The sequence below is a fragment of the Nasonia vitripennis genome, chromosome 1, assembly GCF_009193385.2.
Source record: "Nasonia vitripennis strain AsymCx chromosome 1, Nvit_psr_1.1, whole genome shotgun sequence".
In the NCBI taxonomy this organism is placed as follows: Eukaryota; Metazoa; Arthropoda; class Insecta; order Hymenoptera; family Pteromalidae; genus Nasonia; species Nasonia vitripennis.
This window is the reverse complement of record NC_045757.1, coordinates 18,578,105-18,722,283: the sequence shown is the minus strand read 5'-3', so window position 1 is coordinate 18,722,283 and position 144,179 is coordinate 18,578,105. Positions and strand designations below refer to the sequence as shown.

The 144,179-nt window shown below is 36.4% G+C and overlaps 11 protein-coding genes and 1 pseudogene across 21 annotated transcripts; 6 read left to right on the top strand and 6 right to left on the bottom strand.

Annotated features, from left to right (window-relative positions):
• The first annotated feature begins 25,815 nt into the window (after positions 1–25,815).
• On the top strand, positions 25,816–40,403 carry LOC100114489 (centrosomal protein of 164 kDa). Of its 4 annotated transcripts, none has more exons than XM_032596088.1 (12): positions 25,816–26,006; positions 26,634–27,288; positions 30,061–30,309; positions 32,694–33,047; positions 33,235–33,678; positions 33,963–35,236; positions 35,393–35,721; positions 36,970–37,406; positions 37,632–37,804; positions 38,196–38,451; positions 38,631–38,804; positions 39,763–40,403. In XM_032596088.1, exons 2-12 carry the CDS (start codon positions 27,210–27,212, stop codon positions 40,008–40,010), a joined length of 4,017 nt encoding a protein of 1,338 aa, XP_032451979.1. In that variant the 5' UTR covers positions 25,816–26,006; positions 26,634–27,209; the 3' UTR covers positions 40,011–40,403. The 4 variants fall into 4 exon arrangements, with proteins under 4 accessions (XP_032451979.1, XP_016836740.1, XP_016836736.1 ...); XM_016981251.3 differs by having other exon boundaries at positions 33,235–33,690; XM_016981247.3 differs by having other exon boundaries at positions 33,235–33,690; positions 38,610–38,804.
• Positions 40,404–43,108: 2,705 nt separating this feature from the next.
• LOC107980658 lies at positions 43,109–45,127 on the bottom strand. The gene is made up of 4 exons (XM_031926449.2): positions 45,040–45,127; positions 44,658–44,923; positions 44,164–44,274; positions 43,109–44,050 (listed from the first exon to the last, which is right to left on the bottom strand). Exons 1-4 carry the CDS (start codon positions 45,110–45,112, stop codon positions 43,784–43,786), a joined length of 717 nt encoding a protein of 238 aa, XP_031782309.1. The 5' UTR covers positions 45,113–45,127; the 3' UTR covers positions 43,109–43,783.
• A 511-nt stretch (positions 45,128–45,638) lies between these two features.
• LOC107980822 lies at positions 45,639–46,949 on the top strand. The gene is made up of 2 exons (XM_016983351.3): positions 45,639–46,117; positions 46,733–46,949. The coding sequence occupies exons 1-2, from the start codon at positions 45,809–45,811 to the stop codon at positions 46,874–46,876; spliced, it is 453 nt and encodes a 150-aa protein (XP_016838840.1). The 5' UTR covers positions 45,639–45,808; the 3' UTR covers positions 46,877–46,949.
• A 2,470-nt stretch (positions 46,950–49,419) lies between these two features.
• On the top strand, positions 49,420–52,159 carry LOC103316423 (H2.0-like homeobox protein). Of its 2 annotated transcripts, XM_016983604.2 has the most exons (5): positions 49,421–49,924; positions 50,013–50,125; positions 50,455–50,670; positions 51,378–51,568; positions 51,674–52,159. In XM_016983604.2, the coding sequence occupies exons 2-5, from the start codon at positions 50,044–50,046 to the stop codon at positions 51,866–51,868; spliced, it is 684 nt and encodes a 227-aa protein (XP_016839093.1). In that variant the 5' UTR covers positions 49,421–49,924; positions 50,013–50,043; the 3' UTR covers positions 51,869–52,159. The 2 variants fall into 2 exon arrangements, with proteins under 2 accessions (XP_016839092.1, XP_016839093.1); XM_016983603.2 differs by having other exon boundaries at positions 49,420–50,125.
• Positions 52,160–52,988: 829 nt separating this feature from the next.
• LOC100114559 (probable cytochrome P450 12a5, mitochondrial) lies at positions 52,989–56,892 on the top strand. Of its 2 annotated transcripts, none has more exons than XM_008209927.3 (11): positions 52,989–53,456; positions 53,686–53,967; positions 54,261–54,372; positions 54,440–54,562; positions 54,814–54,964; positions 55,044–55,294; positions 55,456–55,636; positions 55,716–55,882; positions 55,998–56,076; positions 56,163–56,360; positions 56,458–56,892. In XM_008209927.3, the coding sequence occupies exons 1-11, from the start codon at positions 53,291–53,293 to the stop codon at positions 56,566–56,568; spliced, it is 1,821 nt and encodes a 606-aa protein (XP_008208149.1). In that variant the 5' UTR covers positions 52,989–53,290; the 3' UTR covers positions 56,569–56,892. The 2 variants fall into 2 exon arrangements, with proteins under 2 accessions (XP_008208149.1, XP_008208150.1); XM_008209928.4 differs by having other exon boundaries at positions 52,991–53,456; positions 53,686–53,922; positions 56,458–56,746.
• Positions 56,788–58,649, bottom strand: Or43 (odorant receptor 43). Its single transcript, NM_001190561.1, has 6 exons — positions 58,329–58,649; positions 57,729–58,135; positions 57,493–57,592; positions 57,317–57,418; positions 56,960–57,118; positions 56,788–56,847 (listed from the first exon to the last, which is right to left on the bottom strand). Exons 1-6 carry the CDS (start codon positions 58,647–58,649, stop codon positions 56,788–56,790), a joined length of 1,149 nt encoding a protein of 382 aa, NP_001177490.1.
• Positions 58,650–62,918: 4,269 nt separating this feature from the next.
• LOC116416564 lies at positions 62,919–66,632 on the top strand. Its single transcript, XM_031925460.1, has one exon. The coding sequence runs from the start codon at positions 62,919–62,921 to the stop codon at positions 66,630–66,632; it is 3,714 nt and encodes a 1,237-aa protein (XP_031781320.1).
• Positions 66,633–69,588: 2,956 nt separating this feature from the next.
• On the bottom strand, positions 69,589–73,251 carry Or46 (odorant receptor 46). Its single transcript, NM_001190564.1, has 6 exons — positions 72,946–73,251; positions 72,389–72,798; positions 72,179–72,278; positions 69,944–70,045; positions 69,726–69,884; positions 69,589–69,645 (listed from the first exon to the last, which is right to left on the bottom strand). The coding sequence occupies exons 1-6, from the start codon at positions 73,249–73,251 to the stop codon at positions 69,589–69,591; spliced, it is 1,134 nt and encodes a 377-aa protein (NP_001177493.1).
• LOC116416823 lies at positions 70,771–72,028 on the top strand. The gene is made up of 3 exons (XM_031926922.1): positions 70,771–71,106; positions 71,203–71,660; positions 71,727–72,028. The coding sequence occupies exons 1-2, from the start codon at positions 70,805–70,807 to the stop codon at positions 71,567–71,569; spliced, it is 669 nt and encodes a 222-aa protein (XP_031782782.1). The 5' UTR covers positions 70,771–70,804; the 3' UTR covers positions 71,570–71,660; positions 71,727–72,028.
• A 123-nt stretch (positions 73,252–73,374) lies between the features above and the next one.
• On the bottom strand, positions 73,375–76,764 carry Or45 (odorant receptor 45). 6 transcript variants are annotated; one of them, XR_004226535.2, is made up of 8 exons: positions 76,069–76,761; positions 75,511–75,917; positions 75,246–75,345; positions 74,988–75,089; positions 74,009–74,167; positions 73,800–73,941; positions 73,627–73,714; positions 73,377–73,544 (listed from the first exon to the last, which is right to left on the bottom strand). XR_004226535.2 is itself a non-coding variant. In XM_016990164.3 (7 exons), the coding sequence occupies exons 1-6, from the start codon at positions 76,360–76,362 to the stop codon at positions 73,885–73,887; spliced, it is 1,119 nt and encodes a 372-aa protein (XP_016845653.1). In that variant the 5' UTR covers positions 76,363–76,761; the 3' UTR covers positions 73,553–73,714; positions 73,878–73,884. The 6 variants fall into 6 exon arrangements, 2 of the variants coding, with proteins under 2 accessions (XP_016845653.1, NP_001177492.1); XR_004226536.2 differs by having other exon boundaries at positions 73,375–73,544; positions 73,627–73,941; XR_001729751.2 differs by lacking the exon at positions 73,377–73,544 and having other exon boundaries at positions 73,553–73,714.
• Positions 76,765–77,697: 933 nt separating this feature from the next.
• Positions 77,698–82,374, bottom strand: Or44 (odorant receptor 44). Its single transcript, NM_001190562.1, has 6 exons — positions 82,081–82,374; positions 78,452–78,858; positions 78,229–78,328; positions 78,057–78,158; positions 77,828–77,986; positions 77,698–77,757 (listed from the first exon to the last, which is right to left on the bottom strand). Exons 1-6 carry the CDS (start codon positions 82,372–82,374, stop codon positions 77,698–77,700), a joined length of 1,122 nt encoding a protein of 373 aa, NP_001177491.1.
• Positions 82,375–85,058: 2,684 nt separating this feature from the next.
• LOC103316424 lies at positions 85,059–94,039 on the bottom strand (annotated as a pseudogene).
• Positions 94,040–144,179: the final 50,140 nt, after the last annotated feature.

Below are 144,179 nucleotides of genomic sequence, written 5' to 3'. Positions count from 1 at the left end.
GTTGGTTTGTATATCTGAACTAATAATTTTCAATTCTTGTATGCAAAACGACGTCATTAATAATATTTTCAACGCGACAAGCTTCACAAGTACTATTTTGGAGAAGAAGAAATGAGGTAACTTGATACGCTAAAGCATTTTTTTCTTTTTTTTTTAATTCTTGATTACAAAATGTATGAAAATTATACTTTTTGATATGAATAGCACTGCAGCTGAAAGTAAAGATACGAGAGATTCTTTTTGTATTAGTATTTTCTAAAGGCTCGAGAGCGTTTTTTTTATCGTTGATGAAGGTGAGTAAAAAGCAATTCACAATTGAGGCACTGCTTGTTAGTGATAATCTTAAATTGGTGTAAATTTTATGCTACAATTTATATGAACTGACGTAACGTCATAGAAATAGATCGCCAGTGCAGCTCAACTAATCAAAACAATAAACTCAAGATAACTCGAAAAACAAAAATCATAGAACAGACAAGTATGAATTCACACCTCGTATAACTCTGATCTCAGTTCTGAAACTCTAAAGTCCTTCTCTTCTATAAGTAGCGCGAAAATTCTCTCACTCTCCCTGCCTCTTAAGCTGGTAAAAATTTAAGGCTAGAAAGTTCTCTGTCTGAGTTATACACGTCGAGAGCGACGGAGACAAACGTCGCCGCACAGTGAATGCCTTCGCGCATTCGCGATAGTTATACTTTCAGAGAGGGCAGAGAGAGAAGAAAAGGCTGCATGCGCGGAAAAAATAGAGTAGTGACAATACCACGCCACAATAATGAGCATTTTCAGAGTTTAACGACGCGCGCTGCCAGGCCGACGGCCATTATGCGTTTTTCGCCTAGAAACACTGCGCGCACTGCATGCAAGCCATGTGTACAATGCACATCTGAATGTGCGAATGCATAGGACGCAGCTCTGGTCGACGTGGTGATTAAGCGCCTGAATGCTCGCGGGCGGCCAATTTTTCGATGATGATGAAAAGATAACGCGGGCATTTGTTTTGTGTTTTTCAGTGTTGTAATTTGTATTGGGAATTTTTTCAGTTTTGCTCATGTTTGACGACTGTTACCGCATGGTTTTTAAAAACAGTTAATGAATGTTGGTTAATAGGTTTGAAATCATAAATGCAAAGATATACAGCTGCAGCAGCAATAAAGGTAACACATCCCAATAAAAGAGCGTAGCAAATGCGTGTTGTATCGTAAATCTCAAAATCAACAGATAAGCTTCAATAGGATCAATGCTTGACTACCGTGTTGTGGTAAAGCTGAAAGGAAAACTCCCGTGTGATTTCACAAATAATACCCAAACATTGACGCTATTGTGGTTACGTGGAGGGTCCCATATTTTCCAGCTTACCCATAAATACGGCAAGTTTTTCAGCCGCACAAATATCATTCATAAACACGTCAAGATTCCAAATCAAACTCCCTATATCTGCGGTACTCGAGAATAGAAATTCAAAAAAGACGCAAACAGCGAAACCTGATCGAACATCTTAAACCATCGATCCCTTAAGCGCGTGGATTTACGAATGCGACATTCATCGGAATCGCGCCTTCTTTTTTCGATTGCTTTCGTCTTCTTCCAGGCATTTACAAAAAGACACCTATATACACGCTCACAGAAACGAAACCGCATTAAATCTGTACTGTACATACAGCTACGCTGCCATGGGCGCACGACACGTCACACATTTACTATCGATACTCTTGCGTTCTTCAAAAAAGGCACAATCCGTCCCTGCTGCGCAGCTTCATATGAAAAAACACGCAGCCCTGAGAACACACGGGGATCGAGAGGTCATCGAAGAAGCGTGTGTATAAAAATGTCAGGTATATGTCGAAAAACCGTTCAAATTTCAGAGCGTCCATGTGCTTGCGTGTACGAATCTATCCTTAGAATACACTCGACTTGTTTCTCTCTTCTATTCTTTCTCCTTCATTCTGGCGAATTCAAAGAGTGAGTGAGGGAAGAGAGAGAGAGAGAGAGAGAGAGAGAGAGAGAGAGAGAGAGAGAGAGAGAGCGAGAGGGAGAAACGTAAAAAAGCATGACGTGTGACGAGTCCCGGACGCTCGCGCGTTTTTGTTGTCTAGGTTCTCTCTTTCTACCTCTCTCTCTTACTCTCTCGAATTTCAAAACTCGATTCCCGGGACTAATTAGCTTGGACATTCGGTCGAGCGAGGGAGAGCAGTAGAGGGGCGCGGAATTTTTGTTTGGCCGTGCCTATACCAATCTACACGGTGGAGGAAGGATCAGCGGCGGCGGTTTTCGCACAGTGCGCGATCTTTTACACCTTCGTCCTGCTCATTTCGTCTTCTTCATCGTCCTTCTCGCGTTTTCGATACTCTTTTTTACGTACCAGCTTATACTGTATCGACGGATGTAAATTTTCATTCGTCTTTTTTCTACTCTGAAGAAACTTGTTTCACTTTTGACGCTTACACTTCCGATTCACGAAAATTCACAACAAAAACGAAGAGCACCACTTTTCATTAAAGAGTTCATTTACCAGACTAGAATTTCACTAGACCACGAAAATGTGGCACGTAAAGCCTTGTTTGGGCTTGAATTAAACTACTAATTTCACGGAAGACGAGATTCGCCTGTACGCGAGTTGTTACTTCGTTGTGACTTCAGGAAAGCGCGCAAGGATAGCGAGTCATCTAACCATGAACTTCAAATTTCATTTCTAGCGCAAGTCATGTTACTGGTTTTGAGATAGAATTTCCTCTAAGTGTTTGCCTTGCCATTCCTGCGGAAAATTTATACGGCAGCCTCGGGAATATTTCGAGCTTGCCGGCATACACCGCAAAAATGGAAAAAAGGGAATTTACGCGAGACGGATACTTTCCACGACAGATAAAATTGATGTTATTTTTTGCTAAAGTGGTTGCGTTATACATATCGAGTTACAAGTATTGTAGTCACTTTATTGAAACGATACGACTGAGAATATACTTCTACGTCAGTTTTTGACTCAAGCATCATTATACGTAAAACAACTTAAGCTGCTTCTTTTGTCATTTCTATGTTTGAAAGGGTTAAATTATTGTAAAATAAAATTGAAACATGTGTCGTAAAAGGTTTATAAGTGATAAAATATGTTATACAAATATCCGATACAGAATACTAGAAACATGCATGAACCGTAAAAATCTTGATTCATCGTTATTATTCAATCTGTTTAATATTATTTAAAAGTCGTAGATATACAAATTCATGGTTTATTGAAATAATAAATATAATTAAATAAAATTAATTTTCAAACTAAAATAATAAACCAAGAGAAAGAATTGTAACGTATGACGTATATTTAAAACAGCTGCTCGCGACTACTGAGAGTCTGCGATCCGACGGGCAGCGATCGTAAAAGGTTCCGTCGCACCAGCGCTAAAGTATAAAATACTTTCGATGGAAGTTTCTAAAGTTTTAAGCTAAAATGAAATATCTTAACAATTACACCTTATTAAATATATAAATACTTAAACAATAAACTTTTCTGATTGCTTAATATTTTTGTTATTAATTGATTTCAAACAATTGATAATAAATAATCTCGAAATCACAACAATCACCATTTGAAGTAAAACTTTTTCATTACTTGTTGCTGAATGTTAAAGATAATTTTTATGCGATATCAAGATTCATCCGAATATTTCTCTATTGTTTGCTAAAACTTATAATTAGAGTTATAACTGAATGCAAAAAAAGTTCTTATGATGATACATCACTATGATTTATTTCATGAAGCAACATAAATACACATTGTCGAAAGATATAAGTTAAGCAATAACAAAAAATGAAAAATAAAAATACTTTAACTTTTCTTACGATATGTCATATGAGCAGTAAATAAAGGATTTGGAAAACCAAAAAGTCAACCTTTTTTCAGAATTTCAAGACAATTAAAAGTTTTCGGCTAAAAAAGTAATGTTTACAGTTATCAAGTTTTACTCGAAAAAAGTAATCTTCGAATGTTGGAAGGGTTTTAAAAACGTGATTTCATTGGTTCTGTAGAGACTTTAGTATTAAATGGCAGCCAAATTTTATATTGCGTTATATGTAATCTTCAATGATTGGAAGAATCTATACGTTGCTCAGACATTTGAATAAAGTATCCATGAATTAAAAAAAAAACTTGTCATTATAATCAACTTAATTTATTTTTGCAACAACGCGACATTATGCATAATAAAAGAAATGCATGTATAAATCTATTGATGAGCAGAGAAAAATATAAAATTCAGCAGCGGTATCCGAAAATATACGCATTTGTCATAAAAAGTACTTTTTTGTACTCGTACCGTAATTTTACGCTCGGTCTAAAAACGCCTACCCAGCTTACGCACTTATGATACATATGATACACTATATTTTATGGGGTAATATAGTACATTTGCAATTGTAACAATTTGCATTTGAGGAGCCAAATTACAAACTTTTTTTTAGAGGTTTTGGTGCGCACGCGCGCGTGTGTATGCGTTAAATGTAATATTTATCTTCAAGGATATTTTAAAGTGGTTCAGTATTTTTGCATGATACAAAACGTCTAATGCCACGCCTCAGGTGTGAATCGGATTTAGTTCCTATAACTGTAAATAGAATTATTATGCATTACTTTGATCTAAAAATATTTAGTGTGCATAGAATTTACAAAAATAAGTAAATCGTACATAATGCATGGTCCGGTAGCATGTCGAACACTTGTTTCCAAAGATTCTGTAACGTCATTCTCACACCTACTCGGTGGGTTCATATAGCTATATACATCTGTAGGGCGTACCAAAACATTCTGTATATATCATGCATTCACACGTATTTTCCTTTATTTGATTGAAATTTTTCTGTGAGTAAGGTCCGCATACAAAACATCGTCATACAAAAGTTTCCGTAGTTCTGTCGCCGCTGCCAGCGCCAAGTCTAAATATTATCAGAAGCAGATGTTTGGAGCTGTCGATCCTTCAGTGCCTTGACAAGACTTTTAACATGATGTGAAAATTTGATGCTAGTTTTTCTTTGATGGGTATGGCCACCAGGTACACGGTACATTTTTTGTAGTACACATTTTTACACCGTAAAAAAAACATTTGAATGTAGTCATATGAATTAAAATACTTTAAAATGAACAATAAAGATTTCGAACGTTGGTTTTAACTAATAAATATCTTAAGTTTATGATTAATCAAATTGCAACTAAATCATATTTGCTACATTACTACTTTTCAAAATCGAAATTTTTCAACGTTTTTATTAAACTATTATTATATGCAGTTGCTGCGTACATCAAATTTAATATATTTTTTATGATTTTTATTTTCTCTATTTAGGTAAAATTAAAAATACAACATACGATTGCCAAATTACGTGTAATCATTTAATGCATAAGACAAGTGAAGCATAGCGTGTACTTTTTTACGCAAAAAAAGTTAAAGTAGTATCGAGACATTTATTATAGTGTTAATAATAATCAAGGAAATATTTATATAACCATAATATCGCCTATAAAAACTGATGACTGAGCTATACAGCTTGAAAATATGGCTTCTAATACATTTATTATAAAGCTGTTTTACTATTATAAGTGCACTGAGAAAAACTTGACAGTAAAAAATTAATATCTCGGATGATAATTTGGTAACAGACTCGGAAGCTAGTAATTTTGACTATCTTTTATAGTAAAATTCACTATACGATATATTAATTTTTACTATCTCAGATAGTAAAAATTGTTACGGCTTTCAAAAAACTTAATTTTTTAATTTTTACTACCTAAGATGGTAAAATGTACTATAAAATGTGGGAAAAATTATAATATTCTCAGTTGGTAAGGTTTGAATTTTACGTTTATTTTATTATAATGAGTTTCTGTGTCTATTGATTTAACTTTATTATTTATTAATCGTCGTTAATTTTTATTAACTTTAGTTCGTACGTCAATTAATACATCAGCTAGATCTGAAATTTTGTACGTATCAGATCTGTTTAAGTAAATGGTCAGCGCAAATGACTCTCATGCCGGAGCTCCAGGTTCGATTCCCATCGCTGCAAAAAAAATTAATCTCTTTCTTTCTTTCAAACATCATAATAATAATCAATAAAAATAATAAATAATAAAGTAATAATAGCGCGAAGTACCTAAGAGGTGTAAAATATAGAACTAAGCAAAATTGAAATTAAATTTTTAAAAATTCGATTTCATCAAAAATTACTATCTTTGGATAGTAAAATCTAATATCTTAAAAGTCTGTTACCAATTTATTATAAAAAGCAGTAAAAATTACTATCCCAAATAGTAATTTGTACTATCAAATTTTTCTCAGTGTGAAATCGTATTAAAATTATTTTTCTAATAAAATTATGTTGCTTACCTGCACATGAAAAAAAGTTCTTCAAATAAATCAATATGATCGACTGCTGTTGGCGATGAACTTGCACGTTTGATACTAACTTACTCCTGCCACTGGCCCGAGTAGTTCCCTAAAAGAAAAAAAAATACAGCAGACCAACATTCTAAAATGACGGTCCTGGCCCCAAAGTCGTCAACCATTCAGGATCCAGAACCAAACCCTTGCAGTTAATAAGTGCATTTCTGGTAACACCTTAGCTCTCGTACTTATTTTAACAATACGGCAAATCTCAATATTCTCTACAATATACACACCGTTGTGCCAGAGGTGCAGTAATAGTAACAGCATGGCGTACTCCCTATGATACGCTCCATCATCCCTCTCTCTCTCTCTCTCTCTCTCTCTCTCTCTCTCCTTCCTCACTAGCCGTGCCATGTTTTTTTATGGTTCAAATCATTACAAACAAAATGCGAAAAAAACGTAAACAAAGAGGCAGGGGCGTGACTCACGCGCAGTCAAGATGGCCGTGTCGCCGGGCGACGCGACGGGGCGGCAGCGGTAGCGCAGCGTCGGGGCCGTTTCTCTCTTATTCTCGCGCGCGTGCCTCTCGCCTCTCTCCCCTTAATTAATGCAAAAAAGCGTCGCGCGCGCCATGAAAGGCGTGTATATAATCTTGGTGCAGAGGCACACAGCACGTAGGAAGGAGGGAGAAGGTGGTAACGCGAGAAGAGCAATTTTTTCGCTCTGCGAGATGCCGAAAGGAGCCTATGCTCGCGATGATTTTATGCCGTTCGACCGTCTTCGAATTTTCGGTATATCTGCCTATGCTAATTACTTTCTTATCTTTTTAGGTGGAAAGGAGAATGAATTTTAATAGTCGTTGTAGTTCTAAAACGCCATATCTGACTTCTCTCATTAGTCCGTGCAAGTACTGTACCTGAAATTATGGGTATGGATAGGTATTCCTAAGAAGACTCTTCTTATGCTTCTAATCTCTAATTTTATGGCAAAATGAACTATACAAACAAGTGAAAAAAATTCACTAATTCGTCATCGTAAAAGTGTCGCCAGGGTGCAGTCATTCGGCCGTATACGTACCGAGATGAGAGGGTGGGGGCACTTGCGCAAAAATCAGCATGGCAGCAGGCACAGCACACGAGATGGCGGTCGGGAGGGCGAACACCCGCCCGGCCGCGGTCGCTATGAGAAAATCCAATTATCAAATTTAAATATCAAATCGCACTCGATTTCTGGGCTCACGCACTGGCTGAGGCACACGGGAGAGCGAGAGACCAAGAGAGTGAAAGACAGGGAGAGAGAGAGAGAGAGAGAGAGAGAGAGAGAGAGAGCGAGAGAGCGAGAGAGAGAGAGAGAGAGAGAGAGAGAGAGAGAGAGAGAGAGAGCGTCAGCGAAGCAGGGAAATCCCGACTAAATAACGGAGCTAACGAGCCGAATTACGCCGCGTGATTCGCCCTGCGAATGCGACTTTCGACGTGGTCGTAGGGAGGGCGGCCTTTGAAAATTTGCATGGCACTTTCGTTATCTCCGTCTCGCTCTCATGCAGCTGGTTCATGCAAGAAAGCCGCCGCTGCTGTTGCTCGTATATTCTCTCTCTCTCTCTCTCCCTCTCTCTCTCTCTCTCGCTCTCTCCTGCCGAGGATTTATTATTCAAATGTCGATAATAAGGCGAACATTCACTTATATAGCTCGGCTTCTACTCCGCTACGAATTGCAGAGCACATTGGTGAGAAAATTTCATTCATGCTTTCTTGGCGGAGAAGAATAACTACTGATTGTCCCTTCTTTCATGTAGATGTAAATTTTCAAATATCAAGATTTTGCTCGGTGAATTTTACGTTGTAGAGTGATTGTTATCTTGATTTATTTGCCCATCAGTTGGCTTAGTCGAAGTAACGTTATAAAATTTGTGGTATCGGATAATCTGTACTGCATTATTGCGTAATTCAAATCGGAGTATTCGAAACATTTATTAACAAAAGCTGCGACTTGTAGGATAAACTAACCATCCATATTTGGAGATAATACGAAGAGTTCTGGTATCGGTAGGAATATAGCGTACCTTCATCATCCGAAATTATTTTCCAACATCGATATCGAGTTATTAACGAGTCGAACATCAATACAATGGGCTGCGTGCATTTCGCGCCAATGGTGCGGAAGAAACTACGACGAGAAATTCTGCCAAAGCCATTCAATTAGTAAAGTGGAGGCATTATTCTCTCGACAATTATCAAGATGCGCGAAAGGGTTGTATACGACGGGAGTGAGTGGAAAAAGCTCGCGCATGCAACGTACCAAAAGAACAAAAATCTCGCAAGTGCGCTTCAAAATTCGTCTGAAGGGTCTGGGAATCCCATCTCGTTCTCCACTTTTTTTCACCCTCTTCGCGTCGATTCGTTTTCTTTCGCAATAGTTCTCGCCGCCTCTCTCTATCTCTCTTTTCTCTCTCTCCGTTATAGCCCAATGCGAGCATGTCTCGCGCTATAATCTATTTCCAGGGGTGTGTGTGTGTATACCCGCCAGAAGTGTACACGACGAGAGACCGGCGACGAGGCACTGGGAAAGGTATATACGTATACAGATGAGGACTTTCGAGCCATATCCGGAACGGGCCGTGAAACCATTAGTAGAAAAATGTTTTTCAAAGGGGCTTCTCAGTCGAATGAAAGTACCGGCAATGCACCAGCACAGACGCACGCGGGGCTGCGCGCACGTGTGAAAGATCCCCTTTTAAGTTGTCAGAGGAGGTGGCTTCTACTCGCGTTGAATATATTCGGACAGACACAGAAGTGATATAAATGACTTACGCATTCCGATTGGGAGACTTAATGACAAAATGGCGACGCTACGCCCTGCGGCGCAACAAGCCTGACATGGAGAACGCGGGCTGACACTGCAAAGCTTCGCGCGACGCCCGACGAGCTTCCAAGCGATATGGATTAATACGAAGGCTTTGTTGGAACTCGTCAGCTTTTTCATTTGTGAAAAAGTCACTTTGGTAATGTGTTTTCACCTTTTCACGCTTGTATAATGCCTTCTTCAGACGTTGCGACGATAGCGTCACATACGTTGAGTAATGAGAACGGGCGAGGAAGATTTTTATAGTATTATTCGTTCGCTTGCGCCAGAGAGAGTAACGAACCGTTACTTTCTTATCTTGACTTAATCTGTGAGAGCGATATTGAATGATGCTTATGGTACCACGGATATAATATGTATTATTGTCCTTAATGTATTATGTCTGAAAGAAACAAAAACAACGTGCGCGTCATTGCCATTTCAAATAGCATTTACAAATGATGATAGATATGAACGATAAAAATGTTTACAAATGATCGAAGAAATTAAGTAAACAACGATTCTTCTCCATCTGATAATTTTGTTTTGCAAAAAGCGCCTCACCGATAATTGCGACGTTGCTGCACATTATCGAATCGTATCACACATTAGAAAAAGCAGAAAAATAAAGAGACACTAGAGTGATTCGATACCATCAACTTCCTCAAGGTATGTTCCGTACAGTAATAAACAATACCGACTATAAATTGAATAATGGGCTTCAGACGCGCCAATCACAATGTCCACGCGCATATTACACGAGGCCAAAGGACGCGAAGGAGTCCGGCGATCCTTTCTTCTCGCGCATAAGATGGCGGTACCCACACCACGCTCGCCCACGCGCTCCTGAAAGCGATACGTACACAAGTGCCGACGCAATGGCGTTGTGGCTCCGGAGTGAACTATGAACTTGAAAACAGCCGCCGTGTGTTCACTGAAAAAAAGGGTTGATGAAGAAGACGACGTCGGCAGTATATAGGGATGCTGTAAAAAAAGAGCTCGGAGAAAAGACGACCTTACGGTCTTGTGCCTCTATACACTTACTTTCGACTCAACAGAGCGTAACGAGTCGATATTACGATACTCTCACGCCTACTGCAGTTCTCTTTTTGCTTCGTGTTTTAATTGCGATGATTCTACAGAGCTATGGCGGATGTTTTTTTTTCACTTGATGAAGAACTTTCTTTGGTGGGTAGAATATTGTAGAGGAGCTGCGCGTTGTTAATGAATTTTTTTTGTGTCCAGGTTTTTTATTTATTTTGAATTCAATTATATATTTTAAAATATTATAATAATGATTGTATAATATAGCAATATAAAGTTGAAATTACAACTTTGATATGCCAAAAAGTAATTTCCATTATTAAAAGGGAGATTGCGATAGTGTCGAATTAAAACTCTTACATAGCCAATTCAAAGTGTTATCCAAAAAATGTTATTGCTGGGTACAGTGGAAATAGGAAGCAACTTTAAAGAGTTTAACAACAAAATCAACGCGCGCGGCACGCGTGCTAAGCCAATTTCTAGTATAGTAAAATTATGATTTAACCGTACTCATACGCTGGATCATATGAGCACGGCAACTTCGATAGAGTTTTCGTTCAACGTACTACTGATTAGTGCAATTTTACAATCAATAGTTATGCATTTATGAGATCAACTATACCGTAATTATTCACATGTATAAACTTATCATTTATTCACACAGAATCAAAGGAAAAGCGGCGATCCAAAATAAATAAAATTTTAGATATAAGGATGCTTGATTAATTGGATTAATTAAAATTTCCAGATAATCAAGATAATAAGAAATCCCAACGCAAAATTAATCAACGAGTTCAAATCTATCCTGACGTTTTAATTAACGCAACAGCAGTATAGCTTGACGTCAAAACCGTAAGGCGGTATATACAAGACCGCAAGTACAATCGTATTAAAAATACGCGCAATCGTAGAAACGATCGTTTTTCGTTGAAATTTCACCCTCCTGCAATGAAAGCGCATACACAATCACGCGAGTCATGTACGTTCAATGCGTTTTTCAACGCGGGAAAATAATGACGGGGACTAAACATATGCGCATAAATCCATTATTAAAATTCGAGCTAGGCCTTTGTGCCGCGCTGCTGCGGAGCGCACCGGTGACATTTTTTTCATCCCCATCAGACGTGTGTGCCGTGACCCTCCTATGTACGTTATGACACGAGCGCGCAAATGTAAGCTCGCTTAGCGTACATATGGAGTCTCCGTACGTATACTGTCTGGAATCCGAGAAGTGCGACATTAAGCATTTTTTTTCTTTCTCTTCCTCCCTTTCGATACACCGCAGTATCCATATGCTCTTAAAATTCTGCAACGACAACCGTATCAACGCTTTCGAGGCGAAAAAGCTTTTGGCGATTTATATGCGCATTCGTCTTTATGTATATATGCATACTGTGTATAGTGCAGATCATACTCGACATCGAAACCCTTGAGGTTCCGCATCTACTGTTGTCTGCCTGCGTTTTTGTGCTGCGTTGAATGCATGTGATTAAAAAACACGACTGATGTGGCGCAACGAATATTCAACGGATTCATATTCCCTGCCATTATCTATAATTTTTCTTGTTTACCGCGCAACTGATCCATACGTCGAGTCACCGATTGACTTTTTAGTTTTATACATTGTGCGCTGTGTTTTGACTTTCTTCGAGTTTACTTATAGATTGAAAATGTGTTGACGTGGCGGAGGCATTGTGTGCGAGCAACAATGAAAATATCTCTTTCCTCTTTGTAACAAAACATTAATGCATCACGGCGAATGATACCACTCGCTGTAATACACAGCAGTGCTTTAGACGCCATAAAGCAACCCTCAACAATTTCGTCCCTCAATTCAAGCTGTACGGTCTGTGAGAAGATGAAGAAAGTGGTAAAGCCTCGCGCGTCTCTTTCATTCTCCAGTCACCCCTGGATGTAGCCGCAGAACGAACAATTTTCCTTGGGCCACTAGCCGTATTCCCGCTCGAGCGCGCCAACAAAGCCCATCTTCTGTCACTGACAAGCATTCAGCACGCTGCGATGGACAGATATATGTATAAAGGTGTATACAAGCTCGGGTCCATCCGCAGAGCATTGGAAAGTCGCCGAGGAGCAGCAGCCTGAGGGAAGCGAGTGAATTTTTCGACCCTCTCTCTTTCTCTCTCTCTCTCTCTCTTACTGCGTCCGATTTTTCCACAATGGCTCGTAGACGCGGCCACGAAACGACTTTTTCGCGAACCTTTAGCGTCATTGGATAGCAGCGGGGGAAATGGAGGATGAGTCCGAGGAGGACAAGAAGCGAAAAGTATATAGAAGCAGATGCTGTTCTTTCTGCTTCTGGCAGCTCGCTGCTCTTGAAGAAATTACCGATAGAGATTTGAGCAATTTCCCAGATGGACCCTTTATTCGTGTGCAAGCGGCCGGTCAATTATTTTAACGCCGAGAGCGTGGACATAATACCAAGAAAATGTAACTGTTAGGTTACTGTGAAATGCATGTATTTGAATCATGAATTTACCGAAATTTTTTTATGATAAAATATATTGCTTCTGTGTCGACAAAATGCTAATGTCGTTTTTTTTTTAAAATTCCGTCGCGAAAGGCTGTAAATAACAAATGATTAATACATGATAGTATATAGGTTGATACATTTTTTCTTATTTATTTAATGCAAGTTCTATGAGATTTGCCATGTCAAAGAGAACTTGTAATCTCTTTCAAACAGAATGAATACGAGGCTTTCATGAACATTTGATAATATGGACCTGACTGTAAAATCATTTTCTATATTTGAATTACAAGTATTTTCATGCGGACAAATTATACCACTTTTAAAATCAGCTTTATTATTCTTGCTAATTATGTCAATATATTATAGTTGCGGATTTGTATGGACTTTCTGATGAAAAATCTGGTGTATCGCTGGTTTAGTTCAAATGATATCACGACTCACGTCTCCACATCTGTTCGTCCCTCTCATCTCATTTTTTTCATCTTTCATCCCATTTCGAAGTTCCCGTTAAATAACGTCATCTAGTTTAACTCGTTGAGCAACAGCGCATGAGGGAATAATCGCGCTAAAGTTTAAAGATCTTTGAATTAGTAGCCTCGAAACTCGATTCTCCGTACGGGCGAAGAGAAAAAATACGAACCCCGTAGCACAGAGGAAAAAGTCTATCAGTGAGTTTCTCCCCCGCGGAGAAAAAAAGAGTACGAGGCGAATCTAAGACAGAGAGAAGAAACAGCGAAAGCGCCCAGATAAGCGGGAGGACGCGATCGTAATGGCTTTACTGTTTGCAGCCAGAGGGGCATACACGGCCATTTTCTAGCAGGAGTTAGCTCGTTAAACGTTAAACGTAATTACGTCACTCGGTGCCGCGTGCGCCACGTGCCCCTCGTAAATGCGTTTATACACAGTCGAGCAAAGGGCGGGCCGGCTGCTGCTGCTGCTGCTGCTGCTGGCGGCGGCAGCTCTTTGTAAAAGGCCTCGGGCGCGCTCAGCGTTACTTTCATTGGATGCTTTGAAATAAAAAAGCGAGGCGAAAAAAACGAAAGAATGAATGAAATTAAGGACGACGAAATATGGTGGCTGCAGGCCGAATATAAGGGGACCCCGCGGGTGCATGGCACTTTTTTTGTGCGACACTATGCGCGCACCCGGAGGCCGAATATTTGACGGACAACTCTATCGATGAATCTCATCGCCATTAGGGCGAACGGCATGATGATGCGATAAATGACTCGGAACAACCGGCGGAATTCGCTCGTAGTGTGTGTGGTGTGTGAAGGACGGTTTTCCGGGTAGATAAAGTAAGGGAAAGCTCAAGAAGCAACGGGGCGGTTTGGTTCTACGCGTGTCATGATATTTAACGACGTAATATCGATGTTCGCAATGTGTGCATACATGAAAACAGTAGGGGTTCGTTTGTTTTTTGGGTAATGGTCTCGCTTTCCGCGAGCGAAATCAAATCGCGCAATGTTATCTTTTTTATCAATACGATCATTCTTTCTTGTCAATTAATGATACGCACTCGCTTTCGTAGAGCTTTTCCGTTACATTATATGCTATGGTACGAAAAATAGCTCAACGGTTGTTAGAGAAGGTTCCCGATGGAGAACATTTTTTGAAAGCAATCGTTCCCTCTTCTTGACACGTTGTGTATTGTTATTCATAATTGATTTATGAATTAAGTAGGCAGATACGCTCAAAAACTGATGAACAATATAACGTTTAATTTTCACTGTAGTTTAAGACGCGGAAATCGTTTGAAAGCAGAGACGTAAAATTATTGACAGTAAATTAGAAAGCTATTATACGTAATGCTGTAAAAATTACGCTTATACGAACAACGGTTAGCTGGCGAGCTCGACGCCAATATTAATAAAAGTTGCGGTATTCTATGCAATTATCCTGAGCTCGCGCAATCCCACCCTCTCTCTCTCTCTCTCTCTCTCTCTATTTTCCTCTTCCAGCTTTTTCCACGCAACGGCGATGCCTGTACTGCGGAACCATTATCGAATTTATTATCAATTTTTGGGGAACGGCAATTTCCCGGGGCATTCTCCGGGCGCAGTTACCGTTCTTCCGGGCGCCGAGAGGAAAGAGCCGAGCTAGAACGACTCCATTTCTGTCTCCAGTCTGCCGGAAGTCTCGAGCGAATGGCTGCTCAGCCATTTCCGCGGCGTCGCCTCTTCTATCCCTTCGAGAGAAGAAATCGAATGAGCGAAAAGGTGGGCGAGCTGCGCGTTCAAAAACGCTATATAGAAGGGGAACTCATCGCTTCTCGCTTTACGTTGCTCGAGGGCTTTCAAAAGATGATACGCTAGATAGGTTAAGGAAATGCGCGCGTCTCTGCACCCTTCGAATGATTCACTCGTCTCTTTATCCCGCGCAAGCGAATGTGTCGAGAAAATTCAACCCTCGCACCCTTAATCCTATCGAGACCAAATAACGCCGAAGTTTTTTGACGAGTTGTCATATATTGCAGCGGATGTGATGAAGTTACGGGATAATTTCATTTGGAATCGGATTCATTCGCTACGGAGTATTGAATTTGTTAAATTGACTCGGGCTAATCGTTCGTTATTGTCTATTGAGATAATGACACGTTCGAAGACTTGAATAGTCCTGGTACCAATGGAAAAGTTTATTTTGTGAACCGTGTATATATTTATTTCTCGTGCTTTTCGCAATTTCAGAGCAGGGAACTGGAGTCTGAAATTCTTTACCCGCCGCACAGATAAAAGCACTGCAAGCTTGCTTTTTTGGCTCGAGAACCGCAAAAATTGGGTACGTGTCAGAAAATCTGTATTCATCCTCATTCGGAACTCTGCCGGGCTCATCAACAAAGACGGAGTGTTGAACATTAATTAGCAAAGAACATAAGGGGTTCCGGGTCATGAATTTTCGTGTACCAAGGGTATCAAAAGAGCTTTTTTGAATCGAGTATGGATTTTGCAGGACGAACTAAAAACCAGCTACCAAATGAGGTCGAAAAGCTCATTAGCTCTTGGTGCATGCATAATCATGCAATTTGAGAAGATGTATAACTGTCTTTTGCATACCTCGCATCGCGCAACCGCAACGTATAAATATATAGAGATATATCGCTGATATACGTATGCACGAATTCCTCTCAGTGAAACGTACGTGCGACACGAGTATCCAGTAATAATCTTTTGATGATACATAAAAGAATATACATGTATACAGTCTATACATTTCTACGAAACCAACGTTTGCTGAACTCAATACAGCGAGAAAATAACGACCAAAAGCAGCGAGAGATCGTTACGCGGAGATGCCGTCAGCGATTCCTCGTATAATGTACACCCCGCACCCTTGAGACCCACTCTCTCTACCTTTACGCAATTACGTCGCGATCCCGCATCTGCAACAAGAAACGAGTGGTAGCTGCGTATATATACCCGTATAAACAAACCCAGTGAGCAAAGCACTGACTATGCACATATCGCGCAAATCCACCGACACCCTCTGCATCTTTTAATCAGCGATAGTCTCATCTTTATGTATGCATATACTCATATATGTTTCTCGCGCGCGCATATAACGAAAATGCATGCCTCTCTCCACACGGATCTCACTTTGCGCGAGTTCCTCCTCGCTCAAAATGGGGTGCTACCATCGTCGCGGAGATGTTCCGCTACATAAGGCAAGGGAGAGAGTATATATTATGTACATAGAAAAATGAATATTCGCTTTTCCTCCGCAGCGTCACATATACACGCGTCGAGTCCTGGCGAACCAATTGCTGCGGAGGTCGGGGTCCGCAGGCGGTGGAAGAGTCGAGCTCGCGGCGTGGAAGGGCGCTAAAAAGGGTGGAGAAGGACTCGCCGCCGCCGCGTGTGTCGTCCAGCCGACGCCGGCGTCGATACACAGGGGGTGGGCTTGCGCGCTGCAGTCATGGAGGGCTCCGGAGATATATAAGTCCGGCGAGCTTTACTCCGCCTGCATAAAGCGCGGAAAACAAGTCAGCGAGAAGTAGACTGAGCGCGCGAGATAGAGCGGCGGGCACAATGCAGCCAGCAAGCGAAAAGGACGGGCTCGCGCGATTCGAAATGCAGTCCTCTCGGATTGGAGCGCGACGAGGGGTGGTAGGCGTGGTTTCCTGCAGCTGCCTTATGATTTTATGTATAGAGACTCTTGATGGACTGCTGCTGCAGCGCGCACCCCTATAACAGCCCCCTACCCACACCCCCCTCGCGCTACCATACTTTTTTCGCCCTCTCTTTTTCGCTCTCTCTCTCTCTCTCTCTCTCTCTCTCTCTCTCTCTCTCTCTCTCTCTCTCTTTCCATATCGGCCATCTCTTTCTAACTGTCGCGCGAAGCCTCCCCCCTCTCTCTCTTTCTCAGTCGTTCTCTCGCTTCCTCTTCTTCGCGTTTGCTTTTCGCCCGTGCGCTCTCTCTCTCTCTCTCTCTCTCTCTCTCTCTCTCTCTCTTTCTCTCTCTCTCTGTACTCCGGTTGCATTCAGTACTCGCGCGTATGGGCGCACGTGAGTGTGAGTTTACGCCCCGTTCCCAAGCCCATACTTTTCTCCAGCCCTATTTGCATCGCGTCCTGGCGCGCGCACAACGAGAGAAGGGGGCGAGAGGGAGGGAGGTGGGAAAAGATAGCAGGGGAGACGAGCGAAGATTCGGATAGAAAAAATTGGAAAGGGACTCGCTCCGCCGAGCTTGGCGTCGCGGTCTCGAGGGGTTGACGCGACGACGCCGAAGATCCGAAGTGATGAGAGCCCACGGCTGCTGGGGTGGGAGGAATGGGAGATAGCTAGACGAACAGGGAGAGAGAAAGAGCGAGAATGCGCGCTGTATTTTTCGTGTACTACCGAGCGCTCGGGAAAAATGGACAATGTTTTAATGTGCCACTCTTCCTAAACGCGCGCATTATGCGCGACTCATCCGACGATGCCGGAGCCGCGCGTTCGCGCTCGTTTATACTTATACTTCTGCATGTTTTTTGTTTTGATTCTCAGACTGCTCTACGATTTTGTTCATCTCGAAAAACACGCCCGTTCGATAGGGCCTCCAGGGCTAGATGGAGTGAAAACTTTCGAGGAAATCGGAAAAGTACTGTTTCGTAATAATATTATTATACCCACAGTTATTGTGCAGAGCATGGATGTACATTTTCTTCTAATTGTAAAAACTCGACACTAAAAATAAATTCTCAAAGCAAATATATTATCGCCCCCTCGAATCCATACGCCGTATCGTTGGTATAGGAAAATTAAATCGTCGGCGTATCCCAAAGCGCAATAATTGGAATGAGCTGAGTCATTAGTTCGATAAATCGCCTTAAGGGCCTTTCCCGCTATACAGAACCGCCGAGGCCGGAGACCCTGGAAGACGATAATGCAGAAATAAAAACGAGCTATCCTCTCGATACTACTTGTGCCGTGCCAGCAGCAGCCTAAAGATTGCAAACCATGGATTAACATAGAGGGAGGATCGACGAGGCGCAGGCAGAGTCGCGGAGATACAGCAGCGCACCGACAGCGTTACGGCCAAGTACTCTCGATATCCGAGCTTCAGCAGCCTCAGCACTTATTAATATTCATACAACCCCTCTCCCGACTAACACTACACGTCGTGTCGTCGAGCTGATTCACATGGCCCATATTATAGGCTTTAGGCGTCGCGCGACTATGTAATATTCGCAGAGGTGAATAATTTCGTGAAAAAATTTTCGAAGCGCGAGCACATGTGGATTCAATAAGAGTGCACTCGACGAGGCGGCGTACGCAAACTCGTGCTTCATGCTGCGTCTCATTCGAAGAAGATGAGTGCACAGGGGGTTGTCGCAGGGAGAGAAAAAGTATCGAGGATGGGAAAGAGTATACATACATGCTTCTAAAATACAATTTTGTACAACACATACGCATCTATTTATAATAGGTTTCGCGCAGTTAGGCTCTCTTTGATTATTCATATTCGAAGTGTTCAATCCCTTACACAACTTATTCAGAAATGGATTTTACATGGTAGCGACTGATTGATTCTTTCGATAGTTGTTTAACTGTATTTTAGTTGATCGTTTGAAAGGACTTTTGCTTTCTGGGGTTGATAATTTTCGTTTGATTATTTGAAGTAAGTATGAAAAGTTGCTAATCCATGCGAGAAAGAGACTGGGATTAAATCGTCGAGCAGTTTTTAAGGATTCCGTTGATCAAGTGGAATCTCAGAATAAATTACCAGAGTCAGATTTGAGGAAAAGTAGATCGTTACGTCGGAGCTTACAGTCTGAATGGTTATGAGAATCTTATGGTTTAATTGACGATATTAATTTGATGCTATCTGAACCAAATACATTATTTCCACTAATGACTTTTCGATCACAAAATTGAAGCGCTGAATAAATTGGTCGTACTGATCGGAATAAGCGGAATTCCTGTTAACTGTTTAATAAATTGTAGGGTTGCAAAGTAACATGATGGTGTAGGAAAGCATTTTAAATATATTTATTAGAAAACAAACAATGATATTGAAGATTCGATTATTTTTGATAAGCTCACCTGATAAACGCAAGCTATGGTGTACGTAGTACGAGTATATCGATATAGTATTACGCTAATAGAATCGCATCAAACTTCAGAATAATATTTTGTGTATGAAAAGCGTAAAGTGATTTTTTTTTAAGACATAAACACTCGTGGTTGCAAAAAGCTCCTGATGTAAATCACTTATCTGTAAAACACGTACTAATTTTCGTGATTTTCGCAAGTTTAAAGCAGCGGGCAAAAACAGTAGCTTTCGATACTAGTGCAAAAGAATTGATTCTTATTGAATAATTATTGGATTGAATTAGAATAAAGTAAAAAAACGGCTTTTTAACATTTCAAAACGCAAGTCTTATGTTCTCTAGCGAATTCGCAACCTCATCGATTTTTTCGCAAGACTCCCCTCCGTCAGACGATCTACCTTGTGGCTGTAAATAGCATTCTTGCATGTATGACACTACACGCGTAGAGGCCACTAGACACGAAGTACCGCAGATTCTCCTAGTTTGTTAGTAGAGGCCTGTTGCGTCCACGCTAGCCCGAGGCTAACCTCAAAAAAAAAAGAAATGAAAGGAGACAAGAGAGAGATCTAAAGAGAAAAGTTTTCCAAGCCTGTTACCAAAGAAAACGCAGAAAACTCTCGGTAAAAGCTTCTGTTTTACACTAACGCTTCTCAAGGGTAACTAATGTATTATTTTGGCTTTTTTATTTAATTTTATTATTAATAGAAAAGCAAATCTAACCTATGTACACACATTGTTGAAAGTGAATTGTAAAAAAATACACATACTTGAAACAGGCTCTAATGTCTATCTATGGCAAATTAAGTCTTTCAAGTTTTATAGAAATCAGCTGCTGAATAGAATCATTTTTCCGTACGTGATTCACACTCCTCGTTAGTCACAGCAACTGCGAGAGCGTCATTCGATACCGGACCGCTTTTGCTGCATCTTAGTCATAGTGGATTTATTTAACCCTACGAAGAATCAATCAATCGAACTCCTATTCAACGTCCAATATAATGCATTGTTTGTTCATTCAAGCGTTACAATTACGCACGGCTCTCAGGACGGAAATCCTTGTCAAAAAGCAGAGGTGATCGCTTTCGCTCTTTCGTACAGCGACGACTTGTCAAACAGTGATTCGTTTGACGCTCGTTGCAAAAACACAGCCCACTCGCTTACCATTATCGCGTCATTATATGCAAGCGGACGTTGTCGCTTGAGCGCTTACACCGAGATTTACACCTTCCGACCGAACGTCTATACAGGTATAGATGCATATGGTCGAGGGCTACGCTCGTCACTTTTTTTCTCGCCTTTTTTCTCCCTCAACGTATCGAATCGAACAGTCTCCTCGTTTACCTCCCTCATTTCCTTTTCTCGTGTTCGACCTCCCTTTCTCTCATATACTTAACTGGAGACTCGCACTTTCTTGAGTTACCAGACTAAAGAAAGCACACGTACATATGTGTGTGCACGTGTGCTTACATGCAATAGAGCATAAAGCTGCAGACCCAGGCGGGACTTTGATCTTGAGTAAACATGGCTGCCAGCTGAAAATTTTTATCATTAGGAAGAGTGAGGCCAGCAGAAAAGGCGGATAATGATTGAAAAAGGAAATGTATTTCAGAAAATTGCACTGCTATAATTTATAAAATAATTGATATTATATTCCTCTAGAATTCTTGATATTTTATATATCTTACGAAGATTATATTTTTAGTACAAGCATGTTCTCATCGTCATATCTAAATGATTGCGAAGAAAATTATAAAATTCACGATCACGATTAATTGGACGTATCAGTTCTCTATTGTGATAGTATAATTGAGACTATTTTATACAACGTTTTCAATAAATGACTGATTAACCTTTTTAAAAACGTTTAATAATTGAAAACCAAGAAGAAGAGCATAACGGGTTTTTTCGTTCAGCGCCTATCAGTATTATAGATTTACGCCGACGTGAAAGAATAATATTGTTGTTGTAATTAGCGGCAAGTAAAAGCAAGCACTTTCCGAGAGCGCGAAAATTTCGTTATCGAAATAAAATGTCAAGTAGAGTATACGGTTTGTCTAGTTGCACCCTCGTCGCATATCTCCGCTAGCCGAACCCCTGCTCCTCCTCATAGCCGTATAATAAATGCAGCCCGGCGAAGTATACACGCGAATGCATGCATGCCTGCACCTATCCAACTTCTCTACGTGCTGCATGTAAGCATTTTCGTTGCACCAGTCTGAGAGAGAAAGAGAGGGCGACTTGCCCCTCTCTCTCTCTACCCCGGGATTTCTCTTAGTACGTCGTTCGCGAAACAAGTGCTCCCGCATCGTACCCACAGAGGAATAACGTGAGGGTCTATCATACCCTCTCCTTCTTTCTCTCTCTCGCGTGTCATTATTCGTCCTTTACTTGTCGAGGAAATTTTACAATGCCTCGTTTCCCCGGTTCGCCGATGATGGCGGCTAGCCTTCGTGTGGCTCGAAAATGAGGCAGCGCTGTGGCGCACTCGAGAGGGATTTTCAACGCGTAACGAGAGACAAAAAGTCATTGCGTGCACGAAGAAAGCCAAGTGGAGAAAGAGAATACGTATGCGGGAGTGATGGCGGTGGTATACGTACAGTGCAGTATAGCGACACCACGTGGTGTGTGTCTGATGCCGAGTAATGCAAGAGTCTCCTGATTATACGACGCGAAGGGATGATGCTCTTTTAAAAGTCTTTTAGAGCAGTGCAAGAGTCTGACGCACTACTGCTGTTCGGAGATGAGAGAACAAGGAAGAAGGCAAGAATCAAATGGCATTATACTTTTCTTGATACATCCCCTTGCTGTCTTATGCGCGCGAGTGATGCGAACAATCATATAGTGCATTTTTGAGTTGCGCGAAATAAGTTGGAAACTTATGTATAAGCGTTGGAGTCAAATATCCTATTGAGAAAAAAAAAAGAAAAAAACAGGAATATGAATACAGGGTGCTACTTCGGCTGCAGACTTTTTCGTAAAGATGTTTTTCCTCATAAAGTAAAAATCAACGAAACAGTAGCACAGCGCAGAAGCAAATGGCGGGATAATAAAAAGATAGTATCACGGCATTTAGCGACCGAAGAATCGTGACTTTTGGCCGTCTAGAAGCATCCGATGCTCCGGATAATGTCGACGCTGTGTCGCCGGAGGGTATTCGCGTATACGCGCTGTCTACGAATAGAGCCAATCTACTGTAAGCCGCGTCGTCGATTCGCAGTCATGCAGCGGCACCAGTAGCATTTGCCCTGTAATTGGATCGTACGTTTAACAGCCGAATGAGAGGAACAGAGACATGGCTAATGTGGCTTTAGCGACTCTGTCTCTCTATGCCCTCTGCTTAGATCGAAATGCTCGACGCTATTCGACAAATTGTGCCAATCAGGTTGTATCATCAGTAATAGTATCTTATTATTACGAACTCTTGCTGTGAAATGCCAGTAAACGTGACCAGCGAGCTGACTACTGCGTTGTATCATTTGGCCAACTGTGTTAAACATTTTGATTTGAAATGTCCTGTAGGATTTGACACGTATCTAAAAAAGTTATGTTGAGAATATTAGTACTTGGAAAGGCCATTGATAAATTATTTGTGATTTATTTATAATGCTGGAAATTTCCGGCCTTTAAGCATTATTAATGAAAAATATTATTTATAACAATATTGAAAGACTTGTAGTCGCCGTTCTATCATTACACTTATTCTGAATCGCCATATTCTTAGAGGTTGGAGTGAAGTAGAAGTGAAGTATTGACAATAGATGAAATTATTCCCTGGTAGAAATGAGTCTAAGAACAGGCTAGTAACTGGCCAGTTCGTAGGATTTAACTTAGTTACTACCTAATAAATGGCAAGTTCTTAGGGTCATTTCTACCAGGGTTATTTTCTTGACGAACATTTTGTAGTATTAGTAAGCCTTTTTTTCTCTAGCTTCCGAAAAAGACTCTACTAAAAAGTGAGGAATTGAACAGCGTCACCAGCCGATATCCAATGACTGACGAAGTTATCGTGATGAATTAGAAGTATTTTATCATCCTCACTCTTTCGATGAAACCAGGAATGGGCAACAGTCAGCGGGACTCTTGGCACAAGGCAGTATCAAGCATAAATATACTCAATAAAACTCCGCCTTATGAAGAACCATGAAAATCACCCTAGAAATTAATTTTGCGTTCCTTGGGATAGTCTCATGTCTCATTCTACTAAATATCAGTTATTGTTTCTTGCGTAGAGAACGAGCTTCGCGTACGTGATTATCTGTTTTCATTTTTGCTTGCTGTTATCACACTAACTAATGCGATCAAACTTGCTCTGCGTCGTTCCGTTTGTCACTGCAGTATATCTATTCGCTGGTGATTGCAGCCTGTACACCACTAAAATGTAGCTCATAAAATAGCCGTGTCCAGAAATAAACTGGGAGTGGTAGATGATTACCTTTCCCTACTTCTGCTCAGACCACGGGCATATTTCTCTTATCAATTTCCTCATTCATCTCGCTTGCTAGCTCCAGTAGAGACCTAGACGTTACTTACGGTTTCCACATTGTTCTTTTTTATTTTCAGGCAACGCTCTCAAGCAGATCTATCGCGATTATCATATAAAATTTTATGAATTAAAATAAACTATTATTGCTATACTGTTACTATTTATATTACTTATCCAACTTAAGACTGTTAGTTATATTACTTACATAATTATTCTTGAGAAAAATAATTTTCGACTCGAAGGACCGCACATTCTCCATCGTGGATATATTGCTACTTCTCAGCAAGATTTTTTTTACCATGAATAAAATCGAATAATGAACTAGTTTTCAAGTGTTTTGAATTGGAATGGTTTTGTAGACCGCGTAGTTAACGGTACGTGCTAGTGGCATAATTTGTACTTTACCGCATGGTGCATATGAGCGCCCGAGCGTAGTATAGTGCGCTTAATGCCGTGATATATAAAGAACTGCTTGTGACACGGGTATCACATATTTTTTCATAACATTTACTTGACATAAGTCTGCCGATACGCCTATCCGTGACATACAAGTAGTCCATTTTTTCACCGTGTAGTATCGCCCAAGCGTAGCTACTGCATGGTGGAATAATGGACTGTTTATGCCACGCGAGGATAGGTGTGAAAAAAGTGTACTCTTTTATTTTTTCTTTTACTTTTTCTAGTTATTTATTCTTATAAAATATGTAACATTGTTTACGATTCACACGATTTTAGATCGGCAGGCAAGAATTAAATTTCTTGCATCATATTTCATATCACATATGAAAATAGTGCTATGCGTCTCATAAACTCACATTACTGTTTTAATTACTAGTAATGATACTGTTACACATTAAGTAGAGTAAATCGTCAAAGTATTATCGAGACAAATAATAAAATATAGTTGTTTCAACTCTTAACACTGATGAACTTAATCGTTAACATACTATATCAATTTCGCTTCTGCCCTATTTCAAATGTTCAGTATCACTCAGCTTCTACCTCAACCGCTTTTTTCGCTCGATGCTATGAGTCGCGCATCTCTCGTATCGGATTGGCATAATCTTTTAAATGTCTCGTTTCTGGCGATCATTGCGGGATGTCGTTATACGAGCAGAGAATAAAAGGGACGGAAAAGGCGCGACAAAGATGGAGAATGCCTGGTACTCTTTCAGCGAGAATGAGCGCGAGAAAACAAGAGAGAAGCTTGGAAACGCAAAAGTTTGAAGTTTAATATTTAACGAGGGACCTACGAGCTACCCAGGTTGGGTTATATCGGCTTTCTGAGGAAATAAAAGAGAGAGAAAGATAGAGGGAGAGAGGGGAGGGGAGAAAGAGCACGAAAGAAAAGTCGCATTACGTAATCCCCGTTTGAAGCCGTATTCCGTTCGCCATTAAGGAGCTTCCCTCTCTCTCCTTCTACTTTTTTCTTTCCTTGAACTTTAATAATAAATCTTGGAATTTCTATCCTGTGGGGAGATCACCTTACGGGAGATAAGGAAGATGCCCTTAGTTCTAATGTGCCTGGCGGGTAAGAACCGGCGAGAAAAGTCTCGTTAGTACAAGAACCGCTCGCGTAAATATTAACAATATGAAGCAGCAAAAAGTCACGAACCGAGCTTGCGGTCTTGATGTGACTGTCCCTTCATTCTTTAGTAAATGTGCTCATGGCAAAAGTAGGCAGTAAATTGGATTTGCAATGTATGCAGCTGCGATTGTTGCTCGACATTATTATTTTCTTGACATATATAGGAATATGTGAAAAAAAAAATCGTTGATAAACCATTTGAGTATAAGTACATATTGACCAAATTCAAAAGAAGGGTTACACCGCAAGGTTAAATAGTGCAAACTATCCCTCTCCCCTCACCCTTAATAACCCCTAATAATTCTTCATGCTTTTACAAATTCAATGACTAATTATGTATTCTGTAATTATCTGTAGTCTATCTAAAATCAAAAATTTCAAGACTGTTTCTATACATAGGTGACGAAGGTGATAGGTGTTTCTGCTTTTGTTTGTTTGTTTATTTATACAAACATAACCGCTTATACTTCAACCATAAAGCCTGTTCAATCAATGTCTCTTCAAGAATCTTTAAAAAGTTACTTATAATTGTAAGACTGTAAAGTATACTCAAAAACAAGAGAAAAAAGAAAATAATAAACAAAAGCTGAGACATCGTAATACAGCATGTGTATCCAGGTCATTTCGTGATCACTAGAGTTCGACAAGCACGTTTCGCTGATGTAGTTGAGTTCACCTTAGAATTAATATTTGTACATAAGCAAGGAGCTTGAAAATTAATATTTCATTTATTTCACATTCGAAGAAAGTATTTAGTTTTCTAAGTAATAGAGCCAAAATCAGTCAAGTAGAAATCTATTCATATTTTTTTTTGTTATTTGAATGAGGCTATTCTGCTTTTCGTTAGAGTAAAAGCAGATAAAGCGATTTTTTACAAAATTTTATCTGTTGGTGCCATCTGTTAGAATTTGACGGAACTTCTTCGTATAAATTACTTCGTAGTTCATTGAAATATTTTGGTATTTTTATTTATTGTCGGCTTGAAATAACTTTAACAATAATAGGTCTTATTTTGTTGTGCATCTATTTTTACAAAGTAGCTTTTTACGTAGATTTACACTGAACTTCACGGTGGCCTTATCGATTTTATGTAGAAAACAGTATACGCGAGACATTTCAATCAAAGATAAAGAATTTCTCTGGCTTACCACAGATCGGTACTTATTACAATACAAAACTAATTTTATAAGAATTTCTAAGAACATTTCTTTTACAAAACACAACGACCATTCATTTAACAATTTAGTCAAATTCAAAAAATCTAAATTGTCCATCGATTGTCCGTCGGTAAGGTAGCTGTCTGCCTCACCGAGTAGCTCTCATCCCGGCCACAAAGGTGCACTCGAAACGTACATCCACCCCTGCCGTTCTATCGACATTTCCAGCAGCGTGAGGACTTCCCCGGCCAGACACTCACGGCGCTGGCGCGGTCCCAAGTTGCCTGCTGCTGCCACCGTGTTGCCCTGCTGCGCGCGATAACGTTTTTTCTACCCTCCGCTCGGTTACTGTGGAGCGCTCTCGCGCAGTTTCGCTCTAGTTGAGTGAGCAAGCTCCGTAGCAGCAGCATTGACCGTCATCGCGTGCGTGGGCGCGCTTGCTCTTCCCGAGCAAGCGAAAACACCTAGCAGAGAAGGGGAAGAGAAAGAGGAACAGTAGAATAAACAAGAAGAGCTCGTCAGCTGGACAATAGGCAAAATGACTGAGGTGCTACGGATAATTTCGCAGAAGGAAAAAGAAGAGGTCGGAGGTCGACTCCCCAGCCAGTAGATATATATAGTTAATCTGTGGGAGAGGAGAGCTCATCGTTCGATTGTTTGGTTGTGCCCAGTGCTTTTGAGCCAACCTAGAGCTTGTTCAACCGATCAAGAATGAGCATCTCCCATGACAGCGCTTCCACTATTGTTTGCAAGGAGGTTTTCGATGAAAACTCCCAACCTTCGGAAAAAGGTGCGTTGATACACACACACACACACATACACACACACACACATATATATATATATATATATATATATATATATATATATATATATATATATATATATTAACGTAATATTAATGTGATTGAGGATAACAGGGTTGCTCCCAAATTTTCAAATATGGGTGGTTCACTCAAATCAAAAATTCCATCTTGATAAAGTTTCGCAATTATTGCGATAGAATAATATGTTAACACGATTTTCGCAATTGTCGACTGTCACGCATTTATCCGGGCGTATGTACACATATATACATGTCATTATCGAAATGAACACGAAATATGATGTGCGTGTTTTTTTACCCTGGGTTTTAATTAAAAGTTTTAATTTCTTTTTCCTTAACAGATTGCATCTATGTGCAACGGGTACAACGCAATAGCAAGCCTAAGGTTATGACCTTGAAATGTAGATTAAACAAGAGTTGCGAAAATATAGTGAACAAGGTGAAATTTAAACAAATCGCTCTTTATGTGGTTCAATGGCCGGATAGATATGATTGTACATTAATGTATTTGTTATTCAGCAGACGCTTGTTGCTTGCTTGATAAATAATCATATGTATGTACTTTGATTTCGCTTGTCCAAATCACTGTGCGTTACCTCTGGACAATAAATGTCTTTTTCAATGAATATAATTAACAACAATGTCAACAAACAACTTCATCCATAAGTTATTAATTTCGCACATAGCTCTCCTTTTTGTGATAATTGTAAATTATTGCACAGTCGTTGGATAAAAAAAATCTAAGACAAAAATCATCGTGTAGGGTTTATAGTGTTGTTATGAGGACCTTCCTGCATTGTAAATATTAGAATCGATATTGGCAACCTTGCTCTAAAAAGAGGCAGAAAGGCGGAAGCATCGGAGGTCCTTACGCCTGCGCGGAAGCGGGCAAAAACAAGTCCATCGATGATGATCCATGTGTGCGAATGTGACGCGGCCAGCTTGTTGTTATTTACCAGTCATGTCATCGACAACGACGTCGTCGCACTCGCGCATACATCTACGCATGCATGAACACAGACACGGACACATGCACACACTTCAGGGTTGCGTGTACGTGCGGTTTGTGCGCGCGGCGCACAGGGAAAATCAATAGAGCCCGCAGTGCGGCAAAAATGTTTGTCGCCCTCAGCGCTCGCCCGTCGAGCTTCCGGGTCCCTCGGAAACGATGTTTTATGTAAGAATGTATGCGTCTGAGATACTTTTTTCCTCGGATTTTTGTCTAACTGCTCGAAGGCAAAGGGCACGTACGTTGGGCGTTTTTATGACCCCCAAAGAGTCTTGTGAGTTTATTTACTGGGAATTATTCAAGCGAAGATAAGAAAAAATCTAGTGATTGAAAAAAATACGTTATAAATACGATCATCCGCTTTTTCTAAATGTCGAATACAAACAATTCATTGATTGCAAATACTACTTTTTCAAAATTGAATTCCCTTAATTTAGAATAGTGCTAAAAAGTATGAGAAATTTTCAATTGGGTATGCTCTATAGCAAAGGTCACCGCGCGTCCGTGTATTTATTTTATATATTGTTGCGGAGCAAACGTATATAAAGATAGTCGAGTAATTAACTTTGGCGCGGAACGGAAAACCGCGGGCTTGAAAAAGGTGAATAGGCAAAAGATGAAACAGTAGCCAGAGACAAGCGCAGCTGACGCTCTACGCCCCCATGATACTTCCGCACCTGTCAAAGCCACCGAGCGTTAGGGTTGATGGAATTTTTAAGCCGACTCTTAGACGTAAAACGCGCCCTGTGAATTATTACATGGGCTCTTTGCTTCATTCTACCTTTTCACTTGATAAAAAAAAGTAGAAGAAAGCATAGAAACCAAAAATGATCTCAAGTCTAGTGTATGCACGGGGCTGAAAGACTGTATTTACAAACTTGATAAGTGATAGTTAAGCATAGGCAAACGGTGCACCTGGTGTACATTAGGGGCTTTAGTAAGGTGTGTGGATTTTTGTACTGACCTATTGCCTAAGGGTGGATGTACTTTCTATAGGCTGAAAACATATTGACTATACGTTTTTACGTTGTCAGCGTTTATTTTACATTAACAACGATTGAAGAAATTAAGTTTTTGATTGTAGATAATATTTATGATTAAAATAAGTGAAACACAGGTTTTATTTTTTTTTATGGATTATAATACAAAAGGTTCAAGTCTCTATAAAAATTTCTGTGCATACTTTATTTTCAGACAAGAAGAATCACGATCGACATTTTATTTTTAGACCACCTTTCTGAAAATTAATTCAATAATTTTATGTTACTTACACCTGAATAGTCCTATTTAAAATAGCCGTGAAATATGTGCTCATATATTGATTTTACAAAATTAAAGCTAAGACACATTTTTCAATATTATCATTTAATATGCCACTTCATCATGATCGTTATAATTCAATTTAAATAATTTATTTAATGAAAATTGATGAACTGTTTACATACAAAGAAGGTTGTCTCAAAATTATCCTCGTCCGATAGCTTAATTTTCACTTCTTAATTAACAGAAGAATATAATTTCTTTAAAAACACTTTAAAAAGATTCTTTTTGAATAAATTTATTTAGTTTTTACATTTCTTTCAATTAAAAGTTCTTACTGCAGCTCTCGTACTTTCTGAAACTATAACGATGTTCTCTATGGAAATAAAGCTATTTTCCCTGCGATATTCTCACTGGAGTGAATAAATCAACGCACTCACAGCTACCTTGTACATTTGCTGTTCCAGAGGTGATAGACTACGCGCGCCGCTTGGGGATTGATCCGGACAGCGAACCCTATCTTCTGGACTTGGCACGCGAGGGTCTTATGGCAGCCCTTCCCAAGGGCTGGACACCGGTCTACAATGATGCGGCCAAGAGCTTCTATTATTACCAGCGCTCAACCAACGTCACCACATGGGAGCATCCACTGGATGCCGTTTACAAGGACCTGGTCGCGCAGGCTCGCGCCAGTAACCGACGTCGGGCTAGCGTCGGTACGCTTGTTTGAATTTCATTTGCTTCACACAACCTCCCTTAGCCCTACCCTCAACCGCACAATTGTTTTCGAAACCCCGTAAAATCCTATCTCGGATTTGTCCAATCAACCAGGAATTGGTGCAACTACACTTTGTGGTGGCTTCCGCTAGGGAATCACCTCTTTTCGTATTTATCGATTGTTTTTGACCTTAAGCGCACTGAATACCTACCTTAATGAGACGTTATTTTAATTTCAATCACGTATAAGAAAGCAATGAGTTCATCTTTGAATTTTGCATTTTCAATTTTCTTTATATTGCAAGACAAAGCTAACATTAATCAAACACTCTCTATTGTGTTATTTTTCCAAGGAAAAAATTCTTGTAGGGGATATCAATCCACTTATTTATGAAAATATTTTGATCGATTAAACCGTCCAGAAACTGCTATATTCTATAGACATTGTGCCAAGTAATAATTATGATTGATCTATTACAATTGAATTTTGCTAATTTATATTTTATAGCATTTATTATTTTGCAATAGATTTGTTAAATATTTAAATACATTTTAAACAATGTTGATGACTTTAAGAGTATACTATTCTATTTTTACTCACGAGAAAGAGCTTATATAACATTTCTGCGATAGCAAAAAAATATAATATAAATACATATGAAATTTGAAAAGCTAGAATTCATGAAATGATATATTAATGTAACAGAAAATAAAGGGAGAACCAATCATGAAGTTAAATTCATAAAGTTTTCGAGAAATTTCTCTCACAACAAACTTTATTGTTCTTGAATAGTATACTTAATTTAAACAAAATGAGGGTAACGCATTTTTAGCGAATAAGTGCGCATTGTGGCGTTACTAAAAATTACACAGACATAAAGTAATCGATGCATACAAATGTGCCAAAATAAGTACTATGTGATAAAAGAATCTATCTAATTTTCTTCATAAATTTCCATGAGTTCCACTTCTTTTCTCGGTCGATAAAGTCTTTCTTAAAAAGAAACGACGATTGCAGAGTGTAACAGATTCTATTATAGTATTGTTTAGTGAAAATGACGATTTTAAAAATAGATTTGTGGAACACAATAATTTACGCCAACTATGTGTTCGAACATACGAAAAATTATAACAAAGTTATTAAAATGTTACGATGCACAAAAGCTCGATTCGCTACTATAATAATTATCATTGTTATCATTATTATTAATTATTATTATTATTATTATTAGTATTGAATTATTATTTTTACTCTTGTTATGATTATCATTATTATTATTATTATTTAAATAACTGTTAAAGGTGCTAAAAACTAGAATTGTCCTGAACTATAGTAGTTGTAAATACCATGAAGTTCTCTTCTTGTTCTGCAAATAAGTTATAGAATAAAATTATTCTGTTTAAGCAAGGCAACATAAGGCGTGTTCTTTTTCTTCTCGAATTAAAATTCTTTCCACTTTACCAAAATCCTTAGTCGACAATTTAATATTAATGATCCTTTAAAGTTCTTCAGTCAAACTTTCGACTAATGTACTTGGAATACTAACCTATACTTTATAGGTTTGACAATATATACCTCAAAAGAATATTTTTAAATGCATAAATATTTGTCTTATTCGTTTCAAAATTCATAGCTGATTACGCAAGGAACTTCTTTGTTCTAAAAATTCGTAAATCTAAGAAACAATATTTCAAAGATATCTGTAGTATTTTTTTACGTAATTCATTTACATAATTTATCTCTTTCTTTTGAAATTAAAAAAAATTATTACATGCATAAGATCAGTTTATATTATTTGTTTATTTATTTAAAAACATTAAATATTATTAATATACCTATTGTAAGTTTACTATAAGGTTTACCGTGAAGTCGAAGGAAATTTAAAAACCTAATTTATTTTTTAAATTTTGGCACATTTGATTGAAATGTGTATTTATATGAACTAATAATATATTGATTATCCTTACTGTTAGAGAGTTATTTTGAATCTAATTCAATGTGACTTCTCACAAGCGCGAAATGAATAAAAGATACAGTTGTTTAAAATTGATAATAGATAAAATTTAATCTGGAAAAGTATACTATATTTGACGATCGTTAATTGTGGTAATTAAAATTGCTGTTTTCTAAAAAATGGATTTCAATTCTTCTTAATTTTTTAAAGAATAATAATCATAAAATGTTACAATTACTAAACTTGAATCAAGAAGTGACAATGAATTAACGAAATATTTATGCTTCTTAATCCGTAACTCCTACTTGCAGCCCTTTTTAAATTTAAATTCTTGTTACGTTATCGTACTTACCTACAAATTTAAGTAAGCACCGGTGCTACTTGGAACAAATCCGCCTGGAATGCTCGTAAGAAAGCCTTTTTCGCAGACGAAGACTCGAAGATCGGAGCCGATGATGCTGAGCCGGACTATCAGCAGCTACCAGTATCCAGCGGACTGCCACCTCCGGTGCCAGGCCCACTCAAATCACCGACAACGCGGATCCCAATGAAACTGGCGCCTCTAAAGAGGCATCGCAGCGAAAGCTCGTCAGGCTTTCCTCGTCGTTCCCCGAGCTCGCTTGACCGGCTGACGAGAGGCTGGAAGAGCGGGGATTCGGATATGGAGCCGCACTCGAGCAGTGCACGGTCCTCACTGTCAAGTGATCGGGCCTCGCGGGACTACACAAACTTACGCTTTCAGGATCCCCAGTTCTATGAAAGTCCCAAGCTTATGGATAACGGTGAGTTCTTATTAGATATTTCCCAAACACGCATTAAAATGAGTATCAAGTGGGGTCGCTTCATTTTTTATACTTGAATTGAAAATAATAAGGAAACTATGAATTTTTTACAGGATGTATGAGTCATATGCACACCCGCGGTTTTATTAGAAAATAAATCACGTGCTCTCTCTTATATCATTTGCAGACAAGAAGAAACTGGATTTTAGGGATGTATTGAAACGCTCGGAGTCCCTGAGCCCCCGATACGAGGAAGACTGGCGTCAGCTGAGCAATCGCTTCAGTTCGGATGAAAATATTATCGACATCGAAAATCTTGCTAGCAGTGCACTCAAGCAAAAGTCTCGAACACCTTTGACGCCAAGCAGAGAAACCGCGAGCAGTCCTGTTCAAGTGCAGCAGCAGCAACTTCCGAAGGAGTTGACGCTTAGCGGCGGTGGGTCGATTTTTCTTAAGAGCAACAGGAGCAGAGACACGACACCCTGCCACGATGAGACAAGGCCTCTTGAAGACCCTCAGGCTGCTGGAGGAAGCGATCTTGTGGTCCCCGGCGGGGGCAGCCTCGATGACATGAGTGCCTCCACCGGCGAGAGGCTAAAATCTATTTTGAGAGAAAAAGCTGCTGAAGATGGTAAGTTTTTGGGTGGGTAAGGTGAATAATTTATATTTCCTTACCATGACAATATATATTAATGTCAGTCTACATCGACAAATAAAATTACTTTGCTTGTGTTTACGTAATCTTGTGTCGTCTCATATATTTTTTTATAAATAAACACATGTCAATTATTACTAATTTCAAAATATTAAACAAAAGATAGACTTTTCTAAATTATTAAAAGTTAAAAATATATAAGATAATTATATCTATTCATATTTGTATTTTTCATTCTTTTGTTTCATTAATCTAATTAGATGAAAGGCCATTTGAAGAAGAGCGCAAGAGCGTTAGATTCGATTTACAAAAAGTAGCCATTCAGACTGCTGTAACAAAATTTAACGACAGTGATTCTGACGAAGAAGATACAGAAGGTAGTGGACCGGAAGAACGAACTGGGGGGATCGCATCGGTGATAGCGGCTAGGCGTGCAGCTGCAGTTTTTTCCCTTCAGCAAGTTCTGAATCGTCAAGGGGGAGCAGACTTTGGACCAAGTAGAACTTTTGTAAAGAGAGTCGATATCGATGTTAAGAACCCGAAAATCATTGGGAATCGATTCGTCGTAGAAAATGTTTCTGAAAAAGAGCATATGCAACAGCAAGAGAGTCGATCCATTGATGACGAAGAATTCCTTCCAAATAAATTTGAGAACGTTAAGAACATCGATCTGATTTCAAAAAGTGATTCTGAGAAGACCACACCAAGAAGCAGTGAATCTAGATCGAGTTTTTTAGATGATCTGCGTAAAAGCAAAGAGATTATGATGGAAAATATGAAAAAATCCGAATTGAGAGCCAAAAAAATTGCAGAAGACGAGGCTAGAATAGCGGAAAATCAATCATGGTCGTCGAAAATGCTGCGTAGTTTGGAACTGTCTAAAGAAGGTATTAAAAGTCCATCATCTGAGAATCTTATGACTAATTTGGAAGCAATAAAAAATAATATGATTAAGGAGAACGAAAATGAGATACGAATCTTCAAACAAGAGTTGGATAGCAAATTAGAGGCGGTGAAAAATCAACTGGAAAAAGAATTTAGTAAAGAAAAGCAGTCATTGGAAGCGAGTATTCAAAAAAAACTTTTAGAATTAAGAAAGGAAATGACTAGCAAGGAAGAACACGAGATCAAGAAGCTCATCGAGGACATGGGTGAGGTGAGGGCAGATAATCTTAAAAAGGTAAGAAATGAGCTGGAAGTATGCTATGAAAAAGAACGACAAGATATACTGTCAAATCTGAAAGGCGAATTGGATCAACGGAAACGTGAACTCTTGGAGCTCAGATCCCAGGAGATATCCAAATTAGAGAACGAGCACGAGAGAGGCTTGGATGATGATAAACAGGCAAAAATAGTTGAGATGGAAATCACGCGGCAGCACAATGAAAGAATTGAGGATTTCAGAAAGGAACTTGCTAAAGAGTTTGATAACGTGAGAGCTGATCTGAGAGCGCAACAAAGAGAGAAAATCACTAAAATTACAGAGGACCATGAAAAATGTCTCGCAGATATTCTCAGAGACTTCAGAGTTGACGTAAGTAATTATTGATAGTTTTAATTTATAACAAGTTTTTTTAATAAAGTTTCGACAAATATTTTTGGTTCCACAGCAGAAATAATTTTTACTAAAAGTTGTAATGATGTATCTATGAAAATATATTTGGCTATATTTTTGTTATAAACGTTTTAGGAAGGACTCGCTCGCAAAGTTTATAAACAACGGCTGGATGAAATTCGTACAGACTACTCAAAAGACGTCGAAAACGAAATGAAGAAACACAATGACTCGGCTGTTCGTCAAGAAAGCGTAGATTTCGAGAAAATTCGCTGCGAAAAGCGACTTCTCGAGGATAAATATAACACCTTGAAAGGAAAGTATTTAAAATTAAAGAAAGATATGAGAGCAGCCATTGAGAAAAGAAATAGGCGCAAGGAACAAGCAAATACAACAGCATCGGAAACCGAAATGTCGACATCAACTAGAACAAGAACTGAGAGAACTGAATCCACAGATCAAAAGTTTGTCTTATTTTAATAACTACTTTTTTGTCATTTTTCTTCTTTTATTTAGTACATTAGCATTAAAGACAAAAAAATTACCAACGCTTAAAGTATAGCACATGTGAATACTATTATTTATTAGTATATGACTGAGACTCATGAACCTTCGTATTCATATTAAAGTATTTTTAAATATACTGATAGTTAGACTTTTTGTGCATAGTAAAAGTGTATGCATATAAGTTGAAAATTATGTACGGTAGCATTTTATTCTGATGCTATTATTTATTTTTTTATTAAGATATGATTCATCAAAACCATCCTCATTAGCAATGTCTGACTATATTGCCTTGTTGCATGTGCTAGGTTAAGCAAGTTCAAGTTTATCGTTGAAATATACGTTTTGGTAATTTAAGACTAAATCTTAGTAGGTATTTGAGCAGAAAATAAACGTTTTCATATATAAAGGCTTATCATAAAAGGATACGATTCTGTAAAGCAGTGCGATTTTTAAGACAAACAAACTATTTTTCAATTTTTAATGTAAAACGCTAAATCCTCTTTATTTATGAAAACATTATACGAAATAAAAAAACCAAATCATCAATCGGAGAGTAGGGATATCTCTCGCACATTAGGACAAATACGTTGAACTGATGCTAAAGGTGGCACGTATATACTCACAGTTTCATCATTAATATGCATGCATGCATATATAGATGTAATGATTCGAACTAAATTCATCATAATATTATATTGTATTTGTGTTTTAATGCACCGCCATTTATCGTTGATCATGGTACTTTCACGGTTATAAGTGTACGAATTCGTTGAAATACCACATAGTTATTAATTATACTATAACGAAACCGCTAATTTTTAACTTAAAATCATTAGTTTCAATAAGTTTATTTATTATCATCTGTTGTATTGCTGCAGCTATATTCGCTCAAGCAAATCAATTATTTTTTTACGCTTCTCGTGCGTAAAACAAAATTTTACATACGCTGTGTCAAAAAGCATATGATAAGTCGACCTTTGCACACGTAGTATAAACAATGTGCTATTCATTCGAACGTACATTAATCGTAGAATCAACACGTAACTTTTTATCTCGAATTGCCCTATATTTTTTCCTCTAAAAATAAAGTACTCTCTAGCAGATATAAAGTAAAATGAAAAGTATAAAACCGTGACGGTGCTTCTTTCATCTTCATACTATTTGTCCTAATACACGGCTATAGGCCTTAACTCGAAACACCACAGATCGCTGCTAACGAAGACAAATTCCATCTCGAACTCGAAGCCCAAGGAGATTTCCCGCCAAAATTCAAACGCGCTGAAGGATCAGCAATCGGATTTCCAGCAGCAGCAACCGCAACAACGCCTCGTTGTTACATCAGCTGCCACACAAGCAGCCAATCAACCTGCGGCTGCGGCTACTGCGCTACAGAAGACCCAAAAGTTTGAGTCTGATGACACGACAACCTGTAGCGAAACCACCTCAAATTTACTCATGATGAGTAGAAAAAAGAAGTGCTTTACGAAAAAGCCTAGCACTGGAGCCAATAAGATAAACAACAATATGACTGATAATCCAGTGGAAAATATTAGAAAGCAATTGGAAAAACTTGAAGATCTTGGTGATCAATTGCCAAGCAATGAAACGGCATACACTGTGCGCTATCCTTTCCAGGATAAATGTAAGTATTTCATCAATAAAAATTTAAGTTAAATAATATATTGTGTACCTCACCGAAGAGCCGAAGCAAGCCTTTTACATCTCCGTATGAATAAAAGGTATCTTACCCTTGGTGCACAACGTATTATTTGTATAAAGCAGTTTATGATACGAAATATATATATTTTTTCGATTTTGTGATGTGAAGATTGAAGGAAAATTGACTGATGGTTTTCAACCTTTACAGCCCCAACCAACGTTTCATCGGAACTTGAGTTCTTCAGACACCGCATACACGTCGAGCGTGATTCCGTGAAAAGGGCTCGAGAGGCACTGAGGCAACAAAGAAGTGCTTTCCAGAGCAGACAGAGGGCTTGGAAACAACGGAGCGCCAGAGCCACTTTGGAGCAGCTAGTCAAGGTATGCAGGGCCTTTAAGTTTTATACAAAATAAAGCACTCATCTCGACGAGCATCGAATAAGCGTTCAATAATATCAGGAAAAAATGTCAGTTTCAGCATGGTATTAACAATCTAAATTTTTTTTTTTTCATAGAGTTGCGTTAAAGAGTCCTTGTAATAATCTACTTGCATTAATTATTAACCATGAACTTAATTCTTATTATTTCAAAAAAATGTCTTGCAAAGAAAAATAAAAAGTACGATTTGAGCACGTTCATTTCCTCCAAGACGAAATGAACGTTGCGAGCATCAACGTCTGCTATAGTTATTACATTTTTAACAGCATGCTTTATTCAGATGCAAAGTTTTATTCGTGACTTGAAATAGAATTTTAACGGTCTTACTCACTAGGAGGAACGTGAACTTTCGGATATGGAGGTGAGCTTGCACCGTACCCGCAGTCTATTGGGTGAAAAAGTAATCCATCTACGCCATCTGGAGCAGTCGTTGGAACGCGTGGCCAACGCTAAGCGTAGCGAGTACAAGTCACCAACACCAGCTGCTGCTACCACAACGGGCAACAAGAGCGACGAAGTCACGTTAAGCGATATGTCGAGCGCTAGTAGCGGCTTTAGTTCGACCGACTTGGGCACGGATACATTTATCGGTATATTTTCAAAGCTCTTTTTGCGATTCTAAGCAATTTTTTCATAAAGAAGCACATGGCATATATACATGTCTGATAGAGAATAATTACTATAAATGAAAATAATAAGCGTCCAAGACGTCATTCGTTTGTATAAAAATCTCCTCTAAACATTTAAGACAAATACTGTCATTATCAAGAATCGACGGAAATCATAGCGAGTCTGGAGAACCTTAACTCGGAAATCCGTGAGATTTGGGGTGTTCTAAACAAGCGACAAGACAACACCATACCACCACCACCAACACTGATGTACACCGATTTATCATGGTTTCCTTACCAGCATCTGACCACCCAACCTACTACTGTATCAGGTTAGAGTTTTAACAATCTATTTTTTATTCTATATTTTTTAAGCTATCGTTTCTAGATTTCGCATTACAGAAAAGTACTAATGGTATAAGTAAAAATTAATTTATACTCATATACATATATAAATAGATATAATCATAATCTATTGATAGTGCAGTAAAAAAGCATAATCAATATTTGTAGTCTAAATAATATTGATATTTGTAAAATTATTTAGCAGTATAGCTCAAACTTAGTGATATACAACCTCTATTGTAGTTAATTATTTATTCTAGTAAATTTGTTTGTATTTTTTAGTATACTATTAGATCATGAATTCTTTTTTATACTTCACGATAGAAAACTTTCGAAATTACATGATTATAATAACATGCACACGAACTGTATATTTAGAAGTATTTTATAGAAAACTTATTTATTTAAGAGCAAACTATTATGTATGATCAATTGTGTAGCGATATTTGTCTTATTTCTAAACTTTTCATATTATTTAAAAATCTTTGCTGTGATTTTTTCTTTGTTTGATCAAAAGTATGTAGTGCTTTTCCGTAAGTAAATATATACTACATGTTGTTTCACTTTTTCAATGTTTATTAATGTTGAATGAATTACCAATTGAATCGTAAAATAAATTCATTTAAAGACTGTGAAGTAAATTAATTTTTCAAAGATATCGTTTTAAGAATGAAATATTGTAAGAGATATAGATAAAATTTTGTAGATTTATAGTCAATAAAGTTTCAAACATTGATAATTCAAACGTTATATAGCTACATTATTATTTATCCATATGTTTGTTACGATTATATGCTTACTTCTAATATGTTGCGTAAAACGTCGTAGTCCGCTCTATAAGTTCGCAAAAATAAGCCTTTAAACAATCGTGTATGCTCTAACAAAAGTACATTTTTTAAAGCAATGATCAAATATTATTTGTAAATCTTTTTCCTTATTTTTCAGCGGCCTTCGGTACACCTAATATCCAGTCGAATATTCTATCTCAATTAACTGCAGGTCATCCTCCGAGTGCTACACAAAACATCATCGCTCAATATGGACCAACTAGCGGGTATACAACTAGTGTAGGCACTGTCGAAGGGTCTGTGGCTCCGAATCTTATTGAAAGGACAAGGAATCTCAAAGACTGGTTGCGCCAGGCACGCGTTGAAACTTCAGATCTTGTTAGCCCTGGACAAGCGACCCTCTAAAGTTGAATGATGGACAATTTTACAAATGTTTTAGAACAATCAATCAAATTTTTACTATTTTATAAGTTGGTCACCGTGCGCCCAATCATTAGTAAGTAAATATTACAATTTGAAAACTAAAAAAACATAAATTCCTTATACTTGGCCTAAAGTGTACTTGATTAAGTGAAATTTTTATGTTCTGTAATGGCTTAAACCGTAGCCTACGCAATTTTACAATGCATCTAGATATTAATATATACATGTGTATAAATGCATATATTTATGTGTGTATACATAAATGTATATTAATTATGTATTTTACAATAGATAATTTGTACAGGTATGACTACATTTCAAAGAAATAACTTGGTCTAGCACATTAATGTTTTTTAATAAACATTTTTAATTTTATTCAGGCGTACGTGAAATTACTTTATATGACATGCACCCTACACTATTTTTAATAGAAATTATTACATTCGATTAAATTATTAAAGTATAACATTAACAGTTTAATTTCTTAAATAAAATAATATCTTTGTCATACCAATGCACCTATGAAAGAAACTTATTTTTAATCTCATTTGTTATACTAATAATAGGGCGAGCAACTATTTATAAATGAATCTAATATTATTCAAGAATCATAAGATACTGTATCTACAATAGTTAAAAAAAATGATGGTTCAGTATCAGTCGAATTGTATGCAACACAGTCGTATTTGGTGCATCTCATTTAAATTTTTCGTTAGAAAATTACGGATAATTAAATAATTTCATCAACAATATAATCACGATGAAAAACAATGAAATATCGTGAAGAATTTAAATAAGATAATATTTGAATAAGAATTCATCAATTACACGATCGTAAAAAAATCCATGATAATGTGAAAATCTGTAAACTTTTTGCTAATTAAAAGTAACAAAATCCTTTGAAAATTATTTTAAAAATATTATTTTTTCTTATGTATGAAATGAATAACTTTTAAGTATAAGGTTACATACGATTTTAACTATGTGTAATGTATGTGTGTATCTAGTCACACTTTCATGATTAGACTGAAAAGAAACGTATGTAAAAATTCACTTATAAATAGACTGATGGACATTTGTTTTTTGAATGCCTTAGTTTTGATTTCAACTAAATAAATGTATTAGGATATTTTTTGTAAATATATATTTACTTTTCGAAGATTAACAAGAATATTCGAAAAAATGAAGAAACTTGCAAAATTATGTAAGTTTGGTAGATAAGCTCTACATATGTAAATAAGATAAATTTCACTGTGCACATAAAACCTTGGGTAAATTTCTTATGATTTATAAAACACGTGATTTATTATTTAACGGGCATTATGAACAATATAATTGATAAGAATGATTGTATTAAACAAACATTTTATATGCCATTTTTAACTTTTGTACTCATTAAATGAATTTGATTCAATAATATTATTTAAGGAGAAAATGCAATCTCGTAAATCATCACTTTTGTACATACGAAAATAAACAATCAAAATAGTAAAAAACTGTATTATTTTAAGGGGAAAATAATATTTTAAAATTTATCTCTTATACTACGGATTGATTGATGCCAAAAGTAACTATGCAACAAAAACATTGCAATATTTAAGATGATTATAAAGATAGTTACAGTTTTAGAACTTTTAATCTCTTGATATAAAATACAAAACCAAAATTCATGTATATGTATAAACATAAAAAGTATTATTGTAGTTGTGAATGTAATCATCAATCAACTTATAAAAATAAATAATGATTATGTACTTAGTAATAATACTGATTATTACTTACTCAATGATTATGTACTTAGAAATAATAATGATTATTACTTACTCAATGATGTAGTTAATTATAAAATTTGGACAAACATTCTTATTAGATGGGAACAACGAAAATAATTGTTAAATATATATATATATATATATATATATATATATATATATATATATATATATATATATATGTGTGTGTAAATATATACCTATGATTAGAAAGGTATGATGATTAACCATTTATATACCTGAATATTTATATTATTAGAGTGAAATATAGCGATTATAAATTCCTAAAATGACAAATTATCATGAAGAGAGTATTATTTTTTTCAAATTAGCAGTAAAATCCAATTGTATAGAAACCGCTGAATAACTATGAGGTCTGGTGTATACCGACTATATACTACGAAAGTACTACGCAAAATAAGTCGGGTCAAACAAGTGAAAAAATAAGAAAATCACGAATATCTTCGTATGTCGTGCGTGTATAACTCTAATTGACTGTTTATTGTCTAAACCATTTGGAAATCGATTAAAATACGTAGGCCTCTTTGAAATTAGTGTACGACACAAGGAATAATATCAATACGAAAGATTTAAGGTTAAGTTTATTCCAACAAATGCTCAAGAAATGGGAGAAAAAGCGTTTCATCACAAGTTATGACTAGGCTATTTCTTATAGCCATTTCATAGTTTCCAGCCCATTTTAAATATTCGAATTTCTACCAGGGAATATCTAGGAAATATATTAATTTATAAAATTTTTTATATTCATTTTGCAGTGATTCACATCAAATAAATGATACATTCTTTGGAGGATTAGTGGATGCTCTTTAAAACTTATATACAAATCAGTTTAAATATAAATCCAACAACAATTAAGAACCAATAGTACTCTCTTAAACCAGTAATGTTAATATAATTATATTCGAGTAATTAGAATTGAATACTAAAATATTTCAATAATAAATGTGTACCCAAATCGAATGAAGGAACCAAAAATAAATTTCTGAAAGGTACGAGAAATAACATATACATTATACATGATGCATAATTTCTTTCACGATTAGAAATATTAATATGTTTTATAAATTTAAGTAAATTCAAAAGTTTTTAAAATTAATAGAGAATAACAAATGTTTAATAATAGAGCGGCATATACAATTTTACTATTATTAAAAATACACATTTATTAAATAAATTTCTATTTTTAATAATTTTGATAAATTATATTATTATTGGTTTTGTAATGGATGTTATAAAACAATGTGTCCTTTGTCTTGGAGCTCAAAAATGCATTATTTGGTAGTACCGTCCTAGTTTTTAGTTTGTATAAAAAAGATATATATATATATATATATATATATATATATATATATATATATATATATATATGACATGTTATTATATTTAAAGAAAGAAAGAAAGAGAGAGAGAGAGAGAGAGAGAGAGAGAGAGAGAGAGAGAGAGAGAGAGAGAGAGAGAGAATAAATATTGCGAGGAATCTATAGAAATAGTAATAAAAAACCTTTTTATAAAAAATCTTGGGTTTCCAAGATGGCGTTTTACAAAAATTTTATTTCCAGTGTATTAGTTATATTATTTGATAAAAAAAATATAAAAAGTGTGGTATTGCTTACATCAATTATGTTGGCATACTCGCTCACTTTATTAATTAACCGAAGTAAAAAACAGTAATCATATCTGTTATTAATTTTTGTTACAAATCATCCAGTTTTTTGTTTAGAAGTAATAAAACTCAGCAGATGAAAGTAGAAGAATGTCAAGTAATTGATTAAATTATTTTTATCTATATACGAAAATAAAACAATGATATCTATTAAACCAAATAAGTATATGTACACTTTATTAGCCGAATTCCTATATTTTTGAACTCGACCAATCTATTTGGATAATTTATTTAGTTTTTTCGAAACAAAATGAATTTCATTCAGTCTTTACAATCACAGTGTTACGTATTTTATCATATTATAGAGCAAAATTTAATTCACAATCGGTATGTTTATCTTCACATTCATCAGCGTATTCTTCAAATTTTTCTTTCGAAGGTAGCCATAATGTAATATCGTGGTGGTTATTTTTTTTACTAGCTTCTAGTGAATTTTGAGCTGCCCAAATAAAGGGAGATGTCTTACATAGTAGAAGTTTTATGCATGATGAGTCAAAACTATCAGCATGCTCAATTAGCTGATTTGGTAAATCTGTATCTTTGGCTTTTTTTAATAGATTTTGCACCTGAAAATAGTTATTTTGAATCAATACATCTTATTAAATATATTAAGTAACAACTATATAACATATACACTTATTGTTGCTAATTTTGTTTGAATTTCAATGAACTACATTACCTTTTCATTTTCGCTGTCGATCATCAATTGAATTGGATCTAATGGATTTGTTTCTTCATTTATAGTATTGGCACGTTGTACTTTTGGAGTTAATTTGAAAAGTTCACTAATCTGATATAGATACAGTATTATTTTATCAGTATGTATTAAATGGAACATTATATTGGTAACTGGACGATACTAACGAGATCTCTGTTATAGTTTTTTAACTCAAAGTACATGTACTGATTTTAAAAGTAAATTTGGTTGATGGAATTCATGGAAAGTGGTATATGGTGTCAAAATAAGATAATATCTATTCAATTGATCAACTGCGTAAGATTTCTATGTATTATTTTTCATAGTTCAAAAAGAAAACCCAGAAAAAAAGCGTCCAGTACGAAAATTTTCAATTGAAGATTTCGTCATAGTACTTATCATTCAGTTGCTAATTGATCTCAAACTAAAAAAAAGTTGTGCGTGCAAAAAATATATTGTGTGTACGTGTACATTACCATTTGGGCGAAGAATATAAAACTATTAACGGCAACTGCGGTCACTTTTTTAGAATCTAATCCAAGCAAACGAAAGAAAGTAGATACTAAATGTGTAGGTTCGTAATCCTTTTTCACATACTCTTCACTAAAATCAGCTTCATCTCCTCGTTTCTTCGGTGGTATTTTAGGTCTCAAGCTCTTTGAAACAAGGTCTGCAATATCTCTGGCTGTTTCTATATAATTTTTAGCATTCTGCAAACCAGCTTTTATTTTATCAAAGACACCTAAATAAAAATTGAAATCAAAAGTATTTTTTGTTAATATTTTTGTTGTCTAAATTTATTATATGTTTGAAATTAATTTATAATAATATGGGTACACATATTTATGAAAATTATACCTTCGGAAGAGCCGCAAGCAAATGATATTAGAAATATCCAAATCGTACCATATAAAACTAGGGCTGAGGACATCTTGTCAAATGAACACTTCGGTTGCAAGTGCAGGGTACTTTTTTTCGTGTCAGTTGTAAAGCATGTCGACTAGAAGAGCAATCAAAATGACCATAATTATGACGAACACTCTCTAGAAAATTGTCTTCCTTCTCCGTCATCAAAAAAGCCGTTGTCGCCGCATGTACTTATCGCTCTGCTACCCATGCGAGAATTATAATTATTTAACGGTAACTCAAACTCGCACCTTCTACAGTCAGATGTAACACCTGTTCAGTAATGTGTACACCATTCCTTTCTAATCAAAAGTCCTCTGAGCATTTTTTATAAAATACTAGTTATAAGTTGTGATTCAAAATTTAACATTAGTATAAAACGACAACCATAAAAATGGCTTCATTGCCCACTCTTCATACCTTCGTGCTTTATCTTATACTGTTTGTATTAAAATTCTGTGAGGCAAACGTGACAAATGTAAATTTTTATCTCGACGAAGTGCGTAGTTTAAGTGAATTACCACTAGAAAAATTAATAAAAATAAAATCATCTTTTGTTAAGAAAAGTACGTGTATAAGTATAAAAATTTAACTATTTATGTATATATAATATTATACAAATAGGAGATTATTTTTATTTAATTAATAACAGTTCTGGAATTAAGACATTCCTTCTTCCCAGACGAAGTTTTATTTTTTAATATTACACTAAGAAAAATGCATGTATACTTATTCGAATGTTTCAATGTTAATAGGCGTGGATGAGTATGACGTTTCTCCAGAAGGAAGGACGTCGTCAGCGTTATCATTGCCTATGACGATGCCATTGAAAAGAATCGGTAACAAGCCGATCCGTAGATATGAAGAATGGGACGAAAAAGGCAAAGATTCCAAGATATCTAAGATATTTCAGTTGACTGTGACAGCTCTATCATTTCTAGCTTTTGGCGGATACTTGCTAACTCTGATCATCACGGCTATAAGGCGCAATCAAAACAATAATAACCAGTCAAACGTCATCGTACTCTCGGTGCAGTATTTTTTCTTTTTTTAAATTTAGTTCTAAATAGTTATAAGATAGATGCCAGTAAGAAAGTTTCGTTTGAAATCAGAACTACGAGATGTTATATTCGTTTTTCTATTTTTTTACGTATAGCAAAGCGGTAATTACATTGGATACTTATATTTCTTAATTATTTTACTGCATGGAAAGATTTAAGTGTTCTTAATAGATAAGGTGTATAATCTAGCAAGCACTGTAGCCATTACATCTAAAAACGCATATAGATGAAAAGCATATAAAAAAGTTTTATCTTTTTTTTAGTAAGTGATATCTTTGTATATCTCCTAGTTTACGCGTCACAAGTATAAGCAGCTGATACATATTATCATTTTGTACGAGTAGTTTTGCTGCTATTATGTCGAGCAGGGAACTTTAAGACTTCTTATATTTTTTTATGTTTTTGACCTATCGAAAGAAATAACTGTTAGAAAAATATGAATAATGCGAATAGAGAATATTACTTTTGGCGAGTATATTTTTCATTACTTTAAAAACTACATACCGATAATAATTAACAGTACTTTGTTAAAAGGTCAAATCATTATATCCAATACATTTTAATTTTATTTGTACTTATTCCAGAGTTTGCAAAAGATTAAACGACCAAAGCGAAATCTCTACATGTATGATCCTCTAGAATACGATTGCGACGTGGAACATCTGTACAGAGGAATGATTATGCTATCAAGTGATTACAGTAGTCATTCAATAAAAAATCGATTTTAAGTGTATTTACTATTTTAGAAGATATTACATAAAATTCACATACAAATGAGTAAATAGAACGTTATTCAAGAAATCTGTTTACATAATTATTTATTTTAAAATGATGACCCATATGTTTGATGACCCAAATGAAAAGACATTTTGTATAAATAATTGTTTATTTTCGTTATTATGAATTAATAGTATATCAACGTCTGAGAGGAATAACGACGTATCTCCGGACCCGCTTCAAGCACGATGTATCACGGGTTCCGATTAAAGAACTACGTATCTCGGGCACGTTTTTTTTCTTCAATTTTGTAATAGCAACCCTGCAAGATTTCTAATTATTATACTTGAAAATTGAACATATATTTATAGTATTATTAATAGTCTTTTTTACACATACTTTAATCTTGTAAACAATTAAATTTGCTTTCTCTTTTTCTCCGCCCTTTGAACGAAGTGAATATGATCGTTTAGAAGATCAAGGTATGTTGAAAAGAGACTATAAATATACATGTGCAATTTTTATCCCGGGATAGATCGTTCCAGAAGCGGAGCCCGGGATACGTCGTTATTCCTCTCAGGCATCGTTATTGTGCACTAAGAAGGCTGTTATAGGCCAAGTGTGAAAATTCAGCCCTAAGTGCTAACCATTTCTTTATGTAACGCGCGGACGTTCGAATATATATATATATATATATATATATATATATATATATATATATATATATATATATATATATATATATATATATATACACATTACAGAAGAAGTTTATCTTATTAGTAATAAAATAAAGACTTTATTGCTCGCATATTTAGTTTTTAATTGCGTGTCAGTCAAAAATGAGTCTTTTTAGGCTGGATCAATATGTACAAAAAACGCGAAAATCGTTGGATTCTTACATAAGCTAACTATAATTATATCGAACGAGGTAAATTTTCCTGTTTGGAATGATAGTATTGTTATAAGTGAATTTTATTCTACAACAGATATAGCAAACGCAATATATAGTAATAAAATTTAGCATATCGTATGATTTGCTTATGCTCCATTCTTTCCAACTAAATTATTATTTCATTTAACACCTATAAGCTTTAAATGAAAATCTTAAAACCTAATAAAATCGAATAGAGAATCGCAATCTGTGTACATACTCGACCAGATTATTCTCGGCACGTTGGGTTCGGAGAGAGGCTGCAGCTTGGAGCAGCTCCAGCCAGTTTAAATAAACTGAAGATTGTATATCCTACGGCACTTCCTTATACAAAGATAACCATATGGCTAAGTACGCACGCATAAAACATATAAAGAAACACAAAACGAACATTCTACAGGAATATCATAAGAGCTACACTATAGATGCATTGCATCGTAAATACGGATCTTGTTAATTTAGAAATGTATTTGTATACCTAATCAGTAGGAAACATTGTGTGTCAAATTATTTTTCTCTTGATAAAATGCATAAGCGTGTAGTTTTCCTTGAGAGAACTATAATCTACACAGATCAATTTAAAAAAAGTTAAGTAAATATTTCTTACCCATAATGAAGCTTTAGTTATAACAAAAAGCCAATAACAACAAATCTATGAAATAATAATTTTATAAGAACGATGTTTAGTATTAACGAAGTTCAATGCCAAAATGAATATGCTTAAAATATTTTGAAAAAAATTAAAATCTGTTAATAAACATGCTATGCGCCGACTGGTAAAATATCAGATCGATTGACAATACAGTTTTTGACTTTAGGCTCTCATACACAGGCTCTTATGGAATAACTTTAAAAATGATAGAAACACTCAACAATAATAAGAAGCGAATAATAAATTTAACGGATAATCAGGAAATCATTTATAAACATGTACACAAAATTGTAGAACGATTAACAGAGATTCCATGTACGGGAGCAGAAACGTAAAGAAAAGCTTGTGGGCTGTGAGCGGGGCTGCGAGCGGGGAGAAAGGGGAGCCTCTCTCTCTCTCTCTCTCTCTCTCTCTCTCTCTCTCTCTCTCTCTCTCTCTCTCTTTCCCGCAAGCCCGGAGCTATCGAACCTCCTTAAATGCATATTTTTAGTCAAAATATATTCGAACTCATATAACGAGAAAAAGATTTAGTTTTAAGAAAAAAATGTCATGTATGTAAAACTAAACGTCTGCCTGCATTTATAAGTAAAACATGCATTAGCTATATATACAATTTTGCGCCTTTTTCTTATCTTATCTATACGAGACCTGGGGTAACGTTACGATGTTTTTGATCGATGCACTTACATAATTTACTATATTTATGCAATGTTATATATATATATATATATATATATATATATATATATATATACAACGAACGAAATTTGTTTTAAATACTGTAATGCTAAAAAATTGCTACCTTTATAATGTTACATTCCCAATTTTATAGTAAAATTTATAAATGTGTGTATTTGACTTATGACAGTCATTTGATAATAACACACTTGTTTTACAAATAAGTATAATTAATACATAAAAAGTATAGTAGAATTTTGTGTAAACTAGATTTAATAAAGATAGAGATCATATTTAAATAATAATTTGTATAAAATCATGATTTTATTATTTTCAAAATACCGTAGAAAATGCAATGCAGCCATATAAAATCTATTATCATACTGATATTAGCTTATTGTAACATGTTGATTCCTTAAATAATCATTCTGGTATACAGCCATTAGTCAAAGAAACGCAGATAAAAAATTTATTACAATAATGGTTGAAGAGAATCGTTTAATTTCGAAGTCAGCTATTCTTAACAACAATGTGATGTTTGAGTTTATTTGTACAGCATCTTCTCAGCCCGGGAGCAGTTCTCTTTACGCTCCATTCCGGACCAATCCTTCCCGTGCAACGCCTACCCAACAGCGACCAAGAGCCAATCAGAGAGAGCTTGACGTCTTGCCATGAGTAAGGATGGCTTTTTCTTGAAAAAGAAAATTCCTTCACCGCCAGTCTAGTAAGAATATGCTCATGTACTCAGTCGGACGCTTAATTTTGTTCATTCAACGTTCTACTCGGATTTTAAAAGTAATGAGTTAAATATATTGTTTGCGAGGAACAAGTCATCAATCTTTCTAACAGTTTCATTCGAAAAATTCTGATTTATGTTATTCAGACTATTTAAAACGATCTTTTGTGGCTCAAAAATGACAACGAATTGCGGTGTTAAATATCTAAGTTTTGGCATGGAAAAAATATTGTCTATAGGATGTTCTTCTAAAAATTCAGGTAATGTAATGAAGCATTTATGTAATTAATCGATTTTATTTTGAGTTTCTTATTTCTCCAACTAATGCACCAAAATCCTTAATACTTAATTTAGTGGTAGCCACAAATACGAAATAATATGAATATTTACTTATTAACAATTTAAGAATATTAAATGCACATTTCAATAAAATTGAAGTATATAGAATGATGTCATAATAAAAATACCGTCTCTTTATTTCCTATGGACAAAATTAATTGTCCAAGCTTACAAAACTGTGCTAGAACAATAAGTTATAATTTTCTATTTGCATACCACTAACGAACGTTTTTTACATTTTTTTTTTCAGAAAAATCAAGCATACATAACATTTCGACGTGTTCTGTATCATATTTGGATCATGGAAATTATGGATCATGCGATTTGTTTGCGAATTATTCAAATATTCCCTATATTCAACATCCTGATACACATCCAGTTACTGCATTTACAAATCGTTTTGAAAATCTGTTTGGAAATTCTAATACTATCATCAGGCCTTCACCCGTGCGACCTGTTCTTAAAGGTATTCTATAACAAATGTATTATAAATGATTTCGGAAAAGTAATTACATCTCTTTTAAACAATACGTACAGTAAGAAACATGTATAAAAAGACGCTTCTTAATATTTTCTATAGCAAACATATTAGACATATTATACACATAGAAAAAACTTCAAAAAATTACATCTCGTAAGAAGATTTTTATGATTTTGTAAAAATATTTATAGTTTCTATCAATGTTGGTATTAAGAAAATACGCGTTTACTTGACATTAAGCGAAAATGCAAGGGGGCATTTAGAGAAGCATATCCAAGGAAGAAACTACCAAAAAGATCTCGAGTTGAGGGAACTCAAGTGTTTAAACGAATGCACATGTTGTATACCTTAGCGCGGTTATAAATCAAACAGAAGTGGTCCGCCTTGGGGGGTTGTAACTTGGACCAGACGAATACGAAAATCCATCTAAATAGACATCTCTCAGCAAACCTTGAAGAGTTCTCCCTACTCCGCATTCGCTTTGATTATTACCCTTCTAAAGATGTGCGGTCAATCTCTAAACAGACTTACCTAATTGTTTTTCAGAATCAGATTTTATAACCCTGTTCGTAGAATACGCGCTTTGATCTTTGTTTAACTTAAAAGATTTTAAACGTAAAATTATTCACCGGTAATGTATAAATAAGAAAAAATCGGCTGCTCATTAGCTTATCAAACACTTGGTTTTTTAGAATCTATAACAACATCGGCTAGTCCTCCTAATCAGTTCGGAAACACCAACTGCAGACGAAGATCGTGGTCAAGAGCAGTTTTTAGTTCGCTGCAACGGAAAGGCTTGGAAAGACGATTTGCTATACAAAAATACATTACAAAGCCGGACAGGCGACAGTTAGCGGCAACGCTGGGCTTAACAGATGCACAGGTTAATAATTATTTCTTATTTTATGAACTATATTTGTATTCCAATGTGTACATCTACATCATTATAATGATTGTTAAAATTCATACAGTCGAATTAAATTTTTAGGTAAAAGTGTGGTTTCAGAATCGTCGTATGAAATGGCGACATATGAAGGAAACAGAAAAAGTTGCAAAAATATCAAAAGATTGTCCCTTTAATAAAACCAATTCGAATAGTTCATTTTTAATTACAATGCACAAAGATAAAGCAATAAGAACTTCCGGTGATGAAGATATATACGTAGAATCAGATGTTCTGTAAAATGATTTAATGACTTTTAGGAAACTTATTCAGAAAATGTATTTAGTAATCCATTCTAAAATTTTATGCACAAAAATTTTTAAAATGTTAAGTAATAATACGTTCTATATCATAATCGACTGTGTTCTATCGCGTCTCACAAAAGCCTGCGTATAACCTGCAAATTTCAAAATTCCGTATAGTTATTAAAATATAAACGTGAATTCCACATTATTTGTTGCATTTTCGTTAAACAGCTGAACCTACTCAAGTTATATTGTAAAATAAGATAACTAAAGATGATGCTACAGTGTGCCATTATTTACTTAATATATATGTATAATATATATATATATATATATATATATATATATATATAAAAAACAAATCAAAATATTATGATAGTATAATAAGACAAAATATTTATATTTGAAAAAGTATTTACAGAGTGACGAACAAATACTTTGATGGTTAACGCTGTCTTATTTTAGAAACATATTCAAAAATCTATTTGCATTTTCATACTGAAAAACTATTCAAGAATGTATATATATTTACGAAGAAGTATACAAGATTTAGTCATGTTTACGCCTATTGTAAATGACATAATTGTTGTGGCGGTTATTAATACATATGTATAATGCATTATATTACATATCTTTAAATAAAAAAAGGGTTAACTAAATATTGAAAAATCAATATTGTAAATCCACATTTTTGGTTAATCATTCTATACATTAAAACAACATTTCATAATTTTAACATATATTTTAAAAATTTATAAGTGCAAATGTAAGAATAAATGTGCAAATGTGTCGATAAATGTAAAATTATCATATACGTTAAATTCTATTAACGTATAAACGTCGTATAAGATTAAGAAGAATGTCTGAGAAATTTGGGTTTACTATGAAATAGGGCGCGACGAATTTTTCCATATTAATTTACATTACTTGCGTTTTATATTGTTATATTATATTATTCGTGTCCTATTCATAATTAAAAGCAAAAAATTGCTCAGAAGTATTTATGCGGTAATGTTAAATAAAATATAGATTTCTTAGCGAAAAATGCATTTATTATTACTTAAATTAGAAGTTTAAGATACCATTTAGCATCTAAACGTTATACAAGAAAGAAAAAATGTATGAAATCAATAAGGGAATCGATAGTACTTATGCGTATATATGTTCTATTCGCTGTACTTTGCTGAGCACAATTGCGTCCTCGAATCACCATAGCAACCATATTATAAATATTTATCTGTTTAAACGGAGATTCATGGTTAATTAGTTCTCTGCATGTTGCTCTAGTTTTCGTGCTTGATTATTTCATATACTCAGGTCCGTTGTTCGTGCAGATATAATTGTTAATTATATAATAGAGTTTAAATTTGATAAATACAAATGATTCTGTCAAGTGCGATTTCATAAAAATATAAATATGCTGCAATTACTGACGAGGAAATCGAGCAACTTGCTTCGACTTCAGAAGATCAAGATTCTGATTTCAAAATATAAGAACTGCAAATTTTCAACAAAACCTAGCAGCGCTGCGGCCGTAGTTGAAAAGCAGGATGGTATTAAAATGAACGAAGAAAATGTTATGAGTAAGCAAACCATTCAAAGAATGTGTTATTATAGATTTTTTGATTATTTAACCTAATCATTTTATTACATTTGACTGATTAGTGAATATTGACATTACAGCTTTTTCGTGTTAATTCATAAGACTGTTTGTGCATTAAAAAAATTAATATTATCAAAAAGATAACCTATACATTGGAAAGAAAATAATGAATTCAATGATACACAATAGATTTTCTATTTAAACAATAGGTCTACCGATATCGCTGTTAAATCAGCGTGTTTCAACTTCTGAAGCAAGCGGGAATGCATCGTCCATACTATCGCAACTGAACTCGCTTCCAGAAGATGCTGTCCAGCGTCCTCTTGATTTTCCGGTACTTAGAAATGTTTCGGAACTTGACGATAGCCCGTTACCGTTTGAAGAGGTGCCTGGCCCAGTCATTCTCAAGCTATGGGAAAAGTATTGGAAATACGTGCCGCTATTTGGTACGCAACTGATTCGCAGTGTACTGATCAACAGGCTCACCGAGGGTACGATTACTCGACGGTTAATGTTGCTACTATGACTCTGGTTTTCTGTTTCATATCGTTTTTATATAAATGTTTAAACAAACAGTTTATTGTACATAATAAATTAAAATCGAACATAAAATTAGTTTACTTTCGAGACATGTTAATAACAGTTTGAAAATATTTGAATTATTAGTAAATTATAAAAGAAGCGTAGCCTTGAGCAATGAGCCAAATAATATTTATTTAAAACATCAGAAATCTAAAATAACGAACAATTAATTTACTGCTTTTTGTGTTCATTTATCTCTTAGGACGTTTACAATGGAATCGAAACATAACTCCGATAAGGTATTTGTTTGATGAATACGGGCCAGTAGTTAAACTAAAAGGGCCATTTGCAGGTGATATTGTTTTAATTCACAGGTAATTTTTCAACTCAGAATATATTGTAAAATTAAAAAATTCTACATATATTGAACTAATCTTACAGACCTGAGCACATTCAAAAGGTTTTTAATGAAGAAAATGATGATGCAACTAGGAGTGCGATTGACATACTTCAGCACTATCGGCTCAATTACAGAAAATATCGATTTGCTGGTCCCTATTCCGCGTATGTTTCAGTTGTAATGCATGTTTTAGAACCGAGTTAGCAAAATAAACAATAGGCATTAAATATCTATTTTCCTATATAACGTTTCAAAAAAGCGAGGTACTGTATATATTAATATTTATTTAAAATTTAATTTATTATCGATGGTGGTAGTACTCCTAAGTTACTTATTGCAACCATTTGTTTGGTGTGAATTATAACATTTTTTTTGATTACATAAAAATAACGTTTATTTTTTATTTGATCAATAGACAAGAAACACAAGGTCTAGAATGGTTGAAAATTAAGAAAACCTTGGAAATGCCAATAAAAAAACAAATTAATAACCAATTTGCCAAACTTGAAATCACGTGCGATGAATTACTTCAAAGAATCCGACTGATGAAAAATCGCCAGGATGAGGTATTATTTTGTATATATTCCGAGTCCTAATTAAACTATTTTTGAAACCAAATGAAAGTATAGATTAACATTCTTATAGGTCTCGGGCAATTTTAACCAAGAACTATTGCGTTGGGGCATGGAATCCTTCTGGATTATATTATTGAATAAAAAGTTAGGTTACCTCGAATCAACAGGCTACAGTGAAACATCAGAAGCTTCTCGACTTATAGATGCTCTCTCTACAGCTCATCTTTATATGAGTCGATGTGAAACTGGATTTCAAGTCTGGCGATTCATGGAAACGCCCTTTAGCAAGAAATTGTTCAATTCATGCGATGTCATTGACGAGTAAGATATGCTAAAAAATACCTATTTTGGATCATTATTGTTAATAAGATTAATTTATTGCAACCCAATTTTTATTCTTATTCGTGCATCATTTTATACAAATCATTAAAATTAATATTTCTTGCGTACTAAAAATAACCAATTTATCCTTTTTTAATTAGAACAATTGGAAAGTATATTCGAATAATCCAAAGCAGTAGGCTTCATGAGTCTCCTTCGAAATATAACAAAAATGAGAACATTTGTTCGTCTATTATCGAGAATCTTCTTGTAGACCATTCTTTGAATCCCGACGAAGTGTCAACATTGTTAATGGACATGATTATTCTAGGAGTCCAAGCTGTAATATTTCTGCTGATATTCCAATTAGTACATGATATTTAATGACATTTTAATTTTCTCTTTTCTTATTGAAATCTAGGCAGTAAATAGCCAAGCTTTTTTGCTGTATTTCCTGGCAAAAAACCCACGAGTGCAGAAAAGATTATTCAATGAAATAATTTCCAAGACTAAGGACTACCCTATTCTGAATAAAGAAACATTAGAAAAAATGCCTTATTTAGATGCGTGCATTAAAGAATGTTTAAGGTATCTTTTTCGCATAAGTATTAATTAAATTTTATATTATTATCATAAAAAGGTAAAATCATTCAATTGTTAAAATACTCTGAATCATTTTAATATTTAAATTATGATAATTAAGGATACGTCCACCATTTCCATATCTGACGAGGTTGTTACCAAAAGACATTATCTTGCATGGTTACAAAATTCCAAAAGGCGTAAGACAATTTATATAACAATTTAAAATTGAAATATCCAATATATTCAAATTTGTTACTAATATTATTTTGTCTTGATTTATTAGACGTACCTTATTATGGCTAATCAAATTACTTTCATGCGTGAGGAAAATTTTGAAGATCCAGAAAAATTTAAACCAGAGAGATGGCTTAAAAATGATGACTCTTTCTCTGTCTACAGTTATTTACCTTTTGGAAAAGGTCTTAGATCATGTATGGGCGAAAATATAGCTAAGTTAGAGATTATGCTGCTTACTGCAAAGGTGAGATTGGGAAAGCAAAACTTAACTAACTTATAATTTTATAATAGTATGGGTTTCGTTTCGGTAATTTTACAACTGTAATTGAAATATTTTATAGATTATTCGAAACTTCAGAGTAGAGTATGAGTATTCAGAAATATGCAGCCGTTTTCTAATGATGAATGTGCCTAATAGACCACTTCGCTTCCGTTTTGTTGAAAGAGACTAAATTTTTATGGTAAAACGATCTACGGTAATTTTTAGATCACATTGCTTTTAGTACGATGATAGATAATAATTTGTGGTTTATGATTTGCGCACCATGCGATTACTTTACTTATAAGGTATAACTTTTCATAAACAATATAATTATGGGTATCAATTTTTTTTTATTGTTTTGCTTGTATAGTATGTTGGCAAAGATAAGTTCTTACAAACATTCTTAAGATTATGATCGTTCAATTATTGCTCTAAGAGTTGTAAGATGTGAAACGGTACTGTAAATTAACTAAAAAAATACATGGTGATTAATAAAAGTAAATAAATAAATAAATATATATATATATATATATATATATATACATATATCTGAGTAATAATATCATTTACAATAAATGTACCTTAGCAAAAAATGCTAATGACATTATATTTAGCAGTTGACCGTCAATAGTTACTAATGGTATTTGACAGCGATGTATGAAGATTTGTAAACATTGCTTCATTTCCGACGTGATACAGAACCAACTTGATTTATAGACTGTCCATCGTAAATCTTCATTCTAAAATAAGAATCTTTCTTATTATTTTCATCGAAATAATTTGAATTTAAGTAGGTTTGAAAATAGTATTGTTGTCAGTAGTAGTAATCGTATACAATGAGTGCGTATGAGAACGTTTAAAGTTATTTCATATAAATGGCAAGATTACTTATTCAAAGCATGTATTAAAATGTATTAGCTAAATTTAAATTTATTTACCAGTTGATTCATTTCTTCAATCGTAGAAGAGTACGTGATTATTCTAAAGCAAGCGACGATTATAATTAAGGAAAATTGTGATATCACTACTTTGGCATCATACTGGAAGTATGCAATACATTAATAAGTTAATGCCTTATTATAACAAATTATGTAGCAAACTGCAAAATACGTACATATAGTAGCTGAAGACCAGCCGAAATAATAATGATTGCAACGATCGATATCGTTTTGTACAGAATAAAACGTACTGCTTTGACTATAGATGCCACATATCTAAATAAAAGTGTCAATATAGCGTAGCATTTATTATTTGATAGTATCTATTGATGATTCATATTACTAAAGTTATTGAATAATAGAAATTAAGATTTCATACTAAAACGGTTTCATTAAAATCAAGTTAACTCACTGAATGATTTTTTGATGTTCTTTAATACAATTTTTCAGCTTCTCGTTGCTATCCACTATTTTGAACTTATATCCTAATATTTTAATTCTTGCTCCTGCATACCAGAAGAGCGTTATAACAAGTAAATCTATCATTATCAAAACAGAGTTTTGGACAATACTAAATGTTTGATGAGTAAAAATTATGCTGGATACTAATATAGAATCTGTTGAGAATGGGTAACTGGCGTCCATAGGAAATTTTTTCCCTAAGATAAATGCACCACAAAAAAATGCCAGTGAAGCGATTACATATAATACAATCAGAATTGTGTAGTGTCCAAGAAAGCGATTATAATGCTTACGCATGATATATTTTTCATTCTGTTTACTGTTTTTCATAAAGTCAAAAACTTCTTGTACTAAAACCTGTATACAATGAAAAAATTAAACCGATATTATAATTAGAAACAGACGTACACGTAGAAAGGAGCATGCCATTGTATTATTTTATAAGATTTAACTAAATCTAATAATAAGCTGACTCTTGCACACACATGCATAAATTATCGTGCTCACGGACACATACTCAACAGCGAATACAAATAAGGCTTAAGATAACCTGTAATTCTGATCGATTGATTCTGTAAAGCACCAAGTGTGTAAATGAATCGCTGATAATCATAAGTTGAGATAAATTTTTGGCCATCAAGATGGGATACTTGTGATAAACGCATACTGACATCCATAACGTTAAAGACGCAAAGAATAAATTGATGATTATGAACCACAACGAACATTCGTGATAAACTTTTGTGAAACGGCTAGCGTTTGCACTTACTGGCCAAATCGTCCAAAATCTTCCTAATTTTTTAAAAAAATTAATAGCGTGTTGTGGATCAGTCTTAAAATTAGACTTATCATACGAATCAAAACACTTCATTCGGATGAAAGCAGTCACCAATATTCAAATCTATAATCTGTAACAAAAATAATAAAACTTTTATTGGAAAGAACTCAGACACTTATGTTGCAAGTACAACAATATAAAATAATAAATTCCTTGTATAGTACAAATATTTATTATTGACACCAGCATTTTTTTAAAATTTATAGCTATTTCTACTCTTATGGCGATCAGATAAATTTTTAGTAATTTAAATTTCTGATTTCATGATCACTTTCAGTTTAATTTAAGAATACGTAACTAGGTTGCGAATACATTCGTCGTATAATAATACAATATATTGTTTGATGATCGCTGTTGTATGGTAGCACAGCATATAGCACCAGTAAAAATTTCACCAGTTCTCGCTGTGACCTACTTTTACTGTAATGTATAGATATATGTATAAATAGATCACGAGAGTAAACATTATTATACCAGAAACTTTCTTTGTGAGCTTAGCCCTTGAGATAAACTCTTATGCTTGATAAAGGGTGCTTATGTATAAAGTATACATACCATATATCAAATCGTAGTTTAAAAACATTTATATTAAATTTACTGATTGATGGAGGTTTATTTCTTTATATATTTAAGATATACATTAAATCAAATCATATTAAATTCTTACTATTTTTAAAGTTTTTGACCTTTATTATTTAATGTTATATAAGTGAACTGATAGTTAAGATTTTAATATAACTTGAAGTCTTTACCTTTTACTGAATGTATGTTTCAATGCTATATGGTTTAAAACTATGGACATAGATATCAATAATGAATGTCGTGTCAAAAATAATCGATAATGCTTTTTTAATTGTAGCCCTCTGAAGATCTAAATAAAATATTTTTGAAATTAACGTGAAATAGAAATATGAATATTTTTGAGTACCAAAGGTTTAATATAATTATAGTTCAATAGACTGGTAGCAAAATATTAAAAGTAAATTAGTTTAAATAAAAATATCGACAATCAATGCTGTAGATTTTAGTAGCACATACTAATTCTAGTAACTTGAGGTCAAAAAAGATTAAACTTCAGCGATCATACATTTGTAATATTGACAGTACCATCAAATGATAGGCAAAAAACTGCGAAATCAGCATAAATATTCAGATCGTGGAGTAATGTAAAAATATATAATAAGCAGAAAATCAGTAAGGAATCATACATTTCATAAAATAGTATTTATTTTAACAAAGTGTTTTTTTTAACATATTTTATAAGTTTAGCGTAAATATTTACTTAAGTTCGTATATTATTGCTATACAATAATTGCTAAAGAGGCATCAAGAAAGTTTTATAACACTGAATTAATATTAATTAAGTTTACTTTTTCATTTAACATATATGTATTCTTATCACCTTTATTAGTGAACTGTCGTGTGTTATAAATTTGTAAATCATCATCATATACGTATCAATAGTAAATTAAGTCAAAATAAGCAATATGTAAATCGAGACGATCGAGAAGACTGAAATCCTACCTCACACAAATATCTACGACTCTCCTCAAATCCACATTCATAAATCCCGCACATTCCTTCCAAAGAGCCGAGCCCAACCAGAGACCCTCTTTATGACGGCCCATAACCGACGCGACGACGAGCGCGGCTTAGGACGACCCATCGCCAGTGCGACGAAGAGCACAGCGTAGAAGCACATCTGCACAACTTCTGGACTCCGGACGGCTCGGATCTTGACCAGTTTATGACCAGACCCTTTTTTTTGGCCAACTACGCGCGCCCCGCGCGCGACTCAAGCCCACATCTGGACACTTTTTTGGAAGACTTCGGAAAAACCCGCACACACACTCCTTCAGGCCCAAAACTCCTCCTCCTAAACCGTTCCGCCAATTAAAATGCATTTCCCTCCGATATTCTAGCAAGCAAAACTTTCCCTCTCCAAACTACCCCCAGCAGACCGAGGACAGCAAAATCTCGAAGCAGCAGTCTCTCTCGAACGCTCGACAGCTACAGATTACCTTATATACCAGATAAAATATAAATACTTTACTCCACATTAAGTGTTATTATTTCGCCTTACTGGCCTGTCGAATTAAGTTTCGGTAGACCGTGCCATTTCAAGGCACATTTCAACATGGTCCTTCGAGCCGGATTTTAGCTGAAGTGAAAAGTGTCAGTGATCAACAAGGAAACTACGCTCTGTGAACATCTACGACGATTACGCTCGTAAGAAAGGAGAGCAAGCTAACGAGATCACAAATCAACATCGCATACATCGACAACTTTCACACCAGGCTACCGACTGCGCAGTCAGTCTACACTATATCGCCAAACCTCTGCAAGAGTCAGGTAAATAACTTTGTCACAATTCGAAAGACACGCAAGCTAATCCATCAACAACCAAACTAAGATCAACCCACAAGTTTCAGACAAACGAAAACAAATTCAAGCCAGTACTCGCTTGACTGTGCAATTAAAATCACACGAAACTTCAGGAGGCAGTCCTCGCTTGGCTGTCCAATTCGAGATACAACAAGCTCAAACGCATTTCAACTTCGCTGACTCGTCAACGACTCAGCAAACCACATACGCAGTCCTCGCTTGACTGACCCTTCAGAACGATCTGATCTTCAATCGATTCAACATCTATCCAACGTCAACACTAAGACGTCATCGAGCAGTCGCCCGACTCCAATACTATCAAGGTAAGACCTTTGAGTGAAACGCAATTTGATAAATATCGAAGTAGACCAGAACGCAAAAAAAATATATAACACAATGGAAAACGTACAGCACATTCAGTTTGTTAAAACACGCCGCAATACGATTAAATTCGAAATCGAATCGTTAAAATCTTTCTTGGACTCTTTCGACAAAGAAACGCAACATGGCGAGTTACGGTCGCGCACGGATCGCGTACATGCGTTATTCGAGCAGTTTGATCAAGTTTGCGACGAAATTGATATCTTAGAACCATCGGAAGACAACACTATAGAGAAACTAACTATTTTAAACACGTACCATCAAACCGTTGGCAAGGCTCACACGCATCTTGCTGAGATAGATCAAATCCATGCCGGAGTAAGCAATAGCCAAGCAGGCTCCGCATCGACGACCGGCGACGCAAGTTCGCGAAGTAGAAAACGCAAAATTAAAGTACAACAAGCGCCACTCCCGCAATTCGATGGTCGGTCTGAAGGGTGGCTTTCATTCAAACAGTCATTCATATCACTTATACACGACAATGACGACTTCTCAGACGTCGAGAAGTTACATTATTTAAAATCGGCAGTCACCAACGAGGCTTTAAACAAGATCGAAATCTTCGCTACGACCGCGGAAAACTATCCTCGAGCATGGAGTTTATTAGAAAAGGCATATGAAAATAAAGGCACAATAGTAATGCGACACATTTCTCTGCTACTTAATTTACCTAAAATGGAAAGAGATAATTCCAAAGAAGTTGAGACTCTAGCGGACAAGGCACAACAGCACATAGAATCACTGGCGAGTTTAAAAATTGCCGTGACACCGCAAATCGTAGTTCAACTCCTCGAAGAAAGACTAAGTAAAAATATCCGCGCAAAATGGACAGAGACACTGGACCGCGACAAAATTCCGACTCTAGAGGAAATGATCGAGTTTTTATACAAAACGGCAGCAACGTTGTCCAAGGACGACGGGAAAACGACAAGTTACAAAACTTATACTCATCAGGGTCCGCCGGCAAAGGTCCGCAAATTCGAGTTTGGATCTTCGGCAAAAACCTTCGTAACCGCGAGAAAAAAGTGCCCAGCGTGTGCACACGAAGACCACGATCTTTTCCGATGCGACAAATTCCGAAGTTTAAACGTTTTTCAAAGAATCCAACTAGTACAGGACGCAAATTTATGTAAAAATTGCTTAAAATACCATCGAGACGAATGCCGTCGCGGCAATTGTAGAATATGCAACTTAAAACACAACTCATTGTTGCACGTACCAAAATCGACTAACTCAAACGCAGGCACGCCGACATTCCCATCGTCGCAAGACCTGCCTTCGACAAGCGATCCAGAGATTGATCAAGCCAAAGCATGACTATCTAATTATAACCAATTAAAACATTGCTATGCAACAAATCTTTCGCCGACTTACGATCTCATGCCCAGCGCAACAGTGAAAATCCTCGGCAAATCAGGATCGGATATAACGTGTCGAGTATTATTAGACACCTGCTCTACCGCGAATTTCATAACCGAAAACCTGTGCAACAAATTAAAATTAACTAAATCGCCATGCTCATTGACCATAACCGCTATGAACAATTTAAATACCACTGCCAGCTACCTCACCGATATCACGTTCCGGTCAATTCATTCAGAATTTAAAAAATCACTGACTTGCTTTGTTGTCAAAGAAATAACCGATCTCGTACCCAACGAACCGGTCCCGAGGAACCGACTAAATATTCCGAAGCAACTCAAATTAGCAGATCCACATTTTGAAAAACCAGCATCCGTAGACATGCTAATCGGATCCGGTCCCACTTTATCAATACTCTGCCCCGGACAACTAAAGATACTCAACAACGATAATCTAATTTTACAAAAAACCAAACTCGGCTGGATCCTGGGCGGAAATCTAGAATCAACTAACTTATCGAAATCGTCTCGTTGCCTTGTCACTAGTTTACCTTTCGACTTAGAGCGATTTTGGAGATTAGAGGAGAAGCTCGACGAGGAACGCACATTGTCAAAGGACGAGTTATATTGTGAAGAACACTTCATAACTCACGTAAAACGCAGTAAAGATGGCAGATACATCGTCGCATTGCCGTTCGATAAGACGAAGGGTAAATTAGGCAATTCCAAGCAAACGGCGTTGAAACAACTATTATATTTGAGAAAAAGATTTCAACGAGATCACGAGTACAAACGCGAATATACAAAGGTCATCGAAGAATATCTAAAATTAGGCCACATGACCCTCGTAGAGACCATCGGAGACGACGGATTTTATTTGCCACACCACGGAGTTCCTAAACTCGATAGTCTGACAACGATGCTGCGAGTAGTTTTCAACGCGTCGGTGACACCCTCAGATGGCGGATGCTCACTTAACGACTGCCTACTCGTTGGCCCTACTATTCAAGACGATTTAATCACTCTCCTACTACGATTTCGAACGCACACGTATGTAATCTTAGCTGACATCGAAAAAATGTATCGACAATTTCTCGTTCGAGACAGCGATAGGAAATATCAGAAAATCTTGTGGTTTGTAAACGACGAGATTAAAGAATTTGTGCTCAACACAGTAACATTCGGAGTAGCAGCCGCACCCTTTTTGGCTATTCGATGCCTACATCAACTCGCGGACGATGAACAAGAACGATTTCCACTCGCCGCCAAAATATTAAAGAGAGACATGTACGTCGATAACATGTTAACGGGAACGAATTCCGTCGAAGAAGCCCGATCAATTTGCACGCAAATGACGCAAGTCCTAAGGACCGCCGGTATGAATATGCGACAGTGGGCAGCAAATGATCCAAATATATTAAGCGACATCCAGTCAAAAAATTTGGACGCTAATTTCGACTTGAGCAACGACAACACCCTTAAAACACTAGGCATTCGCTGGCGCGCCAAAACGGACTCTTTCGTATACAAAATTAAACCCATATCGGTCACTGAGAGATTCACCAAAAGAAAAATATTGTCCGAAATAGCAAAAATCTTCGATCCCCTTGGACTACTAGGACCAATTATCCTCTTTGCAAAAAAAATCATGCAAGACATCTGGAAAGCCAAAATCGACTGGGATGAAACAGTACCGAATGACATATACTATCAATGGAATGAGTTTTGTCTACAATTAAGCTGCCTACCAGACATGTCATTCAATCGACACATTTTGACAAACGACGCCAATGAAATACAAATTCACGGCTTTAGTGACGCGAGCGAAACTGGATACGGTGCATGCATCTATATGAGATCAAAGGACACATTTGGCAATTATAAAATCACCCTAATCTGTTCAAAATCACGCGTCGCACCAGTAAAAACACGGTCATTACCTCGGTTAGAGTTATGCGGCGCGCAGTTATTAGCCAATTTATATGTGCACACTATTCGATCAATTCGCATTCAAGTCGATCGAACATATTTTTGGTGTGATTCGAGCATAACACTACATTGGATCAACACAGCACCTCCGAAGTTAAAAACGTTTGTGGCAAATCGAGTGGCCGACATTCAATTAAAAACCGAGATTCATGCATGGAGACACATCAGATCAGAAGACAATCCTGCCGACGCTCTATCAAAAGGTCAACTTCCAAACGATTTTCTCAACAACGAGATATGGCTACACGGCCCTCCATGGCTACAACAAAACGAAACTGAGTGGCCAGAATCGCATATTATCGGATTAACCGAAATTCCAGAAATCAAAAAAGCACATTGCTTCGTAACTAAATCCGATTCATATTGCGCACATCTTTTAAAAATAATAGAAAATCAGACATCCTTGATGAAATTAAAACGTATATTCGCATTATGCCTCCGACTGCCGAAAAAATATCGTACAAATACCAAAATCCGGGACATGCGCATCAAAGACTTACAAAAAGCAGAAAATGTCGTTATTCGGTTAGTTCAGGGATCCGTGTTTGCAAATGACATTGCGTCACTAAAGGCAAATAAACCATTGAATGAGAAAAGTTCCTTAGCATCACTAGATCCATTCATCGATGAAGAAAACATTCTTAGAGTAGGCGGTAGAATCAGAAAGGCAATTGCACCCTTTTCAAAACGTCATCCCATACTCCTATCAAAAAATAATTTTTTCACGGATTTAATTATTCAACATTATCACACTGCGCACTTTCACACGGGAATTCAAAATACTCTTTACGCAATCCGAGAGAACTATTGGCCGATCGACGGACGCAACCAAATTAGAAAAAATATCCGAAAATGCACAATATGTTTTCGTGCAAATCCGCAATTATGCCAGTATAAAATGCGTGACCTTCCGCAAGTGAGAGTAACACAATCTAGACCATTTTATAATGTAGGTGTAGATTACTGCGGTCCGTTCTTTATAAAGGAAAAGCGATATCGAAATCAAAAATTCACAAAAATTTACGTCGCAATATTTGTATGCATGACAGTCAAAGCAATCCACATAGAAGTAGTCGAAGATCTATCTACGGAAGGTTTTATAGCAGCTTTACGACGATTTGTATCGAGACGCGGTTTACCGGGAACTATCTACTCGGACAACGGTACTAACTTCCGAGGTGCACATAACAAACTGAATGAACTATACGAATTACTAAACTCACAACAATTAAAAATAAATTTAGAAAAATTTACCAATAGTAACAAAATAGAGTGGCATTTCATTCCGCCTCATTCGCCAAACTTTGGTGGCTTATGGGAAATTTCAGTCAAACAATTCAAACATCATTTTAAAAGAGTAGCGGCCGACAAAAGATTTACCTTAGCTGAATTTAACACGTTTTCCATTGAAATAGAAGCAATATTAAACTCTCGACCAATAACTCGCATATCATCCGATATTAACGATTTATCAGCAATTACACCTGGTCACTTCTTAATTGGCGATTCACTCAAAAGTCTACCAGAACAAAATTATACGAAAATACCAGACAATCGCTTAAGCGCATGGGAAAGTATGTCAAAACTCAAACAACAATTTTGGGAGAGATGGAATAAAGAATACTTAAACGAATTGAATATACGTCACAACAAATCGGCGGCAGAACCAAAATTGACTAAAGACCTAGTCGTATTGATCAAAGAGGACAACACACCACCGATGCAATGGAATATGGGTATTATTACGGATGTACATCCAGGAGCCGACAAAATTATCCGCGTGGTAACAGTCAGAACGAAACACGGACTTAAAAAAAGACCAACCTCCAAGATTGCCGTTCTTCCCATAGACGATAACTTAGAAAAACAAGAAACAATAAGTAAACTCAAAATTAATTAAGTATTGATCGCTACCCTCTCAAGGGGGGGAGTATGAACTGTCGTGTGTTATAAATTTGTAAATCATCATCATATACGTATCAATAGTAAATTAAGTCAAAATAAGCAATATGTAAATCGAGACGATCGAGAAGACTGAAATCCTACCTCACACAAATATCTACGACTCTCCTCAAATCCACATTCATAAATCCCGCACATTCCTTCCAAAGAGCCGAGCCCAACCAGAGACCCTCTTTATGACGGCCCATAACCGACGCGACGACGAGCGCGGCTTAGGACGACCCATCGCCAGTGCGACGAAGAGCACAGCGTAGAAGCACATCTGCACAACTTCTGGACTCCGGACGGCTCGGATCTTGACCAGTTTATGACCGACCCTTTTTTTTGGCCAACTACGCGCGCCCCGCGCGCGACTCAAGCCCACATCTGGACACTTTTTTGGAAGACTTCGGAAAAACCCGCACACACACTCCTTCAGGCCCAAAACTCCTCCTCCTAAACCGTTCCGCCAATTAAAATGCATTTCCCTCCGATATTCTAGCAAGCAAAACTTTCCCTCTCCAAACTACCCCCAGCAGACCGAGGACAGCAAAATCTCGAAGCAGCAGTCTCTCTCGAACGCTCGACAGCTACAGATTACCTTATATACCAGATAAAATATAAATACTTTACTCCACATTAAGTGTTATTATTTCGCCTTACTGGCCTGTCGAATTAAGTTTCGGTAGACCGTGCCATTTCAAGGCACATTTCAACAATTAGTATTCTACTTATTGTATGTGATGAGATAAGGACATCCATTTATGTATCTATTATATAGACTGTACTCTGAATTATACTTTTGCGTTCAGCTGACCTTGACCGCTCAATAATGACATGAAGTGTATCAAGATGCGATACTGTTGTGTATATAAACTGTAATAAACAATAATATAACATTTGTATTTATCTTGTTATTATATTATAATATATTTTTATATTTTATAGCAGTAAAGACCTTAGCAAAAAAGTTTAATGACATTATATTGAGTGTCCGTCCATTTACAGTAACAAGTGGTGTTTGGCATCTATGAATAATCGTGGATATTATTTGTTTTTCTTCTAACGAGCTTGAAATCCAATCTGGTCGAAAGACTAACCATCGCAATTCCTCATTCTGCAAGATAACACATTTAATTTGTTGGTGATGACAAAACGTTCAAAAGACAGAAAGCCTAAAAATAGAATAATCGCAATGCAATTGACGACAAAATGTCCACCCTGCACTTTCACTCGTTTAATAATGGTATAGACTTATCTAGAGTACATTAAAAATTAGAGTTAGAATTCAAGATTTAAAATGATATCTATAATATAATTCTGACTACTGAAAGAGAAGAATAATATCGATTGGTAAATTAAGCAATCTTCTTCAGTACATGTGAAGGAACATAATATAAAGGTATTCTTGTTTATCGTTACGTCAACGATTTCAGCACTTGCTTATTCTTCAATCTTTATAGCCTCTTAAGTATATGTATAATTTTTTATTGCTCTTACCAATGCTCTCATTTCATCAATTGTATAAGAATAAGCAACAAGTCGGAGGCTTGCAACTATGATTATTAAAGCAAACTGCGACATTACAATTTTAGCGTCGTACTAAAGAGTCACAAACTGATATCCACAGTGTTAACCAGGTAATGAACAAGTTAGTAATTATGAACCATATAGAACATTCATGATAAACTTTTGTCTTCCAGCTTGCTTTGGAATCTACAGGCCAAATAGTCCACATTCGATCCAAAGCTCTTAAATATTCAAAAGTTTCTAAGGGATCCGCTCTAAATCTTGCTTTGAAAATTGTAGTAGCGTATGAAAGTTTCATAAGTATATTATTATGTGACGACAAAACAAAATCTATAGACTATATATAAACTATAAAAGAAATTAATTTGAATAAATAAAATGATATATACGACAAATTATGACATTTGAACTTACGTAGATCTTTTAATATGCTTAGCCTATTTTAAATGCTCTCTATTATCAAAATAGCTGCGTTGATTACTTTTTTTTGGAAATTCATTGAATTATGTTATTATTTATCCGAAAGGAGGTATACAAACAATACTTTATATATCTGAATCGTTGGATATTTCATTTAATTAATCGAATTTGAAAGTTATTTGTTAAGTTATAAGTAAATATGACAACAAATGTAGGTCCTTAACCAAGATATCGATTAAAAAAATTTACCGATCAGTCAAAGGATTTTATCAGAAATTGCAAAATGCATTAAAATTTTTAAGATAAGAACACGTACAGATCATGCGTTTGTTCTTGGCTATCAGAGGTATATAAAAATTTACGAGTTTCCAAAATTATATCTCATTTCACATTCTACGAAATAAATCATTAAAAACTGTGCCTATCACAGAACATTAATTAAAAGTCGTTAATCTATATTTTCAAATTATATACCCGAGTGATTATTGAAATTTTGATCAAGAGCGTGTTTACTAAATACATTGTGCTAGATATAGGTTTCCAAAAAATATTATATTTTTATAAATTATGTGATCTATGTATTATTCAAACAACAGTTGAGAGACAACAGAAAATGCGGGTGTACAGTACCTATGTGTTTTGATATTTCTAATGATGGAATATTATAGCTTTCTTTCCTGTAAAAATAAACTTTTTATAGAATTCAGTTAGCTAAGCAATATAACTAATGTTGGAAAAAGCTTTCTTCATATCGTATTGATTTGTACAATCAATATACAACACCGTACTATCAAACAATCGATATACATTTACAACTCTACCATAGAAACATAAACATAAATTTTCATACTGGTAGTAAGTATCAGGAAGGTGTTGATTTTGAGTTGCGAAAAAGCGTGAAACATAATAAGCTGGATTGCTGATACTTCAAATTTTTATCAAGGAATCGATAATTAATAAGATTATTACACCTCTAGTACGGCACGCAACGTCATAAAAGCAGAGTAAATCATATAAAAATACTGAAAAAACAATAAAAAGAATATGGATTGTTTATTGCATATAAAATAGAAAATTTCATAATTTCAATATTTATTCTCACGTTGACGCAAAATCTAAAGGATAGTGATGAAATGATTCCACTTATTTTGACAACTGTAGGTTTTTGACATCTTTGCATCACGATGAGTACATTTGTTTTCATACGCTGTGTTTGATTTATCCAATAGGAGTTATAGATTGACCGAGCTAAACCTCCAGTCTGTAAATACTTGTTTATTAGAATATATTATTACAGAGTATTCACAAATAATCTATTACCTTTTCTGCTAAGCTATGGCCTGCCCAGCAGTAAGCGAATGCTCTCATAGAAGCAATCTTCATTATAAAAAAGAACTGAACAATTATTGTTGAAGGTCCCCGCTGGAAATAAAAGAGTAAATAGCAGATATATACGGTTATTTATAAAAAATGCATCTACATAGACCCTTTTTATAGATAATGTGTTATAAATTATGATTATTTTTTAAAATGTTGTTTGATATTAATCGTACGCAAAAGTAAAAATGTCAAAACCATTTATATTAGTGGTACCTTTAATACATCTGATTGTAACGATAACTGTACTGATTGAAACATCGGCTAACGCCAATATTTTGAAATTAAAACCTAGTAAACCGAATATGTACTAAACGATTGTTTGGTCAATGCAATCATGAAATTATTTTCAGTTGAAAATAATTTGATAATTAATTATGATAATGATAATTCGAATTTTCGTTTCTCTACGATAAAAAATTTAGGATTTAAATTTAGCATTTCCATCAAAAGTGAAATCTCTAATTTCTGTTCAATATCTAACTACATTATAATAAGCAACAAGTTAAATTATTTCCACGCAATATTTTTAGAATCTAAATGCGACCATTTTTCGCGCTTTCTTATAATTACGCAACTTCCATTCCATGATTTGCAAAAAGTTGCTCATTATCTACTGGAACTTGGTTTTGTATACATTGCATTTTTAGCATTGGAAAGTAACTATAAGTTCGTACGTATTTATCAGTATAAAAGTAATTGTGTTAATTGTACAATAGAAGAATTATGTCTTGTTGGATACTGCAATTTAAATCATTTACCGATATTAAAATTAATGGAGAATTTAAACAATTAGGAGATACGATGTGCCCAATTAATATTTGTAAAATGCGTCTTATACGCGTAGATTATGGCACTACAAAAGAAGAATTATTTGATTTCGATTCAAACGGCACTTTTAAAAAAACAGATAGTTGCGGAGGATGTGTTTTGCAGGCTTTTGCTGATTATTATAACATTGAAATAACAAATGAAGATTACTTTAGTAATTATAATTGGTACAACACTATTCAAGCCGTGGATAACGGTTTCGTTGACATAATTTTTGGACCAACTTTACCAACACATAACTTAGTTTCTCATTTAGATAAAGGAGCAGCTTACACGTAAGTTTTATGGTTTGAAATAATTTTAAATATAATCAATTTCCTAAAATGAACCCAGTTATTATATGAATAATAATTATTTACTATTATTATCAGCTATGAAGAATTTATTTTTATCGATACGATACCAAAAGCAATCCCAACGTTATTTGTTCTGATTACACCACTAAAGATAGAAGTATGGATATGCTTTACTGGAGTAGTTATTTTATTCAGCGTATTTATTAAACTACTCAATAATTTTCAAACAAATCGCAAGGCATCTCAAAGACTCGATTGCTTAGACCATTTAGCACTATACTTTAACCAACCTGTTAGCCTGCCGAAAAAATCAGGAATACGTATTGTTATTAATTTATGGTTGGTTTATGCTCTTTTAATGAATGCTTTTTACAATTGTAATTTTGTAAGCGCGTTAATTAAGATGAGGCCTAAATTTTACTGGAAACTTTTGAGGAACTGAGCAATTCTGGTCGAAAGTTGGGAGGTCCCGACATTGTCAAAGAATGGTTACATGATTCAGATGATTCTACCATGATCAATTTATACGAACGGTAAATTTTTTGATTGCAAAAATATTATTGAAAAAAAAAATTATTAATTAACAGTTTATTTTTTAGCTACGAGATAATAAACCCTGACAATATTTCATACGCTTAGTATGAATTAAAAATGACAGTAGCAGTAACTGACTATGCCATACTAAAAACTAATATGTCAAACTTTTATATTTTAAAAGAAAAAATTGTGTCTTATCCTCTTTTGTACTATGCACCAAAAGGCCATCCTTATTTAAAACATATGTCACAATTCATGGAGAGAATTAGAGCGGGAGATATACCGATTAATGATTGTTCACTTAAAAAACAAGCTTTTAAAAACAATAAATTTAATGCGATAAAAATGGAGCATTTACGGATTATTTTCGAAGCATTATTGTTTTGTCATTTGTTAAGTACTATATTATATATAATTGAGTGTTTAATCTTTTACAAATTTTTGAAAAAGCAATAGATTGGAAGATAATGGCCTAAACTATTATTTTTTTAAATTAAATACGATTTTGACTCACATGAAGGATTTGTAAAGTTGACGATATCACAAGAATAGTTACAGCTAAGAATACTTTCAATATCATATATTTAGTGAAATCAATAACTGCTTCCGTGGTCCTATACAGCCACATCAGATTATTGAAATTATTATGCATAAATTCAAGATCTATTTAAAAGTATTAGTAAATATTGATATTCGTATAGAAATAGTATTACGAATTGCTCACCTAATTAAGTATTGGTGTTTCTGAATGTTGCATTTTAGATCCATCTCCGATGCTGTTTTTTTAAAATCTGCTTGTAAGAGTTCAAATCTTGCTGCAAGAGTCCATAAGAATATTTGCACAATCAAATCAAATACAATAAGGATTAATGTATGCGTTATGACGATCACTTGATGTATATAGATAATTACTACAATAACTTGTGATTTTATTGTAAATGGATACCATAAATTTAAGGGATATGGTCGATCTTTTAAAAAAAGTTGTCCAAAATTGAAAGACATTATTGCAACAAAGTAGTTGATTGCAATATAAATATTGAAGAATGTACGAGTAGTAGCATATCGATCCAAAATATATCTCTCTTTTGGAGAAGAGTTCTTAAAAAATTCTTCAATTTCTTTTACCGCACTCTACAACAATTGTAATGGTAGAAGTTATGTATAAAAAATAATGATAATATAATAGATATCGTGACGTATTAAAAAAGAACTTTTCTATGACAGTAATCTGTATTTTTTTCAATATTTTTTCAATTCGAAAATTATTTTACATCTTACCTTAAATTGAGCACTGTAAAATCTGGTGTACAATAGATTATAAACTGCTTCTACAATAATCATTTGTTCAACAGCAGTTATTGTAACAGTTGCTGATGTATTTATATTAAAGAGTGTCATTAGAATCAAAGGGATAAATACACAAAGATAATTAACAAGAATAAAATAATATACTGCCTTCATAAAAACCCACAAATATCTATTTTTAGAAAAAATCGGCCAAATCGAAGTTAATAATCCAAAATATTTTAAAGTTTCATAAACAGAAATAATAGAAAAAGTAAATGTACATTTCATTTTCCTCATATTTATTTTTATGAGTTTATTTGAACAACATTACAGTTACATTCACAGTAGTAGTATTTAAGAATATAAGGAAGATTTGTGTACTAAAATCTCTCTGCTTGTTATAAACCCATTACGACTTGCTTTGTAAAGAGTAGAAATATTTCATTGAATAATGATTTATTACGAAATTACAGTCTTTCATAATCAATAGCATACAAAATGAGCACAAAGTGTGTTTTTATTAAGTTCAATATAGAAAAAAGATTGATTTTTGTACGTTTTTCTTTTAACTTATTTATCATTGTTCTATCCTGTAATTTGTATATATGTTACATACAAACTGATCCAAAAGATAAATTGTACATCTATAATGTGAATTATTAGAAGTGAAACCTTTGTCTTAAATCCAAAATCATGGATTTATCCATCAGTTCGACTATATAGAAGCATATTTCATCGCGGATCACACTATCCACTGCATCTAGACAAAATTTAATGTATTTCTTATGGAGATATCATGATAGATGACGTTCTAAATATTCAGATTTTATTAATGGATAGTGTACTTGCAAGAAGCTAAGGAGTGTACTATTTGGATATTGCCATTGACATATTTATGTAACAAAAAATACTTAGCATATCACCTGAATTTTAATCATCCAAAACTGCTCTTAAATTTACGAAATATGTCACTGTTCGAGATAAAAACTAGAAAATAAAAATAATTTGATTGTGTTAATCTATATTAGACTTACGACTACAAATATTTACTTACAGAAGCATAGTACTGAAGAGTATACGCTCTAATTACAGCTGTTACAGAAAGTACGATTGGTTTTTGACACCGGAAAGCCAACATGAGTCCAATTTTCGAATTAGAGGTTGATTTTTGCATTAGCGCTGTTTGGAAGGCAGTCCGAGCTAATTGTTCACTCTAAAATATAAATATAATTTTGCCATAAAATCAGCGTGAATCAGCGAAAGGCATTTAGCGCAGAAAAGGAAATTCCTTTTATTTTTCAAACCCGTTATAAACTATTGTACATAATACTAACAGCAATAGGGAACAGACATGATTTTTAAAATAAAGTTAAGAATCAATCTTACACAAAAATACAAAAGTTACGATTTTTACTGCAATATTTGTTAAGTAATATGGTTTTGAAAATTTGGTTTGCTATAAACGCATGTAAAAGTTAATAAATAAAACAACCTTATTGTTTTCTCAAAAATCATAATAGAGTTGAGAGATAATGCTTCAAAATCAAAATAGATTCATGATGACTCTAATTCATGTACTCCAATGCCCGTACATTAGGTTAGGTCTTTATCCTTTGAGCCGCCATATTGGAGAGCTGCCGTTTTAAAAACTATTCAAACATATGAATTTTTAATTAATAATATTAGGGCCTGGAGGTACTAAATCAGCAAAAAATTGATACATAACGTATTCTTATGCTATTTCCTACTATATATAAGTATTTATATGTATATAGCAAAACCATGTCTGTTCCCTATTATATAAATAGTTGGAACGAAGAATAAGCAAGTCTGTATTTCAATTATTTCTGAGTGCCATTTGCACATCAAATTCAAATGTAGTGTACTAGTTGAGCATCATTATAGAATACAAATTAGTTACAAAATTTTGCAATAAAAAGGTATTCAGTGAATAAATATGGCTTTTTTGTACTGTAAACTAAATAGTTTTTACAACAATAGAATTACATGGATCTGTTAACTTATGTTCTTACGTTTTCTTTTAAATCATCAGCTGGTTTGGCACTAACGTACAATCTTAAGCATCCCGCCAATACCATAAGCGTAAACCGAAGTAGAACTTCTAATGGCTCGTGCTAAGATTAAATCAGCAGCAGTTTATAGACAGAAAATTACGCTTATAGTAAGGAAAATATCATGTTGTGAAATTTGAAAATCAAATCATCCAAAATGCAAGGTATTTTAAATTTAAGAATCATACAATACTTCTACAATTTTAATAAATGACTTACGTGAATTAATTGGAATGCACCGCAAATGACGACAATTATCATTGTTGCATTTGTCTTTAAGATTATAAATTTAATCCCTTTCTTTATATTATCGGTAAATCTAAAAAATAGTAATCATTACGATTTATAATCACAAACTAATATTATAAATACATTAAAATTACTATAAAAAAATTATTCAAACAAGCAAATGACATGCTTTGTAATCCTGTTATATCAACAAAATGGTAAATGATCGTCAATTGAAAATACAAACAATAATTACTCAATGATTTCTTGATGGCGACGAGCGCACTCCCGAAGTTCAGCTTTACTAACTGCTTTATGTACATTTTTTTCTAGCAATTCAATTTGTACAGCACTGTACCACAACATTGTAGCAACGGTGAGATCAACGCATATACCAAATCCAGTTTGAAATATAGCCAAAACTTGCGTTATGTACAAAAATACGCGAATTGGAAAATATTCCACTGAAAAAGGATACCACGCATCCGCGGGAAGTAACTGTGACGTGAAAATTGGTATACAAGAAAATAATATTGCTGTAGATATAAATGACGATCCTACAAAAAGTTGCAAAGTTTTGTATCTGTTTAAATAATCTTGCAATAGTGACTCTTCTTGTTCATTGCTATTTTCAATAAAGTTTTCAATCTCATAAAGGATTACCTGTTTGAAAAAATTACATAAGTTATTTATTTAAGTACAATAAATTCGACAGTTAATTATATAGTATAAAAAGTACTTAGGAAAGTTCAATAATACATTGTGTAACAAAATATTTAGCACACGTCTTAGTCACTGAAACACACAATTTTACCTGAAATTTTTTTTCCTGAAGTCGACACTGTATAAGATTGATAAAAACTTCGCATAATGCTGTAAGTTCTGATAACGTTTTTGTCATCGTTATAGAATCATTACGAAAATAATAGACTCCCAATACAAGTGGTATTAACAAACCGGTAGCATTCGTAAATGACAACCACCATTTTACTTCATGAAACATAATCATAGTTTTCTTTGCACCGATATGTTTAGGCCATATAGCAATCATATCACCGATAAGACGTAAGGTTTTAAAAAAGAATTTTGGCCTTATGAGGAATTTCATTTTAAAAAATAAAATTGTGATTTCTGTATTTTAAATGAATACAATTCGAATTGGAATCATTGTTGACCGCGACATTCATGTACACTAAAAACTATCACTGTGATAAATATCACATCGGAGAAAATATGTCTATAAGCAAGGAATTTCCTACTAGCATGGGCAAGTATATAGTGCACTTAGTATTAAATTGATTGACAGTCAAATAATACACGGGCGTACTTTCTCTGAAATGAGGTATTAACTTATTTATAATCTTCTTCTACGTGTTGCTTTAGAAGCATACTTTGTAGTGTATCATTCAAATTTACACACATGCAAGAATTAATAATTTAATGGTTATTATGCTTTTAAATGCTTCTCTTTAAATGTTATTAAAGAAAATTACTAGATATTAAACGGAAGATAAATTGCGAAGCACAACTGTAATTAGATTTAAGATGTACTCTTTAGTCATGTCGTTTTTTGATATACATAGACAGTTTGCTTCATGAAAATAGTGATGATATCTGCTTTTACGATATGTATACTATCCAATTTACTGATCCAAGTTAAAAAAATGCGAATCAATATACGAGTGTAGTTAGTAGTAAAAGTTGTAATAATTATACTATCAGAACAGTTATCTATGTTTCATAAATAACATAGAGTAGCTGTGTGTCAAACTTATTCTTAGCTCAATTCGTGGCATCGGAATTAAAAGTATTAACTAAGAGAAATTAGTGAAAATCATTTTTTTAGACTTATATTCCCAACTGCGTTTTTAACAAATAAAAATGAATAATTTGTTGACAAACTCCAACGCCACAAACCTATATTGTATCCTTACTTTGTATGTATTAGTAAATGCGATGTTACTGATGCATCTATGAGATTGATGTAGATGCAGCAAACTTCGACAAATGCAGATCTGAACGCAACAATTATGTCGTTATGTAAATGAGATTACTCAGAAGCAATCACTTCAAGTTTGTTGTTATCATTCTCCAATCAAGTACAGCCAAACGCCCGTATTTTACTTAAAAGAGGCAACAATGAAAGGTCAGCTGACGCCGAGTAAAGGGCTGATCGATTTGGGTCCGCTGTCGTTTTTGTACAACTTAACCTTCATACTATCATTATACAGCTGTTATCACTAACCCTTATTTAGGATTATGCAGACGTATGTTATTATGAATTCTATTATGTTTGTACGTTAATCCGTTTGGAAGTAGGAAATACGAGGTCCAAGGGAATACGATTTAAGAAAATTCTCCTATTTAGAGCACTTAAATACACATATTATTTAACAAACAAAAATAAATTATTCTTTTCTTAAATAAATAGTTCCTTATTCTTTTATTCTTTAGTCATTATCACATGCAATGCTGAAAAGTATGAAAAAGTACTACACAGCACCTAAAAATGTTATATATTTTAAAGATTGACATTATAAAAGTTGTTTATTCAATTATATGCTTTAACTTACGCTAGAGTAAAATTGCAGAGACAGTTCTTTTATTAACCCAGGAATTGCTATGACGACTGGCTTTTGACATCTTTGTATGATGAATATCCAATGTTTCATTATACTTGGCGAATCTCCCACCCATAATGATTCATAAACAACATCTCCTACCTTATGACACTTTTTATGGCAATTATAAAACATATTATTTAAGTGAAAAATAAAAGTTTGTGACAAATATAAACTTTACCATTGATATCAAATTATTTGATGGTAATGCTGTGACATATAAATTAACAACAACACTTATAGATACTACCACGAATTGTCCTTTTACAAATATTGGCTGTGGCTGAAAATCGAATATGTGGTTATATTACATGCATATAGTGTCAGAAAATAATTCATATAGCAATACTAACGCTAAAGAGATAAATGCCGGCAAATGCTAATCCAGCAGTTACGGATAATACAGTAGTAAATATTACATATCGGAATGTATCAGCAACTGTTGTACCATATCTACGAATTTTATAAATAAATACATTAATTTCCAATTTTAGTATATATTAAATCCATAAAACAATTATTTTTATACCGACAACAAATGACTGTGTAATAATAACAATAAAAAAAAAATCTGACCTGAGCAAATATTGATGTTCTTTTATGCATTGCAGCATCTCTTTACTATCTTTTATATGCTTAAATTTATAGTAAAGTGATTCGAATCTTACTCCTGTGTACCAAAGTATATATGCAACCAAATTATCCACACACATTCCAGAAGAGGCCTGAATTCCAACACTTGCTTGATGCACGTAGATAATTTCCCATATCGGGCTTGAATTAACAGAAAATGGATATACAGCATCAGCTGGTAATGAAAAAGGCAAAAATATTGGTCCACAAATAACAAAAAACGAGCTTCCAAAACAACATAAAGTAAATGTCATATGAAAAATAGCTCGTCGATTTATATATTTTTCAATTAACTGTCTTTCTTCCTTCTTTGCTTTTTTAAGAAAATGTGTTAACTCTTTTACCAGAAACTGTAAAAAAAGTTAATTCTATTGACTTTATATTTAATATATTCTTTATGTAACTTGTGTACAAAAAGGACTATTGGTTACACATATCGAGTAAAGTGAAAAGAGAAACAAGCGTAAAAAATACTATGTAATATCAAGGGGCGCGGTAGCGCTCCGATGGCAAGTATACATTTTTATACATTGTGCCGTCGGGGAGCAGCGCAACCCTATTATACTTTGAATTTGCTAAATAATCTAAATGCGTTTTATTGTCTACAATTATTTCTTATTTAATATTTCTTAGATGCTTATGTTTAGGTAATGTAGTTTAAAGATTTTAATGAGAACTATTAATGATAATTCTTTGGCACGTAGCTTCCTCCAACAAAATTTATAATTCCAATAGATACAATATTGTTCAAATATACAGTATATTAATGATTTTTGAAATACTTTCAATCTTAATTATTTTACTGAAGGAGCATCCATCACAATATCAAATCATATAATTTTCATGAAAAAATTTAAACCTTAATATTTTTTAAACTAAACGGTTATATAAGCTGAAACAAGAACCTAGCCGAGGTGATCAAAAGATCGATATTTTCCCAAAATTTCAACTTAAGGGGTCAAGCCTGGGTTAAATCCTGCAAAAAAACAAAAAGATATTCTTCTTACCAAAAAATTTGTTGCTAGCAATGTTTAATTGATATTTTTTAGCAATGTCTCTCGATCGGTCCGAGGGGGCATGTTTAAGGTACATTTTAAGCCAGGTTAGAGTAAAGAAAACGGTCCGGATCTTTCAAAAAGCCGTGGCAAGTGACTAAAAACACTTATTTATATAGTGAAATGTCATGAATTTTGGTCAATGATTTTACAAGGTATATACATGTTTTTTTCGATAAAAATGGTGTATATTTTATATATTTTCAATAGAATTTTTTTTTCAAATTACATCAAATCAAAAATTTTTTTGTAAGAAGAATATCTTTTTGTTTTTTTTGCAGGATTTAACCCAGGCTTGACCCCTTAATTAAAGCCTTTTCATTCCCGTAATCGTACGACGCAGAAAACCCATTTTTTTAGTTTTCGATTTTTAGTTTGAAAACTATTTATAAAAATGGTTTAAAATTTTTACAGCAAATAGATATTATTGTTCTTTACTGTCAAAAATTTTTTCAAAACGTTTGACGATATAGTTTTGGAGATATTAAAATTTTTTTATAAATCACCTTTTTTATTATAAAAATTGAATGAACCAGTCAATCTGGAAAATCTTGCGGGAAAAAGTAGGCAATTTTATGCTCTTTTAGATACACTATTATTGAATATATTTTATAGATCATATTATCAGAAAAAAGCAAAAATATTTTTCAAAAATTGAAAAATAGCTATAATATGGTCATAAAATGGTCAGAATCATAAAAAAAATTTCCCCGAATTCAAAATCAGAAAACATATATGCATGCTTAATTTTATTACGATCCATCGCGTGGTTCCAGAATTATGACGATATACGCACGCACACACACACACTCGCGCGCGCGCGCGCGCACACACAGCCATCCGCACGAACATTTTCTAAAAACGCATGATTCGTACTCCAAACACGTCCCAATGCGTTTATGCGAAGTTTCAGCGAAACTGAAAATTTTACTATTACAAAGCTTCCTCTTAGGAGGAAGCAAAAGCAAGAAGTTGTCGAGTAAGGTCACCTAAGCATTATTTTAAAGAATATGTGAGAGACAAGGATTAGATTTTCTAGGCTAGAAGTTGCTATCTGTGATCATCGATCAATGTGTGACTATATGCAGCTGAAAAAGGCTCACGCGGCAAAAACGAGTCGCTTAGGTGTTATAAATGCCTAGGTTTTGGCCATATTGGCAGAAACTGCACAGTAACTGAAGATAGAAGTAAGCATTGCTTTAAATGTGGAAAAGATGGGCATAAAGCAGAGGAGTGTAAGAACCAACCCAACTGTGTACTCTGCAAAGGAGGCACAGGTAGGAAGAGTGACCACGCAGCTGGTAGCTATGCATTCCCGTTTACCGAGCTACAGTAGAAGCCACTGACAGACGAAGAAAATGATAATAGTACAGTTGAATATAAATCACTGCGCGACTGCACAGGACCTACTGAGCCAGTATGTCCGTGAGATTGGGATCGACTTTTATTACTTGTGCAGAGCTTGCTCTGCCTACGCCACATAATAAAAAAACACACACACATATCGTCGCTCCATACGAAGACTAGCACAGTTCAAATTTTCTAACGAAAACTAGCACAACTTACGATTTGCCGCGAAGAGCAACACAATTCAGAAATGCCGCCAAGACTAGCTCAGCTCACGTATTTCCCGCGAACAACTCGCGACTTTATATTGCCTAAAATGTGAGTATTTTACGTTTTTATTAGATTATTGGGTTGGTTGAGTTCATGAAAACCTTTGACAAAGACAGACAAACCTCTATGTTTTAAAAAGTTTCGGAAATTTCTAAAAAAAAAAAATGAAAATTTAAAAGAATGTTCGTAAAAAAAATTGTATTTAGAAAAACAATTTCGCAACAGGGACTGTTTCGCAAAAATCGAGAAATTTGTATAGGAATTGGTTGTTTAAAGTTTGAGTTGTGCTCTTTTTCGCGGCAACTGTGCGAGTTGTGCTAGTCCCTGCTGTACGTTCTAAGTTGTGCTAGTCTTGACGGTGGATTTGAGTTGTGCTAGTCTTCGTAGGAGGCGACGATATGTATATAATCATATTATACACACACACACATATACGTATATTTGATGTGAACTATTGACCATTTTCTTTAGAATATTTTGTCGGGCGTTTTTCTTTTTATTTTACACCCGACCGGAATGGCCACTTTTTGCGCCTGAAAATCGGGGCAAAAGTAGCATATTTTCCCCGTAAACCTGTTTGCGGGGGAAAAGTAAAATCAGCGGGGCAAAAGTAAAATTAGTGGGACAAAAGTAATTTTTTTTTAATGAATGAAACAAAAATATAAAAAAACACATCAACTTTGATTTTCAGAGTCAAATAGTAACCATTTCAGTCGAGAGTGGAATAATGTACTATATGCAACACGGGACAAAAGTAGATATTTTCCGCTGGTGAGTTTACTGTCCGAGCGAGAAGATGTTTCACGAGGGTGCGTTTACTGCCCGAGCGAAGCGAAAAAATCTGCTACTTTCGAACCTTGTTGCATTATGTACTATTCTATTTACACCGCTTATAATAACCTGTAATTTTTTTTGATGATGTCGGCATACTATTGCTTTAGCAATAACTTGAATCACAGCACAAGATAAACATATAGATTTCGACACTATCATTGGGTTGTCTTTGTATACTAAAACGGATGCTAACATGGGTATTAATAAACACATAGCACTTATTATGGAATAAATCCAAAAAATATTTGCTAATTTAATTTTAAAACTACTATCATTACAATTTGGTGGCCATATAGCGGTAAAAAATACACTCAATTTTGTAAATGTAAAAGCTTTTTCTGGTGATATTTTAAATGCCATGGTGTAACTAAGGCTTCTATAACATCTATCGCATTGCATAGAATATCATTTCGCGTCTACGAAGAACGAAAACATACGTTGTATGCGTAATTATAAAGCTGTATTGGAAACCTCTAGTTAGAAGGTACGTATGATGTAATTACATTATTATTTCCACCGCTTGGCACCTGTCGTGCAGTAAGATTTCAATGAATAAAAAATAAGATATGTTTGTCGCTAGAGGCAACTTTCTATCATTTAGTTACGTCTTGATGTTTTCTGATATTGAATACGTATAAAACTATGCGTAATTGTAAGTATAAGAGTTAGCATATATTAATTATTATAACAACCATGGAACACTAAATTTTAATGGTATAAGCAGGTATATCGATTTTTTGTTTAAGATCTACAAAAATTTATGGGAGGTGAGCGAAAACTTTTGAATGAATTGGCGCAGCTACAACCACTTATTAAGGCCAGTGCACGTTCAGAAATTATTTGAAAATGGACTAAGAACGTTCTTAATAATAAAAAATTCTAAGCATAATATACATTCGTGTTTTCACAGTTTATAATCGCAAAAAACACCAGCACAAAGAAAGAAGAAAGTCTCAATCATTTATCTTAATCAAGGGGTGCGATAGCGCTGCACTGACAAGAAAGGACAAGAAGTTCAGTTCACGACAGGGCGACCCTATATACTTTAAAATTGGGTTTTCTAACCTCCAACAAAAATATCGATTGCATTTCAATCATTAATATTGCGCGTATGCACAATCTGTTGGTATCTATTTGAAATATATTAACCTAATCTTTCACCCTTAAAAAGATTCATTCGAAAATATTACGTTATTAACTTAATAGTGCAAGTTGAAAATTTGCTCGGTGAATTTCTTTTCGTCAGCTTTTCTTCTCCCGATATTTTGTCTCCTTCGGTCACGTGACTTCCGGTGAGATGTATTATACGCCAGTAGTTACAGCGGTTATAATAATGTCAGTAAAGTTATATACTTTACTGACATTCGTCTGCTACTCTGTGACACGCAATTGTGTTGTTATTGTATATTATGTACATATAATAATGCTATTCGTTGTGAGCGCGTCGTTGGAGGTAAGGGCTGGCGCTGATGTCACTTTACGTAATCTTATGGGATTTCCTGTCGTTATTGCTAATGGCGGCTGCTCGAACTATTTTTCGCCCATAAGATTTAACATGGGATATACTCCCGAAATGAGGGCGCCACAGTATGTGCTCACAGCGAGTACGGTTATATCAACGAATATAGACTTGGTATAGAAGGATGGTCAGTATTGGCACCGGGGTCCCATTTTGAAATACACGTAGAGCCTATACTACACTATAGCTGTCCCCCAAGACTGCATAGGAGAGACCTATAACACACTATACCTGTCCCCCAAGTTTTCGTCCCTTCAATTTAACCCGTGACCGTTCTTCTATACCAAGTCTATATTCGTTAGTTATATGCACGATGGGATCTATGTCTAAAGCAGTAGTAGCTTATTGTCTATCGAATAGATCAAAATTTCAAGGAGAATATGCTTTTCAAAAGATGAGAAATCTTCCTAAAAAAACTTGTTTCAAAAGTAAAAATCTTGACAAGAAAAAGTAGTAAAATCTATAAATATAAAATATATTTATTCTCTCGCTTCGCTCGGGCGATATTGCCCCCACAAGGGTGAAACTACTTTACCGCACTAGTATCGTAATATACTATTTCACCACAGCGTGTCATAAAATCAATGAGATATTATTGATTACTGTTTGTTTGTAGAAAATCATATTTAAGACTAGTAGTACGATTAAAACAAATGAACTATAATTTTAAACATTATCAGATTTTTGTTTATTTCGAAGGTGATTGATTTCATCATTACTTACGTCACAGCACATGATTGAGATACTGATTTTGAAGACGCTATAGCTTTTTTTTTATTCATATGTATTAATATTAAAATCAGTATTAACAAACCAAGACATAATTTGTTATATAAAAGCACCAAGCCATATCTTTCAATTTATGTTCATAATATCACTTGCATTACAATGTGGTACTTAGTAAAATTGTAAAAAGAATTAAATTTGGTAAAAACTAAAGCATTTTCGGGTGTTACTCTTACTTTTATTTTTACCCAAATTGATAGAATATGTTCGGTATGTGTTCTTTTAAAATAAGAGAGGCGTAATACCTTAGATATACAATTATATGCGCTATATCTAAAACAGCAAGAATTACCTATAATTATACAGCCAGGGAATGATTGGTGCTTGATTTGAAATATTTAATATTGCTAAGGGCACAATTATCTTAAGAGCCCTATATTGACGCGGAAAAGTATCAATGAATTAATAATATTATGATGACTATAAGCAACTTTCTTACTCTCCACCGATACTCTGTATTTATTTTCAAGTTGTTCAAATGCTTCAAAAATATTATATTCTAAATGAAAAATCTATCAATATTGTATGGCAGTTTTTATTTGAAGAATCAACTTTAAAAAGCAAAGTGCGTGCATGCCAAAGAATAATTCAACGTTTATTTTATGTCAAATATTAATTTGGATCAATGGGGAAAAAGTCAAAATTTCTAAATTCAACAGAAGCGATAAAATCTTCTATAACGTATCAAGATATCACTCGTTTTTTTAGAATATAATAATCAAATAATTTGTTATGATTACTAAACGAATCCAATGATATTAGGCAACTCATATTCGTAAACTTGAATATTCGTGAAAAATTTAAAAGATGTCATAAGAAACTGAAAAATATAAATAATTAATGATTGATAATTACTTACAGTATTGCACATTTACAACTAAAGAAATGTTTTTAAAGTAATGTGAATTTGATATAATTTATTTTTGCGAGGAAAAAACTGCAAATTATTTATTCTATTTTTCTAGTATGAAAATTGTTGTTTCTCAAGTGGTAAATGCTATAAATTATGGATTATATTGTAAAAAGTTTCGTTACCTGCAAGAAAAATGCTAAAGATAAAGTCGGAAGTATTCGATTCGCTCTTATTGATACCGGATTTTGGGATTGCGCAATAATAAGTAATATGTAAGTACGTAATGATTTATCCATTTTAGCCCACACTGTCGAACGCATTCATCTAGAAACACTACGCAAGCACCACAACAAAAAACACTTCACATTATCTCTTATCTCTTAATATATCTCTTTCATCACACATTACAAAAATGGGCAAAAATCCTACTGCCAAGGAGAATGCGGGAGCGATGACGACTGCCCCGAAAGGGGATGTGTAGAATGATTCGTCACCTGGTCTTACGCGGTAACTATGCCAGCGAAGGCGCGCTGCCTTGCAGGGAGGCGTTAGGATGCGAGAATGAAACCGTAGTGTGTCTGACGACGAGTTGACACTGTCCTCATCAAAGTCGGAAAGCTCTCATACTTAGTTCTAGAGAGGTATGGGGGTTATCACCTCTAGAACGGTGTACTCACCTGCGATCGAAACAGGATCCAAAGCGCGCGGGTTTAACATACTATTATGGCTCAAAAAAATCAAAACCAAACCAAAAGGGACTTAAGGATCGGAACTTGGAATGTTCGCAGTCTATACAGAGCAGGCGCGTTTAAAGAACTCATAAAGGAAGCTGATAGGTACAATGTAGATTTGTTAGCAATACAGGAATCGCGGTGGCCAGATGGCGGAGTACTAGCATCGGGTAACTTCACGTACTTGTATAGGGCCGGGAACGGGGGATTCCTAGGCACCGGATTTATCGTAAGCAAAAGCATCATAGATTCGGTTAAAAGTTTCAAATCCGTCAATGATAAGCTCTCGTACATCATCATCGAAGGTGAATGGTATAGATATGTATTTATGAATGTACACTGTCCTACGGAGGACAAAGAAGAAGAAGCTAAGGATCTCTGTAGATGCAACAGGGGTACCTGCACCCAAGGAAACTCAAAACAGATACTTTTTGAAGGTTTTATTATGAGAACCGTTCTCGGTGAGAGCTTGAATGCGAATGTGAATGAACAGGAAAAAATGGTCGTTCAAACGTCCTCTTCGTCTCCGATCTTGCTTTCTTTTTTTTTAACGCGCTTTTTTTTTAAATACACAACGCCTTTCACACGTACATATGTTCATTTTACACACTTATACACACATACAAATATAAACGCACATGCATACACAAATGCATACACCCGCTGCCGAACGGTCACATATAGCCTCTACGCTATATGCCCGGGCCTCTGCAATTATCGATTTTAGAATCGGGGGGAGGATTTGCGGCCCCGATCGATCTTCTACGATCGTCGTGCACGCGGCAGACGCGCCCAAATGTGACGCGCTGAGTTTTTGGTGGTATAACCACTCCACATATCATAACTGTGTCGGGAACAATCTCTATTACGCAACTTTAAGAAGAATAGTAACAAGAATAGTATTAGGCGATTTCAATGCTAAAATAGGTAGGGAGGAAATGTTTAGGCCTACTATAGAGAAGGAAAGCCTGTACGAAGCCAGCAATGATAACGGTATTAGGGTCATAAATTTCGCGGCAGCAAAAGATCTTATAATTAAAACTACGTGTTTTAAGCACAAAGATATACACAAAGCAACGTGGACATCGCCGGACGGGGCCACACAGAACCAAATTGATCATTTTCTCATTGAAAAAAGACGCCATACTAACGTCTCGACGTAAGGGCTTATAAAGGGGCAGATAGCTACTCGGACCAATTCCTAGTAGTTGCCGAATTAAGAGCTAGATTAGTAGCGAATCAAAATAGTAAGCGAACAAACAAGGTAGAAAGCTTCGATATTGAAAAGCTACGAGATAGAACAGAGCGAATTAGGTACCAGATAGAAATTAATAACAGGTTTCAGGCACTTGAAGAAGCAAAAACATCGCCGGAGGGGAATGACGAACCAAATAGCTTATGGGGGGACATCGAAAAAACGGTAAAAGAGGCCGCGAATAAAGTACTGGGTAAAAAGAAAAAGCCAAAGAGCAAACCATGATTTGACGAAGAGTGCGAACTCTGGTTTGAAAGACGCAAAAAGGCTAAATTAGATAGCTTACATAATAGAAGCGATAGGACCGTAGAAGAATATTCTAACGTAAGGAAACAGGCGGGTGCGATCTACAGAAATAAGAAGCGGGAGTATCAAAAGAATCTTATTAGGAGAATAGAAACAAACAGTAAGGAAAATAATCCCCGCGAAATGTACAGAGGGATTAACGCCATCAGGGTTTTAGGAGTAGAGCGCAATTGATGAAGGACGAAAACGGGGACCTCGTAACAAATGACAACGAATTTCTGTCGCTGTGGAAAAACTATTTCGATAAATTATTAAACGTGCACGAAAATAGCGAAGAATTAGGAGACGAAATTCACATTGCCAAACTCCATGTGGAGGAACCGAGCTACCAAGAAGTAGAGGCCGCGATTAAAAAACGAAAAAACAACAAAGCATCGGGAAATGACTCTATACCAGCTGAGTTACTCAAACATGGGGGCGTCGAGCTCACTTTCAAAATCTATAAACTAGTATGTGCCATCTGGAAAAATGAAACAATACCCGAAAATTGGAAGGAATCCATCATTATACCGATTTTTAAAAAGGGGGATAAGACAGATTGCAACAACTATAGGGGTATCTCACTTTTAGCAACGTGCTACAAAGTTCTGTCAAACTTAATACAAGCTAGACTCACTCCATTCGCGGAAGATATAGTAGGAGATTATCAATGCGGATTGCGGCGCAACAGATCGACGAGCGATCAAATGCTTACTATAAGACAGTTGTTAGAGAAAAAGTGGGAATTTTGCGAAACCATACACCAACTATTTATAGATTTTAAAAAAGCGTACGATTCTATTAAGCGAAGCAAAATGTATCAAATTCTAGTACTTCTCGGTGTACCAAAAAAACTCGTGAGATTGATTCAAATATGTCTGAACGGAAGCACGGGAAAGGTCCGAGTAGGCGGTAATGTATCAGAACCCTTCATGATACGCGATGGTTTAATTCAAGGGGATGGGCTCTCTACGGAGCTGTTCAACTTAACGTTAGAGTATGCCGTTAGAAAAATGCAGGTTAGCCAGCTGGGCGCAACGCTTAATGGAACAACGCAGATACTAGGCTACGCAGATGATTTGGATATACTGGGGGATTGTAGGGAAACGGTAGCAAGAAACGCGGAAATCCTCATAAAAGCGGTGGAGTATACAGGGTTAGAAGTGAGTGAATCAAAGACAAAATACATGGTTATGGATAAGCTAGGCATCTGCAGAGGCGAGGAAGATCTCAGAGTTGGAAATTTTACTTTTGAAAAGGTTAGTGAATTCAGGTATCTGGGTACGACCATAAATGGTAGAAACGAGATTAATGTCGAAATAAACAAGAGACTCCATTCGGGTAATGCTTGCTTCTACGCCGTGAGTAATTTACTTAAGTCGAGGCTGTTGTCTAAAAACGTTAAAATAAGAATATAGAGGACAATATTACTGCCGGTGGTTCTGTACGGGTGCGAAACGTGGGCTCTCACTAAGCAGGCGGACAACCGTTTTAGGGTATTTGAAAATAAAGTCTTGCGAAAAATATACGGGCCGAAGAAAGATGAGGAAACCGGGGAATGGAGGAGACTACACAATGATGAGTTACACAATCTGTACGCGTCACCAAATATTAACAGAATAATAAAATCACGCAGATTGGGATGGGCAGAACACGTAGCGAGAATGGGAGACAACCGTACGGCAGCGCGTGTCATGAAGGGCAGGACGATGGTAACGCGACCTCTAAGTAGACCTAGACGCAGATGGGAGGACAACGTAAAAGCGGATCTTGTAGAAATAGGACGGGTGGGTGACGATCGGAGGGGTGCATCTTGGGTGGAATTGATACAAGACAGGGTAGCGTGGAAGGCTTGCGTAGATGAGGCGATGAACTTTCGAGTTCCAAATGCTATTTTAAAAAAATGATTAGTATGAACATATATTATTCAATTTTTCTAATAATATAATACAAAATCTATAATTTACCGCTTTTAATAAAGAATCAGCTGCCCATGAACAAACAAAAAGTCCTATGCTAGCAGTTATAGCAACGATTGCGTATTGTAATTTAACGGTCATCGTTTGATCCTTTAAAATGTAATAATGCAGTATTAGATGCATACAATATTATATCGTCGCTTCCTACGAAGACTAGCAAATTAATTTTTCCAACGAAACTAGCACAACTCACGATTTGCCGCGAAGAGTAGCACAGTTCAGAAATGCAGCCAAGAGTTTTTGAGTTGTGCTAGTCTAGGCTGCATGTTATGAGTTGTTCTAGTCATGACGGCGGATTTGAGTTGTGCTAGTCTTTGTAGGAGGCGACGATATATTCTAACGGATTTAATAAATTTAATGAGCTTTTGTGTACGTACAGTGACTAATTGAATAGCACTAAATAATACTCCGCCTACTGAGGTTAATATTGTACAACATAGAAATAGATTTATTGTATTTTTTATATCATTAGTATATCTGACAAGATTTCATATTTGTCAGGTTATTAAGTCTAAGAGTATATAGAATTCCCGAAACTCTATTTTTAAATGAAGAGTACTGTTTGAATTGTACCTATTTCTCGAAATTTTGACTTAGAAAACTAAAATATTTCATATACTGAAAAAAACACAGTCGTTTCTGCTGTAAAGTCCGGTAGTTTTAACCGTTCTGCCACCGTAACGACTGTTCAGTAAGAACAACGGTGTGCCACTGCTAGTTTTGGCGAGTCGCGACTCGTAAAATTGGTCGCTTACACGGGACACTAGCAAAAAGGACCGAACTGATTCTTTAAAACTGTTGAACTCTACGGTAATCTTGGCGAGTCTTCGTACAATGATGGATTACTGGTGCGAGTTCAGTTAAAATGACTGTGTTTTTTGTTCTGTGTAGGAAGCATCAGCTAAATGATGATCCCGCAGAAGCAATAGTACATAATGCAAAAAATGTGAAAAAAGGCGACGCCGCATCGAAGGGAAGTAGACAGGGTGAGAGAGCAAGAGAGAACGAGAGTATAAAATTATTGTATGGTTTAAATTAGATATTATTCAGGATTTAAAAGCTTTGCGCGATTTGCTTAGCAGTTATTAACAGTGAATCAGACCGCTAATTAATCGTAGGCAGGAAGTGCAACGATGGATCAAGATCAATGCTAAAATAATGCACTTTTACCCTTTCCTGGTAGAAATCGATATAAGTTTAAAGCTACAACATACCACGTATTACTAGAGATGGCGAAAAATAGGTCCATATTTCGACTAGCGATGAAACGCTTTTTCGGACATTTTTTACGCATTTATTGGAGTAAGAATAGAGTCATACCGTATTACAAGGAATTTTCAAGCTTGTAAAAATAGATTTCATTGTCTAAAGCAAAGCACAGGTGATAGCTAGTTGATGGCTACGAAAGTACTACGCAAAATAAATCGGGTCAAAAAAGTGAAAAAATAAGAAAATCACGAATATCTTCGTATGTCGTGCTTGTATAATTCTAATTGACTGTTAATTGTGTAAACAGTTTGGAAATCGATTAAAATCCGTAAGCCTCTTTGAAATTAGTGTACGACACAAGGAATAATATCAATACGAAAGATTTAAGGTTATGTTCATTCCAACAAATGCTCAAGAAATGGGAGAAAAAGCGTTTCATCACAAGCTATGACTAGGCTATTTCTCATAGCCATTTCATAGTTTACAGCCCATTTTAAATTTTCGAATTTCTACCAGGGTTGATGCAAATAGTAAGTGAGATATGGTACTGGACTAAACATTATTAAACATTTTTGTTATATAGTCCAACTATATCTTGAACATTTTGCGATTTCTATATTTCTTAACCGATTGCACAAAATTCGATTTCACGCACTCTTTTAACTTTACGCAAAATTGAATATTATACAATAAATCACATGATTCTGTTCTGGTGGGCAGGTGTAGGTGTAAGTTCTTTCAAGATTTTGATTCTTTAGGCGCCGATTACTTCTATTAGTTCTGGGAATCAAAGAGTACTTATACACATAAAAATGCTTAAAAAAGATACCGTTCTTATCAGACGAATAATGTGATTTTAAAATGAATTACACAAAAAATTATGCAAATATGCGAGAATGTGAATTTAGTCTTGCGTGACTGTTTTCGTTTAGTTTTCAGAATCCCCCGTAAGCCAATCAAATCTGATTTCAAGCATTTCCAGTATTCTTTATACCTCAAAAACTCATTATACCTTATTAAATCTTAATATTTTATAATGTGGGTTTTTAATTCTTCCAAACTTTTATAATTATTAATTGACAACGTTAGTATCTCAAATCTCGCACATATAAACCACAGTAAAACAGCTACTAAACAGTCAAGTAAGACAGCAGCTGCAGTTTGTAGTGCTACAAGAGATTGATGCATGTAGATACATATTATAAGAAAAATATTATTGATCTTAAAAGGATACACAGCTTCAGTAGGAAATGGTTAGTGAATTACAAATGGTAGAATAATGAAGGAAATTGATGTAAAATAAACCCATATTACAATACTAATGTGTAAATACGAGCACTTTTTGACATACTTCTCAAATGTTCGCTTATCTAAATCACTAGGATTTGCTATTAAATCTTCCAGTTCCTCCAACAAATACTATTTTATACATTTCACAAAAGATACACATATGATTAATAAATTTGATTAAAAAGTTACACCGACACAAACGTATTTAATTGTAATATTATAATCACGATTTTTGGCTTAACACTTTTTGTGAAATTTGTTTGTTATTTAAAAATTGTAAAACCTTACTATAAATATTTGTTGCTACTTTGTAAAAGAGACTCTAGTACCCTAGTAGAAAATAAGACAATCTGGATGGCCTATTCACCGACGGTTGGCCCACGGCGTTGGTCAATCGCTGCCCAACTAAATTTATCTATTAGAAGCCTGCTTTGTGTGTGTGTATGTGTGTGCGTGTGTGTGTGTGTAGTAGCAAACATGCGCTCTGCAGCCGCGCATGCGTACTATAGTCACTCGTAACGACTCCCGCGTACACCTTTTCACATAACCCCAAAATTTAATAAAAGTTTATACTCACTTAAAATCTTACTCTACGATGTCAAAACCATATTATTGTGCGATCTAATGCTTGTTTATTAATAATAGAGTTATATTAATAAATTATTTGAGCAGGCATTGATGATTTATTATCTTTTTGTACGAGTTTTAAAATTGGACAACCGTTGCCCAATGGATAGTGTAAAAGCGTGACGAAATAAACGCGTCTTTTGGCCAATGGCTGCTGGAACTGTTGGCCAAACTTTATAAAATTGGCCAGCCGTTGGCGAATGGTTCGCGAACGTTTCTACCAGAGTAGCGTTTTATTTTTAAGATCATAAATCACGATAATTATATATATTTTTTTCGATACTATTCAAAACTTAGTTTTACAATCACACTGTGTGAAAAAATGCACATGGTAAATCAAGCATCGCACACGTTGTGTCAGGAAATATAGTGATACGATGATATGCGAAAATGTAAATTTAAGCAAGCCTGAAATCACATTTTCCAATTAGTATCAAATTTTAATTTAATTATAATATTTATTTTAATTATAATTATATACATTATTAACCTGCAATTTAGTGTGTTTTATTCTGCAAAAATCATTTTTCCTAAGGATTGATAAGAAAGTTTCACAAGAAAGACACACTGACTTTGTCATTACTTCTAAATTATCTCTATATTTATACACAGAGGCAATCAAAGGAAAAAGTAAACACACTGAAGAAAAAAACATCAACCACCAAAAAAGCTCAAACGCAACGGCTTGAGTTTTGCTTAAATTTTTTTATGCTGGCCAACAGCGTAAAAAAATACACTTAATATGTGTTGCTATCGTTGGAAGATGGCGATCAGAACTATAAATTTTATGACGCGCGATGTATGAATATAGAATTCGGAAATAAAATGACTCAAAATATTTTCACAACGTAACTACTTTATAGAATTATATATAGATAAATTTAAATTGTAGCTTGATTTAATTACATGCTTTTAGACCTGTGGGTTCAAAAACGATAACTATAAATTTATCGTTCATAGTCCAACTTTGAAACATCATTAAATATACTTCTCTTGGTTATCCTTAACTAGTTTTCCCAGTTCTTAGCCTTTTATTCATTAATTATTACGTACTAAGTGGAAGCCGGAAATCGCCTCCGGACGTATGGTCTATTAAAATTCTATTCGTGTAAGGGGTTGCTTTCAGTTCCACTGAAGCATTCGATACAGAGCTAAAGTAATTACATTTATATACCTTCTTAACCAGAATTGTAAACGTTATACTGATAAACAAGTAATTAAACATTTTTTCATTTAACACTTAAATAGAACTTACTTTATTTGTAAACTAAAAACAAGCTTTAATTCAATTTGACTGTAAATAAAGCATGAAATGAAAAGTACACTGATATTTTGGAAAATAAGCTAAACCATGTTTTTCATGATTTCTATTCGTTAGTTTAAATTCATTAATTCTAATTTCCTACGTTGTTTTCGGACTTACAAGTAATTCAAACTCTTTCATATCAATTACAATAAAATGTAATATAAAATATTGTGCAAATGATTTTATCTTATTCAATAATTTTATTTTTCATAGATTAATTTTTCTTAATTGATCTTCAAACACGAAAATAAAATTTTAAGTACTAATGTTAGATTAAAAAATGAAATTTTGAAATAAATGTGTGTATTTTAAATTATACTTTCAGAGAAGTTTTTAAAAAATTACTTCCTATTGGCATTTCTAAATTCCATGCCAAATAGTGTAATCAACGAATATAGACTTGTTATAGAAGGACGGTCAGTATTGGCACCGGGGTCCCATTTTGAAATACACGTAGAGCCTATACTACACTATAGCTGTCCCCCAAGACTGAATAGGAGAGACCTATAACGTACTATACCTGTCCCCCAAGTTTTCGTCACTTTAATTTAACCCGTGACCGTTCTTCTATACCAAATCTATATTCGTTGGTGTAACTGTTTTATCATTTAAGTCTTATTCAACTGACGTTCAATCGTTATTATACCATTTAAGTTTCATTCAGCTGATGGTAATGAAGTTATCATTAAGAATCTTTGAACAAATTTTTTCAACTGCTGGTAAATCTTCATAAATTGCTATAATTTCTAGTGAATATTATCTATACTGATTGAAAAACATTTACTTACACAAAAACTGTTAATAATGTCTGAACTCAGTCGATAAATATCAATCGGTATAATAGGAAATGTTCTTAGATATACTATACCAATACGAATGATAACGTCTAGTTGAGGAAAGTTAGTCGACTAATCAATGGATCAATACAATTATTAATATTAACTATTTGCAATTTTTCTTTTATAGATAATTTTATAAAAAATATGTGTTTGTTAGTATAACAATTGGAAATCGAAGTTAAAACAGTTTTACAATTATTATGGTTCTAGATATCGACATATTATAGTGTTTGTTAATTTACATAACTTAAACGCTTGACATTACAAAAAAGTTTTAAAAGATGAAACTAATCAGTTCTTGCACTCATTTAACGGTGGATCGTCTCGTTTAGCCCAATACTTGCTACAAAATAATTAATATATTATCAAAGAAATAGTTAAGTTAAAAAAAAATAATAGGATATTTTTCACTTAGACGGGACAGAATATACTTACTAATACAATAATGTTGGCACCAAAAGCATGATAACAGATAACGTGGTTGCTGCAATTACTCCAAAAACTGTCCAGCCTGCAATTACTGGATTAGCCGCTATTGGAAGCAGGTGTTTGTCCTCGTCATCCTATAAAAATAAAGATATTTAAAACTTATAGAACATTTTATTATCGCAAAAGAAGTTTTCTTATATTTGATGATTGATTTGATAAAATTTATGTTTTATTGAGGTTTTATAGATGATACCACGTCTCAATATTGTTTCTTGAAATAAATATCCTTGAAAAATGACAAGTGAATTACTTAAGATGCAATCACAGGCTTAAATGGGAACAACCGATTCGTAGTAATTTAACGTACAGTTCATTTGCCAAGAGATTCATATTAGAAGTTTTGGACAGAACGCGCACGAAGCACGGCCGATAGTTCATCGACAGTAGGCGGATTGTTTAAAACTTAGCTCGTTAGCGTCGATCGGCCAACCCGAAAATGTATAAGCGCAGCCGCCGCCGTTGTCGCCGTCGTCGTCTGGTCCGCATAAAATAGGTTAATCGCGCAACATCGAGACTCGCTCGCGCCTCGTAGGAAGCTTAACGTGCGCGTGCGAGCGGAAACTTTGTTTGGGTGTAAATTCTGGTCAAAAAGGAAAACTTCCGGCTAAACTTCCTCTGACTTGTGTCTTAAGACTGCCCCTTTCCCCTTTTGCTAATACTGTAAGAACTTCAACTCACTCACTATTTTCCTTGTTGTGTATCGACTTACAAATTGCCACCCCTATACTGTGTACTGTATGCTACCCGTGACTTTTGGGCTTTTATGTTCCCTGATAGAAATATCAAAATCAATTTGTTCATTGATTGTAGAGAGCTTGTCACACTTCTATCGTTACTCCAAGATATCAGGATTCTAAACTGAAGCTTTTCTATTTTATCTATGTATAGTTGAATTGCAATTATGCTTATTGTCTTAATTACTTGTATGTATCTTATATCCAAATAAGATATCATTTAATAATAAATTAAACGAGCTCCGATAACTTAATAGAATCTTTAAAATACTGTTTCGAAATTGAATTTTTGTTTTGTAAATCAAGATGTATGGGTAACGTTAATTTGATTTTTTATATCTGTATACAATATTCTTTATTATTTTAACTTGAGTTTTTTTTTTAACAAAAACACCATTTGAACGGTTCTGTACAAGTGGCATAAATAGTCCATTACGAGATAGCGAGTATTAGTGTCCATGCGTAGCAAGGGAGCTACGCGCGGTGCCATAAACAACTGTTCATGCTTTTTGTGCCATAATATAAATTATAAAAATAAATCAATTGAGTTAAAGTTGAGTATTATATATAACTGTATAAAAATAAATTATCGAGTGATCGAAATTTTTCATAAAATCTTTTACTAGGAAAATACACGTTTTAATGTACATTTTTCTAATTAATTGCCATTATGCTATCGTAGGCTTTACATCCAGATCATTTATACGAAAAGTTAGATATTTAATATCTAATCATTTCGGATTCCAATTATCTTTCATACACATGAAGGCTTCACATTCCACCCATACAAGATAGATCTTTACAAACAAATAATAATACTCAATTTCGTTATCGAAATACAAAACAAATTAACTGTTAAAATGAGTAAAATACACTTAAGTCCGTGAAAATGTATATTGAAAAATCACTTTGATAAACTAATGACGATCCACAAAGAATGAAGTATGAGAAGCTGTTCCTCAAAAATTCAACAAAAAAGTACAACGCGAGCTCTTTCAAACTCTAATGCAGGCTGAAAAATCTGATTAAGTCAAGCGCATCCCTCGGGCTGTTCACCTACAAAAGCATTTCCTCGGAGCTAAGCGCGCAGCGACGGCGCTTGCGTTAATAGGAAAGAAAGCAACCGCAGCAGCGGCGGCCCGGTAGACCGTACGAACGTTTTTCTCAGCGCTGTCACGCACGCGACATACACGAGCACGCGCTAATGGAGAGACACACGCTCACCAACTGTAGGTTCAAGGGTCATTCGTGCGAGAAAAAGCAAAGTCAAGTGTTAGCACCCAGCGGTTGGTGCGGTATACATGTACCTCGGCAGCACTTTCAGCGGTGCAAAGATCAGCAAAAGCCAGTACTTGGAGAGTCCACGGAAGAAAGGTCACCTGACTCCACAGCATTGTCGTTCTCTTTTCTTCAGTTTCCCCAATGGAACACGTGCACAAACACGTATGAACCTCTGGCTCTACAATCTACCGACTGACAGGTAACTAACAGCATCGGACGACTTGCGGGAACTGTCGGCTGGCTTATCGCTGCCCATTAAGTATCCGCCTGATACGGCCGCGCTGCGTTAGCGAGCATCTTCGAACGATTGTTCGCCGCGTGCGCATTATATACACGTATACCTACGCTAGAGCAACTGAACCGCAGTACTACCAGGCGGGATTTGGACACTGCGAGAAAGGCCGCGTTTCGCATATATCGGCACCTAATCCGCTCCCACCAATGCGCATAAACATGCAACTCAGGATATGGCTGGAATTGGGGCTATTGACGGCCGAATGTCTTTGCGGTTAGAAAGTGAATGGGATTACACACTTTTTCTTTTTTTCATGCTTTTATCTATCTTCAGCTTTCCAAGTAAATTCAGAATATCACTTGTGCTCTTGAAGTCGCCTAAAGCGGTATCTATATCTGTGTATACATCTCGTGAGCGTAAGAAAATCGATATCTGGAAAGAGTTTGACTGATGAAGTAGTTTGGCTTTCCTTTAATCTTAAGAGACTCACAGTACGTGACACGCGCCATTTATTTTTCTGTGTTCTCAAATATCAGAAGATATTAAAACACAATCGGTATAGGAATGTATAACATTTCGAACGCGATATTTCGAACGCGGTCACAGCTTATCGTCTTTGACAATCTCAGATAATCTGCATATCATTTTGCGTATAATTACGTGCTCGTACGCGTCAGAAGCTACTTGATTTTCCGTGGCATCGAACACCCTGATCTCGCATTCGAACGTTCAAGGTGATCCGTACATATAGCTCTTGTGCAGACCCATCACACGTATCAAAAGCTATTGACCGCATAGTGTACGTAGACTAAATTATTGTCAGTTCCGAACACTTAGACGTCACCTTTAATAGTCGAGAGCGATCTGCTGACAAGTAAGTCCGACCGACTAATGACATTAATGATGCTTGAATACCAGCAATGTATACACGAGTGAATAATCTTCTCTTAAATACATCTTAATATAATTAAAATTACGCCTAGACAATAATATTATGAAATGGTGCGAACGATTCATTCAAATAGAATTCTGTTGGTATGTGCAAGTACCAAAATCATAGCGTTCAAGCTGTCATATAAAAATGTTGACTGATGGAAAAAGACGAAAAAAAGATGGTCGTACATGTTAAATAATTTTCTCGAACTTTTCATAAGAACAAAAAACCATTACATGACTAGCAAAAAGTGCATTTCTTGAAAACAAATCTATTTTAAAAGTGTAGCTCGCTTTGGAAATCTAACGATAAACCCCGAGTTTGGTGTTGTTTTTCGCTTGGAGAATATCGAGAGAAGTGAGAGGGGGAGGGGGTAGAATGAAAGAGAATATTGCATACTTCATCAAAGCGAAAAAACGGCTCTTTCGAATACCTCGCAGCACATAGAAAACGAGTGTTAGAGCGGACGGGAGAGCGAGTAGTCATCTATCGATGTCCTAGAGTGTTACAACTATCTCTGTTCTCCATCGCTTTTAATTAAGCTTCGGCGTACGGAAAACAAAGAGCTTGATCACTCTGAGAGGTGCTTTTTTCTTTTTCTTCATCCTCGTTTTTTTTAACTATCTTCTATTCCGTTCTTCGCGTCGCGTTTTATTTTTCGCCTCTTGAGGAGAGTACCACGGCGTGTGCGCGGAAATGCTTGCAGTAGAAACATTTCCATCACCTAAATGCAACACGTTAACAAATTACGAATCTTCTCGATCACTTTACTTCTTTATTTATTGTCCATTTCTTTATATACATTCCTATCAGGTTTCTAGAAATAAATTTCAAGCAAAATCTAAATATGCAATGCATAAAGCAATATGAAAGAGAATATGATAATCAGTTCAGTTCGATTCCCCTTCAAAAAATATCATCAGAAAAAATATTTTCATATATTATTATTATTCAGGAAAATCAATAGGAGTTAGAGGTGGAAAAAGTAACAGGAAAGTGGAAATGGGAGTGAACACCACATTTCCATTCATGTAAGAGAAATTGAATTCATTACCGTCTACGTTATGGAGCTTGCACGAAGGGTAATTTAATCAGTGAATTCTAGGAAATAAAGTTTCGAATGTCAGTGGCTCTGCCGCAGAGTGTCGTGCAGCTAAAAGTAGTTCGATCACTATGCACTGGGCACAATACAAATACTCTTTTTGGATTTGAACTATTTTGGCAAATTCAAAACCTTTTTTTTCGTAAAATAGTGCCGTAGTAATGCAGTTCATATCTGCTTCTAATACTATGCTTAGGAAATAATGTACAACAATTTTAGAACAACCATTTTTTTGGCGTTTAAATTAATGACGTTTAATTAAACACTAATAAAAAAAATTACTTCTTAGCAGGAATACAATCAAATGTATAGCGTTGTGCAGTTGATTTATTGCGAAATTATCTCTTATTTCTCATAAGTGTTTTCCGAAATTCTAGTGTACTTTCTCTCTCCAATGAGCTACTCTTCACCTTAGACCCCGAGCAAATCCTTCCGTAATTATCTAGAGCTACGAATTTGTATTCATACATATTTGCCATCTTCACGGATTCTCTCTCTCTCTCTCTCTCTCTCTCTCTCTCTCTCTCTCTTTCTCGCTCAAGCATCATATCTAATTAAGCAATATTTGCTCTTTTCTATTTTCCTCATTGCCTGCGCTCCTTATCTTTGTGTATATAGAACGAGAAAAGCTGAGAGAGAGAGAGAGATCCTTGAGTTGCAACTTTTTGTAGGTAGAGTTTTGATTAAAATGTTCGAACTCTGTTCATGAGAGGGCAAGTACTGCTCCACTCGTCAATAGCGTGCATATGTATATATACAGAGAGACGTGGACGTCAAGTACCTACAGAGAAAAAGGAAATGAAAGAGAAAAACCAGAGTGCGCGAAAAAGTGGTTATTTGATTGCGAAAATCTTCTTGAGAAAAGTTAGGCTGCGGGAAGCAGGAAGGAAGCAAGAAGGTTACGTGAATTTGATTTGATCTAAATTAAAAAAGTCATTTTTATCTTCGCGGAAGTATTTATTTTACCGTTATACTGGCCATAGCTACTGTGCCATATTCCACGAGTACAGAGATGCTAATCAAACGGAATTGCTGACAGAAACACGCCAAAGAGGTACTCCAGGAAAAATTGGCTCCGTGGCGTCTCTTGATCCTCTCCCTCTACCCTCTATCTCTATCCTCGCCGGGGATCTCTCTCTCTCTCTCTCTCTCTCTCTCTCTCTCTTCCACGCTTTAGTTTCCGATTTGTAGTGGAAGGGCTTAAGAGAAGCAATTTGCTGTTCTTGACGAGGAAAAGAGAAATACATAAATCCTGTCCAGGGGTGTATTCGCAAGGTTCGCGAAATTCTCGGTAATGAGCGGTGGCTAGGAATTAAACGAGGCAGCTAAAGGCCAGACATAGGGGTTTAAGGGCGTTTGATTAAATGAAGGTAATGATCTCGCGCCAATGTAGTAAGAGCTTATCGCCGGAAAAATATATGGACTGCCATTAGCATCGACACTGCGTGAAGTATTGGTACTCCTGTATGTGAGCACACACATAGAACAAGGTAAAATTCAATTTGAAATCGCGACCAGTTATTATGCATACACGTATACCAGTATTAATTAATGACCCGATTTATGAAAAATATAAATCATGTAATTGCAAATGTTTCATGTATTTCTTTGTTGTGAGTTTTGAAGCGTGACTTTTTTATGCGATGTATTTATTTGGTAATTATTTCAATTGATAATAATAGCGTGTACCGCAAAGGTTATAAGATTCAATTTTGCAGAGTATAATCCATTTCATAAAGATTGCCGCTTTACGGTCCCTTTCTCGTAAAACAACATCATACCACTTTGTTTCAATTCTTCCAAATGGGATAAAACATACACTATACCTATAATAAATTTTAACACAATATATGTTGTACATTACTTTGCAATTAATTTAATCACATTCACTGAACAAGTAAAACGATTCGCAGAATTTAGCTAACCATAATCCAATTAGTAATAAACATCGATATAAATGGGAGCAGCCAACCAAATAAAGCAGGATGAATACCGAAAGTATTAACACAAACATTGTCTTAATCAAAATGCAATTATCCACAAGCGAGTTAGTATTAGTTAAACAATCATTTGTTCGTCGTGCGACGCAAGTAGGCGTTAGGGTGTGTTTCGAAGTTCTGCTATCGCTGCTTTCGTTGCTGTTGCCGCTATACTCGTCAGGCTACTTCTTACCTTCGTCACGCTCCGCTGACGATGCAGCAGCACTTTCGTTTATATATTGCATTGCCAATTTTTCATTCTCTGCGTTCTACTAATCTAATTTTAGAACTACTACATTTGTAAAAAACCGCTGCCAATTCTTTGGTACGTAGCTTCTGCCAACTAAATTTATAGTTCTAATAGATAAAATATTGTTTAAATAAATATACAGTATATTTATGCTTTTTCAAAATATTTTCAATCATAATTATTTTACGAAAAGAACAATTTTTTTAGATAAAGACTATGGTAATTAAAAAGATCAAAATCTTTAAAATAGGGCAAGGCGTGCGCTCTTACCACTGAGTCAACCACGCACTACCCTGCATTCGCCAACTAGCTGTTAGACGAGCCCTGTTCCCATCCACCACTCGTCACAATATTAAATCGGATAATTTTCATGAAAAAATATAAATACTATAGGATCTGTCACAGACGCACACGTCTGCAACGCGAGCAGCGAAGACGAGTCAGCGATAAGAGTCCGCTGAGCCGTACTACGATGCATAGCGTCCGAATGCATCGTAGACGTTAGCTCAGTGGTTAGAGCACAGGCCTCTGGCTCTCGGGTCCGCGAGTTCGAGTCCTGTCGTTTACTTTTTCGCTTTCGACTCTGTCTCCTCTCCGTTTGTAACAGATCCTTACAACTTCATCAAACAATGAATTTTCCTAATGAACATTTTTAAATATTCACAATTTACAACTTTTTACCAAATTTAAAATTGTTTTCACAAATACAATAATTGTTTACAAACATTTTTTTAAATTATACACTTTTTTAGAAACTTTCTAGAATTCCCGAAATTTTTTAAAATTTAGAGGTTTATCTGTCTTTTTCCAAGGTTTTCATCTTGGTACACAATATACTATCTACCCCCGTAATCGTACGATATAGAAATACCATTTTTTGTTGTTTTTGATTTTTAGCTCAAAAACTAGTCGCCACAATGGCTTAACATTTTTACAGCAAGTAGATATTATCGTTTCTTATTGTCATACATTTTTTTAATAAGTTTAACAATTTAGTTTCGGAGATATTATTTTTTTTAACACCCTTTTTATCATAAAAACGGAACGGTCAATCTTCAAAATCTTGCGAAAAAAGTAGACAATTTAATGCTAACACTATTGCTGAATTTATTGTATAAATCATATCATTAAAAAAGCAAATATATTTTTTCAAAAATCGAAAAATGGTCATAACATGACCATAAGAAAAATTTTCCCGAATTCAGAATCAGAAAATATATATGCCTGTTAAATTTTACTACAATCGTCCTCGTACTTTCACAATTAAGATGGTATACATACATACACACACAGCCATCCGCACGGACATTTTCTAAAAACGTATTTTTTTATACGAAGTTTTAAGGAAACTGAAAATTTTACTATTGGAAAGCTTCCTCTATGAGGAAGAAATATTCTGTTTGCGTCCTTTTTATTAATAGTAGAAGATCCAATATACGTGAGATCTTTAAACCTGTTATATTTCGAAATATGTTGTCTATAAGTCTTAGAATAGCAATGAAAGCTAAACCTAAACATCAAGGGAGCCAAATGCTTAATTCAGTTGATGGAAACAAGTTTAAAAACTTTATTTTCTAATAAATGTTAACTTCTCGCTTATCCGCACCCGCATGTATTATACACGCAGCTGTATACGGCCAAAACCACTGCGTCTGCTGTGAGATTACCCGTTAACATACCGCGAAAAAGCTCTTGGCTATATAAGCCTAGTGCTCAAAAAAGCAGATTTCAAAACTACGAAATCAACATTTCGTTCTGAGCTGGCGTAGTTTGAGCCTTTGTTTTGCCTACCAGCGTTATTTTCTTGCAAAATCTCGTGTTTGTTCTGCCGCGGCGGTGGCCGCCAGTTATTTCGAGCCGCGTGTCATGAATACTCCACGGGCTGCAGTGCCCTGCTATGCTCAAGCTTAACTATATGATGTGTTTCGTCGACAAAAGGTCGACTGTTTTACACACATGCATGCTGCCTGTATTTTTCTCGAGCTCACGCGTCCTCTGCCGCGAAAATCTAGGTCTTCTTGTCTTAAGCTGCGAGTGCTGAGCGTTGTACCTGTGAAAGTAATTAATTATTTGTTCAAGCTTATGCAAGAAATGCCGAGTTTTGCCAAGCTAAGACAATACTGTTTATTCATGGTGGTGCAATAAAGTTTTATTTTTTTGTCTGAATGCAATCTTTAATCAAGGTATATTATGGTGTATATTGTTTATACCCTTTTTTCAGAGCTATTTTTTCTGAATTGAATTGGTTTTTTTTTTGTAAGAGTTATTGTTGTACCCCTGGATAACACGTCGCGAATAGTTCGCAAAAGTTTTTATCAGGCTCTAAATCGGACTTTTTTAGACTGCGAACTTTGCAGTACGAGACAAAGTCAAGTAATGCAAATCAAACAAAATCACAAAGCCCATGTTAATTGCGACATGCGTATTGATTTTTGTGCGGCGGGCAAATAAAGCCATGCACATTTTTACCAAGTAGTAGCGATTATAAAATAGCCTCCATTTTCAGAAATTGTTAAATAAAATACAAAATTAAAGAAAAATGTTCAAAAAATGAAGAGAATTTTGCTCGTGAGTTGCTCTGCTCTAATGTGAACCAAAGACAATTTAAAAAAAAATTAAGAAATAAATAACTTCTGTTTGCGCGTGGCTCTGCTCATAGTGAAATCCAATTTCCTGCGGGTTTAAACATTCAGTAGCTCCGAAACCGCGAGCTCGGGCCGCTGAGTCCACATGCATACATCCGTTAGCAAGAAGACAGTCGCACAGCCGGGTCTCACTGCTTAACTTATTTAGCCCACAACTCACACTCGCGTATCGATCTCACGGATGAATACGTAAAATTAACACACTACGCGTCTGCCACTTAGTGCTTGATGCCGCAACCAGGCACAGCATAAATTTAAACTGGAATATGTGGTATGGATATGAATAAGTATAACATTTATGAAGATTGCCGCTTTTTGACAGTCAATGACATTTTTAAACATCGCAAACATCAAGTGACGAAAATAACTAGTTATTTTTAAGAACCGAGAAACGGGCTTTTTTAGGCGATTGCTGAACTTTAACTTCAGAAGTTAGAGTTTGCACGAGCTTTTACAAGAGCTTTGGAGCATTTCTAATCAGAAACAAATATTGCAAATACATTAGGTGCAGGAAAAGGTCCGTTTACTTTTGTATGCACAAGTAAAATACAATATATTCATTTGCTGGTAATCAGAATATCATAAACTAACAATGATTTGAGTTAAATTATTATAAATAAATGAACACGTAAATCTATTGATTACAAATTGTCTAAATATACAGATAAAAATCTATGGAACATTGTATATTATATGTAAAAGAAATATTCAAGAAATGTTTAATTGAAACTATGAACATTGTTGCATATAGAATTATAGAACAAAGATAGTTCTTGTTTAACGTACTTTGTTCTAATCTTCGTAAAGACAAAGAAGTTGATTGCCAGCAGAGCTAAGACTCGAAACAGTCGCGGCAGGGTAGGTCGCCGTAAAAGGATATATATTATTCAGAGGTAACTTGGCCCAGAATTTACCAGTGTCGAGTTCTTCTTTGGGGTCTATACAAGCGAATAAAACTTTCAACCCTACACACTGGGAACTATTCGGCAAAATCCTTCCTTTTTGTCTTCTTTGTTCTTCTTTTTTCTCTGTTGGATTTTTCTGTACTTTTCTGTGGAAATCGTTGTATTAAATTAAGAGGACATTTATATTCAGTAACTGACGTATCTCAATAATTACGACGTACCTGATTATTTATTGCAATAAAGTAAATATATTAAAAAAAAACTTTTTTTCAAAATATCAATTGCAATAATGCTCCCTTCTGTATCTTGCTCTATTATTGCGTATTTTAACCTATATAACCATCAACTTTGTAAGCTGATCGAGCCCTTAGCATCTATCATTTTTCTTCTATATTCTTCTGCTTTTCCTGTTACATTGCCGCTACCCTAAGCGGGTCTTGGGCATTGTCGTCCAGATCGGACGGGTGGGTGCCTATCATCACTATACAGCGCGTCCTTAGGTTGCGGATAGAGGAACAGTCCCTGAGAAAGAGGTTAGCTGCGAATAAATTGAATAAGCAGCCGCGGACAGCCGATAGGAACAGGCGAAAAAACTCTTGGCTATATAAGCCTAGTGCTCAAAAAGCTCAAAAAGCGAACAGGCGTGGGTGTGATGAGCCCACACTGTCGAACGCATTCATCTAGAAACACTACGCAAGCACCACAACAAAAAACACTTCACATTATCTCTTATCTCTCAATCTATGTCTTTCATCACACATTGCAAAAATGGGCAAAAATCCTGCTGCCGAGGAGGATGCGGGAGCGATGACAACTGCCCCGAAAGGGAATGTGTAGAATGATTCGTCACCTGGTCTTACGCGGTAACGATGCCAGCGAAGGCACGCTGCCTTGCAGGGGGGCGTTAGGATGCGAGAATGAAACCGTATTGTGTCTGACGACGAGTTGACACTGTCCTCGTCAAAGTCGGAAAGCTCTCATACTTAGTTCTAGAGAGGTATGGGGGTTATCACCTCTAGAACGGTGGACTCACCTGCGATCGGAACAGGATCCGAAGCGCGCGGAATTAGCATACTATCATGGCTCAAAAAAATCAAATCCGAACCAAAAGGGACTTACGGGTCGGAACTTGGAATGTTCGCAGTCTATACAGAGTAGGCGCGTTTAAAAAACTCGTAAAGGAAGCTGATAGGTACAATCTAGATTTGGTAGCAATACAGGAATCGCGGTGGCCAGGTGGCGGAGTACTAGCATCGGGTAACTTCACGTACCTGTATGGGGCCGCGAGTGGGGGATCTCTAGGCACCGGATTTCTCGTAAGCAAAAGCATCATACATTCGGTTAAAAGTTTCAAATCCGTCAATGATAGGCTCTCGTACATCATTATCGAAGGTGAATGGTATAGATATGTATTTATTAATGTACACTGTCCTACGGAAGACAAAGAAGAAGAAGCTAAGGATCTCTATTACGAAACTTTAGAGCAGGTAATCGACCAGTTCGCGTCTTACGACACAAGAATAGTATTAGGCGATTTCAATGCTAAAATAGGCAGGGAGGAAATGTTTAGGCCTACTATAGGGAAGGAAAGCCTGCACGAAGCCAGCAATGATAACGGTATTAGGGTCATAAATTTCGCGGCGGCAAAAGATCTTATAATCAAAACTACGTGTTTTAAGCACAAGGACATACACAAGGCAACGTGGACATCGCCGGACGGGGCCACACAGAACCAAATTGATCATTTCCTCATTGAAAAAAGACGTCATACTAACGTTCTCGACGTAAGCGCTTACAGAGGGGCAGATAGCGACTCGGACCACTTCCTAGTAGTAGCCAAATTAAGAGCTAGACTAGTAGCGAATCAAAATAGTAAGCGAGCAAACAAGGTAGAAAGCTTCGATATTGATAAGCTACGAGATAGAACAGAGCGAATTAGGTACCAGATAGAAATTAATAACAGGTTTCAGGCACTTGAAGAAGCAAACACATCGTCGGAGGGGAATGACGAACCGAATAGCTTATGGGGGGACATCGAAAAAACGGTAAAAGAGGCCGCGAACAAAGTACTGGGTAAAAAGAAAAAGCCAAAGAGCAAACCATGGTTTGACGAAGAGTGCGAACTCTGGTTTGAAAGGCGCAAAAAGGCTAAATTAAATAGCTTAAAAAATAGAAGCGATAGGACCGTACAAGAGTATTCTAACGTAAGGAAACAGAAGAGCGCGATCTACAGAAATAAGAAGCGGGAGTATCAAAAGAATCTTATTAGGAGAATAGAAACTAACAGTAAGGAAAATAACCCCCGCGAAATGTACAGAGGGATTAACGTCATCAGAAAGGGTTTTAGGAGTAGAGCGCAATGGATGAAGGACGAAAACGGAGACCTCGTAACAAATGACAACGAATTACTGTCGCTGTGGAAAAATAATTTCGATAAATTATTAAACGTGCACGAAAATAGCGAAGAATTAGGGGACAAAATTCACACTCCTCAACTCCACGTGGAGGAACCGAGCTACCAAGAAGTAGAGGCCGCGATTAAAAAACTAAAAAACAACAAAGCCGCGGGAAATGACTCTATACCAGCTGAGTTACTCAAATATGGGGGCGTCGAGCTCACTTTCAAAATCTATAAACTAGTATGTGCCATCTGGAAAAATGTAACAACAAACCCGAAAATTGGAAGGAATCTATCATTATACCCATTTTTAAAAAGGGGGATAAGACAGACTGCAATAACTATAGGGGTATCTCACTTTTAGCAACGTGCTACAAAGTTCTGTCAAACGTAATACAAGCTAGACTCACTCCATTCGCGGAAGATATAGTAGGAGATTATCATTGCGGATTTCGGCGCAACAGATCGACGAGCGATCAAATGTTTACCATAAGACAGTTGTTAGAGAAAAAGTGGGAATTTTGCGAAACCATACACCAACTATTTATAGATATTAAAAAAGCGTACGACTCTATTAAGCGAAGAAAAATGTATCAAATTCTAGTACTTCTCGGTGTACCGAAAAAACTCGTGAGATTAATTCAAATATGTCTGAACGGAAGCACGGGAAAGGTCCGAGTAGGCGGTAATGTATCAGAACCCTTCATGATACGCGATGGTTTAAAACAAGAGGATGGGCTCTCTACGGTGCTGTTAAACTTAACGTTAGAGTATGCCGTTAGAAAAATGCAGGTTAGCCAGCTGGGCGCAACGCTTAATGGAACAACGCAGATCCTAGGCTACGCAGATGTTTTGGATATACTGGGGGATTGTAGGGAAACGGTAGCAAGAAACGCGGAAATCCTCATAAAAGCGGTGGAGTATACAGGGTTAGAAGTGAGTGAATCAAAAACAAAGTACATGATTGTGGATAAGCTAGGCATCTGCAGAGGGGAGGAAGATCTCATATTTGGGAATTTTACTTTCGAAAAGGTTAGCGAATTCAGGTATCTGGGTACGACCATAAATGATAGAAACGAGATTAATGTCGAAATAAATAAGAGACTCCATTCGGGTAATGCTTGCTTCTACGCCGTGAGTAATTTACTTAAGTCGAGGCTGTTGTCTAAAAACGTTAAAATAAGAATATACAGGACAATAATACTGCCGGTGGTTCTGTACGGGTGCGAAACGTGGGCTCTCACTAAGCAGGCGGACAACCGTTTTAGGGTATTTGAAAATAAAGTCTTGCGAAAAATATACGAGCCGAAGAAAGATGAGGAAACCGGGGAATGGAGGAGACTACACAATGATGAGTTACACAATCTGTACGCGTCACCAAATATTAACAGAATAATAAAATCGCGCAGATTGGGATGGGCAGGGCACGTAGCGAGAATGGGAGGCGACCGTACGGCAGCGCGTGTCATGAAGGACAAGCCGATGGTAACGCGACCTCTAGCTAGACCTAGACGTAGATGGGAGGACAACGTAAAAGCGGATCTAGTAGAAATAGGATGGGTGGGTGTCGATCGGAGAGGTGCATCTTGGGTGGGGTTGACACAAGATAGGGCAGCGTGGAAGGCTTGCGTAGATGAGGCGATGAACTTTCGAGTTCCAAATGCCACGTAAAAAAAAAAAAGATTCTTCTGCTTTTCACATCTCACAGCCTTTATATATTTTCGCCCTTGCTCTTGCTACTGTCATCATCCGCTTAAATAGCAAAGGCATCGTCGCGAGGTTGCTGGCTGAGAATTTGCCACGAAAATTCGTGATCGCTAACAAACAAATACGTGAGAAGTTTTTTATGTAGTTATATGAAGCGATTTATTTGTTTTTTAGTGCAGTTCCTTTGTTCCAAAACAAGAGGCGTGGTAACGGTAAGTATAAAAGTATACGTAAGAATAAGGATTATGCCGTTGGGAGCACCGATATCCTCTGGTTTATCTAATGGTTTTCTGATTGATTAAAATATAATTGATGATGCATTATGTATTTTTTATAATGCCACATCTTACTTTACAAACATATTGCTATATGGTAAAGGTTTTACTGCAATAAAAATAGATACAGAAGATCTGAAGGATTTAATTTAAAAGTACTGAGTTTTAAATTAGATGTCAAGTTAATCACTTTAGAATGTTTTTTGGACTAGCTGTTACCAACACTATCGAAAAAGAGGGCAAAGGTTGATTCAGTAGTTATGATCGGTTCTAAAGTTCGCCCGCTCGTGCTTTCGCCAGGGCGTTATTTTTCATTAGCGTCGAAACCTTCACGAGTGCATTCAAGAATCGAATTATTAAAACTATAATTGCCTTTTTTCCAAGCATTTGACAAGGTAAACTACGAATGTGTGCAAAACTTGACCCAATTGCAGGCAGGCATGCACTTGCGTATGTGTATGATTGCAATATTCTTTTACATTTCAAACATACATGCATCTAAACAACAAACACAAACAATTAAAATAAAAACATACAATAAACGTGAAACGCAAACAATCAACCAAGTCGTTATAATATCAAGTCGTTATTAAAAAATAAATATCCCCCGAGACATTTCGCATTCCATTATACATTACCTGTATTTTGGCGGACACAGCGTTTCATCGCGCGCTCAAAGGTTCACCAGACTAGCGATGGTGGACAAAGGACTGTAGTATAAAACTTGCATCGGCCAACCACCTTGCAGCAGCCCCAACAGCGTAGTTTTATGTCACTGGATATATATATGTACTAAAATGTTCTGGCGAGCTGAAAGCATAGGTAGATAGGAAACTGCCCTTGCAAGTTCATTTCCGCCTCTCTCCCTTTCGCGCTCTCTGCTTCGCTCACCTCGATTCTCATTCTCTTTCCACTTTCCTCCGTTTCCTCTGCGAAGCTTGGAAAGTAGCGCAGCATGCGATGCTGTACCCGCAGTGAGTGGTCGTGTCACTTCTGAAAACATCATAACGTAAATTCGCCATATCTCTGCGCGTTTGTCTTCGCGCGCGCGACATTGAAAATATGTTGTTTTGGATGTCACTGTTTAGCTTTCTGAGAGCTGGTTTATATATAATTGTATACAGACACACTGCAGGTGTGATATTCCTATTTCGTTGTGATTTATCAGCTGAAATATCGTTTTTGCTGCAATTACGTATGCTCAATCTAGGCTGTAAATGGGCTTAGATTAGTTGGCCCGATTGACCGTTAATATCACTGCCACGTCGCAAAGCTCGAGAGTTCGCGAGCACTGAGCACTGAGTTGTAGGTCGAGGTGGGGTTAACCAGGCAAGTTTAAGAGGCTCTGATCAACACGCAGGACCTTAGAAGAGATCCGGCGCTCCAAGGGCCAGGTGCTCAGTCGCAACCCAATAGAGACACCACCCAGAGTCGCCAAACCAGGGCCGTCTTCTCACCCTAATCTATAAAGTAGGAAAAAGCCATCAACAAGCCTCACCACGTCCACGAGAACGGGGAGGACTTCACCGAGCACTCAAGCCTCACCACGTCAACGAGAACGGGGAGGACTCCCAAATTTATCCACCTCATCACATACACGAGAACGGGGAGGAAATAAGCACCCGAGCGGCGCTACCACCAACAAAAAGCCACTACAGACGCATCAACCCGGGCAACGAGTCATCATCGCGAAGGAAGAGCGACGGTGTGAGTGTACGTATGTGTGTATCTGCGCGTGATTTTAGAGTCTTAAGTTTTATTTGTTTAAAGAGAAACGCATCCATCACTAAGGAATCTTCGACCGTAATAAATTTAATAAATCATCGAGTTTCATGCGTCATAAATTAAAGAGAGTTTTCTTTCTTTCTTAATTTCCCTCTTAAACCCAGAAGCACAAAAAATCTCACTCATAACAAGGCTAATAGCCGTAATCTACGGAACACTTATACGGTACATCATGTTTATTGATCTGATCGAGGATCACCTGCCAAAAATCTAGATATATCTTTCTGTACAAGAGACGCAAAGGTGGGCAAGGGGTGATCGCTACAGGAAACGGCACGACGCAACTACTTACAATCCATCTCTACAGTGAGACACCGCACGTAGACGTACATTGCACCTACGAGCCACCGCGAGGCACGTCTACAGCGCGAGATACTTGCTCGAAGCTTACATCGGGGGAAGAGACCGGCCGAAATCAGCGAGCAACCAGGCTCCTCGCAGGCGTACACGTCGAGCCAATTCGGAATGTTGGATGTTAGACATCCTCCCGAGGTCTCCATTAGCATACATCTGTATAACGCCGTTGTTCACCCCTGACTTCCCGCACTTCTCGCACTGCCCCCGGGGTGTTGAATTAACCAGTTGTATTCTCTCTCTCTCTCTCTCTCTCTCTCTCTCTCTCTCTCTCTCTCTCTCTCTCTCTCTCTTTCGCTCACTTACCCCGCTCACGTTACCCCGTGATATATATATATATATATATATATATATATATATATATATATATAGCGCAAGTGCTCTGCGGCGTCGCTAGTGCGCCGAAGCTTTATTATATAGTCCTCGGCGAATGCACGTATACAAACGTGTGTATAGGTTTGCCTATAGGCTACCGAGACTCTTCCGCTAAACCATACAAGTTAACAGCGTGAAGCGGAGATATTAACTGAAATCTCGAGCCATTGCTTTCAGATTGGAACGATGCATTTGCGAAATGGGTTACATGCCAGTCTTTCTGATACTATCGCACTGTGACGCTCGAAAACCGTTTAACGCAGTGTTACTGTACTTATCGAGATCATTCAATAGAAAAAGCCAGTTTGCTGCTGTACGAAACGAAGAATCTGTACAACTTTGTGCAACTTTTATTATAAAGAATTATATATATTATTGTATATTAAGAATCATTTTATTCGCTAGTTTCAAGGCACTCAAAACAGCGTACTTAATTAATATTTCTTGCAACCTCATAATTAATTGATAACATGAAAAAACGAGAAGATATAATTAGCATACAGTTGATGTACCGTGGATAAATTATTGCAATAAGGAGGAAATTTAAGGTATAGGGTAAAAAAGCGAGATTGAGAACATATAGGTACAAAAGTAATTGCTTTCAAAACTTTTTCACTTAATCATAATACAGCAAGCATGAATGATGACTTTAATTGGTATGCTTCTCAAAACTTTTTTATATTGATTTCTGAGGGCTCCCACGGTTCCTTTAATTTTCCTTTCTTAAGAATTTACTATTATTACTCTGAAAAAGTCGATTGCAATCATTAAATTTTTGCTATTTAGATAGCATCCATTGTTTATCTCGGCATTTCGCTTGATTAATCAAGGCTTTAACAATATTTCATTGATAACAGCGAGTTGTTTGACTAATGCGGAGCTCATAGAGTCGTGGCGTAGTCGAACTCACCGCTCGAGCTTTCCATAAAAATTAAGCCAGCATTTTCTATTTATTTTTAATGAGCTAGCTTGCCATGCATTTCGTTCAACAATTTGGCCCATTAAAAAAGCGGGCGGTAGCGGTGGCGAGGCGGAGACCTTCAAAGAGCTCGCCGGCTTTTTCGCTACTCTCTCGGCTTCTCTCGGCGCTGCCGCAGTAGCACCAGAGGTCTGTCGGGCTGTAAAGTCAAGAAGCACTTTGGCCGCGCTCGCCCCATATTCGTTCTTCGAAAATGGAATCTTAATTAAAATCCGGTCGTAATTTATGGTAATCGAGAAAGCCAGAGGGGAAGTACCGCAAGGCAGAGTCGCGGCGGCCCCATGCATCCCCGGCGCGCGCGCAGCTTGACTTTGAAATCGCGCCGAGTCTACGGAAAAAGAGAGCTAGCTTCCACTCGTCCCGCCGGGAATGTTCACCCAGCTCTCACACTTTTACCTCGACGAGACTTTCCTCATAGCGACTTTTTTGCTCAGCTTTGCTCTGGCAGTTCGCTCACTCGCTCTTAGCGGGAAATTTTTCTCTCGCTCGATGTGCAGTAGTCACCCGGCTCGTAGCTTGCTGAATCGCTGGCTGGCGAGGTTAGTCGTCGTTGCGGTTACTTGAGCAGCGCGAAATTATAGCGACGAGCGAAAATGTGCATGCATTAAGGAAAGGGAAAATAGTTTGCCGCTGTGTCGCCTCTCTCTCTCTCTCTCTCTCTCTCTCTCTCTCTCTCTCTCTCTCTCTCTCTCTCTCTCTTTCTCTATCTCTCTCTCTCTTCCTCCCTATCTTGTTCTCCTTTTCCTTTTGTTATCCCACTTTCCGAATCATTCTCTCTCTCTCTCTCTCTCTCTCTCTCTCTCTCTGCCGGAAAATTCTTTTGTGTTACGCGACTAAGGCGATGAATTTGAAAGTTTGTCCGCTACGTTACTGCCGCATGCTCATTCGCGGTTATGATACTCTCTTTTTATACTGAGGACGTGAAATTTTATCGCTCCAAAGTTGGGCAAATTTGTTCCCTCAATACGTCTATAATACAGGTACGCAAACAAGAAAAAAACAGTTTGATCAGCCTACATATCGCACCGTTATCCTTTTTACGTACTAACTGTGCTGATGGTTTATAAAATTAATATTTAACCCGTTTTTTGTTTGGTCAAGCAGTGTTATTATCAGTCGTTATTGATATATCTATGCAAAATCGTATTAGAACTTAGTGTTTCAAATAAGGCAAATATACTGTAGCTTCTTTTGTTTATTTTTTCTTATAACGTCGTATCCCGCAAAGTTTGTTATAATTATTGATTTTCTTGTTTGTAGAAACGCCTTTAGCAATGTTTATTGATTACTTCATAAGCGGAGTTCTTTGTGAGTTTATTTGCTTTCTCTGGGGGAGTGAGCTGTGTGAGTTTATTTCTGCATGTAATGAACTTCATTGAATTTTGTTGTTTTCTCATTCTCGTGCTCGCTGATTATAAAAAGCAGCCAGTAACGCAATGTGCAAAATAAAACAAGTTTTTGCAAAGTACATACAAACAACAAGCGCTCACGTATATAAGTGTGCACTGCATGTGGTGAAGTGTAAATAAGTATGTATAAACTGTGTATACGTATACCTTACTGAAAGCATATTCATAAGACAAGAAAGAATAAGGTCAAGCAAGACAACAGTAACGTAATAAGTGCAAAGCTTTTATGAGAATGCTCCGTTCAACTGAACTACTTGGTATTGCGCGAAGCTTTTTGGTAACGAAATTTCTGATCTCAAAATATTATATGCCTCTCAAAAACTTTTGGTTTTGTGCCTGTAACATAGTAACTACCGTAACTTCTTTTCGTTATCAATATTATTTTTCACGTAGCCAACTTTTGAGTTCTATATGATAATATCAAACTTTGAGTCTATAACTATTTACTAATGTTTTTAAAGTGTAATTTTCACTCTTGTGAAGTAATTTGAGAACTTCATCTTGCATACTAAAACGGATAGTTCGCTTTGAACTTTTCGGCAACTTGCGCTTCGAGGTTGCGTTATCAAAATAAGTAAGAAACAACGTTATTAGTTTACTATGTAGTATTAATTATATAACTTGCATATATTCCAAAACTTTCATGTGCGATAATAAAAATTTGAACGTTTTTAAAATGCGTCAGTTTCTAAGTTAATTTGAGACGTTAATGAAGCGAATACCGGTACTTGAGCTCGAGAAAGACATATTTCACAGTACTCAAATGATGTGATAATGTTTGCTTATATCCACATATCCGGTTTCTTGATGTACAGTATCACTGTATAATATAAACACAATAAAAGCGAAGTGCGTTCACTTTCTTCTCATCTTTCAAGAACAGATATGGCAGGCTTAGGGTCTTATTTTACGGTGACCATAGTCTCAGAGAATTGCCTAAATAACGGTATACGCCACGAAAAAAAACGGAAGATGGCTATATAGCTTGAACAGTGAGTCGACTTAAGTAGCACTCGGTGATAAGTATAAAGATAGTATTATACGCCAAATCATTTTAATAGTACATTGTACAACAAGGGGCGAAAATGGTCTTTTCCAAGCGAGGATGATGTTTGAGCACAAGTGGTAGTCGAGGGCGCCTACGGTGCCCCTAGGGGCGAAAACGACCTTTTTCGCTCCTCTCGATTTCCGATCCTCAAATTATTTTAGGCTTGTTCTACCTTATAGGGAGCGAAAATGGATTAATTTATACATGTATTATGACCAGAGACTCTTGCTCTACATTTTGTCTGACGCTCGGAAAACCCTATTTTCGGTCCACTTTATAGGCGCCGAAAATGGTCTTTTTTATGCACGTGTTATAAAAAAATATATTTTTAAACAATAATATCATTGAATAAAAAAGTCACCTTAAGCAAATAATATTTTTTTGTAAAAGTACACTTTTTCTTAATATCATCGTACTCTATTTTTTCTTTTCTATGCCTATGCCTCTGTTGGCAGCTTCCTAGGGAGAGAGATCACGAACGTGTTCTTCCAGTAGAGTTTCTTTATCCGGCCTCTGAAATAGCTGTCGCGACATGCCTAGAAAAGTGCTGCGACATCGCCTGACCCCCCAAGCGCCTCGTTCTTTAAGCTCATTGCCCGACAGGAGCGAACAGAACGTGAAAAGACTTGCAGAACGCCTGAGCTTCCTACTCGCAGATTTGGACAATCAAGGATCCATTGTCGTGGGTAATCGTTGCCAATTGCATAATCTTTTTCTTCACTGTTGTATCCTCTTCGAGCCTCGAGTTCTATAGTTTCTAATATCTCAGCAGTAGAGATATGTTCAATAGCTTATAGAATAAATTTACTTTACGTGAAGCGTTACCAAACATTTTCGCTCATTCAAAGAGAAAACTTTAGGTCAGTGGAATATTTGATTTGCTTGAATCATTATCTTTAAGCATAACAAACGGGCTAATATTTTCATCAGACTATGTAAAACTTACAATTTTCTGCAAATATGCAATGGTTATAAAATGAAATGTATTATTTATCTATGTAAGTACATGATTATATGTGTTATCATACAGAGCTCGAGTAAAATCCTTTTTCAATGTCTACCTTGCAATTAAATTATCAAAAGGGTCATTACCGTATATTCATTAAAATAAAATAAAATGCATTATTTTTTATAACAATTATTTAACTCTACACTGTGAATATTAATGTTTTATTATTTGTCGAATCTATTTCAATAGTTACGAATCTTTAGTCTTCAAATTTTACAATAACAAATCATTCTTTCAAGAATGTCTGTAAAAATTAGTCATATCGTCTAGTTGTAGACCTATAAAAATTATTCTGCAATTTTAGCTTAGACCTTGAGAATAGTTCACAGCGTTCTAAAATTGCACAATTCAGATCCCACCTTCCTATCCTATAGTACCGAGACTCTAGGAGGATACACACTCCGCAAAAATATGACTTCCCGCAAGCGCACACTGAAATAGCACAGTAAAGAAGTGCGCGAAATTTGAAAGAGATATCGCAGCCGGTCTCTGAGCAGTGAGACTTACACAAATTACACACGCGCTAGAATCTTATACTTAATCTTTTCATAAAAAGAAACTTTACGTTACTCGAAGCCATCTATTCAAGAAAGTAATTAGATAAACAGTAATAATACTAATGCACAACTTCTAACAGCGAGCAGCGAATATTTCAGTTACAAAAGAGTGCAGAGCATCTAGTAAAGCAGCGAGCAAGTTAATGAGAAGAAAAAACGAAGTTTCTTAATGGGCTTGCCTGCGCGCAGCGAAGTTCTTTATATACCTGGCGAAAAGAACAGTGTCATGCACAGCTCATATATACAGGACTCCCTGGGTGCTGAGAAGCCAAGAAACAAGGTGCTGCAGCATTCGAAGCTTGCAACTCGTAATCACAATTGGAAGCATTTAAAGCGGCTCTGGCGCGATACACTGGAGACTCGTTAGCAGTATCGCGCCGACATTTCTATATTAGAGTAGCCGCGGCCCGTTAACTCTGCGCGACGCTGCTTGCTATGCAGCACTTGCGCGCGAGCATAAATGATAGATACTCCACGAGCGCGCTCGTATTATGTATACTTGGTGACCTAAACGATTTTAATATTTAAAATCCAATGGGTCGCGAGATGAAGAGCCACTTAAGAATTAATCTTGTTTGTGCGCTATCGCCGCTAGCTCGTGTATATATAGCTCGCGTAAATATGTTACCCTTATATCTGCTTCGTTACTTACCCGCGCGATGTTTTACGCGTGCGCATTTTAAAACGTTATTCCATTATTCAGCTAAGATATCATTATGCATCAAGTTTATTCTCATCTCTTACAGTTGCATAGGCTTTTGTAAAACAAGATTATTGTACGTATACTAAAAATATTTAGTGAAAAACAGTTCTCGTTCTATGACAAAATATTACTTTTCAAGATTACAAATGTCGTGTGACTTGAAATCTATGAGCTTCGAAAGCAAGAGGAACTTTATAGCACCTAAAGTTGTCACATTGATACGACATAGCAATTTCATTCCAGGGCAGTATTTCCTTTGTGTGAAGAAAATTTCACTTCCTTCGTCGATTCAATTTTCAAAAGCAAATAGGATCGATGCAGCATATCTCTATCGCTCTCTCTCTCTCTCTCTCTCTCTCTCTCTCTCTCTCTCTGGCTCTTTCGTCGACTTTTCGTATGAGTTTTACCATATTCGTTAGTCACTGTAGATCTTCGTAGCCGCTGTATATAGTACGTCTCGCTCACTAACCTCACTCATCTCTCTCGAGCGTAGCTTTCTCTCGAGCGCACACATTTCACCCTCATTTTGCTCGAGCCAGATCCACTCGAAATAGAATTATACGCGGCGCGGCGAGCTCGCCATTCAGACTGACACTTCTTCCTGCATATGCGAATCAGGTTTTTTACTGGTTCAAGAACAGGTTCAATAGTTTATTTTTTCCAACGTATAAATTGGAATTTCACGAAAAAACGTATCTTGTAGAGCTAATTTGAAAGTTTGGCTCAGTCATACGTAATGCTAAAAACTGACATTAAACGTTGAATGAAAACCCTCGGTAACAATAATTGTTATAAGCAAATATTCGTGATCATGATATGTGTCATATGCCATTATCTTTGATCATCAAGTATTAGCTCTTTTATACCTCTTCACTCATTCTATTGTTTTTTTTTGCCTTCGTTCTGGCAGAGAGCGACCCATTGTGAAACAATAAAACCAATTTCACACGCGCAAACCGAAATCCCATTTGAAGTGCAAGGCTGAGCGAGTAGATCGGAACATGGACGTTTTCCGCATGCGGCGGAAAAAGAATAGATATCGAGGATTCAAGGAAAAAGAAAAAATATACTAGTTCGTTTGTAAAAACTTATGTATTTTCCATTACTTGGCTCGCTGAGCATTTTACCTCCGTTGAATAATATTTGTTTTTCATTCTACATTTTACGATTAGAAATGAATAACTTTGAAATAAGGTAATATTATATTTATAAACACACTCCATTACTAAGATTATCGCAGTGATCAGGGCGTTTGTTCACTTAAATAGTAGAACTTTTATTACTTTGGAAGCTTTATTAAAAAAAAAAGTCACGACCATAAGAGCTAATTATTTTAATTGGACTTGAACTAACAGTTTTATTAACCCGGACTCATGAAGGGACCTTAAACCAAAACATCGTAAATTACGCCCGCATCTGCAAGAAGCGTAAATTCCAACAAGTCTATTTACAAAACTTCCTTCTTGCGATACATAAAAACTTGAGCATTTCGCATCAAAAGTCTTATTAAGATTGTTGCTCTACATCGAACTAAAATAGTTAACTTCGTCAAGTCACAACATTTTGCTAGAATATTTCGAACCCACCTTGTAATACAAGTTTCGCATTCAATTCTCGTGTCTCATCATCGATACGCGCGCTATACTCTCGTTGTACACTTATCCAACTTATTACCTCTCGCGCACTAACAGCAGACGAAATGATCAATATTTGTCTATTCGAAGCGATAGCGGCAGCAAGTCTATTGTAGCGTCAGCGTACAATACGAAAATGTACTCGAACAGATGTTGCAGAAATGCAGCAGTCGGCGGCGGCGGCACGTCGAAGTGTAGAGTAACGGACTCTAATCTGGGAGCCCATTATGTGCTTTCACAAACTAGCGCCACCGCCTAGAAAGTTGCCAGGCTTAATTAATTAAGTTCATAAACGATACGAGCTGTTTCGCGAAATGATATATATACGATCTTGCGCTGGCGCGCGCACTTTCCCGTCGCCTCGCGGAACTTGCGCACAGCCGAGAATTTCTTAACTTTATCTATATTTCGAACGATTTCGCATGCGCGCACCTCAAGTAGTCGTAGTTACGATCAGGTAATTTACAGTTTTATGGGGCGTATTGCTAAATGCAAGTGAAAGATTCATACTTGGCAGTTGCAATTTTCACGGTAAAACTTTGGGGAAACGAGTGCGGCAGAAGAATGATAAAAATAAACAATTTCGCGAAATCGACTTTGGTTTTTTTAAAAGTTTTATCAAAAAAATTCATCTTTTTTATACCAGCTATACGATATCTTAATTTAGCCCGCCTTAGGAAATGCTCTTTTAACGAAGCCATCAGCAGTGTCAATGCACATGTCCGCTCGTAATCCTCCGAGCCATCCATATCTCGCCGCATCGGACGTGCAGCCGTTGCCGTCTGTAGCAACGTAAAGCATAGACGACGTGACGGGACGACACATTTGCTCCTTCTTTTTCGAAAAGCTTCCCTTCTCTATTCTCCTGCTCTCCAACACATTCTAAAAGGCTCTCTGGCAAGCAGACCAGTGCCAGTAGTAACGGCACACAGCACTCACGCTCGTTTCGGTCTTCCTTTGTTCTCGCCGAGTATCGGCCATTGTCTCTCTCGCTCTGTTATAACGATGCGCGCACCACAGAGCCATGCAGCATCAGAGCCAGTAGCGTATTTGCTTCTCTCTCTCTCTCCCCCGCGCTGCTCCGCAGCGTCAGGCTAACGATGTCAGCCTTGCTTGCACTCGCGCATACGTATACATATAGCGCCACGGCGACGCCGCGCGATCCCGGCTTCCTCGCGTCGCGTGATGCGTGAGATTGGCACTTAAGTGTTCTTACATACGTACATCCTTCAGCTCTTCTTTTCCTCTTAGCGAGGCTGCAGCAGCGCTCCGAGAAAAGAGCGCTGCAGCTCTAAATGCAGGTGAGCTCGAGTGAATACGCTCCCAAGAGCGTTAAAAGGAACAGCTGGAGCTCGCAAGCTCGCAAGCTCCTTCTTCTACTTCCTCTCGCCTGCTCCTCTCTTGCTCAGGCGATTCTCGATGCTTTGAGAACGTGTACCGACCCCCTCCCATCCCGCGACGACCGCGAAGTCCTTCGAGAGTAATGATCCCCCTTTCTTCAACGTCTGCGAATATACGGGGTGAGCGCGAGAAAGTATTGTTCTTGTTTCGCGGCCTGCGCCTTTCTCTTTTCGTGGGGGGTCAGCCAGCGCTTTTTCTTTTCCTCACTTCCACCATTTTTTGTCTAGGGCTCTTTTGTAAGCTCGCCGGTTTACAACCATCGTTTCTTTGCGCGCTCATGCATGTAAATTATGCTGTTCACTACTCTTTGTACTCGACTTCGATTCTGTGGCGTAGTGTAGGACTAAGCGGTTCTTTAATGGTTCAAACTGAGCAGTTTATCGAGTCTTTTTTGGCAAATTTAGGAAGTTTCAACACAGAATTATTTGCAAGTATGAAATTTATTAAAAAGTGAATGTGTATTCACAATAATTTAGACCAAAAGACAATTATTTTCTGCTATACCATCATTGTCTTATACAAACGGTAATTTATGGCTCACAATATTTTTCTGATCTGTTTATAAGCATCTTGATTAAATTCTTTAGCATTTTGTTTTTCTGCGCTATCAATCATTTGCCGTCTTGACTTGTTCATCTTTCCCGCCATTTCTTTGCCTCTCCCACACTTTCATCTTGCATTTATTTCTCACTTTACTTTCTCTTCCTGATTCTTTTGTTCAAGACCCCCTTTTCGATCTTTTCTCTCGTGCCCATTTTTCTTTTTCTTCTCGTCAAGAACTACTTCCAGCGTGGTGTGTTATACGCGCTGCAAGATACACATAATCGCACTCGCAGTCTACGCGACACTCGGTTTTCACAGCAAACATATCGATATACAATGCACGTACGTTGTTTGCGTTTCCAAAATATCAATTGCTAACACATATTGTAATATACTTTGGTTTGTTGGAGAGCGAGTATCTAGGAAAAGAGAGCGAAAGAAAGAGAATGAGAGAGAGAAAGAGAGAGAGAGAGAGAGAGAGAGAGAGAGAGAGAGAGAGACGGAGAAACACATGTAGAGAATACGAATGTAAATAGACTGAATAAGTGGCAGTAACAAACGCGCCGTAGGGCGTTGACAAATCGCTTCGTTCAGTACTCTGCTGAATGAACAAAGAAGTAGCCCGAGAGCATGAACGCCAGAATGTACAAGAAGAGAGCTAGAGGGTGATAGTCGAGGTTGAAAAAGAGAGAAAAAATCAGAGTGTGATCGATAATAGTTATAAACAGAGGAGAGATATTCGAGTGGAAAAAATGAGAGGAAGAATGCGCGTTCAGATAAGAGCTACGGGAAAGTGAGAGGGTGAACGAGCTGAGAGCGCAAAGAGACGCAAAGGGGGCAAAAAGGGGAAAGAGGAAACGAAAGCCAAGAAGCGTGTAATCTACCACCAAGGATTTTCACGCAGTCGAGTCCTCGCACTCCTCCTCATAGTTTCTACCCTCCCGCAACAGCACCTTGGCACTCGTACCAAGTTTTTCCTGTCAGACTTTTTCTCCCTGTTTCTTACTACCCTCGGCAAAGAATCGTTTTTTTACGCTACTTTTTACCCTCTCCCCTTTATTTTCTCTTACTGGCTTTCACTTCTTGTTCTTTACCCGGATCTTAATTCGTGATGTTCTGGAACAAAGTGGAACACAAACGAAACCGAAAATAAGCACAGAAAGCAGGAGAGAAAAGATAGAACGTAGAGCTGAAGATATAGAGGAAGAAGAAAATGTGCATAAAATGAGATGATCTCCACCTTACAGATTTTTCTACTTCTTTTCAGTTAAACCGCACCGTGCCTTTGGCAACTACATAGTTTTCAGTGATCTACTAATATAAAGGGGAATTTCAATAGACAAAGGCTTTGAAGCTTTAAGGATCGTTTAACGCTTCACTGATTTCCTTCGTGATTAATTACAGGACATGATATAATTATTTCTAAACCCAAAGAGTATTTAAAACTCCATACAATAGTTTACATTAAGTTAGTAAATTACTTTAAATGTATGTTTTCATTGTCCAATAAGAGAAATCGTCATTATTAAAATTAAATATGACAATCATAACGTGATCGTTGAATTTTTTTTTATTTGATTATGGCACTGACCATATTATAATTATCGTTATATATAGCCACTGCTTAATTTTACGTAGTATCATAAATGGTATAAAATTTGTTTGTATGACGATAACAATACTAATACAATTGAAATGTCCAGAAATAATGAAAGTAAATAAAAAAGAAAGAGACGAAAAATTTAATGATATTATATTTATGTGTGATTTTACATTCATTTAACTAATGCCTGAAAGATAGTCTAAAAGATGAAAAAAATTTCATGTGAGTATTCATTAAGTTCTTGTTAACAAATATAACCTTTCGAGAGAGAAACACTGGAGGGTAATCAGATAATGAAATGCCTTCTTCGTAATGTAAGCTTCTTACTCTCATTATGTAATACGTTAATTAATTATTATGCACATGTAAAACTGAAGAGTATTTTTAATAAAGCTCCTCTGATTTTGGGTACGCTGAAAATTTGCTGCGCCACTTTTATTGAATAACTTCTGGAATCTCAACAGAGCCGAAACAACAAACAAGTATATTTGGTGAAAACACGTAGTGCGAGTATAGCCATATACGAGCTGCCATTAATAGACCGTATAAATTCCCCGCCGAGCACGTGTCTCTTAAGTCCCAAAGGCGGCAGCTACGTAGTAACGTAAACGTAGCCAAGAACGTGGATCCCGAAATCTCGTAAAAATACAACCTTCTCTCTCTCTCTCTCTCTCTCTCTCTCTCTCTTTCTCTCTCTCAGCTCCATCCCTTCTACTCATTCAGCCGCAGTAATACAGATTTTAGCACCCTCCCTCATGCACTAGCTCACTTTTACGCTGCTGCGGAGATAGAGGAGAAGTATGTATCCCCCGCGAGAACATATGTGCGTGCATGAACTGCCGCAAACAGGTCTGAGAATTTACATCGGCACGTGACAACGGAAAGTTCGACGCCTCGTTGCGGCGGCTTGCGTGTGTGCATTGCGGCAGGAAACAACTCGAGACAATTCAAATATAAATCACGCAAGACTGTGCTTCTCCCCGGCGCGGCGACCGCTCAGGGCTCGCGACTGCATCCCCGAGGAGAACGAGAGGGTATCCATGGGACGTCCCGCGAGGTGCTTAAATCGCAGCTCATTCATGCATTACATACTAGCGCACGCCCGCGCCTCAGTATTAGTGGAGAGAAAATGGCTTAGCGATGCCGCGCTGCGGTCCTATACCTACGTTAGTTCGACCAGTGCGCATGGTGTCATTCATAACGCATACAGAGCGAGAGAGTCGGCTTCGAGCGCTGCAGCGACTATTACCTCATTCCGGCGCCGCTTTCTCTCTCTCTCTCTCTCTCTCTCTCTCTCTCTCTCTCTCTCTTTTCCTCTCCCTCTCTCGTTCTACTCCGTGTACTCGAGACCTTGCCACGCCACTGGCACCGCGGGTACATCTACATAATTTGCATAATTTTCATAATGCATTAGCGGAATTTGCATCGAAACCGTGGTAACACGTACACACGCGGCTTCGTCGCACTTGCGCCGCGCATTGTGCGCACGTAAATACGTGTGTGGCGCCGTCTGATGTAGTGCATTTGCGGTGACACGCGCGGCACGCTGCAGCGCGCAACCCGACGCGTCCCCTGCCGGCCTGACTGCAGTGCGTCGTGAAAATATCTACTTACCAATGTAAAGGCTCATTATCCGATTTCCTCTCATCCAACTGTGCGCGAGCTCGTCGATTCTTGCCCTCGCTCGCGCATACTGCACTGGATTGTTATTTCACCTACTGAGCACAGGTGGAATACACTTATACTGATGCGGAGAGGAATTCAAGTAGCTAGCGTGACGAAGAACTGTAGCTTTGCTGCTATAAGCTGTTCCTTCTTATATACGGGACTCGGATAGGAGGCCGCAGAACATGACGTTCGTATAAATGAAGCGATTGACCTATAATCTACTTACCTGCCTACTGTATTTCATGCCGACGATGATACGGTTTTAGCATTCTTGAGCAGAGGTGATTTGTTACACTGTGCGCAGCAAAGAGTTGAAAAATAATTAAATAAAGCATTCTATACCATCGGATAATTCAGAAAAGCCGCTTCGCAACTCCGCAGCCCTGCAGCCCTTTCATTAAAACGCGAGCGAGCCGCGGGCTAATTTAAAAATCCGCTGCTCGGATAAGAATTATGCAGGGCCACCCTCGGCTCTACGATGAAAAGTCACCCAAAAGTGTTTTAAATTCGCGTTACGCCCAAATGAATATAAGGCTTTCTTCGCGCGTAACAAGGCGCGTTTAATGATGACGAAGGGTTATGCATTCTTCGAGCACGCCGCGGCGAGAGATGAGCATCTTCTTTAATGCGTCAGCGAAACTTTTGCCCCACTACCTTGTCTTCCACCTCGTGCGCGTTCCCTCACCCCCTCGCGCGCGTCTTCGTGTACACGGACCCCTTTTACTTGTACTCCACCCTCGCGGCTCCACTTCAGCCGCGTTTCGCGCAAAAATTCTCCTACGCGCTGCTCACTTCGCTGCTTTCCAACTTGCCGCTATACCGTGTGCTGCATCAAGGCTCTGCGGATATTTTCTTGTACAACAAGGACCAACTTCCATTAGAGCCTTTAATCCGACTGGCGCGGCGAACGCGCGAAACCCGAGAGCTTCAAGTATCCGCGAAGGTATTCCGAACACGCGAAAACGCCCTGGCACCGAGGCCTGGGCGGAGTTTAAGTATGAAACATTCCACTTTGAATTAACACGCTCATTTTGCCGGCTCTGCGCGTGCTTTATTGTCAGGCTGCTGCGAATGTATTGTCCAATTCGGACGTTTATTAAGCGGGTCTCTCGTGATTTTCGTTTTACGATTTAGCGCGTTCGAGTATATTGTCGGCACTATAATGCAAGACAAGATTGCTTATTGAGGGCTCATGCGCTAAATCACCGATGGATGATTGACGGAGTAATTACGCGGCGAAACGGTTGTAAAGAATTTGTTTTAAAGCTATTTGAATTGAGTATTTTTCCTGAAATTTCAGACTTTTTTCGTCGATTGCTGTTGGAAACGTACGATAATGCATACGTATACTTGTTATCACGAGTTTCCCAACTTTTACAAAGATGCATAGGGGCGATACAGCCGTTGACCCAATTCTTACGTCGAACGCAGTAAATTCACTAATATTTTGTGGCAGTGCGTAGTAAGGGTCGAAAGTGCGTTTATCTACCCCTAGTAGACGTGGATCAAGCTACTAAGGAGATTATTATTCCGGTAGCCAAGATTGATTGTGCTTTATGTTAATTTTGTTTGCAGTAAATATCATTAAATCGCTAAACTGTATTTCCTTATCAGGAAATTAAAAGTTACGAGTTTCGTGACATTGTAATAGCTGCATGAATAAATTTATTCATCGATCCGAATTTAGTATGAAAGGACAGCCAATAGAACTCGCTCCGGACAAAAAAGAATAAGAATTATCCTGAGTGAATAATGTAGAGATCAAACATTGATTTTGGAACGCTTTGATAATAATTCAGTTTGATGGAATACTTTGAATTGCTTCATATTACACTGACATCAGCGATAACTAAATTAATAATCCACAAATATTCAGGAAATAAAGAGCCGAAAGTGCCAAAATTTTGAAAAGCCCGGCGGCGAGATATTCGAGCCATTTTGTGTAGGGTCTATTGAATTGTTAAATTCACGCACATTATTCGCGCTCAGAGGAAACCTCAGAAGCAAAGTAAACTTGCTGAAATCCGATACCATGTATACAGTACACGTGCTCATGTTGTTTGCAAGGGCAACTGAGCAGTTGCGGACACGCATCCATCCCGGAAGAGCTACGAAGACGTGACTGACTCCCGACATTCAACTGCAGAGAACTTTGTGGACAAATATATGTACGCATCGGCAGCATCCACGCACATATTTGTAAAATTTTGTTCAACTAGCAATTAAGCAGGCTGAATTTGCTTTATAAGAGTATCTCGAAAACATTTTATGATCGAGCTGAAAAGAAATAGTATTCAATGCCTTTGCCAATATATGGATACATATCTACCCCGGAATTCATCTCCATTTTAGCAATCAAAAAATAAATTAAATCTTTAAATAAAATCTCATTTTTTTCAATTACTACATGAAATTCACGAAAATATAAGAGTGAAATATAAGAAATATAAAATGAAAAAGGTATAAAAGTAAAACTGTCTAGAATATTCTAGCTTTTGAGTTGAAAGGGTTTTTGCATTTGCTGGCTTTTGTCTTTCCTTTGATGGTCAACCAATGCGTTGGAGCATCTCACGCTATCACTGCTGACGTCAGACGCACGCATCTACCACTTCAACCTCGGGCTGCTCGCCGAGCTCGGCGTGATTCACACGCTTTATCTTTGCACGCGAGGTCAAAATCTCAACTGTACGCCCTATTTTTTCCATTTCGTTATGTTCCCCATCATAAACTTGGAGATACACTTGCTCGCTACGAGAGCTAGGCAGTCCAAAAATTATTGCGGTGAAGGATATCAGCGACCTTTAAATTTTCATTTCTCATTCGCACTGATACGATGGATAATTAGGTTACCTATGACAACGAACATCCATTTTCGTTTAGTTAGCATTTGCTTTTTCGCTGTATACGCTTCGTGCGGTTTGACCTGCAGACAATCATTAAGCACGATTTATTAGCGATAAATTAGCTTGCCTATACGCTTTATAATGTATAGGCACAAGTAACTAGGTAGACGGCCTATACTATGAAAGGTTTATCGACGAAATAATAGATAAGATATCGTCTGAAAGATAAACCTATACACGGACGCAGAAGTTATTACTAATTTTCTTTTCAATAAATTTTAACAAATTAAATTTTGCATTGAAAATGAAAATATTTTATATTTTAATATAATTTCAATAATATTAAAATACTCGAGGAATATTCTCGGCTCGACGAAATTAAACTCGTACTACTTAAAGTTGACGGATTTGCATTTTTTTGAATCAACTAATATATGCGTACAATATTATCGCGACGTTGTCGATCTAAAAGCCCATGATAATCGCAACAATTACAAACTTACAAGCGCGTCGAATCGGCCCTCAATGGCTCGCAAATATAATATTCGAGTGCTCGAGAGAAACGCTTACGCTTGATCTTCTTTCAGCATCTCCCTCCATTTCCCATGTTTTCTGGGTTCCACTGGGAACAAAGAAGCTGACTTGGACTCCCGGAAAATGAAACGATTATAAGTTAAAGTCGGGTGCCGGGGCTCCCGTCGGCATTGCCTTAATCGCAGCTCCTACAGCGCGCGCTACGAATAAATACCAGCAAGAAGCCGGAAAGAGATCTCTAGCGGAGAGCCGAGGAGTAAGGAGACGGGGTCGAGAACGCTGGCTAGGAGGCAAAAATAAGTGAGAGGGAGAGGGTGAGAGAGAGAGAGAGAGAGAGAGAGAGAGAGAGAGAAAGAGAGGGGGGAGGCAGGATTCTTCAGAGCTCGCCGGGAAGTGCCCGTTATTCGGCCTCCTGTTACCGGCAGATAATAACTTCCAATTTTACTTCGGCCTCTGCGCTCGCGCGCTGCACCTGCAAAAGTTCGCGACAACTTCGTCGATGGGCGGAAGTTTTGCGCGCGCAATGTCGAGCTCCCCAGCGATAAATGTACGAATCTCGCGTCATGGCCAGCAGTGGCGGAGAAGGGGAGTCTGGGAAATAATCAAGGAGCGCTGCACTTATATCGCCAGGACGATTAAAAGTACATTGAGAAAAGCGAAAAGGCGCGGAAAGAGAATTTTGAGTGTAATATAATATGGGCGTTGCTCGGCTTCAGTAGTGTGCTAATAATCGGAGTTAACGTGCAGTGCCTCGAGATTTTTGTTTGCTGAAATAAAACGACTTGATAAGATTTGCTCTTACGTAAACTTTCAATTTGGCGCGACTGCAGTTTGTTTGAGCACCTCTTTCATTTCACTATGCGCAGTTCTCGTTCATTCTCGACTTAATTAACGGAAAAAGTTACGATCTTTCATTATGAGATTGTATTAGAACCATGTGTTTTTTTTAATCATTGATCTTGCAGTATATATTGAATCATATAATATACGCTATGTATAATCTTATTGAAATAGAAATGGATTATGTGAGAAATTTAATAAAGAAAAATTACTTCTGCCCTGATAAATACGGGCGGTGTGTAGCGCAATTTTAAATGAAGAAAGATATATAGGTCCGTGAGGTGGGATATAGGGGAGTATTGATAATCGTGAGTTGTAAAGTATTATGCCCACGGAAGGATGCCGTGTCGCGAAAGTAATGAATTTCGCGGTTCTTTGAAATGAAACACGGAGAGATTTTACGTAGGAGCGGCGATACTGACAAGTCTAATGTACTCCACTAATCAGAGATACGAATCGTAAATTACTGCAGACAAGATAATGTCAGTTTCTGTTATTCATTTTTTTTCTTCGGGATTACTAATTGCTTTCCTGATATATGTACCACCTGCACAAGAAAAATACCCTCGTTCGCTGACTTAATTTTCTTTTTCTGCGCGATACGAAGAATCTGGTTTAGTTTAATTACTCGAGTACTTTTCAGCACCCAACCATTAACGCTTTTTCACTTCAACGTAAGACAAGGCATGTCTTATCAATCTTTTTTGCAGTATAAAGATGGTGCTACTGCGAGCACATTTATACACCACGTATGCGGGTCTGACTATTTTCGGATCTAACCACTCGCTTACGCAGTTATCAGTTTACATGTATTACCAAACGACGCCAAACGGTTGTCTGGCAGTAGTATTTTCTATAATTATCCGAAGCGTTTATTAGGGAGCATCGCGTTGTTTAGTCGAAGTTGCTGTGTATACGAGCTATTTCTGGTAATTATAAGAGCAGCGCGCAGTAAAGAATCTTTTGCCGACTCCCAGGTAGGCATATCCATTTCACAGTTGGCGTTCTTTTGTTGCCTAGTATTTAAACTACAAAGTACCGCTCAAGTTGTAATAACCACGCGAACGAGATTAAATTATAACCGGAATTCCCAGGGCGTAATTACACGCTGTCAGAAACTGAGTGCTGCAGCGCGAAGTAAAAATACAGACTCAGATTAAGAAGCGAAAGCGGAAAAACAAAAAGGTGCACGATGAAAGCAAAATAGTCTACGTGCGCACGTATATATACGATACACACACAGTCTCCGTACAATCTAGTGTAAGTTCCCGAGCGTAAAAACTTGTTCGCCATAGATACGCAAGCGCGTTTTTCTCCCTCATTTTTATCACTCACAGTCTATCCGTATACATACAAATGCTATATTATATACTTATGCCCGTCCACGCAGACATCCACTCGCACATTATACATACGCATACGCGCGCACGTGTATATTAAACGCGCATAGCCGCATGCGTGCATGTTAGAGGGGAAAGATTAAAATTTACGAGAGGAGGTGGAAAATTGCGCTCTTGAAATAGCACAGCAACAGCGGTAGCGGCAGCAGCAGGCCGGATCGGACGCGCTAACGCCTTCGTTTTCCCCATGCATTAGCTATAGTCGGCCGCGCGCAACTCTCGAGTATTCTAATAATGTGTAGCTTATACCGATGTCATGCGGCTTCGTCATGCTATTCCCCGTGTGAATATCGTTTCTTCCCCCGCGTTTAGCTTTTGCGGAGGATGAAACACACGATTCTTATACGCGCGGCCTCTGACTCGCAGCTGCGTCGCGTTATTCACCGGCAATGGCAATTTTCTATACAACGGCGCATTCAGGTCACCGAACGAGCCCCTACACAAGAAGTGAAACGATGCGTGATTATTATAACGTAAAATACAATGGGTATAAAATTATAAAGACATTCGATACTGCTTACGTCAGTTTATAGAACAAGGGGTTGCACGGGGGTTTTCATTATTAACGGATAATAAAAGCCTGCGCTGCGTCTAAAAAAAAGTTTCTAAGAGTAACGCTGTGATATCATGCATACTCTTTTTTTATACTTCCTCCAAACTAATTAATTAGTTTGATAAAATTCGAAGCTATAATTAAACGCGCGTTCATTGGCAATTTTGGCGAATTCTATCTGTGAGGTAAAATGTCATCTCATTGAAACAATTGATTATGTATCATAATTAATGGCGTATATTTATTATATATAGTTTGGCTTTAACGACGCTATTATAGCAGATGCCACATCGGAATATCTGTTGAGGCTGCAGATGCTTATAACGCAGCGCGCAGTCGGTGCTATAATTTCAATTTTAATCGATGAATTTTTAATTGTAGATACTTGCTGAATCGTGAATACGCTTCAGTGGCATCTGCGTTGACCAAGTATAAATGATATGCGAATGACAATGATACGGATGAGCGAGAATCAGCGGAGCACTGCCAGCAGCACCACCGCGCTCCTGTACCGCCGGACGCGGACAGCAGGATGCGAAAATTGAATAGACGTGAACATTCACAGACGCGCGTAAAATATAAATTAATAATAGCTCGCGGATTTCCCAGATGACGACTATATGCGTCGCACGCACACTATACTGTGCAGCCAGCGCGCGGTTATTAAGTAAGCTTACGATAATTACCGACGCTCGTGCATGCGAATACGCGCGTCCTCTCGTTCCTCGCGCACGCACATACACGCATACACAGTTTCCCTCTCTTGCGTGCGCAGGAGCACTCTTCGATGACAAATTGATGAATCGCGCGGCTGCTCGCACCCCGAGGATATAATGAATTCGACAAATCGTCGACATGGGATTTCCGGAATATCAATGATATTGCATTTTCTATTGGCAGTATTTCCCCCTTTTCATTGACGGAGATACTGTAATTGTATTTCAAATTCTTTTTTTTTTAATTCCTTTGAATGTGGTAACTTGTTACTGGAAAATTTATGGTGATGAAAATGTCGATTATTATTTTTATATTTTCAAAGAAAATAAATAAAACTTTTGAAATTTTATGACGAAAATTCTTCGGTGTCACATATTATTATACGGATTATAACTACCATACTTAATTCCGAATATTAGATTTTAGATTACCGTACTATAGAGAGGACGAATAAGAATAAATGGGTATTTAAAGCTTAGCATCCCGGTATGATCTAATACCACAACTCGATATGCGAAGATAGGAATGAAATCTTGACACACAGCCACACACATACACACACACACACACACACACACACAAGGAAGTGTTGAGCCATATGAATTTATAGTAAAAGTTGGTGTATTTCTCAACCTATATATAAGTTTAATCTGCGATATGGATTGTACAATGTCCCCGTTTCAGTTTCAGAACGTTTATTAAACATTATTGGATAAAGATTAGATTATTGGTATTTTTCATTTTTTTTTTTTTTTTATTTATTTAAGCAATTTTAACATATTATACAGAGTTATTTTGCAGTACAATAAATGAACAAAGTTGTGATATTATATATACTTATAAACTTATGTTAGATTAAGATTTCGCAAGTTTTAACGAACGAGTACAATATTTTACAAATTTTCGCAGATGGGTTTGACAATAATGAAGTGTACGTATTTGGTAGGAATATGTTCTGTTTGCGCAGTTCGTCTATAAATACTTGACGTTCCTTATTAAATAAGTGACATTGCCACAGTATATGGTTGACGTCTTGATTTTCGAAGCCGCATTGATATTGAGGGTTTTCTTTTAGACCTATACGAGAAAGTGAGGATGCTAGACTGTGGTGGCCTGATCTGCATCTATTTCTGATTACAATTAATTCTCGTGTTAGATTTTTGTTTGCAAACAAACATATAGCTCTATCTCTCTCTAAAGAGCGCGAGATCAGTTGTCACCGCCGCTGCGCGTCTAGTACTAATTTTCGCCACCAGAGTGCAACACCATCGACTCTGGAAAAACGTTGGTACCTATGACTGATCGGCCATGGTAATTTTGGTGCGTGTCTCAGGAATCTGCTAGAGCGGGAGTTTTGAAAATTGAAAAAGGAAGAAAGGTTTCTTTCTTTTCTCTCGAAAATTTTGATAAGCATTACAAGCTGAAAAAACATATACGTCCTCACATGCCAAAATGGCGCCGGGCCGAAACAAGCCTCCTGACAAGTGTCGCAGTAATTTTGCATGTTGCAAACAAAAACCTGCAACAACAGCAGTGTGCGTGATCTGTGATGAGGCATATCACCTTAGCTGCCTTAAGAACAAGAATGAAAACTTTAAATTCATTGGTAATAACCTTATAGTATGCTCTGAACACAGTGATCGGAACATAACCTCAAAAATTGATGAGGATGTCCTGAGTGAGTCGGCATCACTTTTAATTGCACAGATTAAACTAAAAAAAATCAGAAGATGTGAGGAATGACCTTCTGGCAGAAACTAGTAACAAGACTCAAGACTTGCAAGAAACTGATTCCATAGATGAAAGTGATCTTGAACTGCTGAAAACGGAAAACATGCTGTTAAGGAGATTAGTTAGTGAATTAACTGAGAAAAATGACCTCCTAAAAGAAAAATTACAAAACACCAGACGTAAAACTGACAACAATGTCCTTACATACTCAGATGCCATGAAGTACTCTAGACCAATCCATAAATAAATTCCTAAAATATCCGTAAGAAAAAACAACAACAGTAATATAGATGTTATGAAGTCAGTTATTGAATGTCTAACAGCTGAAAAAAACATCCAAACAAAGAACATCTACGTAAATAAAAATGAAGAAGTCATTATAAGCTGTCTTAATGAGAATAGTGCGGTATTGACAGAGACTAAAGGAAAAACTAGAGGACAAATGTGATGTCATGAAAAATGAACTCAACAACCCGAAAATTAAGATAGTAGGTATAGATAATCACGCAAATATGGACATCAAGGATATTGAAAAGGACATAAACGAAAGGAACTTCAGTTATTTTGAAAAGGGAGGACAAGTCCTACACATGTATAAGAATAATTATAATAGCTTGAGTACGGTCATAATAGAAGTCCCAGCTGACAACTACAAGCATATAAGAGAAAATAATAACAAAGTTTTTGTTGGATATCAGCAATGCAAAGCCTATGATTTGGTTAACGTTTGCCCGTGTTTCAAGTGCGGTAGATTTGGACACAGTGCCAGGAAATGCCAAAATGAGTTTCTGTGTTTGAAATGTTCCGGGAAGCATAATACGTGTAATTGTGATAAAGATTATGCTAAGTGCATTAACTGTCATTATAGTAACACAAAATACAAGTCAAAGTTAGACACAAAACATCATACTTATGACTCTAACTTGTGCAGCATCTTGAAAAAGAAAATTGACAGATATATTGACTCTATTGATTACCCGATAAAACCTACTCTACCTGAAACTGAATCGATCTATCACAGCATAGAATTGGCAAACAGGCGTAAAGTATCCACAGATGCTAATAATGTCGTAGATAGTGAACAACAGGAAAATGACACTCCACGCAACAAAACAAAGCCAGAAACTGAACACAACAGAAGACCAATCACAAGACGTGATCCACAAATTCTACTGAACCATCTAAAACAGCAATCCTCTGCATTGTCACCAGCCAACAAGAGTGATAAAAACAAGATCAAGAAATAGGTAAAAATGGATATTTTTGATTATTTGGATAGGTTTCAAAATGAATCGATGCAAAAAGAACGGACATGTGGTAATATTGAAAATTTTAACAAAGCTATAAACAATAAGAAGGACTTTATCATGCATGTAAACATTCGTAGTATGAATGCAAATTTTGATAAGCTGAAAATTTTAATAGAAAGTTTAGCTATCAAACCAGCGATTGTGATATGTTCAGAAGCTTTTGATCAAGTTAATTATAATTTCTATCAACTGAATGGTTCAGATTATGAATATAAAACTTATTATAACGAAAGTAGGATAAACAGGAATGATGGAGTCTTTGTTTTTATCAATAGCAATCTAGTCCAAAATACCAAAGTCATTGAAGCAGGGAGAATTAGGTCACATGGGATACCGAAAACAGAATTTATACTAGATCTTAATAAGTACTTAATTTATAAAAAAAATGTAAAGAATCACTTAGTCATAGGTGATTTTAATATTGACCTGCTAGACTGTGATCATTATAGCCAAGATTTTCTATGTAACTTCCTTGATAAGGGATTTATTCAGGGTTTTGTTGGTATTACAAAGCCAGCTATCGGTAGAGCTAAAGGATCATGTATACAAGCTTAAGCATGATCTAACGGATCATTACCCGATTATCATAGCTATAAATAAGCTAAAGACAGTAACTAAAGAACCGTATGTTTTCTTAAACTACAAAAAAATAATAAATAACGCTAATTCAAGAAACTGGGATGAAATTAGTTCGATACCTGATCCAAACTTGGCTGTAGAAAAATTGTTAAATGAAATCAAGCAATGCGTAGAATTGTCAAAAACAACAAAAAAGGCTAATAGACAAAATGGTAGAAAAAACTGGATTACCGACGCAATAATAAGATCATGTGAAACCAAAGAATTTTTTTATAATTTGTGGCAACTAGATGTGCAGAATAAACAGCTTAAAATACAGTATAAAACCTACTCTAAAATCTTGGATAAGGTAATTACCGATACCAAAATGAAATATGAATTGAATCTAGTGCAGAATAATTACAACAACCCAAAAAAACTATGGGAAATAATAAATACAAAAATCGGTAAAGTTAAAAAATCTAATGATGCCATAAATTATATAAAGGTTAATGATAGGAAAATTACAGACAAAGTCGAAATAGCTCAAAACATGAATACTTTCTTCTGCGAAATTGGGAGAAAATTAAGTGCAAATATCGTGAAACCTGTCAACGCAGAACTTAGGCTACCTGACATGAATCCTACGTCGATTTTCTTAAAGCCAACCAGTATGGCTGAAATAATAAGTATAATCAATACGCTAAAACTGAAAAATGTGGGATTTGATAAGATAAATGCCAAGACTTTAAAATTGCTATGTAATCATATAGCAGGTCCTCTGACCCATATTTTCAATAAGTGTATTGAAAAAGCGGTATGGCCTGATGCTCTAAAGAGTGCTGAAGTAGTGCCGATTTATAAATCAGGCGAAAAACATAAGATCACGAATTATCGACCTATCTCTCTTATATCTAATGTTGCAAAAATTCTTGAGTGAATTATGTATAATAGAATAAATGATTTTGTAGAAAAGAGTAATATAATTTCTAAGCAACAATTTGGTTTTATGAGAGGGATTGGTACGAAGGATGCTCTGAACTACCTAACCAATGTATTATATAATAATATCGATAAGAGTAAGCCTACGATAATAACCTTTCTTGACCTGGCGAAGGCTTTTGATACTGTTGACCACAGTATACTACTGGCCAAATTATATCGTATTGGAATCAGGGGTCAAGCGTTGGATCTCCTTTCCAGCTATCTAAATGATAGATATCAAGTAGTCAAAATAGACGGTAATGAAAGTGATAGAACTTTAGTTAACACAGGAGTCCCGCAAGGAACGATATTAGGACCGCTACTATTTATTCTGTATATTAATGATGTCTTAAAGGAGATTCCCCCCGAGTCCATAATTTCTTATGCAGATGATACTGCTATTATAGCTACAGGTAAAGACTGGATAGAAGCTCAAGTAAATATGAACAATTTCTTAAGTGTAATTGCCGAGTGGCTGGCAGTAAACAAGTTCTTAAATGTAGGAAAAACAGTGTGCATGACTTTTGGAAGTAATATTGGAAGCGTACCAGCTCAGATAAATGTTAAAATTTTTGATAAAAGTATAACTAGGGTGGAGAACTTTAAATATTTAGGAGTTGTCTTTGATAGTAATCTAAAGTGGGATAACCACATGCAATATATAGTTGGAAAAACTAAATACCTAGTCTATATTTTTTATAAAATCTCTAAATCAATGCCCATAGAGACTCTCAGAATGATTTACTACGCATTTTTTCATAGTATTATAACTTATGGCATCATTGCTTGGGGTGGGTGCATATAGGAATAGCCGAGATCAAGTTAAAAAATTACAAAACAAAATTTTAAAAATTATCAATAAAAATAACTTTTTGTTACAAGACAATCCATTAAATATAGGTCAACTGTTTGCTTTCGAAGCTCTTAAACTACACTACTATGATCTCAAAGAAAAATTCTTAGCATCAGATAGTGTTACTAGGAATAGAAGTATTATTATACCAAAAACAAATAAGAGAATCAGCAATAAGAACAGCTATATGAAAGCAATTAATGTATATAATGAGCTTCCTAATCGACTAAAAGTATTAAATATAAATAAATACCTTCAAAAGAAAATCATAAAAGACTGGATACGATACAAATGTTAGAAAAATAATAAAAGAAAAAAATTGTTTCTGTATGCAATACACAAATTTGTTATTAGAAGCTTGCCAAATGTATATATCTTAGTTTTAAGTTTTAATTTTAAGTTTTGTTTATATCTTTCTTTTCCTTTGTAACCAGACTGCGAACAGGTAATTTTATTTACCTCTGCAGGTTTCCAGGTATGAAATACATACCTTGTAAATTTCTTCTGGTAATAATAAATAAATAAATAAATAAAAACCAAGGTTTGCTACGGTAATTGAAAAAGTTGTTGAAATAAATTATGCCCTTTTTTGTCCTTCATTTTTTATTATATCAAATGTGTTTTTCACTGACTCTGTTTTGATTGATTCTTTCAAGTCTGTGTAGGGGATTTTATACAATTATTATCTACGCATTTAGTAGCTGCGTCCTTTGCAAGAGTATCCGCACGCTCGTTTCCACCTATCCCAATATGTGCAGGAATCCAGTAGAGCTTAATTTCCTTTTTATAAGACGACTTAGATGCGAATTCGTAAATTTTATTCTTTATTTCGAGTATATAAGGATTTGTTTTTATTGATAAATTGGTATTTTTTAGGGATAGTAGTGCACTTAATGAGTCTGTGAAAACGAGCGCGTTGCGTTCAGTATGTTGTAAAGCGATGTCTATTGCACTTCTTATCGCTATGCATTCGGCAGTGAATATTGAAGCAAGTTTATTAATGCTATATGTAACAGATTGATTTAAGTTGTCGCAAATGCAAACGCTTCCTACCGATATTGAGTTGTCGGATTTACTGCCATCTGTATAGAAAATGTTAGCATCCTCGTTGGCTATGATATCATTAATGATTAGGTTGGGATTTTTACTTGTTTGTAACTGTTTGCCTAGTTCCACATTTATATTAATATTGTTGATTAAAACATTGTATTGGTATTTATATATATTGTAATTGTCTTGAGAGTATATCTTGTCTGTAGATCTGTAAACATTTTCTATACAATTTCGTAGTAGGCTAGTTCTAATTTTACGCTTTTTGTTTTTATTTTTGAGAAGTTTATTGAAATAGTTTATCGTGTTGTGTACGAGTATCTTTTCATTTGTGTATATTTTGTAAAGATAGTTCTTACATAAGAATTTCATACGTTCTTGTATGAATTGCATTTTGGATTCTGCTATTAAGATGTTTGTAGGAGTACTTATCATATAACCAAGAGCTAATCTAATTGCGGCATACTGAATCTTTTCGAGTTTTTCTATTTCTTGTTTTTGAGTCGGGAAATAAACAAAACAGCCGTAGTCTATAATTGATCTTACAAAACTTTTGTATAATATGATTAGGGTGTTGGGGTTTGAACCCCACCACGTTCCCCTTAGAAATTTTACGATGTTTAAAGCTTTAAAACATTTTTTGTGGATTAGATTAATTTGGTCTTTGAAAGAAAGCTTATGATCAAAAATAATTCCTAGGAATCTAGCGGATTTGCTAGACTTGACTGTTATGTTGTTTACTTTTATCTCTGTTTGTCCCGGTTGAATATTGCGTTTGTTGAAGTGGATAAATACGGTTTTATGTGGTGAGAGTTCTAGTCCAAGTTTATATAAATTACTATGTATCTAGGCAATTGCTTTTTCTAATAGACTTTTGGGCGATTTTGTAGAAGGTCTTTTGCAGTATACCGCAATGTCGTCCGCAAACTGTGAAACAGTAACGCTTTTAGGTATGTTTTCGCAAATTTTCGCTACATAGATGTTGTACAAAAGAGGGCTTAATACGCCGCCCTGAGGCACGCCTTTATATACAAACCTAATTTGTTCGCCAAGTGTTTCAGTATAAGTTATTCTTTCATAGGTAAGGAACTTGATAAACTTGATCATTCTAGTAGGACACCCAATTGTTGCCAATTATTGTAATAGAATTTCAATATTCACATTATCAAACACGCCATTGACATCCAAGAACGCTGCTAGGAGATCCCTTTTTTGACTAAAAGCTTCCTCTACGTTCAAGGTTAGATTGATCAAGTTATCTATAGTCGATTGTCCTTTTCGGAATCCAGACTGACTTCTTGGAAGAATATTATTAAATTCAGTCCACCATTGTAACTTATTTTTCAACATTGTTTCAAATAATTTGCATGAGCAAGAAGATAAACTAATCGATCTTACACTTTTACCATCAGATTTTTGGATGAAGTGGACGTAGGTTTTTTTCCACTCTGTCGGATAAGCATTAGTACTATATATTTCATTAAATATATCTAATAAAATTAATTTGTAATTTATTGGCAGTCTTTGGAGAGTATCACAATCAAGTCCATCAATGCCACAAGCTGAGCGAGTGTTTTTATAATCAAGGGCTACATTGAATTCGGTGAAGTCGAACGGAGAATCTAAAAATTCGTTTTCGTTATAAGTAGGTAGCCAGTCTGGATCCGTTGGGCACCAGGGAGGACTGATTTTGTCTAATGCTGTGTAGATTTTCTCTTGGTCTTGGTGGTTCTGGGGGTTATGACGTGGTTTTACTTTTACCCAGGCATTTTTTAATATTCTGGATGTGTCCCAGACATATTTCTGATCGGTGTGAAAATCAATGTTTCCTGCAAATCTAATATAGTTTTCTTTCTTTTCTTTTTAAAAGTTTTTTTAGCTAATGTGCATAGTTTTTTATATTCAACAAAGTCGCTATTGTTTTTAGAAAATTCCCACTTTTTGTAAGCGGCTTTTCTAAGTCTTTTAATTTTATCGCACTCCGAGTCCTACCAAGGCGCTGGATTTCTGTGAATTTTATTGTTTACGAATTTCTTTTTGGGTGTGTTGGATTTGATTGCATTTGACAATATATCGGTAAATACAGTGTATTTTTCGCTAGCAGTTAGATTATCGTAATCAGCGGTTAGAAATTGTGAATAATTTTCATTCAAATTTTCGATGACTTTTTCCCAATCAGTTCTTACCGATTTGAAATTAAAGGATTTTTTATGATATATGCTTTTCTCTATGGATACATCGATGAATATCGGAAAGTGGTCAGAGCCCCAGGTTTCATCATTAACTCTGACATCGATTTTGTTTGAAATATTTGCGGATATTAGATTAAACATAACATATTAGATCTAAATTAGAAAAGGTGCATTTATTAGGTTGGACGTGTGTGTAGGTATTTTGATTATGTAAAAACATATTTGATTTGGTGATGCTTTCACATAACCTATTGCCGTTAGTATCGTTTTCTAGAGAGTTCCAATTTTTATGATGAGCATTAAAGTCACCTGTAAGAATTGTGCTATTTTTTCTGTCGATTTTATTAAAAATTTCATCCCATGTTTCCTGGGCAAGCGCGAAACCTGGGACTCTGTAACAAGCTAACAGATCAATGCTTGGTTTTATGTTAGTTAACTTTATACCTGCCATTTCTATAGATTTTTCGTAACATTCAAGATCGTTGCTTTCGGTGTATGCTAAGTTGTTGCGAATTAGCATCAAAATTCCGCCTCCTTTCGAGTAGGTGCGGTCCTTTCTGAAAGTCTTGAATCCAGGTAGATGAAAATTGATTTCATTCGTGAGCCATGATTCCACACACACGAGAATATCGACTTCGGCTTCACTTAGTACTTTTGAGATCTCTTCCTTTCGTTTTACAATACTTCTGGAATGCCAAAATATGATTTTGAGGTCTTTTTTGTACACTTCGTTCATTATATTATGTTCGCTCTTTATAAATAGTTTAATTATTTAGGTGTTTGAGCAATAGAGTTGATTTCTTCTGTGTATGAATCAATTTTTTTAATTATTCTGGTAAATCTTCTTTTCATGTTACTCGATGATAAGTTGGGATGTAACGTTTTGAGCATTTTAGCTATATCCTGGATGTTATTGGAGAATTCTTGGGCGGTTTCAACAACAAGTGGATTAGCGACAGTTTTTTCTAGAAGTTCCTTCAGTGTTGTATAATTTAGAGGAAATTTATTTTCAGGATTTTCAAAGTCAGTTTTGATTAAGTTTAATTCTTTTTCAATGTCACTTAATTGTTCGGAATATTTTTTAGGCTTTTTGGTGTTATTACGTTGACTCTTAACGTCGAGTTTCGTTTTTAAGTGTTTCTGTGTGCTTTTTTCGTCACTAAAAGAGTCTAAACTAGACTGGGAACTAGAAAGAAAATCCGTTTTTCCCAAAAGTGAGCTAGACGTAGTCGATAGAGAGAGAGAGAAGTCGCTTGTTAGGTTTGCTTGTTTGGTTTTCAAAGTTATTTAGTGCTGGTGTTAGGAAGAATGTGTCTAACTGATTTGAGTTCTCTGGAACTGTAGCTATATTAGCTGACCTCTCGACATCCTTTGTTGAATGGATGGTCTGTGATGAATTTATAGTATTGGCGTTATTTTCTAAGGCGATTGGCTCTGGTCTGTTTACTTATTGCGGTGGTACAGTGATTTCATTGTAGTTAATAGAAGGGCACTGTTTCGCGACATGTCCTTCGCATTTACAAATAAAGCATCTTATTGCGACGGTAGTCGGGTATACGTAGTAAATTGTTTCATCAAAATTGATTTTAATGATTTCTGGTAGTTTTTTTTACGTCTTCTGGGTTTATGAACATTTGTCTTATGAGAACTGAGAATATGAGAGTATCCGTCTTTACTAATTGCTGCTCTTAAGCTGCTAATTAGCGAGTTGCGTTTTATTTTCATATTATCGATAGCCTCTTCAAGAGCGAAATGGGGGATTGAAGGACAGACGTTAGAAATTATGATTCTTTGTTGTTTAGTGATGAGAGGTCGGATTGTGACTTTTACTCCATTAATTTCGACATATTTATAATTATCTGTAAGCTTTTTAAGGAGTTCTTGGCTCGATAGGTATAGACGAACTCTATTATTTGAAATTTTTGATGTGTTAAAATTGTTGATAGGCTTGACTATTTCTCCAATTGCACATGCGTAATCTGTCAGAGTGAAGCCGTCCACGCAATCCATAATTAAACCTTGTTCTTTCTTGGGGAATTGATTCATTTGAGCAATCTTTGAGTAACTAACTGGACTTGATTTGTTTCCACTTGCATTAGGTATGGGAGATGAACTTTGTAACTGATGGTCTTCTTTTTCAGAAGCCATTTTGTAATCACAATCGTGATTTGCACTCGCGAAGGAGCGAAAATTTTACGGACAGAGGCCCTTTACACACCGAGTAGCGTCTATTACGATACACTGTATTTAGTAAACATGAGCTCGGATAGACACGTCTGCTCTCTTCAAAGGTTCGAAGAGGACTCGGTAATTTTCATTACTATAAATACTTGGCGCCTGTTACAATGCCGCTACCCTAAGCGGGTCTTGGGCGTTGTCGTCCAGATCGGACGGGTGGATGCCTATCACCACTACACAGCGCGTCTTTAGGTTGTGGATAGAGGAACAGCCCCTGAGAAAGAGGTTAGCTGCGAATAAATTGAATAAGCAGCCGCGGACAGCCGATAGGAACAGGCGTGGGTGTGATGAGCCCACACTGTCGAACGCATTCATCTAGAAACACTACGCAAGTACCACAACAACAAAAACACTTCACATTAACTCTTATCTCTCAATCTATCTCTTTCATCACACATTACAAAAATGGGCAAAAATCCTGCTGCCGAGGAGGATGCGGGAGCGATGACAACTGCCCCGAAAGGGGGATGTGTAGAATGATTCGTCACCTGGTCTTACGCGGTAAAGATACGAGCGAAGGCGCGCTGCCTTGCAGGGGGGCGTTAGGATGCGAGAATGAAACCGTAGTGTGTCTGACGACGAATTGACACTGTCCTCGTCAAAGTCGGAAAGCTCTCATACTAGAACGGTGGACTCACTTGCGATCGGAACAGGATCCGAAGCGCGCGAGTTTAACATAACATCATGGCTCAAAAAAATCAAATCCGAACCAAAAGGGACTTAAAGGTCGGAACTTGGAATGTTCGCAGTCTATACAGAGCAGGTGCGTTTAAAGAACTCGTAAAGGAAGCTGATAGGTACAATCTAGATTTGGTAGCAATACAGGAATCGCGGTGGCCAGATGGCGGAGTACTAGCATCGGGTAACTTCACGTACCTGTATGGGGCCGGGAGTGGGGGATCTCTAGACACCGGATTTCTCGTAAGCAAAAAAAGCATCATACATTCGGTTAAAAGTTTCAAATCCGTCATTGATAGGCTCTCGTACATCATTATCGAAGGTGAATGGTATAGATATGTATTTATTAATGTACACTGTCCTACGGAGGACAAAGAAGAAGAAGCTAAGGATCTCTATTACGAAACTTTAGAGCAGGTAATCGACCAGTTCGCGTCTTACGACACAAGCATAGTATTAGGCGCTTTCAATGCTAAAATAGGTAGGGAGGAAATGTTTAGGCCTACTATAGGTAAGGAAAGCCTGCACGAAGCCAGCAATGATAACGGTATTAGGGTCATAAATTTCGCGGCGGCAAAAGATCTTATAATAAAAACTACGTGTTTTAAGCACAAGAACATATACAAGGAAACGTGGACATCACCGGACGGGGCCACACAGAACCAAATTGATCATTTCCTCATTGAAAAAAGACGCCATACTAACGTCTCGACGTAAGGGCTTATAAAGGGGCAGATAGCTACTCGGACCAATTCCTAGTAGTTGCCGAATTAAGAGCTAGATTAGTAGCGAATCAAAATAGTAAGCGAACAAACAAGGTAGAAAGCTTCGATATTGAAAAGCTACGAGATAGAACAGAGCGAATTAGGTACCAGATAGAAATTAATAACAGGTTTCAGGCACTTGAAGAAGCAAAAACATCGCCGGAGGGGAATGACGAACCAAATAGCTTATGGGGGGACATCGAAAAAACGGTAAAAGAGGCCGCGAATAAAGTACTGGG

What these genes read in the sequence shown, in the direction of transcription:
- LOC103316423 (XM_016983603.2), top strand. Translation starts at nt 50,002, where the DNA reads ATGTTATTCAGACTATTTAAAACGATCTTTTGTGGCTCAAAAATGACA. An exon ending in CGTGCGACCTGTTCTTAAAG is followed by an intron (nt 50,671 to 51,377) that starts GTATTCTATAAC and finishes TTGGTTTTTTAG; the next exon opens with AATCTATAACAACATCGGCT. An exon ending in TGGGCTTAACAGATGCACAG is followed by an intron (nt 51,569 to 51,673) that starts GTTAATAATTAT and finishes TTAAATTTTTAG; the next exon opens with GTAAAAGTGTGGTTTCAGAA.
- LOC116416823 (XM_031926922.1), top strand. Translation starts at nt 70,805, where the DNA reads ATGTGCCCAATTAATATTTGTAAAATGCGTCTTATACGCGTAGATTAT. An exon ending in GATAAAGGAGCAGCTTACAC is followed by an intron (nt 71,107 to 71,202) that starts GTAAGTTTTATG and finishes TATTATTATCAG; the next exon opens with CTATGAAGAATTTATTTTTA.
- LOC100114489 (XM_016981247.3), top strand. Translation starts at nt 27,210, where the DNA reads ATGAGCATCTCCCATGACAGCGCTTCCACTATTGTTTGCAAGGAGGTT. An exon ending in TCAGAGACTTCAGAGTTGAC is followed by an intron (nt 35,237 to 35,392) that starts GTAAGTAATTAT and finishes TAAACGTTTTAG; the next exon opens with GAAGGACTCGCTCGCAAAGT. An exon ending in CTATCCTTTCCAGGATAAAT is followed by an intron (nt 37,407 to 37,631) that starts GTAAGTATTTCA and finishes CAACCTTTACAG; the next exon opens with CCCCAACCAACGTTTCATCG.
- LOC107980658 (XM_031926449.2), bottom strand. Translation starts at nt 45,112, where the DNA reads ATGTCCTCAGCCCTAGTTTTATATGGTACGATTTGGATATTTCTAATA. An exon ending in TTATATTCTTCGCCCAAATG is followed by an intron (nt 44,275 to 44,657) that starts GTAATGTACACG and finishes TATCTATATCAG; the next exon opens with ATTAGTGAACTTTTCAAATT. An exon ending in TCGACAGCGAAAATGAAAAG is followed by an intron (nt 44,051 to 44,163) that starts GTAATGTAGTTC and finishes AACTATTTTCAG; the next exon opens with GTGCAAAATCTATTAAAAAA.
- LOC100114559 (XM_008209927.3), top strand. Translation starts at nt 53,291, where the DNA reads ATGCTGCAATTACTGACGAGGAAATCGAGCAACTTGCTTCGACTTCAG. An exon ending in TTTGCTGGTCCCTATTCCGC is followed by an intron (nt 54,563 to 54,813) that starts GTATGTTTCAGT and finishes TTTGATCAATAG; the next exon opens with ACAAGAAACACAAGGTCTAG. An exon ending in TTATGCTGCTTACTGCAAAG is followed by an intron (nt 56,361 to 56,457) that starts GTGAGATTGGGA and finishes AATATTTTATAG; the next exon opens with ATTATTCGAAACTTCAGAGT.
- LOC116416564 (XM_031925460.1), top strand. Translation starts at nt 62,919, where the DNA reads ATGAACAATTTAAATACCACTGCCAGCTACCTCACCGATATCACGTTC.
- Or45 (XM_016990164.3), bottom strand. Translation starts at nt 76,362, where the DNA reads ATGAAATTCCTCATAAGGCCAAAATTCTTTTTTAAAACCTTACGTCTT. An exon ending in TTCAGGAAAAAAAATTTCAG is followed by an intron (nt 75,918 to 76,068) that starts GTAAAATTGTGT and finishes TTTTTCAAACAG; the next exon opens with GTAATCCTTTATGAGATTGA. An exon ending in CTCTTCAGTACTATGCTTCT is followed by an intron (nt 73,942 to 74,008) that starts GTAAGTAAATAT and finishes TTTATTTTCTAG; the next exon opens with TTTTTATCTCGAACAGTGAC.
- LOC107980822 (XM_016983351.3), top strand. Translation starts at nt 45,809, where the DNA reads ATGTATACTTATTCGAATGTTTCAATGTTAATAGGCGTGGATGAGTAT. An exon ending in CAAACGTCATCGTACTCTCG is followed by an intron (nt 46,118 to 46,732) that starts GTGCAGTATTTT and finishes TACTTATTCCAG; the next exon opens with AGTTTGCAAAAGATTAAACG.
- Or46 (NM_001190564.1), bottom strand. Translation starts at nt 73,251, where the DNA reads ATGAGGAAAATGAAATGTACATTTACTTTTTCTATTATTTCTGTTTAT. An exon ending in AAACACCAATACTTAATTAG is followed by an intron (nt 72,279 to 72,388) that starts GTGAGCAATTCG and finishes GTGGCTGTATAG; the next exon opens with GACCACGGAAGCAGTTATTG. An exon ending in CCTTTAGATTTTGCGTCAAC is followed by an intron (nt 69,646 to 69,725) that starts GTGAGAATAAAT and finishes TTGTTTTTTCAG; the next exon opens with TATTTTTATATGATTTACTC.
- Or44 (NM_001190562.1), bottom strand. Translation starts at nt 82,374, where the DNA reads ATGGCATTTAAAATATCACCAGAAAAAGCTTTTACATTTACAAAATTG. An exon ending in CCGGCATTTATCTCTTTAGC is followed by an intron (nt 78,159 to 78,228) that starts GTTAGTATTGCT and finishes TTCGATTTTCAG; the next exon opens with CCACAGCCAATATTTGTAAA. An exon ending in CAAATAATTTGATATCAATG is followed by an intron (nt 77,987 to 78,056) that starts GTAAAGTTTATA and finishes TGCCATAAAAAG; the next exon opens with TGTCATAAGGTAGGAGATGT.
- Or43 (NM_001190561.1), bottom strand. Translation starts at nt 58,649, where the DNA reads ATGAAGTGTTTTGATTCGTATGATAAGTCTAATTTTAAGACTGATCCA. An exon ending in GAACATCAAAAAATCATTCA is followed by an intron (nt 57,593 to 57,728) that starts GTGAGTTAACTT and finishes ACTTTTATTTAG; the next exon opens with ATATGTGGCATCTATAGTCA. An exon ending in TTGAAGAAATGAATCAACTG is followed by an intron (nt 57,119 to 57,316) that starts GTAAATAAATTT and finishes TTCTTATTTTAG; the next exon opens with AATGAAGATTTACGATGGAC.